Source organism: Pholcus phalangioides, unplaced genomic scaffold (assembly GCF_987345545.1).
Source record: "Pholcus phalangioides strain wild (caught in Gottingen) unplaced genomic scaffold, Ppha-v1.0 ptg000007l_1, whole genome shotgun sequence".
Classification (NCBI taxonomy): Eukaryota; Metazoa; Arthropoda; class Arachnida; order Araneae; family Pholcidae; genus Pholcus; species Pholcus phalangioides.
The window spans coordinates 7,729,439-7,873,617 of record NW_028301600.1 but is presented as its reverse complement, the minus strand read 5'-3'; the positions used below and the strand labels follow the sequence as shown (position 1 = coordinate 7,873,617).

At 36.0% G+C, this 144,179-nt stretch overlaps 1 protein-coding gene across 1 annotated transcript; it reads left to right on the top strand.

Moving 5' to 3' along the window:
• Window positions 1–68,987: 68,987 nt before the first annotated feature.
• LOC149084879 (sister chromatid cohesion protein DCC1) lies at window positions 68,988–141,337 on the top strand. The gene is made up of 12 exons (XM_089232615.1): window positions 68,988–69,034; window positions 78,088–78,249; window positions 81,503–81,677; window positions 89,975–90,100; window positions 99,929–100,019; window positions 109,434–109,572; window positions 114,937–114,998; window positions 116,867–116,943; window positions 120,302–120,379; window positions 122,421–122,506; window positions 129,847–129,909; window positions 141,105–141,337. Exons 1-12 carry the CDS (start codon window positions 69,024–69,026, stop codon window positions 141,202–141,204), a joined length of 1,170 nt encoding a protein of 389 aa, XP_089088741.1. The 5' UTR covers window positions 68,988–69,023; the 3' UTR covers window positions 141,205–141,337.
• Window positions 141,338–144,179: the final 2,842 nt, after the last annotated feature.

The following is a 144,179-nucleotide window of genomic DNA, read 5'->3' as shown; positions in this document are numbered from 1 at the left end:
TGATGAATATGAAAAAAATGCGTCGAGTATGTATGATGAATATAGTCGCATCCCGATATAATCATAACAAATTTTACGATCGTACCCCGATATCCCGATATAATGATGCAACACATGTATGAATTATCATGTATAGTATATCATATAGTACGGTTTACCATGTTTACCAACGACACGACGCTTGGGTATTATGAATAATCACCGGTGACAATTTTTTAGTACTTATTAAATTTACCAACGACACTTGTGTACTATGCATTATCGCCAGTAAAAGTGGTTATTTTAGGGATATTTATCAAACTTACCAAAATGCTTGGTAAGTATGCATAATAATCGGTTATTATGTATAATGACCGTATTTATCATATTTACGTAACAGTACCACTAATTAGTTTCAAACGTAGTGTGTGGAATCGCGCGCGCACACACATACATAAGCAATTCATGTCAAAAGATTCTAGTCTTGTGAAGGAGTGTAATAGTTTCTGGTAACTTTTGTACTGAAATCACACCACACTGTAGTTTTTCCTCCTCTCTTGGATACATAAGAACATAACCTTTTTTTTCTTAGAGACCCATCTGTCATTAATATCATGATGGCACCCCAGATGTTGTTGTAGTACTATGATGGTCTGCTAGAAGTAGGCTAAACTTGAAAAAGAAAACACTAGAGGAGCAAGCAAAAAGGGGCTTTTGTGAAGTACATAACATCCCTCCATCGTTATTCTTTAATCACATCGTTTTTCTTAAAAAAGGAAAGAAAATGTCCACCTAAAAACCCCAATTGCGAAGAGAAACTTACTTGTTATCAATCATTACATCGTTAATTTCGGTTCAACCGCAGTCAGATGAAAATACAAATTTCTTTGATACATATTACAGTTATACTTCTTTTGCTTCCGCTAATCAGGTTTGTGAAGATCTTATTAGTATTTCCTCACAGATGTGTGACAAGAGAGACATTTCAAAGGGTCCGAATTTTCAGCCCCATCTCACCTACATTTTCCCCATCGATATGATAAATAATGCAGAATAAAAACACTAATTAATATTACAAGATTTTTTTAATAAATATTTAAAATGTACTACGTTCACTGGGAGCTACTCCACTGGGCAAGAAGTAACCATGGACGAAATCATCATTACTAGAGCCCGGAAGTTCAGGTAAAATGGCATAAATGCCCCTTTTTTGCCCATTTTCAATATTCCTATTTTTTTGATAAAAATGATGTTTTTGAAATTTTCCTCCCATAAATGCCTATTTTAACATAGTTTTAAGTTTATTAGTGAATTTCAGAGGCCATAATCTGTAAAGCTTGGGCATTTTGAGCATTTATGTAGAGCAAAAGAATTGCTCTTTACAACATTTACCAACTCTCAGCATTAATTACCGTCAGGAAGCCCCCCCCTTCCAGCCTTGTTGCAATTAACTTTGCTTTGATCGGATGATGTTAGACGTGAATAATTTTGTTTCAGTTGAACGCAGCCCATGTTAGAAAAGCAGAGGAAAATTAGGAACTTGTTCCTCTACATGCTCACACAACATGTCTTGCTCAGGCATGCGCACCCTCAGGAATGTGCTACAGGTGCGGCCACACAGAGCCTCGAGCTTGAAGAAGTCCCGCATTTTTTAATATATAAAAAAAGTTATTTGTTTGCATCACAAATAACTTTTTAATAACTTTTAAATAACTTTTTTTGTAAATAGAACAAAGTTATGTTTCAACTATAGAGATGACAATGATTATTCCAAATAATAAAACAAACAAGAATTATTCTCAGCTTGAAGGAGCCTAACAGATCATTTTCTCTACGGGCTCCGCGTGTGGTAATGGTGACCCTGGAACTGACCTAATCCTGAGGGTCTACTAACATTTTATTTTTGGCTTGAAATCAGTTTAACTTGGATAATAATACGCTTATTATACATTATAATTGAAACGATAGACGGATTAAATGCAACCATTTTTTTAGCTAGTTTTTGGACCCTAATATCTTAGGTTTTAGTTATTTTTTCTTCCTTCCATAAATTATAAATATCTTTTTGGGGGCCTATTTTAGGCATTTTTAGTGCCTAAACTTTCGGGCTCTAATCATTACGAATGAAATGCTGTAGAAGAATTGGGATTGGTTGAAGTGCTTTTGGGAAAAACAGTGTGGCTCTAAAAAAAACGTCTTTCTGTCTGAAAAGAAAAGTATTCAACTACAGTGTGCTCAAGAGCAGTGTTTTCCAACCACTGGGCCCAGATTTTGCAAGGAGTTGAGAAGAGTTTTGTTGCAGAACTGGATACGGCTGCCACAAGGACAACTGCCCCGCTAAATCGTAGAACCACTCACTAGAAAACCTGCGTGTTTGTCACAGCTGACCATATATCTTTTTTGCCTCATCACGGTGCCAATCCACAACGTAAGTTTTGGATATACCTGTTCTCATGAGAGCATTACTCATGACCATGTGGAGGAACTTTCAATATTGTATTGTATGAATTGCTCGAATGTAATAATGTCATCGAGAGAATCAAAGAAGTGAGATAGAAATGAACAGGACGCGTGATTAGAAGATAGGACAACAGATGGTTAACAAGTATTCTGAATTGGTATCCCTAAAACTTTGAGGTCTTAGAAGGCAACCTTAAACAAGATGAGATCAGAAAGCTGGCTTGAGTTAACTGGATGACAAAAAATAATAGATAGAGGGAATTAAAAAAAATTCGAGGAGGGCTACATGTAGCAGTAGATTAAAAATGCTTTACTAATGATGATGATGATGAATTGAATATTTCACCTTTGAATATTTGAACCTTTTGACGTGAATACGTGTTTTAAATCATCTGACTATACTGGGAGCATTCGCAAAAAGTTGCGTGACGAAATTCTTTAAAGGCCCATATCTCAGGAAGTACGCAACGCAAGTCAAAAGCAATGGTATCGGCAGATGCACATTGCAAATACAATTTCAGTGATATCACTCCGGTTTCAATACCTCTTCCCGTCCAAGCACCAGGCTCGCTGCCTTGATTGTTAATTTATAGTACGTAAAAACAAAAAATTCAAGAATTGTCCTGGGTCCTCATTATGGAGTCTTGTCAGCCCCACCCTTGTGGGGAGCCATGAAGTCAGTACGTACCACGCGAAGCGAGGCACAAAAACGTATTCCCGTAAAATCTGGTGGCTGTGTCATAGTGTCTATGACACAGCCTACCTCAATTTCTTTTTTTTTGGAATAAACTAAGGTCTCTAAAAGAAAAAAAAGATTCTATTTGATCTTTATGGAAAACAAAACAACTCCCTTTTCTATCAATGCCTACATTTCCACGAAAGTTTCTCCCGTAATTCAAGAAATATTCTGGAAACGAGAATAAAATAGCACGAATTTTCTCAAGTAAACACCCTCCGTGGTTCAAGAAAATTAAAAATCGTTGCTTCGCTAGAAGTTAATAAAACTACAACACAAACAAGACGAATGCATTATTTATTTTATTGGAATCGAGTCGAGGCAAACAAAGGGGGCCTCTTCATCTCTTTCTAATTATTATCAATGGGTATATACACAGATTCCTTCACCCTTGGCAACCTCAAACGCCCCTCTCGTTTGCAGGTATTATATTATAACAGACAAGTGAAAGGGCGAAGTAACAGATACCTTCATTAACCGGCATTCCTTTGGTCAACAAGTTGTCGGTTCGCGTCTCGCCGTCAGTTTCATTGGTTATCCTCTTTGGTGAGAGTGAGTTTTACCCCCTTCTACTATATCCTTTCCAGGACGGGAGGAGAGGAGAAGAAACAACCACCACGACAGAGAAACCGGGAGAACATAAGGAGGAAAGGGGATATACACACACACACACAAGAGGAGAAAAAAAAAAATCGACTGGTATTTGCCAGAGTCGCAATACACAATAATGCACAAGAGAGTGAAAGGTTCTCATTATGCAAGCGTCAAGAGCGCAAATTGTTGCCATGACAAAACGAAAATGGTGTGGCATAGAGATAAAAGAGGGGGAAGATCGGAGAATGTTTCCGGGAACAATAGACAAATTGCTTAGTTGCACGTGCATGACCCGTGATCAAAACACAAGTGGAGGAAAACGAAAATCGCCAGGAATGTTGCTCTCGCTCTCACACTCTCATAGGCATCCCAGAAACAAACTTACGCTTTTACCGTGACAGGCGCTTGGCCTTTAGCTGTCACGAACGGAATTCCAAGCGAAACTTCCCAACACTACGAGTATCTTTGAGACACCAACCGTCTCTCTACAGGAGCAAAAGTTCTTTTTCTTCCAGATTTGTTTTTTGTTGTTTACTATTTGCTCCTGTTGGTATCTTTATTTCATTGTCAGATAGTACTGTGTTTGGATGTCTCTATCTCTCTCTGTCTTCCGAACGACAATTCTCTCTCTCTGGCGGTTGTTTTCTTTTTCACTTACCGTTTGGTTTCACGTCAAATGTAACAACTCTATGGTCTCTCTAATGCAATGATACATTCGAATGAAGCGTGTAAAATGTTGTTTGTTTTAGCATCCTTGACATTTGCCAAACTAAATCGTATAAATAATAGAAGAAAACCTTTTGTTTAAATAACACGCGTCTTTCAAAATCAAAAAATGCCGTAAAGTGTCTGAAACAATTAGACGGACCACATACTTACAACACGGTGTCGCGTGTTTTACGGGACTGTCGAAACGGCTAGATTTCTAGTCATTACGACTATTTTATGCAGTTTTGTCCCGTTTTTTTTTTTCAACGAAGCTGATTTTAATTTGCAATAATAGCTTATGAATTATAATAGTTTATGAATTATAATAGTTTATGAATTATATTATGATAATTATGCCTACATTTCAATTTACGCTGATTTCTAGTAGTCCTTCAGTTCCTAAGCATTTGTAATTTTTCAGCAATTTTAGCAGCAATTGTTGATTTTGCCGACTTGGATTTATGGCACCGTTTTTGGTGGCAATTACGATGTCCCGTATTTTGCTGTATTTAAGATCCCATCTTCCCGTATTTTACTGAATGATATATGGTGACCAATTCATGACAGTAGCCTTGATGGTGGTAGACAAGCATCTTATACCTCTGCGCCACTCGTGCCTCGGTGCCCCTAGGCGGAGATTGTGGCAGGTCCCGGGCTAGACTTTCATGGGCCTCTGCAGTAAATATACAGGGTGTCCTGTAAATCCTAATTCGGCCTTTATCCCATCAACCGTTCGTCCTAGAGGTATGGTTCTAGTTGAAAAAATGCTCAAAATGTATTCAGAAATCCCCGTGTGATATTTTTGAGAATGAAAACACAGTGTGCCACAAAATAGGAGATGTAAATTTTTATACGGTCCCTCTAACTTCCTATCTTATTAGAAAGATGTTGCCTGTCTCTCCTGAGATAAAAAAACCTCATGTTTCTAAGTGCAATATTCGCTGAGATATTTGGATTCGAAAATCTGAGAACATTTGGGGAGTAACAGCATAAATGAGGGAAAGGAGCATTGTCCGTTAGTTAATGCTATTCTTTCTAAACTTTTCTCCGATTTTTGAATTCAAATATCTAAGCGAATATTGTACTTGGGAACATGTAATTTTTTCTGTTGGCTTCAGGAGATACAGGGCAATAACTTTCGAACTGGAAGTTGCAAGACAAGGAGACCGTATAAAAGTTTAGATTTTTTATTTTGTGGCACACTGTGTATTTTCATTCTCAAAACTGGTACAGGGTGATTTCTGTGCATATTTTGGGCATTTTTCACATCAGAACCATACCTCTACGACGAACGGTTAATGAGATAAAGGTCGAATCAGGATTTACAGCACACCTTGTATAGCGCGAAAAAACAAAAAAATAATTAGAATCGTCCCGTGCCAAAAGACTGGAGCCCTATCAGCAGCACCGTTGCGGGGGCCTACCGTTGCGCCATCTATTAAATATTGATAAAATTATATACTATAATTAAACATCTGGCGCTCCATGTATTTGCATTTCGTTTCGAGTTATTGCAGTTCATTACTACTGAGATTTTTTACCTTGTCACTTTTTCGATATGAGCATAGAAATTTTGTTTCAGAATTGGCAGTTAGTGTGTATTGCCAGTTTTGAATAATAATTTGTTAATTGAAATTAATAATTTGTTTCAAAAATGATGAAGGAAGCCTATTGGTTGCATAGCCTGCTTTCATCAACTCATAATTCTTTTGATTTGTGATTTTCCGTTTTGATACAAATTTTGATGGCAGCTTTCTTTATCTCTGCATATGTCAAAAAGCGACAAGGTAAAAAAAAAATTCAAAAAAAAAAAAAACCTCGCACGGAATGCAAACAACATGAAGAAAATATTGAGAGTCTTAGATGACGCAGGATAGTATTTGGTGATATCGGTGTCTAATAGATGGCGCAAAAAACAAGACCACCAAAAATTAAGTCCAAGCAGCACGTCCAGGTCCATTTTTGCACAAACGGGGTATTTGCATATTTTGAGGTAAGGGATCATTCAAGTGCTACGAAACATCGAGGGGGGGGGGGGTTTGGGTTTACTGACTTTTGATGACAAGGGGGGGGTTTTCTTACGTCATCAACCACCCCTTTTTGAAGATATGAAATATTCTAAGCTGCTGACGGGGGGGGGGGAAAGGGGGTCAGTGTTTTGCTGACTTTTGCTGACAAGGGGGGGAGGGGGTAAAAAATGGCTGAAAATCTGCTTACGTAATACTTGAATGGCCCCTAAACACGCGATTCTTGACTATTTTCGTGCATCATTCAGTTGGCATGGTCAGAAGAAAAGAAAAGAACATAGCAAAAGCGGAGGTTTTTAGCAATGACGGGCCGTTCAAGTATTACGTCAGCAGATTTTTAGCCATTTTTGACTCTCCTCCCTCCTTGTCAGCAAAATTTCATCAGCCCTGCCGCCCATCTCCTAACTCATATTGGGATCAGGGACATACCCAGGGGAAGGGCACCACGGACCCACTATGCCCCCTCCTTTCGACGATCAATTCTTTTTTATGCAAAAAATGTTTTGCATAACTTAAAATTTCAGAAGAAAATACCTTTATATCTTATTATAATCAATTTCTGTTTATTTCAATGCTTTTGAAGGCTAAGAACTCAAAATTTCTCTTTAAGAAATTCATTGCGACCCAACCTCTGAGCCATATATACTGAACCAATGGCCCGCGAGCCAGATGTGGCCCTTCACCTCAAAAATAACTTTAAAAAAACCACCTGTAAAAATGAACTAAGCGGCACATTTACGGATGTCTTAAGTGACCCGTGACACAATTCCAAAGCATTCACTTTGCCCGTGGCAAATTTTCAGATCACTCAGGCAGGCCCATGCCACATTCACAAATCACTTGAGTGACCCGCGGCACAGTTCCAAAATACTTGAGCGGTCCGTGGTATATTTAAAAAGATCTCTTATGTGGGATGTGGCACAGAGTTTTAAAGCACTTAAGCATCCTGCACACACAGGTCTACATCCCTCAAGTTACCTGCAGCACATTCCCAGATTACTTAAGTGATCCAGTATAACTACGAATCACTTGAGTGACGTGCGGCACAGCTCCAGAGCACTTAAGTGGCCCGCTACGCATTTCTAGAATACTTGAGAGTCCCGGACACATTTCCAGATCACTTGAAGCATCCACAGAACATTTAGAGATCATTGAAATGTCTCCATAGAGGACTTGTCAATAGGGAGAATGTTAGTTCATGTGCCCACAAACTAGGAAAAGGTTTTTCTCGTTTTTGGCACACCGAGTAAGATGCCATTAAGAATATTTCATGTTTTTCATAAAGGGCAATTGATGACGTAAGCATCGTTCAAATCCTCCCCTCCCCCTGTAGTCAAAAGTCAGCAAACCCAACCCCCCCCCCCATCAATGCTGACATAATACTTGAATGACCCCCTTATCACTAAAGGAGGATGTGCGTGCCACGGCATCTTGCAGAGGGCCGTGAGATCGGCTAGGAAGCCTTCAGATATTCCAGAGATAGTTTTATTGAACACAGTAATATATGGCTGTGTTTGTCAACCATTCGGGGTGCCATTGAATGCCTCGCAGGAGCGCCGTTACCAGGCCCTGGGCATCTCATTTTTGGAGCACCAAAAATGTTTAGGACCCACTTCGTCCCGATATTATATATTTTGTGGGGAGAAGGGGAATCGGCATCCATTATTTCAGAATATACAGGAAAATGCTGAGAAATATTCATACAAAAATTTTTAAACACGTAATTTAATAATACTTTAATTTAAAAATAAATAATATTCAATTTAAAAATAAATAATATTCAATTTAAAAATAAATAATATTCAATTTAAAAATAAATAATATTCAATTTAAAAATAAATAATATTCAATTTAAAAATAAATAATATTCAATTTAAAAATAAATAATATTCAATTTAAAAATAAATAATATTCAATTTAAATATTAATAACAATTGGATATAATTATCACAATTTTAAACACGTAATGTAAATTAACTCAAAAATTTAGCACCGAAGTTAATTTTAGACTAATGAGAGACACAATTCACGAAAGTAATGAAAATTTTAGACTTGATAAATCAAAAACAATTAAAAGAAATAACTCCAGCACCACCGAAATATCAGAATTCATGAGAGAAATAACTCCAGAATTGATAAAAATTCATAATTGATGAAAGAAATAATTCCACAATTGATGAAAGCCTCCAATAATTTACCGTGAGTGCGGGGCCCGGTACGACCTCACCTGTCGCACACCCCTGAGGGCGGCTCTGATGCCCCGAGAACAGGCTGGGGTATCCCATAACATAAATTCTGGAGATTCCCGATCTTTGCATTTAAAACTTATTTTTTCAGTTGGATAATCAGTTTCCCCAGTAATGATCGGGGTTTGAATTAATGCCGTGTGATCAGCGAGACCATCTTACAATGTAGGCTATAAGACTCTTATCTTACTGACAGGCTGTCTAAAATCTTTATTTTAATGTACAGCACGCGATGACAATCTGCTGAATTAGTTGGTCGTAAAGCTAAAGAAGAAGAGCTAAGGGTTAATTATACTTTTTGCCAACGTGGAAATCTCAGGAAAGATTTCGGATAACGTCACCCTACATCATATATTTAGCACGGGGTAGGCGCAAACACCTCGTGCAATTAATCACTTTTAAAACCCAATCCTGACTACAGAAGGGAACTCTTTCCACGTCGACTTGTCAGCGTTCTTGACTTTGCCAGATAGACATGATTGCCAAAAGCCACAAAGTAACTCGAGGGCACCTGTCGAGAAATTAAGTAAGCGAAAAAGGTGTCACAAAAAGAAACCTTTCTTTTATATACGTGGTTATATACTTCTTTTAATCTCTAGATGATTCGTGACTTCTTCAAGATGGCGGAGCTTTTTAAACTGAGTTAAAACTGCTTTTCATGAGGCCAGAGGCGAATTTACACTTTGGTCGTCAGTGGGCTACACGAATTTTGCCGCCCTTCTCCCATTATATTTGCTTGGCTACTTTTTCCTCGAATTCAACACCCTGCACTTGGCTTCCCCCCCCCCCCTCCACTCTTTCAAGTAACATCAGAGCCGCCCTTGGCGATGTGCGACAGGTTGCGGTCGCACACCGCCAAGGGCAGCCTGACAGGTGGCGGTCGCACACTTACATCAATAATAAGTCCTTTTTCATAAATGCTGGAGAAAAAATTCTGTAATTTTCTGGCTTTTTGGAATTATTTCTTGCATTTATTCCGAATTTTCATGATTTTCACTTTCTAAATTTTTTATTTTCGTCTCAAACAGAATATATTCTCCTAATATAAAATTCAGGGCTGGGGGGCGAAACTGTCAAGACACCTCTGGTCTCGCTATTATTTTCGCACCGGGCCCCACGTCTAGTAAGGGCGGCCATGAGTCTCACTCTTTTGGTCATTTCATGTTCAGACACTCTCTAAGTCACTCTTAGTCATTCACATGCTTGCACACTCTTTCGGTCACTCACTGACATGGTTCCTTGCTTTATAGGTCACACTTTTGATCATTTACATGTTTACACTAAATCACTCTTTTGATCATCTTCACATGTTTTCACACTCTTTAGGTGAATCTTTTGGTCATCCACATGTGTGTGTGTGTGCTTGTTCAGGCTCTAAGTCACTCTTTTGCTCATTCACATGCTTGAAAACTCTCTAGGTCGCGCTCACTCGCCTAGTTCTTTACTGTCTCTGTAGAGGCGGATTTATTTAGGGTTATACAAATTTTGTCACCCTTCTGCCATTCTACTAATTTTCTTGGTCACTCATTATTCAAATTTGCCATCCCTCTGAACTTGCTGCCCTGGGCTATAGTCCGCTTAGACACCCAGTTAATACGCCACTGCATGAGGCTGTATCTATAGATCAAGGGTATACAACGTTTTGAGGCCACTTCGTTGGTTTGGAAACAAGTCGCGGGCAACTTTAGTTATCTGGAAATGCGTCACGAGTCACTCAGGTGATTCGAAAGTGTTCCGCGGGCAATTTAGGTGATCTGATAATGTGTTTCGATTCACTTAAATCAGTGTTTCTCGACCTTTCTGAATCTAAGGACCAGTAAAATGTCTCAAACAATTCGACGGAACACAAATTCACAACATGGTGTCGCGTGTTTTACGGGACTGTTGGGATGGCCAGATTTCTAGTTATTACGATTATTTTATGCAGTTTTGTCCCGTTTTTTTTTTCAACGAAGCTTATTTTAATTAGTAATGCTTGCTTAAGTCGAATGATGATAAATTTTATAGCTTATAAATCATATGATAATTATGCCTACATTTCAATTTACGCTGATTCTAGTAGTCCTTCAGTTCCTAAGCATTTGTAATTTTTCAGCAATTTTAGCAGCAATTGTTGATTTTGCCGACTTGGATTTATGGCAATGTTTTTAATGGCAATTACGATATCCCGTATTTTGCTGTGTTTAAGATCCTATCTTCCCGTATTTTACTGAATGATATATGCTGACCAATTTATGAGAAATATTTTTATCAAGAAATAAATTTCTTGCTGCTGCAATTTGCAGCAGCCCTTTATTTTAGTAATTTGACAAGAATTAGCAAATTTGTCTTAAATAACATTTTTTGGCTACAGTTAGTGATATCTCAAATTTAGGGTCGCAATTATTCTCGATGAGATGTGGTGACGCCAAGTATGAAGCTGTAATTTTCATTTGAACCCATGATATTACTAGTATCAATTACACCAAAACTGAACAACTCTACAGCTGATTTGGAAGTAAATTATCAAGTCTGCTTGCAGACCACCTTTGTCATCATCGAGGACCACCACTGGTCCGTGGACCATAGGTTAAGAAACGCCAACTATAAAGATCTGAAAATGTACCAGCAGCCATTAAAATGATTTATAAAAATGCCGCGGCCGTTTAAGTGAACTGTAAACATGTCGCGGGCCACTCGATTGAACTGGAAATGTGTCACCAGCCCCTCAATTGAACAGTAAGTGTTTTGCGGTGGTTCAAGTGATTTGGAAATGTACTTATGGTATCTTAAGTGATCAGGATAAGTGCCGTTGACAGCTTTAATTAGGGCTGGACAGATCCCATGCGCCAGGTTGCTATGGCGATGGAAAAAATGGTATAAAATTTTCTTGGCGCCTAAAATTTTCTTTGTGTGGTTACTAAATTCCAGGTTGAGAGCAGCATAAAATGTTTGGAAATTTATAGCAGCATATCTGCCAACATGAAACGGCATTCATTCCTTATGCCCTGAAAAAGTCACAGATGCATTATTTTGGACCTTTTTCTGGCACCTAGAAATTTTTTTGGCACCTAAAAATTTTTTCTGGCATCTAGATTTTTTTGTGATTTCACTAGCCCTTTGTTAAATGATCTGGAAATGTGCCACGATGTATCGAAAAGTGATTCGATAATCTTTCGTGGGACACTTGAGTGGTTTGGTTATCTGTCGCGGACCACATCAGCTGACCCCGAGGGCAACATTTGGCCCGTTGGCCATCAGTTGAGCATGGTTGCTATAGATTCATCGACATATAGCGTATCCTCGTGTGTAAACTTGAACAAAACTTTTACGAGACTGTACCAATTATGAAACTGACAGTTATAAAATTGTTTCTTAGCAGTATCTCTCGAGTAGGACTGTACAGTCGAATTCGACAACGTTACAACTCGCCTGATTATTATTATAATCAGGGCTACCCTTACCCGACGCAGGGCCAGGTGCGAAAATAATTGGGGGTACCTTAGTCTCGATTTTTTTCTTCTGTGAGAAAGGGAAAGTGAAAATTTAGAATAAATTATGAAAGAAACAAATTTCAGAATTAGTGAAAATTCAGAACAAAAGAAAGAAATAATTCCAGAATTGGTGAAACTTTTCAGAATAAATGAAAAAACACTTTTAGAATTGATGAAAATTCAGAATGAAGTAAAAGAAATAGTTTCAGAATAAATGAAAGAAATAATTCCAGAATTGATGAACAAATTTGGAATTTATTCAAAAAAACAATTCCAGATATGATAGAAATTTAAAATTTTTATGAAAGGAATAATGTTACAAAAATAATTTCTTTCTGGTTGAAAATGCAAAATTCTGGAATCATTTCTTTTCAGGTGGAAATGAAAAAATTCCGGAATTTCTATCTAGATAAAAATGCAGAGATCCAGAATCATTTAGATTTCAGAATCATTTAGTTCTAGATGAAAATGCAAATTTCCGGAATTTTTTCTGTCTAGATAAAAATGCAGAGATCCAGAATAATTTCTTTCTAGATGAAAATTCAGATTTCCAAAATTTATGAAAATTCAGAATTTATGAAAAAAATTATTGTTAGTACCGTAAATGCGTGGCTCCCCAAAAAACACGGGACCCAGTGCGACAGCACCTGTCACACACCCCTAAGAGCGGCTCCGATTATAATTTTTTGCCGTCGTGTCTTAGAACTAACTAGTCACTCTACTGAATTTACTGCTCTCACTAGGAGCGTGGAAATAAAAAAAAATATATGTAAACGTACTGTCCAAACACCAGGGCTACCGCTATTTTTAGTGAGTAGATGATGGCCTTTCTGAACTGACAGAATCAAGCCACACAAACTGGCGCTTCTCTCTTACATAATAATATTTACCCAGTTACTGAGTTGTCGTCATTTCACACGCGGCGCTGTGTAGTTAGGAGACATGTCGCCTAACAGTGACACTTTCAACGTTGATGTTTGTTTCTTCCTGCGAATTGGCAAAAAAGCTAAAAAAATTTCAAGGGCATATATTGCATATAAACAAGAACTTCAAAGGCGTCAAGTGCCCCAATTAAGGTCATCGAAACCTGACGATTATCTCTTTGATTCATCGGCTATTGGTTGAATTTAATCATTGGTTCACACTATACGGTGACATGTGACATCTTGGCTAACGAAAATAATTCGTTCAGGAATTACATTCGTAAGCCGAAATCCTCTCGTTAGCGATTTCCCCATAGTTTTCTATGGGAAAATCGTTTAATTCATTCCAGGTAATGCCGAAAATTTAAAGATAAGTTTTATAAAACACTCCAGAAGCAGCGAAAAAAAGACCGATAACTGAAACTAACCAACGGCATGCCTATATGAGAATTTATAAGAAGGTGAGAAATTGAAGATCTCGGTTTATATATACGTTACGGTGAAAGTGATAAATCGGTTGATTATACTAACCGGTTATTATGCATACTTACCAATCATCTTGGTAAGTCTGATAAATTTATCACTTTTACCGACGAATATGAATAATACCCAAGCGTCGTCGGTAAATTTAATAAATACTAAATAATCACTTTTACCGGAGATTATGCATTATTACTAGGGATTCGTAAATTTCATATTTACGAAATAACCGCGATAAATGCGAAACTTGCCAATTTCGACGAATAAATGCAAAAATTTGAATTTTTAATACTTTTTTGAGAGATCTCGGTAATTTAAATTTTATCGTTAATTCTTCCGTGTGTTTCCAAGCTATAATTGACACCTTGAAAGAATACGAAACTGAATACGAAAATAAAGGATCTAGTATCAGACTCAGCGCGTTACATGACTGCGTGCTTCAAATTATTAAAAACACTTCTTCTTGGTGACACCATTTTGCACTACCAATGCTGGGCGCATAAAGTGAATCTTTTGGGTGACGCATTCATTAAAGAATTCAAAGACAGAATTAACTGTTGTGGTCAAGACGAAGATAACTTTTCTGCACTGAAGAAAAATGAGCAGTGCGTATTTAAGCTACCAAAAATAAAAATAAAGTATCACTATATAAGTAGGCTATTACTGGCAGCAAAATTCTTCCTGACACCTGTAGTAACCAGGCAGAATTCGTGGTTCAAAGGTGTCGTTCATCTGAGCGAATATCATATATTGCTGTTTTTCTCAATAAATATGAATACGATTACTCCAGCATAAGTTTCTTAAAAATAAGTTTTGGCAATGAAATTCTAGCTCCTAAAATGCGGGTTCAGTTGACTTTCGTTTCCGAGTTCTGTAGGAAAATTATGCTAATCGACAATTTGAAAGGATCAAACTTTCCATTTGCACATGTTTTGTGGAGTAAGTTAGTAGATTTGAAATCTTTTGGGCTCAAATTTCAAGGGCATTTTTACGAAAAAGAAAAAATTGACAAATTTGACAAATGAGTACAGTAGAGTCTCGCTTATCCGACATAAACGGGCCGACAGAACGTCGGATAATACGGAGGTGTTAAGGAAAAGCCTATCAAACGTCAAACTATGTTGTAATTTAGCACATTACAGAAACTAACAATCATGTTTACAGCAAAACAACAGAAAAAATTAAGTCAGAAAATGAACTTACAGTTACAGAATATTTTGAAGTTAAATACAGTACTTAAAAAGTTCAGTCCTGTGATGATTTAAAAACGTTTTTAATCGTACTCTGCTTTCCTGACGAGTGCCGTTTCTTCGCTGCCAAATCTCGCCATGTTTGCAGCATCATTATGTCGATTCCTGTAGCTTCTTCTTGTTGCTCAATGTATTTAAATGCAGTTTCTAGAGCCTTAACTCCGTCGTTATGTGAAATTCTGAAAGCTCAACAGTTGGTGCTTGATCTTTTTTTTTTTGCGGTGGGACGTCGGATAATACGGAAGGTCGGATAAACTGGACTCTACTGTATGTCGGAATTGATGAACGGCATAGTAATCTGCTGAAGACGCAGCAACAGAAAAGAGTTAAAATAAATTGACTTTACACATGACATCCAACCAGTGTTGTCTTAATGCATGGGTCCGACCGAGCACGGCCCAGAAACCTCAAGTGCAGAGGGGCCTCATGAAAATGAGATCTGGTTCAAATTGTCGAGAGTAAGCATTTCTAGCAAGGTAGGGGGAGGGGGCCTCAGAAAAATTATTTTAGCCGAGGGCCTATGATATGCTATTTTTTTTAAATATATTTTATTTATTTTTTTAAATTTTTATTTTTTGTGAAAAAATAATTTTTTTTGTGAAGAAATATGAAATTTCTGACCTGATTTTTTTTTGCGAATAAATGCGAAATTTATGATTAAAAATTTTTTTTTTTGTAAAATTCACGTATCCTTAATTATTACCCAAGCGTCGTTGGTAAATTTGATAAATACTTGAAATTTATCGTCTTTATCTGTTATTATGCATAATACCCTAGTGTAATATGTAAATTTGATAAATATGAAAAAATTCCAAATGAGTCTAGTATGTGTGATTAATATAGTCAGACCCCGATATAATGATACAATACGTGTACGAATTACCATGTAAAGCATATCCCATAGTACGGTTAGCTCGTGCAACAAAATTGTATAGTACAATTTATAAGTTATGAAAGTTACCTTCGTTCGCCATTTTAAGTAAAGATTACACACACACATACACGTTCGAATAAGCTTCATTGAGAACAACTGAATTTTATGAAATCGGAACGGACAAAAATACAGGAATTTCCCATGAAATAAGGGACACATGGTCAAACAACTCATACTGTGAGTTACGGGCCCGTCGAATCACATAAGACAACGGTGTTTCCCAAACTTTTTGAAGCGTGACCCCCTTTTGACCAAAAAATTTATCGGCGACCCCCCCCCCCAACATAGGCTACCCTTATAACCGGGGCATTCCAATTTTTTGCCAGTAAATGTGCTGTCCCGATAACACTTTTTGGAATGCTCGTTTTGGTTTTAACTAGGCGATATATATTGACTCTTAACGATATTCAATTTCTTTTGTATTATAAATCTAAATATTTGTCTATTATAAATCTAAATATTTATCTATTATAAATCTAAATATTTATCTAAAAAAACTAAATATTTATTTTATTTTTTGGTGTACTTAGTGTTCTTTATGCAAGATGGAAGTGTAGCGAGGTGTATGCTCTCCTTTATTTTTGTATACAGGGTGACTAAGAAAGAGTCATCCGATTTCAAAATGATTCTACACTTGAAATCGATCATTAATAAAAAATTTTCATAAAACGTAGACATCCCCCCTTATATTCACATGCATTACTTACCATTCTGTGTTTTTAATTTTTAAGAAATATACAATTTTGAAATTAGACTATTCTCTCTGTATAAATATTAATTTTATATACTGATTATTGTGCAAGTAGAAAGTAATAAAATTATATTGCATGATACATGGTAATTAGCTCAGCTGAATAAAGACATTTTTTTAGTTTGGACATATTTTAAAACAAAAATGAATTTCTTATTTGGACGTTTTTATTTTGGAGAATCTCTCGCGACGACCCCTATTTCATTGACGCAGCCCACACTTTGGGAACCACAGACCTAAGAAATTTTACTGGTCTTTGAGTTCAGAAAGGTTGAGAAACGCTGCTGTATACTACAAAAATTGTTCTCGTCGCACACATAACATGAAGTCTCTTGCAATATTGATTCTCTATAGGTTGAAGTAAAAGTATATGAATATGTTTCGAAAAAACTAAATCTGCTTTTCAGTAACTGTTTGGATTTGGGCTACCACGAAGAATATCTTCAAAGTTATTTTTTCTCATAAGATCCATCATCCATCATTTCTTCTAAGGACTGATTCTTTCTTTGCTGACTCTCACTTTTTCCCAATAGGCATCAAGTGATGACCGAGTTTTACTTTCTTTTCTTCATCGTTATTTTTTTTATCATGGATTGTCTACTTGAATGTTTGTCAACGGCGGATAGGTGCTGAATACCGAACGTGACATTTCACCAGAAGAAGCCTCAGTGACCCTTCACCCGGGACGTTGAATCTCGGTGATGGATTGCAAAGTTGTCTGTCTGTCTTCGAGTGAATTGCAGCGCGATCTCATGATGGCAGTCATTTCCTATTTCAAAAAAATTGTGGATATATATGATCCTTCTTTTTTAAAACTTGATCTTCTCCAAACATAAACTATCATCTCACTTCCCAAGGTCTCTATGTCAACTTAAGATTGGTAAGATCACACGCAAGCTTCTCTTTTCATTGCATCGTTCAACCTAAGAATCGTAGTATATAGTTACAATTTTTTTTCCATACCTTGAATTTCAAGAGTTAGTAGGAAACTCGTTGTAAAATAACGCTTCATCTTATTGACAATATTTGGCCATGAAAATGACCGTGGTGCGACAAAAATGATCTAAGTAATAAAAAAAACACTATAAACTATCTTGAACAATTTAAGAAACATTTTGCAATAAAAACTTCATTAATTTCAAAAATTTCATCTACAGTCGAAGTAAAAATTGGGTACCTGTGGATAGTGCTCGTTAAAGGAAATTTAAAAATATCTCATTCACGTAAATTTAATGGTAACTATATCTTTTTGAAAATTATTTTCAAAAACGCCAAGTCATTCGAGTCAAACGCAGAGTGAATATGAAATAGACCTTATTCACATAAAAAATACTCGTAGGCTTGTCTCCAAACACGCCATCCAAGGATAATGTCACTCTCCCGCTGGCTGATGCGAAGATCAATTTAGGAAAGAAAGAAAATTCAACTGCCCTTGCGGGGAATCGAATCCACGTCCTCTCACTTGCAGTGTGAGCGCACTAGACTACAAAGGCAACAAATCCCATTCTTTCCTTCGTGTGCACTGAACGGGACCGTGCATGGACGGTCGGACTTAACTCAGGCCAAAGCTCACAATTGCTGACACTACCACCAGATGGAGATTTATCCAAGGATGTGTCACGGAGAACGGCCTGAGTTAGGTCTGACCGTCCATGTACGGTCCCGCTCAGTGCACACGAGCTCTAAAGAAAGGTTGAGATTCGTTTCTTTTTTGTAGTCTAAGTGGTCTAGGGTACTCACCCGGCAAGTGAGAGGACGTCGGTTCGATTCCAGTAAGGGAGATGAATTTTCTTTCTTTCCTAAATTCATCTTCACATCAACCAGCTGTTGAAAACCTTTAAACACGCCATGCCGGGATTTTTTTGTCGAACTTTTTAGCTGATTGCAGCGAACCGATCTGTAAAAGGATTGTGAAGTAATACTATTCCACGAAAAGAAAAAATGGCGTCAGTGATTATGACGTCAGTGATTCCGACTTTTCTGCGCATTCGATTCTTTAATATGCAAATTTTAAGTGCTGTTAGAAGTATTCAAGACGACTCTTAATGCTTTTTTGTTACTCACTTGATTTTTTTTATACCTAACGCAGATCGTCATGCTAGTCATTTTAACGTTTTAACATTTACAACTGTTGATTAATTTTGTTTTGCAATCATGTTTTTAGTTTGAATTAAAACCTTCTAATTATAATCGAGTCGTAGAGTGCTACTTTGCCTCAATGGTGAGCCGGACGCAAGGCCGTCTTAAGTGCATCATGGGCCCCCGGGTTAAGTGATTTTTTTGAGACCCCCCTACTGAGACTATAAACACTTTCCTACCATTTTACACGTTTACTTTAAAATATCAGTCTGATCTCATTTTCACGAGTCCCCTCTTTACTCGAGGCCGTCGGGCCATGCCCAGTTGTGGGCCCATGCGTTAAGACGGCACTATCCAGACGTGGGGTATCCCGACACCTGGATTTGAGTGTTAGGATTTATCACTTTGTTACGTAAAAAAAAAATTCTCGTGATTTGGCTCTTGTAGAATATTTTGACACCGCGTTGAACATCGCCATCAAGAAAGAAAACCGAGAGACATCCCAAATCAGCGGATCGGTTGCAGCTTGCTGTCAGGTTGGGATGCTTCTTGATATACCACACTCACACTGTTTTGAACAAGGGGAATGTATTTAAGTCTTGTTGTTTTTGTTTTTAACTTTCTTTTCGAAGCCAGAGAGAGAGTGTGTAAGTGTTTAAAAAAGAAAGAAAAAGAAACGCGCGACCTTGCGGAAGAGCGAGAAGACAAGCCTTTGATGATGATGAGAGAATGTCGCGGACTTGATAGAGACAGAGAGAGCTTGGCAAAATAGCGTGTCGAAACGCGCCGACTGTAGCAACTTCTTTATATATTAAGAGACCGCACTGCTGCCTCTTAAAATGTCAGCAACTGTTGCTAATAACTCAAATGGTGGCAAAGGAATCCGCTACTCACAAATTCCAAGCGTCTTGATCTCAGTTGGAAGTGTGTAACATCTAAAGAGGACAGTAAAAAAAGAAGACATGAGAGAGACAGAAGATCTATTGCCTAAGCTCTATTAAAGAGCAGGGATTAACGATAGTTATAATCCTATTCTCGAAAATAGAAACAGTTGAAAATGTTTGGTGCTGCTTTCCAGATTGTTTTTTAATCGCATTCTCTTTAGTCAGTGAAAACTCAACGAGCATGGCGTCAGTCTATAGCTTTATACAGGGTGTCCTGTAAGTACTAGCGCGGCCTTTGTCTCATCAACCGTTCGTCGTAGAGGTATGATTCCAATTTAAGAAATACTCAAGAGGCGTTCAAAAATTACTCTGTGCCAGTTTTGAGAGTTACGATATGTCAAAAAATCAAAAATCTAAATTTCTACACGGTCTTCCAACTTTCAATTCGAAAGTTATTGCACTGTATCTCCTGAGGTCAAGAGAAAATAATTCCATGTGTCTACTGCAATATTCGCTAAGATATTTGGATTCAAAAAGCAGAGAAAAGTTATGAAAAAACAACGAAAACTAACGGGCACACAATGCCCCTTTCTCTCATTTAGGCTGTCCTTTCCCAACTTTTCTCCGATGTTTGAATTCGAATATCTCAGCGAATATTGCATTTAGAAACTTGGAATATTTTATTGATCTGAAGAGAGACAGGGAAACAACTTTCTAATTGGAAATTAGAAGACAGGGGGACCGTACAAAAATTTAGATTTTTTTATATCTCATTACACTCTGTATTTTCATTCTCAAAACTGGTACAGAATGATTTTTGAACGAATTTTGAGCATTTTTTAAATTGAAACTACCTCTACGACGGACGGTTGATGAGATAAAACCTGCATCAGCACTTACAGGACACCCTGTATAGTAATAAAACTTATATTGTGTGCTATAGGATAGGCATCTTCAACCTGTTTCTCGCGAGCACCATGTTGCTCCCCAAAGCCCCAAGTGTGCTCAATGCCTGATTTCGTGCTCGAGAGCACTTTATCAACGCTTCAATTAAAAAATTCCCTGTAAAAATTTCATTCAAGATTACAATTATGCAGATTTCAGGTAAACTTATCTCAAAGTTGCTGCAAAGGTGCTTTTCGTTTGATTATGGAGATGGGTAGTGCTTGGGACTCGAGAATGGTTGGATACCCCTGCTCTAGAGCAATTAGTGACTTATTATGATGCGTTCAATATCGGATGGATCGTTAACCGATGGATCTAAAATCGATTGGTCTGAATTGATAAGCACTCTGTTTACCAACCATGAGATGGTTCTGCCTCCTCAAATAAAGTAATGGTAGTAAATTACTGTGGTCTGAGGCCGTCAGTGGTTGACACCAACTATTTTATATGTACTAAGGTGAAACATACATCGTTGTGCACTTCAAGAAGAACAAGTAATCGGGAATATTTTTTGGAGAGGTGTAAAATGTGATCAAAAATGAAACAGATGAATAATTAAAGTTTTTGAATCAGTGATTCTCAAATGGTTTGCATTAAAATCAGCAAGGCATGCCGAAAAATATTTTGGGCTAATATATGCGACTAATACATAAAATGTTTGGGCTAACATAAAAATATTCGGGCTTATATAAATATATATGCGGTTCTAAGGCTGTGCGGATAATGCTGCCGCATGGGGCACCGCTCTAGGAAGTGCGCCAAATCAGGGGTAAGAAAAAAATAATAATAGCGGAAAAATGTCTTTGCCTGTAAAATTCGGAAAAATGTTTTTACCTGTAAAATTCAAACTATGAATGTATCGGATGGAATGATGTACAAGGGAAACTGTAATTTTTGATGCATACGCATAACGTATATGAATATGGGAGTTTTCGAAGGCATTTTACCTGTGAGACTTATAGACTTATACGGAAAGGGCGTCGAAAAGATGCATCGCATGGGTGAGATTGTTGTCTCGAGCCCCCCGTAGTAATAGTAATAGGCTGTAATTTTCAAAAATGTGTGTCTTGGCACTTTAGGGAGCTGCTGTAGTTAATCAAATATCGAGCATGGGTGGCACTAGAAATTAAAAAATCCTATCTCATACCCAAGGAGTTCCGTGAACTTGAACGGTTTCATGGAAAGGGTTGAAAATTGGAAAATAAAATGAAAGTCTAATGAAGGCATCATATAATTAATAGTATTACTAATTTCTTCATTTTGACTCCGTAATTATCGGTAGGCTTACTCATCCACACAGCAAATTCATAGACACCCTAAGACAGGCATCTTCAACCTTAATACTCATGAACACCACGGCACTCAATGAAGCAACAATGATGCTCCATGCATTTAAGCCCGATTTCGTATTCATGAGTTACTCATCAACTCTCCAAGTAATAACATTATTCAAACTGCATCCATGAGTTGGCATTGTATTGTGAAAAGTGGAGTCTCTCAAAGAAGTGTCCTTGGGCCCATACTTTTTACGTTTTATCGGTAAACTGTATCAGGGTATCGAAAAGATTGTTACCAAATTCGCAGTTGACGTGAAGCTAATGGATATAGTCGGGAATTCAAGCGATATAAAGGTGCTCCAGATGAACTTGAATATGATTGCAGTGTGGGCTAATGAATGGAGCATGACTTTAAGCATTGACAAGTGTATAGATACTCATTTTGGTTCGAACAACCCACGTTTCACCTTCGAGTTGAATGGTAGAACTATTTCCGATGCAACTACGATCACCGATTTAAGAATTTTCAATGACGAGAGGATTAGATTTTCTGAACATTGTGACGCGGAGGTTAAAAAAGAAAATAAAATGCTCGGTTTCATTCTTAAAACGGTCTCTCCAGATGATATTTATCCTAGGGTCCTTGGGAAATGTGCGAAGGATAGTGTTGCTGAGGGTATCGTCCCAGGGGTAATGAAAATTTGCCAACGCGTGGTGTCTCCAATGCTTAAAGAGGGTAGTAGAGAAACCGTGTAGAAATATGATCCAGTGAGTTTGACGAGCTCCCTCTCGAAAATTTTGAAAATTATTATCAAAAGGCAATTGGTTAAATTGCTATTAAATTGATAGACAAGAACAACGTATTATCCGAATGCCAGCATCTGTTCAGGAAGCGGAAGTCATGTGTAACCAACCTCCTTTGCTTCTATGATCACGTGAGTAAGATGTTGGGAAAAAGGCGAAAACGTCGATGTTGTTTATCTTGATTTCCAGAAGGCATTCGATCGGGTAAACTATTGAAGCGTTTACCCGAGATTGGGATCGGGAGCAACTTGCTGAATTGGATAGAATCGTGGTAGATAGATCACTTTCTATCGATAAACTCTATTAGGTTATCGATGGGATTGTTAGCATATTCGCAGATAACGTGAAGCTAATGGGGTAGTCGGAAATCAAAGTGATAGAGAGATGCTCCAGACCAACTTAAACGGGGTTGCAGCATGGGCTAATGAATGGAACATGACGTTTAGAGTTGACAAGTCCATGGTCGCTCATTTATGTTCAAACAACCCACGTTTCACTTATGAGTTGAATGGTGCCACTATCCCGGATGCAACTAGGATCAGCAATTTGGGAATTCTCATTGACGAGCGGTTTAGGTTTCCTGAAAGGTTTTCTTAGATTTTCTTCTTCATTGTTCAGCGGTGGTCAAAAAAAGCGAATATAGAATGGCCGGTTTCACTTTTAAAAAGGTCTCTTCGCGTTCACCTAAAGTCATTCTTCCGCTTTTCAAGTCTTAGTTCATCACGCACTGGAGTGTGCCGTGAGATTTTGGAGACCATACTTACAGAGGGATGGAGACTTGGTTGAGGGGAGCAGAGAAGAACTTGTTGGCACACAAGGCTTGAGCTATGCAGAAACACCCAATTTCTCGAATATGTTTACATTGGGAGAACGCAGGTGTCGGGGTGGGGGGATATGATGGAAATGTTCAAAATTTTCAACGTGATGAATAGGATAGACCATGAGTTATTAATACACTATCAATCATTTGCTTCTACAAGGTGGCACCAGTATCCTTTAGTAAGGGACAATTCCAGGTTGTGGTGTTGCAGGGAGTTTTTCTCTAACAGGGGTTGTGTATGAATGGAATAGTTTACCTCCGGTGATCGTGAATTCTAACACAATTGGCACATTTAAAAAGAAGTACGTTAGACATAGTGGGATAAATCGAGAAGCTATCCATGCTTATATAAGACAACCTTTTTTATGGGCAGTGTATTACATACACTGGTGAAATAAATTAAGAGAATTTGCATATTTTATCGAATTTTATGAAAAGAACTGAACTGAATGTAAAACCACTGCTTCTAGACAAAAATGCGAATCTTGTACGTCAAATACGTAAGCGTACACGTGTGTGTAGGCGGAGCCAGTAGAGAAACAGGCTTTTTATAAGCGCACGTAAGTTAAGACGCATTTCGTTCGCTAGCACACCTCGGCGAATTTCTTGGTGTTATTTTGCAGCAATCGGTGAATTTCAAATTGCAACAGTAAAAATGAGTAACCACCAACGTTTAGATGATGGAATGAGGTGGCGAATTGTGGGGAGGCTAGAAGCAGGCCAATCTTAAGCCCAGATTTGTAGAGAGTTCAATTTAACGCCCAGCGTCGTGTGTGTGTAACTTATGGAAACAGTTCCAGGATACCGGATCCATCGAGAGAAAGCCTGTCCAAGAGCCACGACGGCCAAAGAAGATCGCCATTTGTCGATTATAGCGAGGCGTAACAGGAGTGCTACAGCTTCTCAGCTCTCTCGTGACTTGTATGCAGCCACAGGAACGCGTGTATCAAGGGTGACTGCTTCCAAAAGACTGCATGAGAGAGGGTTGTTTGGAAGAGGACCTGCTGTTTGCGCCCCGCTCACTTCTACGGACAGGAGAATCCGTTTATCATGGTGCAGAGAGCATAGAGATTGGAGTATGGATCAATGGGCGACCGTTCTCTTCACTGATGAGTCCCGGTTCAGCCTAAGCACCGATTCTCGCCGTACGTTCATATGGAGAGAACTAGGGACCCGCTACCTACCCTCCAATGTCCGCGAAATCGACCATTTTGGCGGAGGAGGTTTAATGGTCTTGGCAGTCATCATGTTGGATGGCCGCACACCTCTCCATGTCTTTGAAAGAGGCACTATGACTGGTGTGAGGTCTTGGAGCCCTATGTTCGCCTTTTCGGGGGTGCAGTTGGCCCTGAGTTCATTTTAATGGACGATAGCGCGAGGCCACATAGAGCTCTTCGATTTTCTAGAGAGTGAGGATATTCGCCGGATGGATTGGCCAGCCAGATCTCCAGACCTTAACCCTATAGAGCATGTCTGGGACGCTCTGGGGAGGGCAATTGCAACTCGCAACCCCCCTCCGAGAACCATCCAGGGAATGAAAACAGCGTTGCTGAAGGAGTGGGACCAATTGCCACAGGAAATGATAAACTGCCTTATTTCAAGTATGAAATCACGCTGCGAGACCTGTATATCTATAAGAGGGGACCATACCCCCTATTAACCCATCTATTAACAAATTTTTTTGTTTATTCTGCAACCGCTGTTTCATACCTTCCGACTCCAACGAGTGTTACGCACGATCATGCGTGTCTATTACAATTATTGAATGGTTATTTGTTTTGTATTGTATCAATGTATGTACATATCAAATTTCATTAAAATCGGTACAGTAGTTCTAGAGATAACCGACCAAGTCTGCAAATTCTCTTAATTTCTTACACCAGTGTAGTATTAACTTTTTTTTGGTAATTTATGTTTTTATACGGGGTATTTTGGTTATATTTGGCACCCATATCTTTTATGGGAAAATTTTTTCAGCCACCTCGTTGGGCAATTCGCTTGTTGTGGCCGTTGTATTTGTATAATTTTTTATGGGCAGTTTATTATATTTTCTCTTAATTATTAGTATTTCCTTTCAAATTTATCTTATTTTGGGTTGCTGTATTGCAAATATATTTGACATCCATGTCCTTTGTGGGCATCTTTTTTCAGCTACCTCGGTGGGCATTTTGCCTGTTGCGGCCTTTGCTTTTGTATTGATTTGAGTCTGAGAATATGTCGGTGCTCTTCTTCCAATGTTAAGCATAGACGGTGCTCTCGAGTAAATAAAACGATGTTGAACCCTGCATTATGAACACACAGTTGGTTCTATAATCAACTAAAGAAAAGAATAAAGAAGACCTCATTCGAAATAGTGCTCAAAAAGAGCAATTGCAACAGGTTGGAGGGTAAGTAAAAAGATTAATTCCCCTCAGGTTTGATTCCCGAAAATCGTTGATGGCGTATCGATCCTGGTTGTGGTGGTATTCTGTCTGTCTGGGCTCCCGTGAGAAAATACTGTTTTCTAAGTATATTAAGGGGAGGAATGAACAGGTAAGCAAGTGTTTTACGCTATCATTGTATCCCCCCCCCTACGCGTTACTATACGCACTCACTTGAAAACTCTTAAGATCAAAGGTCGAGTTGTTCCTTTGGGAGTGAGATGATGATCATTTTTGTATCATCCAATGGCTGTTGCTTCTTTTACGGTGGTTTGGTGGTTGGTGTGGTTGCTCTAATTGGTTATCAAGTGCGAACTGTTCGCGTTCTTTTCTTTTACGAAGGAAAAAATCTGTTCTTGCTCTATCATTTTTTCATTACGTAATTATTACATGAGAAAGTTTCCGGTGGGAAATTGGTCACCAGATACTTTGCTAAATATTCTGTGAAATATATTCTCACCCAACTACCTCAATGATGAAATAAATTAAATCACTTTTAAAAATTTATGCGTTAGTTTTAAGGTATCCGACTACTTTGAAACCGTCCTTTTGGAAGAAAATATCGAGTTTTATCTTTTTTATTTTTTATGAAAGCAGTATTTCTTGTGATTGCCAAACCAGGTTTGTTTTGTTTATATGCCGCTCAGAACCGAAGTTACGTCCACTTTAGTGTTACGTGTTTACATACAAATCATTCGTGAATAAAAACTTTAAACGTGTTTTCATGAGAAGAATGTAATATTTTTTTAACATTTCACTTGAGTTTGAAACATATTTCTAAAAATATATTAATTGTATCGTTCTAAAATTTTAATATAATATTTTGCTATGTATTCTTAAGGTTTTGTGCTAAAAAATCTAAGCTTTATCACATGTATTTGTCTAATTAGTGTTTTATACACGATATGTAGAATGAAATTTCAAAAAATTCACACGTACATTTGACAGATCTGAGTGTAACTTATGCACATACCATACAATCCTTTAAATTTTGGTTCATAATCAGCACCATTATTATTTGAATGTACTGTGAAAAGAACAAAACATCCCATTCATTGAATTTTTCGTAATCGTGTTTGGAATATTACATGAATTTTGTTTATATTTGACATAAAAATGACTTTTTCATAGAAAATGACAAATGTAGTCCAAAATTTATTATTGTTTTCACCATTTTGGGACACTTTCTGTCAAAAAATATAAGATATAAGAAAAGCTTTTGATTCAATAAATCACGATATTCTCCTTTCGAAAATGTATTCAATTGGCATCAGGGGTGGCACACACGATTTGATGAAATCATACTTGAAAAATAGAATCCAAAGAGTCAGATGTTCAAGTTTCTACAGTTCTCCTTTAATAATTAAAAGGGGAGTCCCTCAGGGCTCAGTTTTAGGTCCCTTATTGTTTCAAATATTCATAAATGACTTTTGCGACATTGATATTTTTGGTAAAATTATCTGCTTTGCTGATGATACGGTGGTCATGTATGCAAGTAATGATCCACTAGAGGTATTGAATGAAAAAATAAATGAAGATCTTTTAAAAATTCGGAATTGGTTTCTTATTAATGATCTGGAAATTAATATTGAAAAGAGCACACACATAGTTCCATAACTGCAAATCTTATTAATCCCTTTTAATGTCTAATTGAAGTAGCACTCCGAAAGCCAGCCACAATATGTACATGTATATACACACACACACATTTCTACCCCTCCCCCTTTTTTCTTTTTTACTTCAACATAATGAACACATTATAAATATTTACTAATTAATTTCAAAATACTTGTACTACTAATTAACTTGATTTTGTATTTATGATTATTTGTGTGTTTGAATTTATGTATATATATATTTTTTCCCATGAAACGTATGTATCAGTTTTTAATGTTTTTTTCATGATCATAACCCCAGTATTGGCAACCATTTGCCTCTTGGGTAGTGTTATTTTTGCGAATGTAACTGTTATTTAATAAAATAAATTGAAATTGAAATTGAAAATTGAAATTGAAAAAATATTATTAAAGTTCACTCCAGTGCTATTTTATAGAAAAGTGACAAGAAAGGTAGTCGGATACCTTAATGCACGGTTTCCCTAACTTTTTGTTCCATCGCCCCTTCTTTGTAAAAATTTTCTTTTCATCGCTCCCAACTCAAGGCAACAAATAGAATCCTATACTAAACCCCAAGCTTCTGCCACCGCCCCCCGACCTGCCCACTTTGAGAAACACTGCATTAATCTAACCAAGCCGAAGTACAATGTACGAATACACATTGCAAAATGATATGGAGATAAAACTTCCAGACAATATTCTGTTTCGAAACAAGGCCTCCCTTACAAGACGCGGGGCTCGGTGCGCACCTACAGTCCCGTATATTACTGTATATGAAAAATTTAGAGGAGACCTTTATATCCAGCAGTGGATTGAAAATGGTTATTGATGATGATGATGATGATGATGATTACTGTATATATTTTTGACGGGGAATGGAAATCATCTTCCAAAAATTCATACATTATTACAGAATATACAAGAATGCTGAAAAAAAAATTAACACAATTAAATTAACAAGAAAATTTATGAGAATTTCGAAATGATAAAAATTAAACTGAATAAAATTTCAATTATTCTTTTTTTGTTTTTAGTCAATAGAAGGAATAATTCCAAAACTTATGAAAACTGGAACCTAATGAAAGAAATAATTTCAGCATAATGTAAAGATACTGTTCAGTTCAGATACTGTTTCCCGGCTATTATGTTTCATTCATTCATTCAGCACTTATGTAAATTCTGAATTAATGAAAGAAATACTTTTATAATTGGTGAAAGTCTTTAATGATTGGGACCCCTCTCCCTCTATTTGATTCGTGGATTGGGGCCCTTTTACAAGGATGACGTAACTCTCCGCTACCATACGAAGGTTTTTAGCAACTGGCTGTTGCGAAGATATATTTTGGAAAGGACGTGGGTTCGATTCCCGCAGGGGCAGTTGAATTTTCTCTCTTTCCAAAATATATCTTCGCAACAGAGAGTTGTTAAAAACCTTCGTGGGGTCCTTTTGCCTCCCAACCAGAAACAAATGCATTTGGTTACCTGGAGCAAATATATTTTTGCGATTCCACTATCATTTTGGATGTAAAAAAGGGTTCATTCGGCGATTTTTAAATACAGTGAAACCTTATTTTCTAAATTTTATTTTTGTCCCGCTGATATGTATGAAAGAGGGGTTTTACTGTTTATATTTTTTCATTTCTGTTACGATGAGTGCGTCGCACACCCAAAAGGATGGCACTGTCTCGAAATTGTCATATTATAAAATTGACAAATTGTTTCTGCCAATTAGATATAGGTAGGAAAAGTGTCTTAAATACATGAAGTGTGATTTCCTAAAGCAGCAATACAAAATCTCTCGCGATGCTCCATGCTGTCCATTATGAGGAAGAGCTTGGTAAGATTTGTGTCCTAGCAAATTTGCTGTAAGTGAGGCAAGAGTGTCAAAAGCAGGTTCAAGCACTGCGTCTCCCTGGAGTAGAGGTCTTCAATCTATGGCCCGCCGACGATAGTTTAGTGGCCCATCAAGACACTCCGATTAGTTAATAATGAAATCAGCATCTCACTATCTGAAGCTATGGTTGGAATTCTCCTCCGTTTTTGATATTCCTTCCATTGATACGAACAATTAGTGTGTTTCGAAATATCTACAGAAAAATCAAATTTTGACCAGAATTCTCGCTTACCAGTTTCTGCTTTAAACCAACAAGAAAATAATTTAGTGAAAGATCACACACAGCTCTCTCGATATTAGTTGAGAGGTCAAACCTTGGAATAAATTTTTTGAGGAATTACCAAAGTGGTGTTTTTTTAACATCGAATGGCTTGTCCTCGTGGGCGGAGATACGGGCAGAGATACTTCCATTCACTCTATGGTGTCACCTTTGACGCTGGGGGAGCATTGCCCCCCCCCTCCTCCCGGCGTCAAAGGTGGAGGCGACTGCTCTAATGTATATGCGTATATATGAACTGACATCATCATCCTGCTCCCCCAGCAATTATCATCGTGCCCCCCCCAGACTCTCAAGTCTATCGCCGCCTATGCTTGTCCTGGGTGTTATTGATCAAAACTTTCAGAGTGAATGAACTCTAATTTTTTCAAATTAATAAATGACTTCCTGATAATCACTGATTGTTTATTAATTAATTTTTGATAATTTTATCACTCATTTTTATGTTTTGCAAAATATATTCACAAATATAACCGTAACTAACCTTAATTCTGTTCATTGGTTGGTCACTAGGGAAGGCGATGGCCGTTCGACCCTTGTGATTGCCATTTGAAGGACCTTTACCCTACTCATTTGACAGACGTGGCCCGTAGAACTTAATGAATTTATTGTGGCCGTCGGATGCAAAATGCTGAAGATCCCTACCCTAGAGCATCCAAACATGCTCGATGGAATTCAAGCAAGAAGATCGAGCTGGTCACTCAATGCACTGAATTACATTATTTGCTGCTGAAGATACTCCCACATGATGCGAGCTTTGTGTATTCCATCATCGTCGTGTTGTAGGATGAAATCTTCACCTACCACACTAGCAAATAATCTGTATCAACTGTATAGACTTGGGAAATTACAGTTTCACGTGCAAAGATATAGATAGATAGATAGAACCACTCTCACGCAAACCCGGACTGATGCAAACCACCTTACTTCCGTTACCTCAAAAGAGGCAGAATTGTGTCAGAAAAGTTATCAAAGATTTGTAGTGGTGGCTCCCCTTTCTCCGTGCTCGCAAGTATCGAATCACTCGCGTCGTTCTCCCCATGAAGACAGCCATCAACTCGATGCAACGTACTAGACATTTGACTAAAATGGATAGCTGAACCCAGTGACTAGGGAGAAAAATTCACGTGTGCCCAGTGGCACATAAGGGCCGGATACCGCAACCTGGGATTTTGAAAGAAGTGTGAAAAAGACTTGTGTACAAGTAAGAAGAAGTTGGCATGTTGAAGTGGGAGAAATTTGAGAATGGTTTAAATACACAATGTATACAAAATATATATACAGTGCCTACACTGTGACGGGAAAAGAAGAAACAAAGCCTCCATCCACGGTGCTGGGCAGTTTTGTTTCCGTTTCCTTTTACGCAATATGCAATATACACACACAGAAAACACACAGAGCCTCCGCTGAATGAATGAACGCCAGGGGGCTGCCACCGAACTTATCCCGTTGCCGAGATCTCTTCCAGCCCAGCTTCATGGCAGAGTCTGGAGCAAAGTAAGTGCACCTAACAGTATGAGTGTGTAGCTAGTGTTGTACTTTATATTTCAGTGCTGCCATCTGTACTTCAAATTGTGAGTGAAGGGTAATGATTGAATATTTGTTACGTTTGTAGGCCTGTTGCTCTCTGTGGCGAAACTTTTTAACGGGGAGATCGGCTCGCCTTGAAGTTGGAAACCACCGAAAATCAACTTCAGCCGACCACCACTGTGGCGCCGGTGGGGTCCGTCACTATGACCACTCGACCACCACAGCAGCACAGAGCCTCTACTGCAACAGGAATAATCAAACAGAGCCTCCGTTGACAGTGCTGGGCATTCACATATGAATTACTCACATATATATATTTATACACATGTGTATATACATTAATATATATTTATATAATATATACGCTATTTACATAATATATAAATTTCCCTTTTTATATAATTGGTGATGCACATAAACATTACTATATACAATACATATTGGGAACAAATATCATTATGAGCTCTACAAATATTCAAGGTTACTGCAAAAATATGGACGTCTTGTGTCCATCTAAAGAAAATAGATTCTCTTCAAACCAAAAATAACATTTTTTTCTACCTCTCTCTGCAAGATAAACCCGAACTCATCCGTGAACAGAACTGCTCATGATTGAACTGCACAAAGTAATATGCTTCTATGATGAGAGAAGTTGAGTAGTTCACACGCAAATGACTGTTCGCTTTGCATACAGACCATCTTTATAAAGCTTTCTGTGCATAAGTAGTAGCCGCTAATATCACTGTTCCGGTGTCTGTAGCAAAATGAGCCCTCGGTTGGGTAGATGTCAAGGACTATTCCTTCGTGCATATTAAGAGCAAATATCGGCCTTGCTCTTGATCGTTCTTGGATAGCCGCCTGGCAGTCGAGTGGTTAGGGAACTAACTTCTCACTGTGCAGATCTGGGTTCGAATCCCGGTTCGGGCATGGATGTCTACTAACGCTAACAAATTCCCTGGACGGATCATGCTGATCCCTTGGGAATACGTGAGGATCATATTATTATTATTATTATAATCATTCGGGATGCCGAATATTTTGTTAGAAATTCAATTCCAATTCAAGCCCAATTCAATATAAACCGCCTAAAGACATTCAGCTGTCTGTCTACCTGTTTGATTTTGACCCACCTCTAATTTGCCAATGGCTCTCCATCGCAGTTCGCCCTATGGTGCCACTATTTTGCTACGTTTGGTTCTACACTATTTCCTAAAAAACATGTTAAAATTTCAACTTCTTTGCTTTAAGTTTGAACAAGTCATCGCTATTATTCTGATTTATCCTAAATACATGAAAAATAACATATCTATAAAGATTTTGGGTAAATTCCTTGTATGTAGATACTTCATGTACAAAAAGGTGTGTAAAAAATTTGAATTATTTTTCTGATAAATAATGCAAAATATATTCCTCGCATGATGTTTTTTAGACACTTTGAGTAAGTTTATGTAACTTTTACCCCCCCCCCCCACTTTCTTTATTCTTTAACCCTTTTTGTAGAAATTCAAAAATGTCTGCAATGGAAACAACCAAGCGTGCATTATTTCTCAGTCATTTTTTTTTTTCCTTTTAAGGTAAAAAAAAAGAAAGTTTTCTTTTCATGGCCTATTCCTTTTTTGAGATGTTTCTAAAACCTTTTCTCAAGTTTGAAAAATTTACAAGACTAGAAAACTCCCAACCCACTGAAATTTACAAAAGCCTGAACATAAACTATGAGTTCATCCAATGGATCCAATGGAGTGAGTGTGATATGAATCGGTGAACTGTTGTATTATATACAGTAACTACGTATGTGTGTGGTGCTTTTGGATTGTGCGCCCGACTGACTTGGTGCGTGTGTTTGCGCGATGGGAGAGGGCAAAACCTGCACCCTACAATCTTATTTTGCTCAACCCTTTGAACACCCTCCACCAACATTTACGTAACAGGTACCTCTTATGGGGAGTTAACACACAGGGAAGGTAAAACCCCAAGTACAAGCAGGGAAAAAAATACGATGATGCCGCACCCCTGCCGCCCATTCTCACACAACATGGTGATGGATGGTGATCGGTTTTTAGTACAGAACAATGACCAGGTGTGCGCTCTGCTGAGGTGAATGAGGTACCGATACTTATGGGGTCAGGATGAAGAAATGCATGATATTCTTGGATACTTTTTTTTTTTACGACAGAGATTCTTTTCTTCTTCGTCTTTCACCCTCTACAAACTTAACTCTTATTCATTTTAGTTTTCCTTTTTTTCCACGATCCTAAGACTGTTATAACCAGTTAACGACACACGCTCCCAGCTTATAAATGCCTCTATGATATTCAACTTTGTTCAAACCAAACATTATGATGCGTTTCGATACTTTAATTTCACACGGTGGTCGTTACAAGAGCCACATTCTTGGGGCCGCGCTTAGCTTAAGGAGGGGTTTGGATTCCCACCTTCCATAAGTAGTTACTTTGCCTCGTATTTATTTGATTATTTGATGATGACTTGCGTAAATAATATGGAAACAACAGCATAAACTAACGGACACAATGCTTATTTCTCTCATTTTTGCTGATCTTTGCAAACTTTTCTCCGAATTTTGAACTCAAATATCTCAGCGAATATTGTAGTAAGAAACATGGGATTTCTTTTGTTGGGCTCAGAAGAGGGCAATATCTTTCTAATTGAAAGTTGAAGGGCAGAGGGCCGTATTAAAATTTAGATTTATTTATTTATACCATAATGTTGGCCGCGGCCTATACATGAGAATGTGGTTGATGGTGACAAAAAATATAAATGGAGTGGGTGAATCAACGACAGTGGAGGGGAGTAAGTTACAGTTAGCTATGGTATGTGGAAAGAAGCTAAATTTAAAGCAGCCGGTGGAAGCAGAGATAGGGTTTATCTTATGTGGATGGTCAAGTCTGCTAAAGATATATGTTAACTTGAAGATAATACCGGTGGTATCGAAATTTAAATGTCCATGGAAAATTTTAAAAAACATGGTTAATCGAGAAAATATACGGTGAGTACTTAGAGGGAGAAGAGGAGAAGATTAAGTTCACGTTTTAGTTCGGAGACGGACACAAAGGTAGACTTTTGGGTGGATTTATTTTGCATTAATTCCAGCTTCTCGATATTGCTAGCAGTGTAGGGGGAAATTCCGAATTCATACGAGAGAACTGGAAAAAATATAGGATTGATAACAGAGGAGTCGAACATCGCGAGTAGTTTAAGGTTGCAGCGAAGGAAAAAGAGGTTATTGAGAGACATTTTTGGTAGATATAAAGCATATGTTTATTCCAGCACTGGTCTGCTGAAATGATGACACTGAGGTATTTATATTGAGAAACCTGAGATATATATATATAGAGGAGTTATTAATAGAGTACGAAAATTCGAGAGGTGAAAGTTTACGTGAAACTCTCATGGAACCGTTTTAGAGATGTTGAGAGACATTTGCCATGTGGAGCACCATTGGGAAATGGAATTGAGATTGCATTGGAGTTCTTGGTCTGGCTCGTGATTTATGTTACGGTAGATTACGAAATTATCAGCAAAAAGTCTAGTGGTACAGTTGAGGGTTTCAGGGAGGTCGTTAATAAGAATTAAGAATAAAAATAGGGAAATTACTGATTCCTGCGGAGTCCCAGAATTTACGGTACCCCGCAGTATTTTATTTTGTGACACTGTATTTTCCCTCTCAAAACTGGCACGGTGATTTTTGAATATATTTTAAATATTTTTCAAACTAAAGCCATACCTCTACGACGAACGCCTGATTCGATAAATTCCGAATTAGAATTTACAGGACACCCTGTATAAGTATTTGTCTTGATCTTCAGAATTGCTTAAACTGTCACCGTTATTCAAATAATCACCGAGTTCTGATATAAAAGTGAACAGACCCGAGCATTTTAATGCTGCACGTGAATAGGGTTTATCGCGTGAAAATAAGAATCTAATACTTAAGTTTAAGTTATTGTTGGAGTTCAAATATCAATCAATGCTTATCAAATACAAACAGGGGTTTTCTTTTCACAAAGAAATTAGAGGTATAAACCAGTGAAAGATCAACAGGGTCAAAGAATCTTATTTATGTGTGAACCTAAGGCTACATGCAAATTTCACAGGCTACTTGGCAAGGATGGGGATGAAGGGAAGATACAGTGATGTTGAAAGATTTCTTGCCGTAAACTTTTTTGTAAAAGACCCGCCTCCTGCCAATTTTACGTCAAAGAGATTCTCGGGTTTCTGTAACAAGACTACCTTTCTCCTATTTTTTTTACATATTCCCCTAGCCGGAATTACTATCCTTGAGGATCCACAACATGCTTTATTCTGTATTCCATTAGCTTCCCATCCCACTATTCTTTCCCTTAGAGGTATCTCCAGGGTTCCTGTAAATTCTAAAGTTTAATATCCAGGTCTCATCCCCTGGCACCGATTCAACCGATGATCTGCATCACTACCACAAATCTTACCGATGTGGTACATGGTGGCTTTTTTTTTTCCTTTTATCATTCCTACTATAGACTAAGCTTTTCAACATTAAAGCGGAACCACCAGAAATGAGTATAAGATAGGCCACAATCTGATTTTCAAGCAAGAAAAAGTGAGGTTTATTGCTTCCTGTAGTGCTTCTTCCCATTATGTTAGCCTCCCGTTTCCCGGTATATCACTTTTTTTTCTTAAATTTTTTTTTAAAGTGTTATCCAGGGAGAGGAGGGTTGCATTCGAGACTTACTCCACGCGACATTGTCACGCTTTAGTGAAAAGACTTTCAAAAACTCTAAGATGTTGGGCGAGGACGGATGAGGCATTCCTAAGGTAAAGGAGATCCAGGGCCATCATCAGTGATAGCAGCTGATTTTTGGGTATAGGAATTATTCTCTTTTACTGGAGTTTACGATTGCCTTTACTCTTAAGAAACAGTTTTTTCAACTGATATTCCACGCTGTTGGTACAATAGCTAAAAAAGGGAATAGAAGTTAGGAGAAAAGTCGGTTTTTCTCGTCTTCTTAAGATACTGTACTTCTTATAGTGTATGAGATATATAAAAAATGTACGGGAGAGTTTTTTCAGGAAAAAAAAATCGCCGATGCGATCCATTATAACTGCAGAAAGTCAGTTGTTCGAAGTTATAATTCCTGAACGTATTCTTCACTATGATCATAAAGGTGCAAAGAATGACAAAAAAAAAAAAATCACGATGCGTTTCGGGTCGTTATTTTATCGAGTTTACCTTTTTATTTTGGCCTGTCTTTGGATCGAAAGAAGGCTTCTATTATTCGTGGTTAGCTTATAGTTTGCGATGAATGAGTAGAACGGGAGCTTGGTTGGCTGTGTAACATTTTTATGGCTTTACCTTCGTCAGCTTAGGTTTGTACGATTCGCTTCGGTATCGGAAAAACTCCTCGTTCAACAGGAGAGTCAAGAATCGAATAATAATATATAGAAAAAAATACACATAAGACCTTAAGTTATCTGATTCGTAATACTCAGTAAAGAAAGTATTTTCAAAGCCGCAACTCGCCATGATCAAAATGTGCTGTATATCACCCGGTACAAGACTTAAACTGAGTTCGAGAGCATAACGTACAAAGCCGCAGTTTATCACTAGCATTCTTAAAAAGTTCAGAATGTCCCATTTTGTATTGTAAGATTTAGAAGTATGGCTACAGCGGCTGTCAAAACTTACCCATATACAGTTGGGGTAAAATGAGAATAAATTTCACTTTCAGCACCTTGTGTATACTGTATATTTCTTCCCCTTCGTGATCAGTATGTCAAAATCGATATATATCAATGCTACGTTGAAAGCCAAAGATGAGTGTAATCAATACTACTTTCAACGCTACTTCTATTTTTCTCGAGTGTTCTTTCTCATATAAATCATCAAGATTTTCTCATGTTCATAAATTGAAAGGTTTTGTGGCGTTAGAAAAAAAAATCTGTGCAAAAAATGAGTATACATTTACGTTATGAACTTTTTGAGAAATTCATCTACATCTCTAGTATATTACATTAGAGGAGAGTTGCTTCATTATTATCGCACGTGATATTTGTTGTTAAATCACATTGAAGAACATAGTGAGCATAGATATGCTAATCAAGTTTTCGTGGCCGTCGTCAAGTGTAGGAGAGTTTGTATGGTTAAAACATCAGGGAAACGTTAAAGACAAAGTTACACCGACAACGGCCCTTTGATCAGAGAAACTGTTCCCCCCCCCGCTCTGCTTGTCCAATGGTATTTAACAACAGCAATTATTGAGTACAGTCGGCCCCCCGTATTCGCGGGGGTTACGTTCCGGGAGTGACCGCGAATACGGAAATCCGCGAATAACAGAAACCATAGGTTTTTTATTGTATATCTCGTTTATTGAATATCATAAGAAAGAGCAGGGTGACGAAGGGGTAGAAGGGAATGTAAAAGAGGATGCAGCGATTGTTGGCGATGTTTTCTGAAAGAATGTTGTTGTTGTTGTCATTTTTCTGTTTGCCGTGTCTTCTTCATATCATTAAGTATGTCGGAGTATGTTGGCAAGGCTTCCTCTACTAATTTTTCTACATGTGAAGAACATAAAATAGAGGGATTTATGTTATGAAAATAATCTATTGCTGATTTCAGCTTGCGAATCCCTTTCGCTATGTTACTTGTGGTGAACTTGTCTTCTACTTCTTTATCTCGATCTTCTTTATCTGGTACTGCTTCAGTTTCAGTAACAGTTAGCTGCATTAACTCCTCCTCGGTCAACCCAATATCAAAAGAACTTTGAATAGCATGTATTCACTAACAAGGTACCTCCTGACTTCCGAAACGAAAAACCGTTTAAACTAATCCAGGAAAAGTGTTTTCATAGTCCAAGCCTTTTTATTGTTCGTCCAAAATACTGGGAGCTTTGGCTTATCCTTCCCTCCAACGCTCGCGAATTCGCAGATTTGAAAATGATGGTGGGCTTTATCATGTACTCATACGCATTTGCGCAAAACAACATAGTAAGTCTATCTCTACTTGCCTTAAAACCAGGAGCTCGCTTTCTTCCTGTTGCTTAACTTCTTTGCGGCATTTTCTTCCAAAATAGTGTAGTTTCGTCAGCGTTAAACACCTGGTGAGGTGCATAACCCTTCTCTTTAATAGTTTTTTACAAATTTTTCGAAATTTTCTAGCTGCCTCCTGGTCGGCAGAGGCTTGATCGCCAGTGCTTTTTACATTGCGCAATCCGAATCGTTTCTTAAACCTATGAAACAACCTTTACTTGCATAAGATTCTGATGAAATAGACGTTTCACCAGCCCTTTCCTTATGGAATAGTAAAATTTTTCGCATTTTCTGTTATAATATTACAATCAATTGAAATACCTTTTTGTGTCAATATTGTACCCACAAAAAACAGCATTTTCTGTACGTGAAACACATGGATCCCATAGGTGCTGCAAAGTTTTGACTGCCACAGGTGCGGCTACAGCTACGACTGAACGAATTTCAGATTCCATTTTCTTGATATAACTCACCGAACATTCGTTGATTCCGTAATGGTGGACCGCAGAAGGTATTGACTTCGCCAAGCAGTCAATATATCAAATTTTTCTTGTCAAGTTTTCATTTTGATTTACCTTTTCAAAGCATTATCAGTAGCAGTAGAAAAATGAGCCATCCTAAACAAGCACAACTCAAATTTTGTAAATAAAACACGTGAACGACGATTGCTGAGTATTTTAGAGAAAAATTCCAATAAAGGAAAAAACCGCGAATACGGGGGGCCGACTGTATTTAATAATAAAACAACTGTTCTCGAATGACAACAAAGATAACAAACTTGCTATTTCTTATGTAGGAGAGTTTTCCGGTCTAAAAAGCCGCTATATTGGGAAATTAGAATAAACGTTAAAGACAAACTTATACCAAAAATTTGCCTCCAGAAACTGTTCCTTTTTTCTTTTGTTGAATGGTATTTAACAACAGTTAGTGAATATAATAATAAAATAACTGTTCACTAGTGACAACAAAGATAATACAACTTGCTTTTTCTTATATAGGAGAGTTATTTGGTCTGAGAAGCTGTCGTCGAAGAAACGTTGAAGAAAAAAGCGTGTGCCGAAGATGACCATTTGGCCTGAAAAACCTTTTTTTTCTTTCTGCTCTTCAGTTAGATTTAACAGCAACAGTTATTGAGTATGATAATAAAACAATTATTCTCGAATGACATCAAAGATCACAAGATTACATCCTTTCTTACATAGGAAAGTTATTCGGTCTAAAACACCGTCTTTGGGAAAGCGTTGAAGATGGACTCAAACTGACGACGGTTTTCTATAATGGTTTTGTTATAATGATTCATTATTAGTTCACACTCATACGAAAGCGCTTTCTGATTTTGAGATTATATGCTTGCATAGTCAAAAATGAAAAACTGATTTTCTTAACTTTCGTTAAAGTTGCACCTTATAATTTCATAAAACACCTCATGCACTAAACAAAACATCTTAAATAGTGTTGCAGAAAGCGTATCGTCCTGTTTGGTTTTGTTTTTTCACCTCCCTTCCCATTCGTAGCACAACAACTTTTACTGGCAAATGCTCTAGAAAAATTGGCCAACAAAAATAACGCAATTTTCGTTCAAGATTCTGGAATATTCTAATTTTAGATCTCCTGCGTCTTGAAAGAGAAAGAAAAAGAATCAATTTGATAGCTTTGAAGTTTAAAACACTGTTTTACATTCATAGTTACTTCGTGACGATGTTACAGAGTAGAAACCACGAGATTCTTGAGTACGTGTGACTAAAACAGGCAGATGGATTCGCACGAAATCACAAACGGAGGTTGAATTCACTAAAACCAGGATCTGAAATTTTTTTTATATTATTATTATTGTTATTCTCTCATTTTATGTTGGAAACACCTGCAGAAAGCTAAACAGCAGTAAAGATAGTATGATTAACAGCAACACAGGTCTCAGCAATTACTGCCATTCAGGAAACGGTAATATATTACGTTTCTTCTGAGAAAAAGACAAAAAGAAAGCTTCCGCATGGTAGAATAATCAGAATGGTGCTCGAAAATCGAGCTGGAAACGTCCCAGGAAACTGTTGCCTGTTCTGACAAGTAACATTAATTTATATCTAACAGCTTTCCGCGACGTTTCAACAACTAAGTCAATAGAAATAGCATTTCAATTCCGAGAAAATCCCTCCATAAAGACACGGCTACTTTTCCTTCACAATGGTTTTTCTCTGTATGTAAATGCAAATTGGACTACATTTTACTGTCTCAAAACCAATTTAGAATAAACTTTACTCGTGCATTATACTCATAAGCCTCAGACGGTGTTAAGCTCAATAATTTGAAGTCTAGTGGCGCTGAAAACACTTCGGTGGAATGAAATATACACGTGTAAGAACTGTGTTTCTCACGAGTTTCGACAATGATTATACAATTAATGGGTTCCTTTTCCAGACTCGAAATTAATGCTCGACCTTTAGAAAAGCGCGAGCGACTCAAGTGATTTGATAACCTGTCTAATTAAGTTGTTGAATAATTAGTAGCGGACCACAATGGAAAAATGTTTTATAATTCTCTATTTTGAATAGTTTGACAAATAGCTAAAACAATAAGCAGCATCATCATTTCCTATGGGACAAATCTTCCTTTTAATCTGATGCAGCTTCCATTCCAAAAGGGGAGAGGGACTTCTCAATAAAAATAATGAAAAAAAACAGTGGAAGGACATCAATGGATGACAATACTGAATTGATTTACAAGGGATTTGTGTACTCGAAAAAATCAGGTTTCATGCCAGTCATTTTTAGCTTTTGTTGATAATTAATCATATTAGGTTCGAGGTCGTGGACCACGGATTGAGCATGTTTTTCTTAAAAGTCTTTTTTTAACATCAAACCACCCGGGACTGCAGGATAATATTTGTGAAAAGAAGGATTACTGGCTTGTATCGCATTTTATTTCTTTAAGTTATGGATTTGTGAATCCATTTCAAGGTCGAAAAAAATCAATCACACTATGGTTATAGCAAGCATAATGAATAAAAATGTGCGTGAGAAATGTGTTTCACCAGGGAACTAAAAGTCCTCAGTGAAGAGGTATCTTTGTTGTTGAAAAAAAATCAATTTTTCTAGCATTATATTTTCAACAGCAAGAGTAATGACCCAAAGGGACTTGACTATTGTGAGTTATTATAAAGGCAAAATATGCTTCTATGTATAATATAAAAGGGATGTTTATATTGTTTGGAGGATTGTATTGCAAACGTCACTACAACAGGCCACATCCCTTTTTTTCCTTCATGTTCCGTTAGCAGTGAATAATTAGATGTCAATGATAACAAGGATGAAAAATATTTTTGAAGCTGAACCTAAGGAAAAGGCTTAAGAGATAATCTCTTTTGAACATCGCGATTCTTTTATCTCTTTGGGGTTACGCTTTAACCCAGCTGAGAGCACCATCATTTCTATGTCATCCTCTTCATCCTTGAATGGACTTCTTGGCAATCGAGGTAATACATATTGCCTCCTCTCAGACTGTTCCCCCCTTGCTGTTGAAGCCGCAAGACATTGATCAGGACTTAGCTTCTCCCCTGCAACAGTAATGTACAAGGGGTTGATATGTGGGGAATAAGGTTGGGCCAACATAGGAATGACCAGCTTAATCCCTAAGAAGAGTATAAAAAATGGAAAGAGTGGGGGGGGGGGGATGTATACCTCTTAAAAAACACAAATGTTCCTGTAGGGCTCTTCTATAAGGGAATGGAAATCCTTATTTCAGCCTCTCTGTCTGATACGAAAGCCCCTTTTGTTGTTCGACGCAACTCTAAAAACGGAGTTTGGACAACAGGGTGACAAATGCCGTGGAAAATAAACGGGACCTTGTCTTCCCTCGTTGAAAGAAATATATAACTTTCTTTTTTGCCCCACCCCATGATGGGATCGTAATATAGGACGAGGTAGGAACCCCTTTATGCCCAAAATTTTGATGACCGTCCGCTCAGTGGGAGCAGCATTTGCCATATACTTCTCCTTATTGGATCTGAATCAGAATCAGGTCACAAGGAAGGGTTTGTTGGGTTGATCAAGACCTACGCTACGTTTTGTTCAGTTTATATTGCATCATTAAAAGGAGGCAAGTCTCATGGTATGCGATAAAGAAAGTGCTGAATCGCCTATTTGGGAATAATAAGAAAAAAAAACGACAGGTCACGAGTATTGTTGTCCCCGGGAAAGTTTTTGACAGGATCTTTCTTCAAGACTTTTTCTTTTCTTATTTAATTTGTGGTCACTGCTAAGTATTTTTTTTTTTGCCCTTTTTTTCAGCTCGCTATTGAAAAAGGGTACTTGATAAGAAAGTAGATATACGAGAGCATTAGAGGCTGAATTTCTTTTGATACCGTTTGTGTGTGTTGAGTGTTAGGAATGGTGGTGAATAAAATTTTAAACCTTTCACTGTCAGTGCTATTGACCTCTTACCTTCCGATGGCCTAGTTTTACTCTCATTTTTTAAATATAAATGCATAAATCGTAATATTGATGCCAAGATTAGTCCCGACGGGTCCTGAATTGTATAGATAGAACTTGGACTTTGATAAGACGGTAAATGATTTACGGTAAAAGTCTGTAATAATGACAGTTCGTAATCACGAGGAAAATTGCCGTTATAACGGACTTCTAGTTATAAAAGAATTACCATTTTTTGTTTTGTCAGGTTATAAAATTGTATCGAATGTAACCAATGGGTTTATTGGTTGTTTTTTTTTTTCAAGTTTAGTAAAAGGTCTTTTATAAAACTTTTACAGTGCAATCCCAGCAATAGTCACTGGAAAAGACAAAAATGGAATATAATCAACACACATAATCCATGCGCATAGTGGGGCAGCCCAAAAATAGGAAGAAGAGTAAAAACAATATATGACGTTTCTGTGTCCATTCTTTGTTCGAAGTATGTACCTCCTCAGAGTAATTTTTACGAGGAGCATGTGCCATAATAAGAGTCATCATGCTCAATTCTTGAAGATAAAGAAGGAAAAACTGGCATTTTTTGAGAGTTCTTTTGACGTTATATCAAATACTTCGCAATTTTCAACTCGCTATAACAGAACAGTTTTTATTTTTAACATTAGCTATTTGACAATCACATGCAAATCACTCGTTGTAGGAAATTCTCGCTATAAGCCATACCTCGTTGTAACAGACTTTCACTGAATTTTTTTTCGTAAAGCTGATTCATTTTTCAGGGGATGGAGCGTTCTGTAGCTACCAAGCTACCAATTTGAATTACCGATCCTGTCAGAATACGCGTGAATATGTGCGATATACCTCCATTCAGAGGCACCTCAACACATCTACTAATGTTGCTCAAGCATCACCAATCATGTGAATAATATTGTTCAACAATATCATTGAAATTTGAAAGATATGTTAAATGTGCTTTTTTGGACTATGAGTGAAAAATATCGAATTTTAAATCGCTATTCGATTTGCGTGTTTGTTTCGCACTTGACCAACCGTATTTGTTCTTAAACTGTTCAGATATTAAAGGTTAACTCGCATAATATTCCTATTCTAAAACGGGTTCTTGTAAACCGAGCACAGCACCGGAATATCGACATTTGTGGGCAATTAACTACCGATTTTTTACTCCATGTTCAGGGATTAGTGAGCTGTGCGGCAAGTGTGTGTGTGATTCTAACAGTAAAGGCGGATACACACTACACTGACGTGGCGTGTTACCACACGTTAATGCGTGTGATATAAAGTTCCACCAATGAGTCTTCTGTAGGTACGTTCACACTGTGCTGACGCAACGTGGTAAAGTCTGTGATGATGTAATCTGACATAACACGCAAAAATCCGTGCACACTACTCTGACGTGACGTGGGACCACGTAGAAATGCGTACGATATAAATTCCACCTATGAGCCTTCTGTAGTTACGTTCACACTGTGCTGACGCGACGTGGAAATGTGTCGGATGATAAAATCCGACGTAACACGCCTTATTACGTGTCACAAAAAAATCAAATCGTTCAGATTTTCGTCAGTCGTGTAATGGGATGTGAAGACGCCATATTTGTTTTCCTCGTCCTTTTTTGCTTCGTTCGTATTTTGATCAATTTTGTTTTTTGTTCGCGTTTTAATTTATTTTAATTTTTTTCGTGTTTTCATTTAATTTGTTTTTTGCTCGTGCGTTGATGATGGAAGAGCAACTGATCGAACACGTTCGGTCAAATTCTTTGCTCTATGACCCTACCCACTGAAAATACAGAAATCAAAATGCGCGGAGGAAGGCCCTGGACGAGATCGGAGAATAATATGGTTTCCGGTCAGTAAACAAATTATTTATTTAGTATTTGAAATTTTAAAATTTAACAAGTGTATTTGAATATGAGATAAATAAACATATAGGCTACATTACGGTAAATTTCATATATGCGGTTATTATACATAACTGATTATTATGTACTTACTAATCCTCTTGGTGAGTTTGATAAATTGTCCTAAACTTATATCACCTTTACCGGTGATTATGCATAGTACCCAAGCATCATTGGTTAATTTAATAACTAATAAAAAATTGTAGCTTTTACTGGCGATTATGCATAATAACCATGCGATAAAACGTATTATGTATGATATACATAATAATTCATACATGTATTGTACCAATATATTGGAGTACGATAGTGGGCACGATCATCAAATTTGTTATTATATCGGGGTCCGACTATATTTATCAGACATAACTCATTTGGAATTTTTTTTCATATTTGTAAAATTCCCCAACTACACTAGGGAATTATTTTTTTTATATGCAAATTATCAAAAACAATACATTTTGCAGGGCCGTCATTTCAACTTTTTCCAGGGAGGGGCAAAATTTTTTCCGGGGGAAAAAAGGAACATGCACCAAGGAACATGCACTCAATGTATTTATAATTATATATATATTTGTATATATATACCATTTTTAGTGTATTTTCAAAAGCCGGGGGTGGGGACAACGGCCCCCCTGACCCCCCAAATAACGGGTCTGACATTTTGGACCGAGGCGCCGACATGTAGAAAACATTGAGGGGAGATAAAAATCATTTTTCTTCCTGTATGTATATACCCCATACGTGAAAGATGCGAAATGCTGCATTGTACATTAATTAATTATTTGGGGGGGGGGGGGAAGGGAGGCTCAGCCTCCTCATAAAATTTATTTGAGGAGGTCTCATATAGCTGCAGTCCCCACCTTCCAGCGTCTATGATTTTAAATTTTATTTGGGGTTTGCATCTCGAAATTGAACTTCAACACAAGAGGTCGGTGATATCAAAAAGGTTGAGAAACACTGCAATATAACGACCAATAAATATCATTAAATCGACCAAAACAGGGACAGAAATCAGCTTCCTGTCCCCCCCCCCCCCAAAGAAATGGACAAAATTCGTCTTTGAGTGTGTTTAAAATTTCTCTGTTTCCCCTTTTTTAGAGTACAAAATGGCGTCCAAAGTACGATTCTCGGCCGAAGAGCACAGATTGAAGAATGCAGCCAACAAAATAGCTGAGATGGGTCACGCTTGGAGAGCACAAACGCCTAGCGCAATAAAGTTGCACGTCATGTCAGAGACGTTGTGAATTCAGATTCGTGGAAATTCTGTGACGTGGGAATTCCACGTCACAGAATTTCCACGAATAAGATTTCACGAATTCGACATCGTAGTGTGTTTCGGTCTTAATGCATCACACCAGTGTGCACACCGCGTAATGTCTGATATGATCCCCCGCCATCTGACGTCACGTGGTTACACGTCACGTCATTGTAGTGTGTATCCGCCTTAAGCGTGTATATATATACATACCTAGTACTGTGTGTGAAAAAAGGGCTGTGCCAACCATATTTCAAATTATGTGTGAAGAGTAATGATTCAATATTTGTACCATATATATATATATATATTGTAGGGTCTAATGCTCTCTGTGCGAAACTTTATAACGGAGAGATCGGCCCACATTATGAAGAATCTGAGAAGCGGAATATCCAAGTCTTTCCGTCAGAGTGGTACATCAGACGATTTGGAAAATTCTTTTAGAGTCACCCTGTTGAAAGCAAATGGAATCTGAAGCCGGTTACACACCCGCAGTGCTACACCACGCCGAGTCTAGAAAAAACCCTGTTTTTGAGGTGTAGCTAAGGTGATTTTGACGTCAAAACCATTTTTTTGCGTGGCTCGGCATCGAGTAGCGCAGCGGATTTGGACCGGCCTGCAATTCTTGGATGAAGAAGTTCTGCAAAATTCACATTATAGTCGGTGTTCACAGTAACTGCGCGCGCATCAGGCCTCATCCTCAAAAACGTGTCACAAATACAAATTGCACACCATACAGTGATTCTCAAACTTTTCCCCGCGATTCCCTTACCCAATTCGTCGTTCATCCGTGGCTCCCCAGAGTAATTTGGTAGACATTTTTAATCATAAAAGAACCATTTCAAAGCACAAATAGGCACACAAATCAATATATCCAGCTCGCCGCGACGTACAGTCCGAGAAACACTGCCCATAGCACAATGATGTCCGAAACCTTTCATGTGAAATTAGATTTTGAAGCGATTCATATCTGTAGCCGCAAACGATCCGACATGGTATACTAATTACCTTACCCACAACTTCCAGCTCTAAATATATATATTTATTTATTATATAACCATTTATTTATTTCAAATCTTTTGCACATATTCTTGATTGTATGTGCTATTTTATGCACATACACTATAAAGTTTTACATATCTTGGATATTTAATTTTTTGTAAATTTTCAGAAAACACATTAAAAACAGTTTGTGCGCCTGATAAAATACCATGACATCAATGTAATTGAATAAAAACACTGATTCAAAATATATAAAGGAAACTGTTCAGTTCATGAAATGAAGCAAAAGATTGAGATATTATTGTATGTGTGTGTGTGTGATTTAATCTTATTTTTTTATATCTTTCCATTATCATTCCATATTTTTATGGGCATCTTTTTCTCAGCCACCTCGTTGGGCATTTTGCCTGTTGTGGCATTGTATTTTATTTGTATATAAATATTAAAATTTTAATTTTAATTTTAAATAATTAAAAATTAAAATTAAAATTAAATTTTAAAACTTAAATTTTTAAATTTAATTTTAGATAAGATTGAGTCAATGAAATCTCAACTTTTTGCTTCATTTCATGAACTGAACGGTTTCCTTTATTTTGAATCATTTTTTATTCAATACATTGATGTCATGGTATTTTATCATGCGCAAGCTGTTTTTATATTAATGTAGGTGTAACACGCATGCAGAGTCGTCAATGTAAATTTATGGATACAACACATACCACCCTGTATCAATCGAAATCATTCGGTGGATAGAATACAAACATGAAACAATCAACATGGAAAAAAAAATTAAGGTCTACCAATTTTTTATATTTTATGAAAATGAAGTTCTATGGTTTGATTGATTATTATGATTATTGTGGTTTTCTTTCACCTAAAATGAATTCACCAAATTGAATTAAGGTGATGACATCATTGTGAGGAATAAGGTTAGAGGAGGTATAAAGGGACGTATATAGGAGATATATAATATCTCCTCTGTGATAAGTCGAGAACATATTTCAGACATGACCAAAGATTTAAGAAAAAATCGTGTTTCTTCTCATCGCCTAAGAAATCTTATTCTTTACGTTGTAAAGGGCGAATGTCACGTGAGTGAAGAACAAGAGGATCGGGGGTTCGAACCCTATCTGGCCTCAGGCGAAAACCCTTCATGAAATTAGTCTTCAAGCAATTTCAACGTAAACTATGACCCGACAACCCCTCCTATAGACCCAGTTTTTCGCTTTTTTTTTATTTCTGTATATAATGTGTGTGGGAATATTTAAGATATAATCGCTTTTGTGGAAAATTTTTCTTTGTGAAAATTTTCGTGGAGGTAAAAGATTCACTTAAAAATGGCGGATGTTGTGCAAAATTATCAATGCAGTAAAAGTAGGAAGCGTGAAACTGAAAAACATGCGAAATTCTCTCGTATACACATTTGATGTTTTTTTTTTCATGTAAACATATAATTAGGAAACAATTATCTACACTCCAATAAATTAATCTAATCAATATGAGTAGACCATAATCGGATGCAAGGGGAGGGCAAAGGGGTCGATCGCCTTCCTCCCGTTCAGTAAATGAATTGTGTTATTAGCATAGCTGGAGGGCGGGGGTGGACATCCGCCCCCCTGTTCACTGTATACACCCTCATTCATTCACCCCCATTCGAGGAGCCTGTATCCACTTATGGAGTAATCTGACCACATTTCCTCAAGAAAAATTTAGGAATCGAGACCCTAAATACACGACGATACGGGACATCACTAATCGTCACCAAAAAGTTTAATTTATGCCTAAAATCGCTGAAAAATCGCCAATGATGGAAGATGAAGCATTTTCTTTCTTTCAAACCAAGCTCCGGTCTATCGCCGTGGGCAGTTTACTACCGACTGAGTTGAGCTGGAAGTGTGAGTGTGTGTACCTAATAGTCTCTGAGTACATATATAGTATTGTGTGGGAATTTTTAGTACTGCCATGTATGTTTTAAATTGCGAATGAAGTGTAATGATTGAATGTTTGTACTGTTGCTCTCTGTGACGAGACTTTTTAACGGAAAAATCGGCTCGCATTGCGTCTCGAAGCTGGGAGAAACAGAAAACAAACTTCAGCCCACCACGACTGTGAAGCCGTTTAACATCGTGTGGGGGCAAGGGGTAGTCCCCTGGGAAAACGATGCTCTAGGGCAGTGTTTCCCAACTTTCCTGAACAACAACTCCGAAATAAGGCGGAAAAAGCTCAACTGAAAGCATTCCACACAAAAATCCCTTTGGCCTCCACCTGGGCAGGTCGACAACGTCAAAACATGGCTGAAAAGCTCAACCGAGAGCTGGGGGCTCAACCAGAACCTCCTAGAGATAGAAGGCCTCCGCACTCAGCTTGTGACGTCAGTAAGCAGTCCATTTTCCCTCTCAGAATATTCTGGAGAAAAAAATTCCCTGCTCGTGCCAGTATCATCGTTGTGAGGAAAAAAAATGATCGGGTTCAGAAATGGCGATTTCTATGCCCCACATCCAATCACTACGCGGTATTTGTGAGCCAATCAGGAAGATTCTACGCCAAAATAAGAAGAAACGAAATAGGATGCTGTATTTCAGAATGTGGCAAACTTGCTATAGTCCGTTTCAAGTTAACTTTGCAGTGAAGAAGAAGCTACGAGGGAACCTCATCACTCGTTGCTATGGCAACAAAAGCCTCTTAACCAATGTATCGATGCGTGGCCTCGGTAAGGTATGGACGATAATTAGGGTATCGCACCAAAATGTCGTTGTGGTTGCTATAGATTTTTGGATAATGGTAAAAAATATTTTTTTCTAATTTAAAAATTTCAAACGAAGAAACATCGGTTCAAAACGATATTTTTCATTATTTTTTCAAAATAATTAAAAAAATTGAAATATTCTGTATAAATGATCATCATAAAACTACGATTTATGGGAACTTTATTTTGCGGCGAAGGATTACACTCTCTGCCTCTCTCTCTCCACTGCAAAGTTAACCTGAAACAGACTATAGGTAGTCTGAATGACGTTCATGGCAAACAGTGCAGAGGCCTTCTATCTCTAGTAGGTGATGGCTCAACTGGGAGCCTGCACTACGAAGTCCCTTTGAACAGTCGACAACGTCGAGACATGGTTGAAAAGCCGAATATAACAGCGCCGAATGAGACATCTGTGTGTTCGCGTGGCGGCGATATTTGAAAGCTTTTTTGTAAATTTATTGCTATTGTAATTTTTTTTTGCTATTTCTATCGCTATTTTTTTTTTTTTGCTTTTTTCTGCGTGTTTTATTGTCGTATGCGCATATATGTAATTTATACAAGCATAATAAAGCACCCGAAACCGTCCAGCCCTTCATCCGGGGCAATGGTTAAAATTGACAATGGTCGTCAGAGTCTGGGCGGTGTAAGCCTACGGTATAAAATGAAACCTTTTTGAACCCAGGGACCAGTAAAATGTCTGAAACAATTTTACGGACCACTTGCGTCCCGTATCACGGGACATTCCTGTAATTTTGATTGCTCCGATTTTTTTAATACATTTGTCCCGTTTTTTCAACGATGCTTATTTGAATCGGCAATTTTACTAAATTCCTGAATACACGGCGTTTTCATGTTACGGTATATAGATTATATTATGATAATTATGGCAAAATGGCAAAAAATATAGGTATTAATCACACATATTTGTCAGGTTCAATGTTTTTTCCATAATTTTTCAGCAATTTTAATAAAAATTGGAGATTGTACCTACTTCTGGCAACGTTTTTGTTGACAATTGGTTATGTCCCTTATTTTACCGTATTTAAGATCGCAGTGTACCGTATTTTTTTCAATGAAATATGGTCATCTGATGATTTAAATATTTTTTCTTCGTGAAATACATTTTTGTTTACTGCGATTTGATTTGTGAGCCCTTTATTCCTCCCAACTTCTTCAATAATTTCAGAACTAATTAGCAAATTGCATTTAAAGCAATAAAAAAACCGCGAATTTATGATCGCAACTTCCCGCATTCTCTTCGATGATGTATGGTGAACCTAAATGTGAAGGTAAAAGTTTTATTTGAACCCATATATGGATATCACTAATATCAATTACAACGATAGAATAATTTTTAATTCAGTGAGAATTAAATTATCGAGTCTGCCTGCTGACCACCCATGCCATCGTCGCGGACCATAAGTTGAGAAACGCTGTTCTAGGACTCCGTACTCAGATGGAAATAATAGCTTACATATTTACTGTACATACAGGATGTCTCACAAAATCATGAATAGTTTAAAAATTCGTAAAAATTGAAGGAATTGGCATATTTGAATGCAGTTTACGAAAAACTTATTCTCACAAAAGAGTATTATTTTTTGTAGAGGAAAAAGTTCATATTTTTGTCGATAGAGGGCACTGCACGCAAGTCTGCAAGAGTTATTGGACCTGAACCTTCATCTCTTCTGTATCCGAAACGTTCGTAAAGCTTCAGCTGGCGAATTGTGGATTTACCAATATACAACAATGTCAACGTCACAATGAAAACCTTGCGTAAGTGCCGGCAGCAGGAAAATGCAAAGCTGTTAATTGCACACCCTGCATTTTATACGGCTCTGATTTGAATTTCTCCAGAGATTTGCTTTTGTGCTGCGCCCTCTATCGACAAAAATTTGAACCTATTTTTTTCCATACAAAAAAATCCCCCTTTCTGAGAATAATTTTTCCGCAAACCGCGTACAAATATAATAATGATTCCATAAAGTTTTATGAATTTTTGAACTATTTACGAATTTATGGGATACCCTGTACTTACTCTCGAAAATCATGATACTAGATTTCATCATGTAGCCCCACATGGACATGAAAGATCCTTTGCCACGCCTGGATAAGAAAATATGGAAGAGAAATTGGATATATATATATATATATATGGATTATATGGATTATATATTTATATATATGGATTATATATTTATATATATGGATTATATATTTATATATATGGATTATATATTTATATATATGGATTATATGGCTTTGGTTCTGTGGGTAATTCTGCTGAATTCTGAAAGTAGTCACACTTAATAGCCTTTCCTTCACATCAATAACAACTCTCTTGATTTTTAGTCTAACCAGGGCTCTGGTCTAACGAGTGGTTCTCACGCTGGGACCATATTGCCTATTTGCGGTCCTGGGATATTCTAAGGGGGTCCTGCTATCCATCCCGTATGAGGAATGAGTCTTGAATATAGATTGGATGTCGCGGGCCACATCAAACTTCCCCCAAATATCACATTTGGCCCGTGGGACATGGTTGAGCATGTATGCCTTACCGCAGTGGTTCCCAAACTTTTTAAATCACGGAGAACTTTTTTTAGGGGAAAAGTTCAACGTGGAGCACTAACGTCCATAGGGACACCGGAAGTCACGCTCGACCTGCGTGCAACTAACATTAAAGTTTCAATGTATACCGTGACCACACATCCCGATTTAAACAATGTCCCGTTTTTGGAAAACGAAAGTAACTAAATAGTTTTAAATAATGAAATAATTAAATATTTTTTTTTTACTTAGTCACAAATTGCTTGTCTCCTGAACAACTGGTTTTTTTTTGCGCCAATTTTTATTTGATTGTAGGAATGATAGATGTATTATAGGCTTATGTATGAGTTATCACTACTTTATTTCCAGATCCCCTAGTGTGGTTAGTGCAGTGGTTCCCAAACTTTTTAAATCACGGAGCACTTTTCAGGTGAAAAGTTCATTGCGGATCACTAACGTTATGCCAGAAGTCACGCTCGACCTGTGTGCAACTAAAATTTAGTTTCAATATATGCCAGATTCATACGTTCCATTTTCAAAAAGTCCCGTTTTTGGAAAACGAAAGTAATTTTTTTTTAAATTTTTTTATTGGGCAAATTGGCAGTCTCGAACTGATAACTTTTTTTTTGCGCCAATTTTTATTTGATCGTAGTTACTCTACTAACAGGTAGTATGAAAGATAAATTCTATTTGTTTTCATCATTTTCCAAGAGTTACTTCATATCTGAGGGTTTCTGCAGCTTTTTATGGAAGGGCGTGGACAAGGTGGTAGAGGTTCTGGGATGATCCGGGGACCAAGGATATAGCCATTAACCAGTGCTGCCTAGGATTAATCTCAAACCAGTGGAATGGGCACAGAAAAAATTCTGTTTTCTCACACCATTGTCCATTATTGACCTACCTGGAGCCGTTTAAAAACACAAGCCACGACAAATGCCTGTGCGGGGCAGTAGACAGCTCACTTCATTACGCAACTGCCTGCCCGCACACAAGCCAATTCTTAGTGGTGAAACTGAGGGTAGAATTAATCGAGGAGTAGTACCACAGAATGGAGAGGGGCCAACGATCATCCAAAATTCTGGGGATCTAACGAGATTTCTTTAGGACAACCTGGAGCAAGTTCATGATAAACGACCTCCACTTGCCAAGAAGACAGATCTACCCTCCCCCATCAGATCGAATAACGCAGTAACGTTGCTAGAGCATGGAAATGCAGAAGATTTCACTGACAACGATGACGACTCGGACTTTCTCCCACAGTCACTGGTGGCTTCGAAGTGCCACACAAGGGTATGGGATCGAGAGTGACGGAGTTACTTACCATGTATGGCTCTTGAACTTACATTTTTACACTTTTACGTCCATAGCGTCTTCATAGTCGTACTTTTCTGTGGTCCCATGTCATTTGTAGTATGCCTTCCGCTGCATTACTTCCTTTTTCATATGTCTGAGTTTTGATGTATAACTTTGTGTGCCCCCCCCCCCCTCGCATCTGTACACCACCTCATTACTGAATATCATCTTTTTTTATTGCATTGTTTCTTCTTCAATTTCCTTGGCCCCATGCATTTGTTATATACACTGTCCCCTGTACTGCTTTGTTTTTCCGTATGTCTGCACTGTGTTTTGATATTTGATTTTCTGTGGCCCCATGCATGCGTTTTTTTTGCACCGTCAACTGTACAGCTTGTCTTTCACATATGTATTTGCGCCTCGAAGTTGGAGAACGCAGAAAACCCACTTCAGCCGACTACCATTGCGTCGCAAATGGGGTTCGAACCTGGATCCTCACGATGGGAGTTCAGCACGATACCTGCACGTTTCAATTATTAAATATTACAGTAACTGCGCTTCCGTTGATTCAAAAATTCCACCAAATTTTTTTATATTTTTGTGCATATTTAAATGGGTAGAAATCACAGTGGTAATTTTTCAAAACTTTTCGAAGACGTCACCTTTGGACACTTTCCTTGTTAGTGCTTCGCGGAGCACAGTTTGGGAACCTCGGCCTTACCGCATTAAAATTCCTCGCTAGACTCTCCGAAGGTTTTGCGTTGGGAACGTCTGGAATGCCAAGTGTTAGAAACTGAAAAAAAAAAATTAGATGGTATTTCGAGCACCAGGGGAAAGCTTAACAGACAAAAGTAGATCATAGCATGAAAAAGTTCCAAAAGTTCCAATTTCCATAGTATCTAGACCGGATACAAAAAAAGAAAATATGCACCCTTAAATTGAAAGAAGAACCTTGAAGATTCGGAACCGCATTGTACAGTAACTGTGGATGCTCGTTGCACTTCAATTGGTGGTCCTCTCCTCATATTCATCGTATGGATAGACGGTCGATTTAACAATATTAGTCTATGATAATGGCGCCATTTTTAGGTTCCGTTCCAGAATCCTCTTTTTTTATTTGATAGTACTCTTACGAAGGCGATTCAGTAGAATAAAACAGTTGATTTAACGCCTTCTTTCCTGGCAGGAGAATGAAAAGATGGAAAAGTTATATAATAATAAAAAAAAAGATACGACAAGGTGCCACAACGCAACAAAAGTAAGGAGAGAAATAAAAGATTTTTCTGCTTAAATAAAACGCCTCACCATCAGAAGACGACATCCATGGACAGCAGAAGCCACTTGAAGAACAACAACAACAAAAAAGACTTGGTTCCCTTTTTTTAGATTCTTATTTCTCTTGTGTCCCCCACACCTTTTACCACAAGAGAAATTTCCAGAATACTTTGCCTACTTCTTCTTCACACGCACGCGCAAACAAGCGAAGAATATAAGCAAAAAAAAAATGTCGACTGAAGAGTGTAAAGATTACGGGAGTGCTTCTTGCACTTGAAGTTTTCAAGAATATTTCATCCGTGAGACGAGAAGACCATGCAACAACAAGTAAACGTTGTACAGAGGGTCGTCTGTATACAAGAGCATTTGTACCTCCGTGGGACAGCGTAAAAAAAACTCGCTATTGGGGTAAGCACCCCTGGTGCTCCAATGAATTACCTCATCCATTGTCCTTCAATAGCCCCGGAGAATGAAATTCGTAAATTTATAGCATAAGCGTTTTGTCAAATTTTTTGCCATAAAGACCAGAAGATGCCTCTGTGTAAACAGAATAGGAAAAAAAAAAGACCTCTGTGTTATAGAATGAATATGGATGGTGGGGGGAGGTGCTTAGAAATCATTGCTGGTGTTACACTATTTCATGCCGTAACTGTTATTTATATCAGTCCCATTTTCCGCTCTGTATCTTTCGAAATTCATTGCGAACTATTACCACGAGTGCCCTTATTATGATGATATACCATGAATCAAATTCCTATAAAAAGGATCAGTGGTTTTGGTTGAAGTCATTGATTTTTTTTTTGGTGTCTGTGAACTAACCTAATTTTAATTTAGGAGAACAAGTCAAGGTTCCCACATACTTCAGCTTCTTAGGCCACCAGGACAGGAGTTCTCATGGGTCCTTTTCTAGCAAATTTATGGCGTAAAACCAGAAAATGATAAGACTCATCCTAGGCCTTCGGGTTAGAGCCTCTGTCCCTCTATGTTAATTCAAAGGGATGATTATCAGTAAATTCAATCCAATAAGCAGAGAGAGTCAAATTGTTTTACTTCAAGTGGAAGATTACTTGAAATCCTCTTGAAAGTGCAGCCGGTACAGAATTCCATCTAGCTCATGGTCCATTCTATCTATCCCGTTGAAAATTTTAAACACCTCAATCAATTCCCCCCCCCCCGCATGCTTATAATGTAAACATGTTAAAAAAATCAAGTCACTCTTTATAACTCATGCCCCGTGTAACAACAAGACCGAATAGATCTATACCCATAGCTTCTACCGCACCGTGGACCATTCCATCGCCCACCAGGGGACGATGTTGTCCACTTTGGGAATCACTGTTCTATAGGTATAGTAGGCTTCCAAAACTATATGGCATACTTTAGGCTAGGGCGAACTTTACCTCGAAAAGCGGAAAAATGGCTCCAGGGAACGCGAAGAGCCTTCTTTGAAAATGAAACTAAGCATTCTATTTGCTTTTTTGACCACCGCATAAAGGTGAAAATTAACGATCGCCACTCGCCACATAGCAACCAAGACATTTGAGAGTGGGGACAGATTTTTTGCTCTAGTCGCCACCAGTTTCCAGTGTCACAATGGAAGAGAGAAAAAAAAAAATCATCAAATGAGAAGGAATCATTTCATGGGTTATGCCGCTTGGCGGTGAAAAACATTGGGGAAAGATTTTCTTTAGAAGAGATGGGCCCTGGAAAATCAACATGTGTTGGTATTGCTCAAAAATTAGACACCATCATGCTCCCTCAGTCAGGTGAATTGTTGTTACAATATGGAGACAGTGAGCTGAAAGAAATGTGCCAATTAGTTTGGTCTCCTTAAAGAAAGAGCACATTTGAAGTGAGCAATGTTCAGAAACATAATGTACACAAATTTTAAACCCCCAATTATAATAGTGTGAATTCTATTGAAAATTCCACCAAGCAGTGCCGAGGTAGAAAGAGTACGAAGCAAAGTAAAAAACATCATCAACGATAGATCCAGCTCAAAATGAAAATAGATGCACTAGAAAAACAGGGTTTTCATCAAAAATTCTGAAATATAAGAGGATTTAAATCCCGAAGAAAGCTTTCAGTTGTGGAGAGAAGGATTCCACTCAAAGGAGGCGTCCGTACCTGATTAAGGACTTTGTAGTATATTTCAGTTAATGTGGAAAAAACAGTATTTACTAAAAATAAATCCCGAGTGATAAATAGATGATAAATAGGTAAAAAAAATATGAGTGAAGTTATTTTTTATTCAAGCTCTTTGTTTGCTGTATTTAATATGAAAGTTATGGAGCCAACGTCGAAATTATTGGGTTGTTTTTGCTCGCGTTCGTGAGTAGACACTGTATTTAGCAAGTCTAATCGCCACTGACCAGTAGAGGAATTTCTTAACTTTCACTTCTACCACCGCAGAATAATGATCAGAGAACTCAAGCCACTCATCAATGAGAAATTCCCAAATCAGTTACACTAGTCCCATCTGGAATAATTGCACCATTCAGCTCGTAAATGAAATGTGGATTATTCGACCCAAAGTAAGCAACAGTGCACTTGTCAATGCTATTTATATGCTACTCTATTTGCCCATGATGCAATAGCGTTTAAGTTGGTCTGGAGCAACTCCCTATCATTTGGATTTTCACCTTCACTCATTAGTTCGTAATCTGCGAATTTTCTACTAATCCCATCGAGGTTATCAATAAAAATAGAAAAAAAAAGTATCAGTCACAAGATACTCTGTTGAGGGGCATCGCTTATGACATCCGTCCAATCAGAAAATTTACAGTTCGCCTGTGACTCTCTATGAGCTATATCGCAATTACGAATCAATACGATTGAAAAAGTAGCCCTGTATCCCAATCTCATGTAAACGCTCCAAGGGTTCACCGTGTTGGATCCGATCGAATGACTTTAGAAAATCCAAGCAGACAACGTCCACATTTTTTCTCAGCCCTGAAGCTTTAGTCACGTGACACAACGCTAATTAAACTCTGGTTGCATTATTATCTTCCACGGAACATAAAAGATAGCGAAGCTGATGGAAACTTCAGTGTTAGATATTAATCCATTGGCTGGAATGGAGTCACTTTTCGAGTACCAGAACTGTTTTCCTTTGAAATAAACTCCAAAAAAACTCAAGTAATCACACAGACATCTCACTGGCTTCAGAGATATCAAATGACATTGATGGTTTTCATTCACTTTCGTCTTCAGAATTTTACCAAAGTTCAAGTACCAATTTCGATTCCAATTTGCACAATAAAATGCAAGTTTGACTGAGCTGCTTTGCTTATTCCTTTACCACTGATGTTCCTAAACGTCTGGCATGCATGGTTTCCTTGTTCCACCGATCGCATAACCACGGCTTTTTCATAGAAATAGCATTTGTATAAGTCGGGTAAACTCTGATTTATTTTAAGCTTTTCGTGCATGTAGCAACTCTCAGCTCCGTGTAACACATGCAAAATTTGATTACTTCCCTATAGCAGTACCGGAACTGGGAGGGAGGGCTGCCCCGGGTGGAAAAATTTAGGGGGTGGCAGTCTTAGGGGTGGAAAAAAAGAACACCGTCATAAAATTATCGAATTTTAAAGTTGTGGGGGGTGGCAGAATCATGTTTGCCCCGGGTGGCAAAAATTCTAGTTACGACCCTGCCCTAGTCTTAACGAATTCGGAGCTAAGGTACAAATATTTTTTGGTAACCAAATTTTATCGGATAAAATTTCGTATATATATATGTACGTGTTAATCAAAATCATCAATAATTGGGGACTCGAGCATTGTTGGCTCATCTCTTTAAGACATGACTGCTCCCCTATCGCACACTTTGAAAATCACTTATTTACACGCTTATGGTATTCAACTACTTCCATAAAAGGCACAAAACGGGAATTGCTCAGCTTATTGTACTTTAAGTCAATAAGTAAAGAAATAGTTTTGAGATCTTTATTGTAATATATTGTGATAAAGTCATCCAAAAAAATCCAATTTGAAATACCATATTAATAGATCAGGATGCATGGATGCAGTAAATTATTTTTGCAGTCTATAGCTTCATCTCAAAAATACCATCGAAGACTCACGAAGATATTAGTCACGAATTAAATGCTCAAAAGCTCAGAACTAACATATTATGTTAGAAGATACAATTTCCGTTTATGGAGTGCGTCATCATTAGCAGTAGTTGAACCTTTCCCAAATGGAGGCGATAATATTCAGTGGACGATCATCCATTCAAACAGAGATGATGGCTGAATAATAGGAGTGTCACGTTGTTTCCTCTAGTCTCCCCATCAGCAATAACCTAAGATAACCAACCGGCTCCAAGACGAGTCAACATTACTTGACACATTGTTGACACAACGTCTCAAGAAAGAGAGCGACCCCTATTTTTTTTTTACCTGTTACCAATGACGTAAACCCAATTGTTACGATTATTATTATTATAGATATTTTTTTATGTCAAACCCAAGGTTGAGGAGTCCATTCTTTGTCTTCTCCCACTTCTTTCTTCTCTGAAGGTGCGTCGCCCTGATATTATGTCCCTTTAATCTCCGAAGTTCATGCAACCAACCACGGACATTCCAATAGTTGGTCTCTAAAAGCTGAAGTGCAAACGTCTCGCTGCTACTGTCGTTGATTCCTTATGGAAATTTTTATTAGTTTTTCTTTTTTTTACTCAAAATTTTATGTCTTCATAAGAAGTTAAGGGAAAAGAGTAACACAATTTCTTTTACGATCAAAGCGAAAATTTTATTTCCCTGAGAAAATTTCGATCGTTAAAATAAAATTCTTGGATGAATAACGGACGAAAAACGTACCTTTCCATTTTTATGTGATACATAATCTCTCGGCAATAACCATCCTGCATCACGATCTATTTGAATAGTGATTGTAATCACGTGTGAGTAATCCAATCGTAGTCCTGTAAGAGAGATGTAGTAAATGACCAATGACCACTTGATACCGATATTATTTTGTGAATATATTATGTAGCCCGATTTCTTGAATCTAATCACAAGAATAGCGATTAATATCAAGTCTGGTGGGGTGGTAGGAGTCCCAACAGTGCCTTACTTAGTTTTGGAGGCCTCTTGATACTATCAAAATAGCCCTGGTCGTAATTGCCATGATAGAAATTTAGATTCAATTACGAAAATAGGTTTCTCTCCCGGGATCCCGAACCTAAAATGCAACCGAGAATTCCCAGGATCCCGGAGGAAAAGTAAGGCTGAACCAAATCACATTTATGTAAATAGAACTCCAGTCTTTTGGCAACTATAAATTTGTGACAAAAATTCGTATTTGAATTTTTTATTGAAGTCTATTCTATGAAACACAAACACTGAGTCTCATTACAAACTATTATGAACAAAAAATTGCATATCTAAAATTTTTTAAAATCAGAAAAAAAATACTTTATGTTTGGTCGAAAGTCTGAAACACCAAAAAAATTACTAAATAATAAAATCAGTCATGCAATGGGCACCATAACAAAGCAGAATAAGTCACTACTTTGTTGGAAGTAATATGCATCGAAAAACTACTTGCTACATCTTTGGCAAGGACTCAATAAGTTTGACCCACAATCATTGGGTACTTTCTCCCATACTTTTTCACACAATTGAAAAACTATCCAATTCAGATAACTTCTAGCTCTGCTTCGTGAATCGAACTCGACCCACAAATTCTTGATGGGATCGAAGTCAGGACTCAGTTGATCACCCGTAAAACTATCACTTTGTTGCTTTTCAAGTAATATCCAACAACTTTTGAGCTATATTTGTGGCCATTGTCATTCTGAAATATCGATAATAATGGCCTGTGTCCCGTAGTAAATGACCACATGTGTTTATTGAATGCAATTTTTGTAACAGAACTAGCCCCTAGGGTTTTTCAGTAGGTACAAAGGACCGACAACGTAAGCAAAAGAAGCATCCTCATGCCATAACGCTAACACCTTCGTGTTTAAGAGTAATAACTTATAATACTTTAATAATTGTACTAACGAAAGGGGTTTTTTGCTTGGCCGACGACCAAACAACTCCATAATGTTCAGGTGCCGTTTTACAAGTATTACACCCACAATCAGTCAGTGTTTCGAATGAGGCTTTTCGCATAAACGTCGTAATCATCATCGGCATCACTATGAGGGACAAACACAGGATGATCCCAGTTTTTCTTATCTTTTCTGAATCACCCTGTATATAAAATAATTAGCCTGACCTAAAAAGACCCTTTGAGTTGTATATCCATGCAACAACATTGATTTCAACTTTTTATATCTTCTCAAGTATGAAAATAAAAATTAACGTTTCGATTAAAGAAATTCCGAAGCTTTAATTGGAGCATTTTTGAAAAAAAACAACAGGCAGATAGATGATTTGAACTTAAAAAAAAAAATCGAAATATTTAGCACCCATCACAAAGAAAACAAACGTGTTTCATTTCTACATTTCTTTAATCTAGATTGGTCTCTTTCATGAGCCACCGAGGAAGTCGCCATGTTAGTTACTTTGGATACCGTTTGTATATCCCTCAAGCCCTTCATTGCAAGAGGGCAATATCACGAGATCCAAAAAGTCGCATTAAATTCCTCAATTTTCTTGCCTAGTAGATTTTAGAGGATTTATCTTTGCTTGCATTTTGACTGTTTTATCCATCATATCTGTTGTTTTCTTTGGTCCGTAATGAAAGAAAATTACTTTTTACATGTTATCGAGCGTATTGAACACTGTTCTACGCGCTCATTAACTGTCTTGGAGTACCAAAATACTTATCTCCTTGAACTTCACTTCACCCCTCTTTAAAGCCTTAATCACGCTTTCTTGAAAAATGCACCGAACATTCCTCACGTTTTACCGTGTTTAAAAAATATATATGTTCTTTATAACCCTACCATAAATTAGAATTTAAAGAATTAATTACTTCTATATTTGTCAAAACACATTCGATCAGTGAAAACAAATTAGGCAACAAGAGCTCACTAACCCCAAACGAACAAATTTCAGCTGCAGGTATCGATAAATATATTCTTGTTTTAGAGATAGATAGATAGATGGCTTTTTCTCAGCCCGAGATATCAGGGAAACATTTATTTTCCGGATATTATGCTGAGGTGAACTCGGAAAGAAAAGTCATCACACCTCCGCCGGTACTCGAACCCAGGCCCTCTTGCATACCGGGCAAAAGCATGCTACCATCTACACCACCGGAGACATGACCCTGCCTTCCTTATTTCACGCACTGTGGCGTGAGGCGCTGAAGTAGAGTAGGGAACACTCCTTGATAGTCTTGTTTCACTCCCCATATTTCAGTCAGGGCGGTGCATGCAGATGAGCTGGCACTACAAACACTGTTACATTTGTCAAAAGACTTTTGAGAGCAACTGTACTGTAATTACGCATGCCGAAGAATTTTTATCACTAGAATCATGCATTGTGAAAGCTGCAATCGATTAAAATTAATCATATTAACTAATTGCGCAATCACATTGTATATTTAATAATTGATCTTCAAGAAAAAATTAATTTTTGATTAATTTCAGTATTTTAACCGGGAGTAGTCATACCATCAATGTTTGTTTTAAGATTCAACTTGTTTTGTGGGATTCATCACTTTTGAGCAAAAGTAAAAGCCGCTGAAAATGACGGAGAAAAACGCACGGACCGCATATGAAGCATAGAATAAGCTTGTCCGTTAGTTTATGCAGTTCTTCCCATTATTTTCAGTGATTTTCAAATTCAAATATCTAAGCGAATATTGTTCTTGAAAAAAGTGAATTTTTTTTGTTGGGCTCAGGAAAGACAGAGTAACAACTTTTTAATCGGGTTTTTCAAGATATGTTAACCAAATAAAAAGGTTAATTTTTTCAATGACTATATACAACCTCTTGCAATATGAATGACGTATATCTGAGGTCTAAACATTATTTACATACTTTTCGACTTGGAAGTATGCCTTTAAGATGAACAGTTCGCGAGTTATTCTAGGATAAAGGGACTTTCCTATGTACCCTGTTAAGTGAATTTATAGCATGAAAAACAAAAAATGGTAGTAATTGTTCCGGGCCCTAGAACGGGATCCCTGTCAGCCTGGACTTGTGGGCCACCCTTGTGGGCGGGGGGGGGGGGGCATAAACTGTTGCGAAAACATTAATTGGAAATCCTTGTCTCGGCGCAATACAATTTACAATGTTTTTGAGATACTTTGGGAGCTGTGACGCTCTCTTTAAGAACCACTCTGTTGTAAGCTGTGGAAAAGTGAATGGAGATTCTTCTGATGCAAGAAGCTTTTGAACATAAATGCATGCCTGGACTGCCTAATATTCCGGACTGTGAATCTGGAATAAATAAATCATTTGATTGTTTTACATTCGTTCGAATTCACTTATTAACCAGTTCACCAATGAAAGATTGCTGTCAGTGCAGAACGTGAATTTTTGTTTTTGCAACGGCAAGTCCCCCTGTGCTTTTAAAAATTCAATAAAAATCTGTAATTCAATGATTTTTTTTCTTTTTTTTTTCAAATTGAAAAGTCAGTAAAATTTTTTGAAGGATTGTTCTACAAATACCAAGATTACTCCAAAAGAGACCTTTGTGTAGGTTAGTGAATTTTTTCTAAATTAAGTCAATATTTATAACATTATATTTGCAAAAAATATTGTAGAATAATTTACGCTGGGTGTATGATAAGGATATATTAGTATACTATTGAGGTGGAGTGATTAACACATTACTAAATAGTATTTTAGTATTTTAGGCTTAAAGCACCATTGGCAATCTAGCGAGATAAATTTCTCTGGGCAGAGAAACTTTGGTCTGCACCGAACCTTCGGTAACAGGAGAACAAATTATTTCTACAGATTTATGTATTAATTATGCTAATTTTTCATTAACTAATTAATTAAGTATTAATATTAATTAATGAACGCTTGATATCAAAGCTAATAAACTTTGAATATTAATAACCTTTTAATATTAATTATTTTTCTGTTATCAAATGATTTTTTATTTACTTAAATTGCTCATATGTTTACGATTATCGAATCCCGTTATTAGAGCACTCTAATTCCTGTTTTCGCGGGATTTAAGCAAAACCTAAAAAATGTTAATCCCCATTTCGGACACCAATTGGGAATCCGAAAGTGCTTATCTTGCTATATCCCAAAATATGATGTCATAACGCCATCTGCCGTGTTTAAGAAACACTAAAAAATCAAATAAGGAGACTAATATTAGTATAGTACTATAATATCGCGTAGTATTGTAACACCCCCCCCCCCCCCATAGATAATCTTAATTAGAGATCTCTTATCTATAGGGGCCGTTGACTATTGCCGACTACGAATTCGATTTGAGACGTTGATTTTTGACTCATTAATCAGTACAAAAAACCTCCCAAAAATCATTACAACAAAATATATAGTGCTCGACAGGGGCGGCTCAAGAGAGGGTGCAAGGGGTGCGGCGCACCCGGGCGCCAGCGTAGACTTTAGCTAAGACCCCAAAATTTAACACAGTAAAAATTCACGTTCCACGCTTTTGAGTCATATCTCGACAAAGGGAACGTTGAGAAAATAAACAGGGACTATGACCGTAATATCAGAAACAAGAATGTACGCTATCGGGGTGGCTCGAGACAAAATCTGTACCAGTGCCGGACTTATATTTTGTGCCTCCTGCCTCCCCCATAGCCATGGCCCCCACATCCTCTAGCGGGGCCCCTAGGCTGGGATCTTTTGCGGGCCCCTCGGTCAGACTTTTAACGGGCCCTTTCTGTAGTTAATTTATAGCGTAAAAAAGTAAAAAAAATGGTGATAACCATCCCGGGCCCCAGGGCTAGAGCCCTGTCAGCCCCCCCTGTGTGGGGGCCATGCCCATAGCCCATACATTGTATCAGGGCCCCTGGGCTGGATGGCCCCTAGGCTCTTTCACGGGCCCCTTCTACAGAAAAAGAAAAATTATAAGAATTTGGTCCTGGAACTCCAAGCTGGAACCCTGTCAGTCCTCCCCTTTGGGATCATGACTCTCCCTCACGACTTATCCAAGCAGTTCCTAAAAAAAAATTCGCCCTTTAATCTCAGATTTTGCGCCCCTCCAGATCAGACAGAAAACATTTTCTTTGATTTTTTTCGGCCAATGGAACTTTTTATTACCCATTCACCTTGGATTTAGCACCCCTCTTGAGCAGCGCCCTGTGCGGCCGCAATGGGTCACATGGCCAAGCGACACCCCTGTACTCCATCACAAGGGGGCAAGAGTGCATTTTGGTTCCCTCACCCAGAATTTGTTCTAGAATAGTCAAATAAAAGCAAAGGAAAAGTTCGGCTTCTCACTTGTCCGGTCCCTGGAGTACCAGAAACACGTATGGTCACCATAGTTATATATCATCTTTACAGGATAAATGATGATGACTTACAAAAATAAGGATTAAGTTATCTGGCATTATTAAGAATGGTAAGATAATTCTGGAACAAAAAAAAGCAGAAAAATTTACTTCAAAAGCGGGACCTATACTCACACACATTTTCCACGGTAAACAATGATGTGCGGCTTCCTTCTGATAAAAAAATAAGGTTTTATACATAAAATATAAAAAATAACATGTAATAACATCGAGGTCCCCTTCACGGAAGTCTTGTCAGGCTCCGACCATGGCAGTGTCGTCTTAACGCATGGGCCCACTCGGGCACGGCCCGGGGCTTCGAGAAAAGGGGGCTTCACAAAAATGAAAACCGGTTGAAATTTTCGAGAATTTGCCAGGTAAGGGCCTCAGAAACATCATTTTCCCGGGGGGGGGGGAAGCACAAAGGACATGATGCTTTTAAGACGGTCCCAGCCACCAGGGTGGCCATTAGGGGCGGCATATGAGGCTTCACACCCGGCCGGCAGGTAAGCTCGAGTCAGCCGCCCCTGGTGCTCGATATTTTTTTTATTTGTGAAATTTCAATGATTTGACCAAAACGGTAAATTGAAATAACAAACTTGACCCAAATTTAGGGTAAAGACTTTTAGTGAGAACCCTGGGCCAGCAGTTTAGCGAGGTCTGTGTTTATTATTCTATTTCGTTTTCTATCGGTACAGTATTCTCCTCCGTCCCATTAACAATATGAATTCTTAAATAGAGCATATAACTATAATATATTTTCATATAATTATAATTTACGTTTGAAGTCCCTTTAGGAACAACTTTTGGGTAATGAAAAAAAATAAATCGTATGTGTTGTGGGAGATGACGGAACTTATTTTCTTCAAGGTTAAAAATAGTATCAATACATACCACACGACAAAAAAAACCAAAAAAACTGTACATTATTAGAGCTTAGAGGGTATATTTCATATACTGTATTTACAATCACAGGCGCAAGCAGGATTTTTTCAGAAGGGGGGGTTAGTTATTTTTTCCCCCCTACAAAGTAACACTATAATTCTGGCTCAAGACTATCGGAGGTTATTACAATTCTCTCCCCCCCCCCCCCCCACTTAACCAGGATAGATCATTTAAGATTTATTGTGTGTCACTATCATAGATATCCCCATTTATTTACTCCCCTCCACCCTATTGTGTTTTTTCTCATTCAAGTTTTGTCTTTTCCCCGTTTTTCATGTTGGTGTCACTAACTTATTATTATTACTTGTCATGTTTAACTTTTTTCATGCAAATACATTTCAATTCCTTGCGTTTTGCAGTAATACATCATTTCCCATCATCAACGATTTTGAGCGATGTCAGCCAGTATTGTATACGCTGACCATATTTCCTGGAGGAAACTACGGAAAATTGGGATTCCAAGTACCGGAAAATATAGGACATTGTGCCAATATTTATTGCCAAAAATAATGCAAAAGTTAAGCAAGATACCAACTATTTCACTAATCAGTGAAAAATCGAAAATGGTGGGAAGCATTTCTGCAGTGCATTAAAATGGATTCACGAAATAAAACGTTTTACACGACAAATATGTGAGATTAACCCGCCTTCACATAACAGAATCCTATGGGTTCACTTGAGTTGGGGGTGATAAGAGAAAAAATTTTTGAAGAAGGGGGCGATGGAATAAAAAGTTTGGGAAAATATGGTCTAGGCCTAGGGTGATGGATTCTAGCTTCTATCAGTGATGTTACTCAAGGGCGTAGCTGGGATGGGCGGACTTGTGGGTCTGGTGCCCCCCCCCCCCCCCGAAATGTGAAAAAAAGGGAAAAAGGTGGCCAAATCCATTGTTCTGTCACTTTGGTCCCCCCCCCCCCGAAATGAAAGTGGTATCCCCCGAACGAAATTTCTGGCTACGCCCCTGATGTTGTTTATGTTTGAAAATGTTGTTAAATGTGAAGAAAGCTAACACATTACAGCGCTGATAATAATTTATACGCTTTTTATTCTCATAACACTTATTTTCATTTAATTTAGTTTTTGTCAATGCTTTTGGCAACAAATTTGGATAATCTGACTTCGAAGTATCGGCTATAAAACTGGTTTCGTCTTCGCATAATAGATATAAAAGGGGGGGGGGGAAATATTAGTTTCAGTGTAGATTTCACTTTCGCCTTCACTGCCCCCCTATTTGTGTACTCTTTCTTTCTCTCTTATAATACAAAGATTCGGATGGATGAAGAAAGATTTTATGGGGGGGGGGGGATCACTAAACCGAAGTAAGAAAACGGGGAAGGGAAACTTCTGTTCATAAGATTACAATAAAGCTTTGTGTTAATGGGAAAAAGTACAAAAAAAAAAAAAAAACCATTGAGAGCTAGAATGAAAGAGTTCACGGTGAGAAAAGAGAGCTTACGGTGCATAATTCTCTATTGATGTTGGTAAGTATGAAGTATGATAAATATGGAAGAAATCGTGGTGAAATATCACTTAAATTCAACCACTTATCAGTTTCTCCCGTACGTGATGGGTGCACTACACATATTTTGCCACAAAAACTAAATTAAATGAAAATAAGTGTTATGAGAATAAAAAGCGTATAAATTATTATCAGCGCTGTAATGTGTTAGCTTTCTTCACATTTAACAACATTTTCAAACATAAACAACATCAGGGGCGTAGCCAGAAATTTCGTTCGAGGGATACCACTTTCATTTCGGGGGGGGGGGGGGGACCAAAGTGACAGAACAATGGATTTGGCCACCTTTTTCCCTTTTTTTCACATTTCGGGGGGGGGGGGGGGCACCAGACCCACAAGACCGCCCATCCCAGCTACGCCCTTGAGTAACATCACTGATAGAAGCTAGAATCCATCACCCTAGGCCTAGACCATATTTTCCCAAACTTTTTGTTCCATCGCCCCCTTCTTCAAAAATTTTTTCTCTTATCACCCCCAACTCAAGTGAACCCATAGGATTCTGTTATGCCCGTAGCTTCTATCACCCCCCCCCCCCCGGATCCTTCCATCGCCCACCAGGGAGCGATATTGCTCATTTTGGGAAACACTACCCTAGACTGAAATTTGAGCAAAATTTCCGGTAAATTTAAATATTACGCGGGCCGTGTTTTGGTTAAAAGGAGGAGGTAAATTTAATAAATAGTTTATTAAAAAGGTTTATCATATTTATCATGAGCTGGGGATTACATATAATCACCAGTAAATGTGGATAAACAAAGTTTATTAAATTTAGAGAGATATAAGTCTGTAACTATGCATAATAGCTGCTGATCATGCATAATAACCGGATGTATGAAATTTCCGTAACATTTCAGTTCAGTTCGGTTCAGTTTTAGTTGAAAAAAATTATTGTGGTGGCGGGTTTTTCATGTATTGTAATAAAAGTGGCGCCATCTGTGTTGCGAAAATTGGGAAAATTACAGCATCAAGGGTGCGCGCAGTCGTCCCCCTTTCTCAGTTTTCGAATCTGGCAACCCTAGACGGAGGAGACATCCTTGAGGGATTCCACGATTAAATTTGGTCAGTTCAACGATGACTAGCCTGATCATACTTCGTCGAGAAAAATCGGAGAAATATTGGAATTTCATATACTGGAAAATGCGGGATATCACCAATTATCGCACTGGAAGCAAAGTTGCCAACTATTGCCGAAATCACTAAAAACCCTAATGACAAAAAAAGAAGCGTTACTGGGAATTGCAGTTGTATAAAATGAATTCTACAAAATAAACGTTTATCATGACATATATGTGAGGTGAATATATTCTTATTTATCATTGTAATTAATATAATTTATTAGTTTAAAAAAATTTCAATCCTTGATTTTAACAAAGAATAAAAATTCAAGTATGCTTTGTTGAAAGTTCGTGAGCAACTGGCACATTGTTGCAAAAGAGTCAGGATAGCCAAATTACGAGGATGCTTTGAGAAATTCAGGACGTATGGTTATCATAATGATGACAGATTCAAGAAAACGAAGTAAACAGTTACACTAAAACTTGTTTGTTGATATATTTTCGCGCCTTTCCGACAAATTAAATGTCAACATGGCAAGCAGGTATTTCATTATTTCATTTTAATTGATTAAAACAAATAAGTTTTTTGTGTTGTTTTTAGACTCTTTACTAATTCTCTTTTTTTTACTCTTTACTAAAAGTTAAACAAATGTTTAACCCAAGATTCATTGAAACACTGGTTATTTGTGGAGATGAAAATTACAAGGAAGAAAATTCATCTCTGCCCCCACGGGGACTCGAACCCCGCTCTCTCGCTTGCCGGCGAGTGCTGTAAAACCCCTTCTTTTGCGGTCACCGGCGGGACAAAAAAATTAATCCGTAAAAAAAGGGTGACCGCATGTGAGTGGGTGTCCGTTAAAAAGGGGTTTGGAACAGCTTCGATATACGGTTCTGAAAAAGCTGTGATTGTGTTCAAATGCTTTTCTAAGTTGTTCCGCAAATTCAGCAGGTTTAAAAAGAATTTAATATTTTTGGATTTATCCACTCACGTTTTGGAACAGCCTATTGGCTGCCATAACAAAAAAAAGTTTTTTTACACCATGTTGCACCAAACTGATAAAAAAAAAGAACTTTAATTTTAAAACTCTTATATTTCTTGGAAATAAAAGTATTTAAAAGTTTATATACAAATAAATAACTTTTTATTTAATATAAAACTAATAAAACATTTAAAAATGTTTATATATTAACATTATAGTTGATAAAATCCTCTAGTAACTGCAGTAAATTATGATTTGCATGACTAAAATGCTAATTTTTTTATAAATCAGGATTATACTGCATCTATTTCTTTTGCATTCAGTTTGGAAGAGACTTTCTTTCAGGTGGTTTTTTTCCCAACTCGGAAGAAACTTGCTAACCCTGGCAGCGCATACCTGATGAATTTTGTAGATGTGCCAAAATGCTTTTAAGCACTTCTTCAAGTTCTGCAGGACTCAAAAGAATTTTCTCATATTTTGCATTCATTCTTTATAAGCTGAGAAATCTATTACAGCATGCAACTGCTAAAAAAAAATTGTTTTTCAGTGTTGCACTGCAGTGAGGAAATAGAAGATTTTGATAATATTTTCTGATATTGTAAATTGTAATTATTGTTTGTAATAATCAGTGTTTTCTAATGATCTTTAAATTAAGACAAAATTTTCTTTTTTGCAATAATACTAAAGAGATCAGTGCTGTTTAAAAAATGAATAATGTTTTGTTGTTTTTTGACTTAAAGAAGTCAAAAATAATTTTGTCAGATTGAAAATACAGTAGATATGTGACCTTGATCAAAAGACTGACATAATTTTTACATTATAAATGTAAATGATGAATATGAAAGGAAGAGTAGTTTCTTCTGCTGGGAAGAAGCAAAGTAGGTTTGTTGCAGCACAGTTTCTTCCAAGTTGAAGAAACTGCTTAACTCTGCAAAAGACTGATACCATTATTAATTTGTCTGCATAATTAAGTTAGTGAAATTAAATTTACTTAATGTTATAGAAAATATATATATTTGCTATAAATCTAAAGCATAAATACAAATACAATGCCACAACAGGCAAAATGCCCAACGAGATGACTGAGAAAAAGATGCCCATAACAAATATGGATGTCATATATTTCAAAAATACAGCAACCCAATTAAAACCACAATCACAAAAATTATCAACAATATATACACATGATAAAATATTATACAATGCCCATAAAGAATATTATGGTTGTCTTATTCTAACTTATATAATAAATTATTGAAACAAAACTAGTTTCTTCCGGCTGGTTTTTTTCCGCTTTGGAAGAAACTGTCTAACTCTGGACAGAAGTCAGCATGATATCAGCAGAAGATACCATGGTTTCTTACCTGAAATCTGCTACTAAAATGGTTTTGAACAGTGATTGCCAAAAAAAAAAATTCTGTTGCAGTTGCGTTTGTCAGAACAAGTACGAGCAATCCGAATTTATTGGTTTGGTGAATCCCATGGAAAATACTTTTTTGATGATTCCAGAATTCGTCCTTGTGATGTTCTCACTTTCATGATGAAATTGCCTATAATCTTTAGTGGCCATGTTGAATTTTTACGATGCTGATGCTGAAGATGTTTGGTGAACAAAAAAAAAAAAAAAAATTCTGTGTCACCAAGGGGCCAAAACATTGGCAAAATAGGAAATCACAAATTTGGCGGTGCTTACAGGATCTTAGCCAGGTTTAGCTTATTATTTCCTACTAAAATCACAATTGATAGTTCTAACTCTGTAACTGTATTAATACAGTTGATGCTCTTTATAACGATCCCCATCGTCCCATCGAAAATGAACATTATATTGGAAGGTTGTTACATAAAAAGGAAAAACATATAGATAATTTATTATATGAAAGAAATTGAGTTTTATCATACCGGTCGCTGTAATGGAATGGTGGCTATAACATAGGGTGTCATTATAATGAGTGTCAACTGCATTTTGCTGATAGAGAATATTGAACAAACTTTTATTTGCTGCAAATAAAGCACCTTAATTTTCATCAATTATTCTTTTTTTAATTTTCGTATTATTTCAGGCATATTCAACAATAGCCAATTCAGAGTTGATACTCTTGAGCTTTATTCTATTTTATGTACCAATGAATTTTGCAGTAAAAAGGACCTTCTTCTAAACTGAACCCAACTCTATTCTATTGCCATTCTGCAATTTACTATTGTTAGCGATTTGTGCTGGAATTATGTATGTACCTAACAGTCTTTGTGAGTGTGTAGTGTTGTGTGTGAAGTAGGTGCTGCCATCTATATTCCAAATTATGAGCAAAGTGTAATGATTGCATATTTTTACCATTGTAGCGTCTGCTGCTCTCTGTAGCACGGCTTTTAACAACAAGATCGTCTCGCATTCACGCTTCAAGTTGGAAACTACAGAAATCCAACTTCAGCTGATCACCACTGTGCCACTGGTGGGGTTCGAATCTGTGTTCTTGAAATTCGAGTCCATCACTATGACTACACAGTAGTTCTGGAAAGGGCCTACAAAATGTCGAGTTATTAGGCCCAAGACCATCATTTCAACTTTTTTGGGAGGGACAAAGAACGTATACTCAATGTATGTATATATATATATTTGTGTATATATATACATACAAATGCTGCTGGTCCTGGGACCCAGGTTAATTGAAAAATCTGGGTCCTTTTTGAGTGAAGTGGGTCTCTCTCGAAAAAAATTATCTTGGAAAAAAAGTATGGTTCCCTCCCTCATAATTCACTTGTATCTCTGATTTTTTTCCAGCATGCCCTAGGTCAGTGTTTCCCAAAGTGGGCAATATCGCCCCCTGGTGGGTGATGGAATGTACCAAGGGGGCGATAGAACCTTCTGATTTAACATAAGATCCTATGGGTTTACTTGAGTTGGGGGGCGATGAGAAGAAAAAATTTCTGATGAAGGGGGCGATGGAACAAAAAGTTTGGGAGACTATGCCCTTGGTATTTGATTACCTGCTTATATCTCTTCATTGAGACAGAGAGCCGCGGGCCATGTTCTGGGTAGGAGAAGGAGGTATCTTTGTGAATCAAATAAATAATTCATTTCTATAAAAACCTGTACTATCCAAAGTTACAAATAGTTTATCCTCATTTACTTTCATTGTCTACTAGTAGAAAAAGCTTGCAAAGGAGCCCATTAACACTGAGAATTTAACATGGAATTTAACAAATGTAATTAATCTAAAACAGATATACAGTCGATCCTGCTTATAACATTCCCATTTAGAATGTTTTAGTACAACTTAATTTCACAGTCCCAACTCTAAGTAATTCTCAATAAGATTTCCCGTTTAATGTGTTTTCCTGCTTACAACGTTTTTTGAAAAACATTATACAAATACAAATACATTGTTGCACCAAACTGATAGAAAAAAGAACTTTAATTTTAAAACTCTTATATTTCTTGTCAATAAAAGTATTTAAAAGTTTATACACAAATAAATAACTTTTTATTTAATATACAACTAATAAAACATTTAGAAATGTTTATATATTAACATTATAGTTGATAAAATCCTCTAGTAACTGCAGTAAATTATGATTTGCATTACTAAAATGTAATTTTTTTTATAAATCGGGATTATACTGCATCTATTTCTTTTGCATTCAGTTTGGAAGAGACTTTCTTTCAGGTGTTTTTTTCGAGTTCATTTTTGTGAGTCGAAGGCCCGGTCAAACACACGACCAATGGAAAATAAATGAGGAAAAATTAAACGGCTAATCACTCGCGGCCTGGTATGAATGACATCAGGGCTGGGTGGTTGAGAAACACACACACTGATGTAAAAGAAGCAGTTATATAAAGGATGAATGTGGCGCCCCCTAGTCCAGAGCCCAGGGCGCTGAACCCCCTGCTCCCCCCCCCCCCAGTTGTGGCCTTGCATCTATTCTCCAAATTGGTAATGCGTGGATTTGAAATTTAATGTATACATATTTGTGTTGTAGGTCTGTGTGATTGTGTCGTGGCACAACCAGAGCTTTTTTTTCAAAGACATAGCCAACTCAAAATTGGAAAACCTTAGAAAATCATACTTTTAGCCAATTACCACTGCATAATCGCAGGTTCCAAACCTAGATTTTCACCAAAAGGAAAATCTGGGGTATGGGGGGCCCATGCTCCCCCAAGAAAATCAAAAGTTAAAAACATTTTTGTATAAAATTAAAACATTGTAAAAAAACTCCATTCTTATACTATTCTTAGATCCTTGTGCTCCTCTGAAAGCCGATTCTGCGTATACACCCGTCAATTGCACGATGCGAATACTACTACATAACCGAACATGCACCTCGTACACGTTCCTCTACAGAATTTCTAATGAATCGGCACATGCCGGAATGTGTGTTCTGAGTGTATGCTTGGCCCTAACGTATTTATGTTGTCCAGTTACACTTTTTTCGTGTTCATGTTGCCATCTGGCTTCCATTTTCTGAAGTAAAGATGGAAATTATTGAAATTTCATGTTTTGTCAGTATAAACAGTGACTACCACATTACAACTAGATGATAAAACTGTGGATATTCAAGGTAGAGTTTTGCAGATTTATTTTTTCTTCTCCGGAACGATCTTTCGGAAAATGTTTTACAATTTGAAAAGGTGTTCCAAATCCTTTATGATTTTTCAAAAAGTGTGCATTCACAATCTTGTAGGAACAAGGCAAATTTATGCTGTATAGATACTGTCTTTGAGTGCCAGCAGATAGTTGCGAAAATACCATAATTTCTGGTATGCAACCGCAGGGGAGAAAATCCTCAGGAGAATAAAAATTCAAAAATTTGATACTTCTCTGCAGGGCCCCTCATTCAGGGAAACAACTAGGTATCCATCTTATTCTTTAACAACCCGCGTGTATATCAATACAGCATAGTATACAAAGTAGTAGAACCACTTTTTCAAGGTCGCACAATCACGATAGATGGTAAAAAGAAAAAAAAAAAAGTTGGAGAGGTTTTCTCTCTCTACTTTTTTCTTTTTTGAACTAAGAAAGAACGTGTGCCGGAGGAGGCGTGAACCAAATTTTTATGTGTTCTTTTCTGAAATTCCGGGTATTTGACACGCTATAGCGTGTCATTGGCATATCTGTATAATTCATTTCTAGTGTTTTTTCTAAAAAAAGCCAGGGGACTACCTAATAACTGTTGACCAGTGTGAGCAATTATTCTACATTGCCCTAGCCCTTTGTTAAATGACTGTAATGTTTATGAAATCTAAAAAAGCTACTAACAATTATTTTTGCAAATCAAGTTTAATAAATCAAATCCGTAATGGATGGATGTATCCAGCGGGTTGGTTTAAACCAAGTGGTTTTTAAAAAAAAAAAATCAAATAAAAGTGGCCTAAATATAATTTTTTTCTTGAAAAATATCATATTGGTTCATTATTAGCCAAAAAATGTTTCATTCTTATCACATTTTATATTCTTGGGGGACATTCTGATGGTATATCTTTAAATGACATAAGATTGTATAAGTGTTTGTTTGTGATGATTTTCATTATTTTTTGTTTTTCACGCTATAAATCCATCATAAAAGGGCCCGTGAAAGTCTGGTTGGGGGGGGGGGCCCGCAAAAGATTCCAGCCTAGGGGCCCCACTCCAGGATGTGAGGGCCATGCCTGATGCTCTATCTTTAGCAAATTCATGAATAAGGATTGCATTACACATCTCAATGTAGTGGTGCCTTATCTTGCAGGGTTTTTTCCCCCTTTCACAAAGAAGCAGCAACAGTAGTGACACTATCATGCTAGGGGCAGATGGTCTTATAATCCAATAAAGATACCAGCTGTCCCTAAAGGACGAAGACTGGTATACTACCTAGTAGCTACATTAACTCACAGATATTTTCATTTTCATTCCCATAAAAAAGTAGCACATCTCATACTGTATATCACCCAGTCTTAATATTCATTTTTTATACAATACAATACAATGCCACAACAGGCAAAATGCCCAACGAGGTGGCTGAGAAAAGTACCATAAAAATATGGATGTCATATATTTAAAAAATACAGCAACCCAATTAAAAATGCAATTAACAAAAATTATAAGCAATATATACACATGATAAAATATTATACAATTTATACAAAATATTCGCCGCCTGGCAGTCGAGTGGTTAGGGAACTAGCTTCTCACTGTGCAGGTCTGAGTTCGAATCCCGGTTCGGGCATGGATGTTTACTAACACTAACAAATTCCCTGGACGGATCATGCTGATCCCTTGGGAATACGTGGGGATCACGTTATTATTATTATGTCCATAAAGAATACTTATGGTTGTCTTAATCTAAGTATGGATAGCTTCTCGATTTACCCCAACATGTTTATCGTATTTCTTTTTAAACGTGTCAATTGTGTTACAATTTACTACCTCTGGGGGTAAGCTATTCCATTTTTTAACAACCCTATTGGAGAAAAATTCCCTGCGACACCATGACCTTGCATTGTCTCTCACCAATCGATATTGGTGTCCCCTTGTAAAAGCAGTCGATTGGCAGTGTACTGAAAGTTCATGGTCCATCCTATCCATAAACCATTAAGTCCAGTTAATCAAGGTTCTACTGTATAGTAGTAACAGATTTATGAAAAATAATCAGCTATATACAGGGTGATTATAATTTAAAGTTTTGATTCCAAAACTATACAATAAGAACTACTGGTCAAAATGACTTGAAAATTTGCATGGATACTCCTGAAGCAATGAAAATTTCTTTGGCAAAAGAAAAGAAAAAAAAGTGTAAAATGTGCTAGTAGATGCTGTACTTGGCCAGCAGGGTAATACCATTTTATGTAACCACATCATTTTGGCACTTCAACAACATCAGTGTGTAGATAGTACAATTTTTATCAAGATGAATATTGCAATATCAGCAAAGTAGCTGTTGAAGAACCATTTTGACAATAACAGTATGACATGACACCTGGCCTTCAGCTCACGTGACCTTAACCCTTGCAGCTTCTGGCTGTGTGTGTGGGGGGGGGGGGGGGTACCTCAAAATGTTATGAACAGTGGTCGAATTCCAAACTCCGGTGAATTGCAAGTACATCCACGTCATGACCATGGCATACTCTGATCTGTTGTTGAACAAGCATTTTTCTGCTTTCACCTCATAGCCAAAACACAGTGGACAACATATTTAACATTTTTTTAAGTAAGTTGTAGTTTTATTTGTTCAATTACTTCATTTTTGTAATGTTTCCATGAATTATAAAATCGTGCAATGCTAATTAAGTTATTATTTTGCCCTGACTGGCTATCATTTTCATTCTGCGAGCAAATTTCCCACATGTTGGATGAGTACAGTGTTGTTAATTTTACATTTTTAAATATTTTTCCCCTTTGCCATTTAAAATTCCATTGCTTCAGGAATATTCATGTAAATTTTGAATTCATTCTGACGATGGTTCTTTTTTAAAGTGTTTTGAAATCAGAACTTTAGTTATGATCACCCCGTATATTGTAAATCATCGCTAATTAATCTGCATTATTTATGGTTCATTAAATACATTATATTCACCTACTTTTTATAGCAGTTTTTGCAAAATAGCTTCCTAATTAGCATACTGAATAGCTAAATAGCATACTGAAAGTAACTGGAGAAAAAACCTTTATATTATATGGTTAATAATAACATTAAGAGTTTTTAAACACGAAGTAATTCATTGAGTTAAGCAAAAAAAAAAAAAAAACTAAATTGCAAAAGTGGAATTTTGTTAAAATGTAAGAAATATTTAGATTAATTAATATGGGAATAGTGTTAATTACATTAATAAACATTTTATTTTAATTAATTATATTAGAAGTTTGAATGATTTTTCAGAAATTTTGTTTTTAATGTTAATGCTATTTAAACAAAAAAAACCCTGTTTTTTGTTGTTTTTTTTTTAAAAAAAGGTTTTTTACCAACCCTGGTATGCAGACCAAATATTGAGCAAATTAAAGTTGTAAAGGAAGGAGTAACATAAAAATTAAAAACCGAACGAAAATGAGTGATGAATATTATGCCACATTATCAGTATTACCAGTCAGGGGCTGAGATTGCTGGCCATCTCATATGTACAGGATTCAGGGGTGTTCTCATGGATTAAAAATACAAAGGTCATAGCAGGCAAAATGCATTGTATATTCATGAATTATTGGGGAATTACAGTATCCCAAGCCTCCAGATTCCAGTGCTTTTGCTGTTCATAGGTACTGGATGAACTTCTGTCAATGCACGTACATGATTTACCTTTTGAGATTCAAATTTGTAATTCAAAAATCAAAATTTTTCTTAAAAAAGTGAAAAATAAGCATTTTTATGAAAACAAGTAGACAGAAACATTGTGGGAAGGTGGCAGTGCTACGTTGTATAAAAGCGAAGTATATGGTTTGAGCATTGAATTTTCAAGAGGTGGCATGGGCATCAAAAATGTGCTTTATAGTGGCATGGCTTGGAAAAAGGTTTTCTTCCCTTGTGCTATAGGCTTCAAACATTAACAGCTCTTATGCTAGTGTGGACTCTCGTTTCACTACAACCAGCCAAGTTTAATAAATATTGTGTTTTAAGCTCATTTTTCAAATTTTATTATTTTTTATTTACTACTATAGAATGTGTGACGATGTAAAAGACACTATAAAGGCTGCTAGGTTGAATGAAGCGGAACTCAAGCCTATTGTTCAGCCAATATATGTGCCTCAAAAAGCAAAAAATGGCATAATTTTGATGCAGATGAAACCAGACATGATCAAAAAGATCAGTGCAGGCGAGACGTATGTAATTTGGATTTATTTGCATTTTGCATTGAATAATTATTAAAAAACTAGTGACTTGAAGTTTATTTCTTGTATAGGCGTACTTGTTATTTCTAACATCTCTCTAAATTTCTAAAATACCTTAGTATTTAGCCTATAGATTAGACAAATAGAGGAAAGAGAATAGAGGACAAGATTACACACCTAGTGGATTTCTATTTATAAAAACGAGACGAAAATGTGAAATCTCAAAAATTTGACAAAAGATAGTTTCAAGAATAAAGCTTTTTTTACTTGTGCAGTTCATTTTAAGAAAGAGAGCCTGCATCACAGTTGTGTGCATACTCTTAGCTGCCTGTTTATTGATTTTCTAAATCGATCATAGTTCGCAACACCTTACGATCAGAGGCTGTAGGCAGGGTATATATGAGGCTCATGTTTTTCCCAAGCTGACCAAAAGTTTAAATATTTTCATTAAAAAATGGAATATCAATTTAAACTCTCAACAAAGTCATCTACTCTTCCGTATCAATTTAAAGGTTGGTAACTCAAACTTTCCCTGGAAGAAATTCCTTGTGTCCCCTTCCCAAAGGTCAATACTGCATATGTCTCTGCCTACAACAGAGTTAAATTTTAACATCATATTGTTCTGCAGAAAATATTCTTCATAATAACTTAAATCTTGAAAGCTTTCATGAATCTTCTATCTTCAAAAATTAAGAAAAATTATGATTCCTTCATAAAAGAATTACATACTATCATAACAAAATCACATTTTACCTAATGAAGGATTTTAAGCAATAAGGATAATAATCATCAAGGATTATATCAATAATGGTGGTTTGAGACACTTCAAAACATATATGCTACCTTGATCATAGTTGCTTTCACTTGCCCTGTTGCTAAGAGTAAAATTAACTCCATGCATCTCTTACACTCTTTTCCCTACACTAATTTTCACCTCCCAGAGGAATGTTTACAAGGTACATGTATGGTTAAGTAGTAGCCGTTTTCACGAACCACAAGATTTTAGCAAACTAATTTTTACTGTTCTAATCAGGGCCATAAATAAGATTTTTGCCATTCAGGGCAAACATGATTTTGCTGCCCCCATAACTTTAAAATTCCATAATTTTATTACTGTGCTATTTTTTCCCACCTAAAACTGCTGCCCCTCCCCTCAATTTTGTCTCCCAGGACAGCTGTGTCCCCCTGCCCCATCCAGTTCTAGCCCTGGTTCTAATACACCTTGCATTTCTTAACGTTCACTAATTTTCTTGTGTCTGGTGACCACGTTGCAGGGTTCCACAGCCACTAGTTCCCAAACTTTTCTCCAACTCCCAACCTCATCTCATCTGTAATCACCACAAAATTTGTTAATCGCGACAGTACCCAATTGTCTGGGGAAAATATGTTGTAAAAATTTTGTATGTTTTTTTCCTTTTTTGACACATAATAAAGTGTTCCAGACTCTGCCACGAAGCTGGGCTGGAAGAGATCTCGGCAACGGGATGAGTCCAGTGGCAAAGTTCTGGCATTCATTCATTCAGCCACTAGTTCCCAAAGAAAGTAAGATAGAAAACTTGAGGACTAAATGAAATTGATTTATTCATCTATATACAGGGTGATTATAAAAAAACTATCCCGACATATGGGCCCCTAACTATCATACCATTCTCAGAAACTGAATGAAATTTTGGCATAAGGTATTTTGATGTATGCGCTCAAGAATGATATGAAAAACAAAACAGTGTCACTCTAACAGTTACGGTTACAGTTAGAAAATTTCGAAAATATCAAATGGCAACACCAAGTTTTTTGTATTGGAATGTGATCTCCATTGTGAAAAACCCTAAATAGCGTTCGAACGGCAACTGTAGCATGAAAATCACCGGCGGTAGATAGGCTAAAAGTGAGGATAACCAATAAGGACAGAGAAGCAGCATAAAATAAAGCATTTTATTGTGTTTCACAAATTTTCCACATGACCTTGTGGAGGACTAATCAGGCTGGGATCTCAGCCGAAGAAACGGTGTGACGAATGAAACGAACATTAATGCTCTGGTGCACAGCAAAGTCCTTTTTACTTTTTCCTTGCCTAGCTCCGGGGATTTTCGTGCTACAGGTGCCGTTCGAACGCCATTTAGGGTTTTTCACAATGGAGATCACATTCCAATACAAAAAACTTGGTGTTGCCATTTGATATTTTCGAAATTTTCTCACTGTAACTGTAACTGTTAGAATGACACTGTTGTTTTCCATATCATTCTTGAGCGCATACCTCAAAATACCTTATGCCAAAATTTCATTCAGTTTCTGTGAATGGTATGATAGTTAGGGGCCCCATATGTCGGGATAGTTTTTTTATAATCACCCTGTATATATATAGGTTACACTGCCAAAGCCCGAAGTTGGCTAGTTGATACGGCCAATGTCCAATTTTCTGACTTTCGCAGGTCCCTATATAGGGATCACTAAGATCAATATTCAGATTCCTTTGATCATTAGGGTTGTGATAGTTTATTATAAATGGCCATAATTATCACAAAAAAATATGCCAATGTGGCCATGACCTCAAATCATAGGGATCGATGTATAGGAATCATCAAAAGCCTGAATTTCAGACATTGGCCAGGTCAACTGGGTTGGTGAGTGTGCAAACTGGCTTAGGCAGTAATAATATATACCGGGGTAAATTTTGCTTAACTGATAGCTGTGCTGTATCACTTGTGTATCAATTAAATTACAACCCTTATGACATTTAATCACTTTTTGTATGGACTAATTATCAGAGAAATCATAGATCACACTGAATGTGATTTTTTTTATTAGCCTATTATTTTTAATTTATTCAATATTTAATTTTGCCAATTAAAATAAGAATTCTGTTATATGGTAGAAAGTCAGCAGTAAATAAGTAGAATATTGAATATTATGAATATCGCCGTCATTCATGCAAAATATATTTTAAAATTTTCAATTTTTTTTCATGCCGCCAAAAACGTTTTCACATGTGTTCTGTATAAATGTCATAAAAAAATTTCTGACCAATTAAATGGTCCACATTAATGGTATTAAATGGTCAAAATGTTTCTGACCAGCTATTAAAAATGTATTATGACATTTTTACAGAACACTGAAACTCAAGCTTTTAGATGCAAAGTACGTTAAATTAAATTTATAGCTGTATAGTTAAAAAAATAAAACTGGAGTTAGACTTATACTATGCTGCATTTATATATTTACGCTATCTCTACTTTTTATGTTATAGGTTGGTTATTCGAGGCGCACTTAAAGAACCTGCTGTGGTTTGTACCAAATCTTCAACATACGAAGTAAAAGAAGCAAAGACATCTAATTCTTTATTGCTTCTTCCTGATGTGCAATTTCCTGCAAACTGTAAGAAATCTGGTCACTTAGGTGAAGAAGACATTTTTTCACAGGAAGTAAGCTTGTAAAAGTGAAATGGGGTAGCTTAGTTATATATTGTGTTTAGGGTTGGCAGGTTTTTGATGCATGGCAGTTTTTGACACGTCAAAACCCTCCACGCAAAACCTCAGTCAAAAAACCTAAAATATTGCTTTTCAATATAAAAATTCCAGTTGAAAATACACACATCGATTGCATGTAATGTTTAGTCACTATATTATACAAAGAATAAATATTTAATATGGATTCTAAAATAATTTTGTTTTCTACAGAATTATTTTGGACAATATATGTGTATTTTTTCATGTAAGATATACAATTTCAATAGAGTATAACATAAAAGCTGAAGGAAAAACTGTGGAACTATTTGATATATGTTATACTATTATATATAGTACATCTACTATTATATATATACTATTATATATAGATATATACTATTTGATAAACTATGGAACTACTTCAATTCAAGATCATTCTTGACCTTCCAAAATTTCTTTAACTGCTTATACAGTATATGTGTATTGATATAAACCATAGTTTCCCTACCTTTTTTGTCCCATCGGCCCCTTCTTCAGAAATTTTTTTCTCCCATCGCCCCCAACACAATCTAACCCATAGAATCCTATGTTATACCCGTGCCTTCTACTGTCTCCATGGAACATACCATCGCCCCCAGGGGGCGTTAACACCCACGTTGGGAATCACTGATATAAACCATCTTCTGTACTCTTCATAACAGATAGGTGTTTAAAAATTTTTTTTACACCATATATGTAATGTTGATTTCTGTTATTTAATTTTCTAGATAATCACTGATACTTAAAATGATACCCTTATTGTGCATACCATTAGAATATAGCTAGCAATAAAAATACTAAATTGGACTAAAATGTCCTTTAATTTAGCAATGCTGATTGCATATGATGCTTAAGAAAAGCTATAACTTATTCTAAGTGTAAAAGTAAGAATGACAACACTGGCAATATGTTTTTGACTTTCTTAATACTGAGCAGGGTTGGTAAAAAAACCGGTTTTTTTGAAAAAAACCAAAAAACCGGGTTTTTTTGGTTTAAACCAGGTTTTTTTGGTTTAAACCGGTTTTTTTTGTTTTAAATAGTATTAACATTAAAAACAATGAAATTTCTGAAAAATCATTCAAACTTGTAATAATTAACTAAAATAAAATGTTTATTAATGCAATTAACACTATTCCCATGCTAATTAATCAATAAATATTTATTACATTTTAACAAAAACCATTTTGCCATTTAATTATTTTTTGCTTAACTCAATGGATTACTGTGTGTTTGAAAATTCTTTTAATGTTATTATTAATCATATAATATATAAAGGTTTTTCTCCAGCTACTTTCAGTATACTTAATTACAAAGCTATTTTGCAAAAAGTAATATAAATTAGGTGAATATAATGCATTTAATGAAGCATAAATAATGCAGATTAATTAACGATGATTTACGATATACAGGGTGATTATAACTAAGGTTCTGATTTCAAAATACTGTGAAAAAAGAGCGATTGTCAGAATGACTTGAAAATTGACATGAATATTCCTGAAAAAATTCAATTTTATTTGATAAAGGGGAAAAAATACTTAAAAATGTAAAATTAATGACATCATCCAATACGTGGGAAATTTGCTTGCAGAATGGAAACGATAGCCAGTCATGGGAAAATTATAACTTAATTATAGCATTGCACGAGTCCATAATTCACGGAAACATCACAAAAAAAATGAAGCAATTGAACAAATAACTACAACTTACTCAAAAAATTTTAAATATGTTGTCAACCGCGTTTTCTGGCTATGACGCTGAAAGCACAAATATTCTTGTTCAACAGCAGAATCGGAGTATGCCATGGTCATAATGTGGATGTGCTTGCAATTCAGCTTTATTAAACCAAACGCGTCCCCTTTCCCCCGTTCATATTCCTGAGGAATGAGGAACTTCTAACATATAGGGAATGTGCTGGAGATTACAATTCACCAAAGTTTACAATCTGACCACTGTTTATAACATTTTGAGGTACCCCCACAGCCAGAAGTTGCAAGGGTTAAGGTGCATCCTGTCAAAATGGGTCTTCAGCAGCTGCTTTGCTGGTATTGCAATGTGCATCTTGATAGAAGTTCTATCCACACACTGATGCTGTGGAAGTGCCGAAATGATGTGGTTGCACAAAATAGATTATACTGCTGGCCAAGTACAACATCGTCTACTTGCACATTTTGCACTTTTTTTCTTTTGCGAAAGAAACGTCCATTGCTTCAGGAGTATCCATGCAAATTTTCAGGTCATTCCGATCAGTACTTATTGTATAGTTTTGGAATCAAAACTTAAATTATAATCACCCTGTATATAGCTGATTATTTTTTATAAATCTGTTACTACTATACAGTAGAACCTTGATTAACTGGGCTTAACAGTGTGTGTGTGAAATTATAAAAAAAACAAATATTGAATATATTAAGACTGGGAGATATACAGTAGGAGATGTGCTACTTCTTATGTGAATGAAAATGTATGTGAGGTAATGTAACAACTAGTACACTAGTCTTTGTCCTTCAAGGACAGCTGGTGTCTTTATTGGATTATAGGACCACTTGCCCCTAGCATGATGGTGTCACTACTGTAGCTGCTTCTTTGTGAACGGAAAAAGAAACCCTGTGAGATAATACACCACTACATTTAGATGTGTGATGCAATCCTTATTCATGAATTTGCTAAAGATAGAGCATCAGAATGTAGCCAAAGGTTAGAAAATGTTGTAAGAATGAGAAATTTTGGCTTTTATATATAACTTTAAATGACTAAGGTACTTCATATGAAAAATATATACACATGATTTCCAACCAATGCAATTCGTAATCGAATTTGAATCCATTATTAGCAATATAAAATATCAAAATGTAATTTGTATGGGAGATTTCAATATTGATATCTTAAAAATAAACTATGAATCGGAGGAATTAACAGGCATGATGGCGAAAAATGGATTTTTGTCTTATACTAATACGCCTACCCGATCAACATCGTGCATCGATCATATATATATAAGAAATGCAAAATTAAACTGGCAGTATGAAACTGCAATAGCCAAAATTCATATAACTGATCACTGGCCATTACTTTTAAATGGTTATAATGCTGAAAAAACAAAAATTACAAAATCTGAAACTCATGAGCAGAACAACATTGATAGGGTTGATTATGTAAGCTTTGAGACCTGCATAAAAAATTATAAAGTGAATGAAAATGTTTTCTCGGAGAAAAATGTGAATATATTATACGAAATATTTATTGATATCTACAAACACCGTTGTTTCTGGATGAAAAGTATTAAAAATAATAAAAATGGAAAGGAAAATGAATGGATAACGGTTGAACTAAAAAAAATGATTGATATTAAAGAGAAATTATATAAAAAATTCAAGCGAAACGCACATAATCAAGAAGCCAGGTTAGAATACAAAAATTATGAAAAAATGCTGAAAAAAAAGATTAGATATACCAAAGAGGAATATTTTTACAATAAATTTAATGCTTGTGGAAACGATACAAAAAAGCAATGGAAAATCATTAACAACCTAATAAATAAAAATGAGAAAATAATAAAGATACCCACTGATGAAGATCTCGGTATTGTGGTAGAAAAAATGAATGACTATTTTATTAATGTAGTCAGCAATGAATCAAATGAGACAGATACTGATAACGATCATTGTCCAATTCAAATGTCTTATAACCAAATTAATTCTATGGTTTTTACTCCAGTGGAAGAAAAATATGTTAAATACATAGTTATGAAATAAAATAATAACAAAACAATTGGATACGATGGCATTAATGCTAGAATGCTAAAAATAGTCTGTAAACATCATCTGCGGTTCATAACATATATAATCAATACTTCAATTACTGAAGGTACTTTTATTGAAAAACTTAAATATGCCATTGTTAGACCTGTTCACAAAACTGGAAATATTAATAATTATAATAATTATCACCCAATATCGATACTTCCAATTATGTCTAAAGTCATAGAACGGGTTATGAAAATGAAAATTATGGATTTCCTCAACTCTAACTCTTACTTTGCAAAAAACCAATTTGGATTTCTTGAAAATAGAAACACAGAAATGGCAGTTCTAAAACTCACTGAATACATTTACAAGAATGTCAATAACAATAAAAAAACCCTTGCTGTTTTTTTTGGATTTACGTAAAGCATTTGACAGCGTTGACCATAAAATACTTCTGGACAAAATTAATAAGGCTGGTATAAGAGGAAAAATACACGACTGGTTTAAAAGCTACTTAACGAACAGAAAACAGGCAATTAAAATTAAAAATGAAATAGGATCTTTTAAGCAAATAGTAAGCGGTGTCCCACAAGGATCGGTACTCGGAGCGATACTCTTTTTGATTTATGTAAATGATATACAACACCTACAAATGAATGGAAATATTATTAGTTATGCAGCTGACACAGTGCTCTTCATTTCCGATAATGATAACCTAAACCTTAAATATAAAGCGGAAAATGATATGACAATAATTTCACAATGGCTAAAATATAATAAATTGACCCTTAATTTAAATAAAACTAAATTTATGCATTTTCAATTATATAATAACAGAAATATAGAACCAATAACAATACAATATCATGTAGGTCATTGCTCACGCAATGAGTGTCGCTGTACTGAAATTAAGGAGTCCGATGAAATAAACTATCTTGGAATCGTTTTTAATAAAAACCTTAAATGGAAAACTCAAGCGGTGACAGTAAGCAATAAACTAAAATACATCAATACCAGGATTTACTGCTTGAAAAATATTATATCCCCTAAATTTCTTCGTACTATTTACTTCGCATGGATTTTACCAGTCATACAATATGGTATATCGGTATGGGGCGGTGATTATGACTCAAATATAAATATAATAAGAAACACTCTGAGAAAAGTTGTGAATAATGTATCTGAAAAAATAAATATAATCCAAGACTGTCACAATGATTATAGATTTAACATCAATAAACTCTATCTTTACAAAATATTATTCTTTATTCAGAAAAATCCCGATTGGTTCAGAATTAAACACCAGCAGAGACAAACAAGACAACACGGAATTCAATACGCCATAATTAAACCAAACAAAACCATAATACAAAAACAATTCATATACATAGCACCTAAAGAATATAATAGATTGAATAACGAAATAAAGACGGAAAAATCACTGCACAAATTCAGAAAACTACTCATAAACAAAATCAACACAATTGAATATTAATCCCATATACATGCATCTTTTTTTCTCTCTTTACGAATGTAATGTGAAGACAATATTATATTTTAATTATATACACCATTGGTCTGTTGTCAACCCCAATATATACTACACTATCAATATGCCCTGGACGGATTATGTAATCCCTTGGGCTAATATATAAATGGTAATATATATGTTTTTTTTTGTTTGTTTTTTTTTGTATATTGCGTCTGTATTATATGTTGTAATATGTGTGTGTGTAATAAATTTCAATTTCAAATTTCAAAATTTCAATATTCTGGCCACTTTTATGAGACTTTTTGAAAAAAACCACTTATAAAATCTTATGTCATTTAAAGATATACCGTCAAAATGTACCCCAAGGATATAAAATAAGGTAAAAATGAAACATTTTGGCTAATAATGAACAAATATGATATTTTTCAGGGAAAAAAATGATATTTAGGCCACTTTTATCTGATTTTTTGAAAAAAACCAAAGTGGTTTTTTTAAAAAAACCAGTTGGTTAAAACCAAGGTTTAAACCAACGTGGTTTAAACCAAACAACCCTGATACTGAGTAAGTTCAAAAACCTAATCCTGCGATCTCCTACCACACATATTTTGAATAAACAGCTCTATTTCGCTTAGGAAATTGAACACACAGGTAATCAGAACCTGTGACATCAAAAATTCAACACTGATTGTGTTGATTTTTTTTTTAGTTTCTTGTTTTTTTTAGGGAATATTATGAAAATCTATATTTGTTGCACTAAATTTAAAGCTATTACAAAAAATTGCTAATTAGTGAGATAAAATTAAGAAACGTTAAAGTAATAAAATTAGAACATGATTTAGATGTCCAACATTTTATAGATATTATATGTTTGAATTAAAGTCCTTTTATTCAGCTGAATCCTAGCTTGCTGCATTACTCAGATATGTTTCATATTGTAATGCAAAATAAATTAAAAAATGGTGCGAAAAAAAATTACAGCTTTGATATTTTAATACATTTAAGCCTAGTCAGTTTAAAAAAAAATTTTAACTCAATCCAGAATTTAATTACATTAATTTCTTTTAATAAAGACACAGCTTTTTAAAGTTTTTGGCTCTTGTGGCTAATTCAAAAGCTGCAGCCTTATCAATAGCCTTTTATTGTCTGTTGTCTTTTCTTTTGCTGAGTATTGATGAATTTTTTTTATGTGACATGGGAATAGGAATGTTAATGCTAGAAAAATATTAGCTTATCAAATGCTTGAAACAATACTTTGCTGCCAATAGCACACACACACACAGGATTTTCTCAAGGAGTGTGGGGGGGGGGTACTTTTTTTTTTGCGGGGAGGCTACTGCCAGAACACTTTATCTCAGTTGGGGGATGGAATCCCAAATGCAGCAATTTACTGAATCATATCTCAAACGTTTTGCCAAAATCCATATTAAGACCTTAGCTTCATAAACAAGTGAGAATTTGTTTTAAGCTTGATGCAAGTTGGTAGCTACCTACTAATTTTTTTACTACTATTTTGCCTAAAGTAGGCATTTCTTCCAGCCTGAGCATCAGATACAACTATGGTCTGTGATGTAATTGAATAAATAATTTCTGAACTTGATATGTTTTTAATTTTGAAAATAAAATTATTTATATACAAGTTGGAGGTTGAATGAGATGATTACTACTGTTTATGCAATTTCTGACAACAATATGAGGGAGGAAAAAAATTGAGATAAATGAAGGAAAAGAAGTCTTTGCCAAGTTAGGAGCTTTAATAGCTGCAGTGTTTCCATTAAAAACTTTTTCTGCTGTTTTTTTCTATGTGCTACTTAATCATACCCATGTTACGAATGACATGGCAAGAAATGCTATATAGGTTTGACATCCTCAGCATCACTGAAGATATGCATGTAAAAATTTTGTAGTAAGGAAAAACTCTGAAACATTCTCTTTCAAGTGCTTCAAGCTGTTTGCCTCTATCTTTAACAGCTTTTTAAAAAGTATTTTTTCCAAAAGGGGCCAGGATTTCAGGACCATTCTGTATATGTTGAAGGTGACAGCCAATGCCAGTGCATAGATCAGCGAAATGTTTTATATATCTTTTAGCAATTAACCTTGTACAGCTGTTTATGCTACTGATATGTAATAAGTAAAAAATATATAATAATATTGTATGTTACATATATTTTATATTACAGTGAAACTTCCATTGGCGGCCACCTCTATTTTGTGGTCAACTTCCCTTCACAGCCAGTTTTTCTCAGAACCGACAATAGACATAATACAAAAATCACCTCTATTCTGCAGCCACTTTCTCATAAATAAGAATTGAAAAAAAAACAAGTTTTTGTGTTTTTTTTTTTTTTGTTCCCAATGCATTCATAGTTGGCAGTTCTTTTTGTATATCCTTTTAATCTTTATACATCAGAATTAATAACCTTTTCAGATAAATAAAAATAACATTGTAGTGATTTCAAAATCCTTCTAAAAATATTGCTTTAGAAGGTTTTATCATAGCAAAAGATATCGTTGTACGGAGAAGAGTTTAAAATTACAGACTATAGGTGATTCCAAACAAGATCTGAAAAAAAAAAGAGTTGTATAGGGGTTTATATTGTTTTAGTGAGGTTTCACTTTATATGTATCTATTTTTCTGGCATTGTAAATAAATTAAGCTTAAGATTTTTTTGTGACAATGAAAACCGTTATTTTGACACACCCCCTGAAATGTGTTTTTCTTGTCATACATCCTCTATTCGGCAGTCACCTCTGCAGATGGCAATTTTTTTTGCAGAACACCGAGTGGCCATCTTAGAGAAGTTTCACTTCATTTATAATACTTCATATTATATATATACCTTATATAATAATATGCATTTTACATATATTTTACTGATATGTAACAAGTAAGCCATTGATTTAAGTGAATAAAATGTTCCACATCAATGACTTACTTGCTGCCATGATGCTTGAGCTATCCTGCACTTTATCTAAAATGGGATTGGATTTGCCAATTTTAGATTCTGGGTATCTTTCATGAATATTATGAATTGAAACAATGTAGACCAGACTTATCTAAGTTGAAACAACTGCTGAAAGAATGCCAATATTGTGGTAAAGAGTGTGAAGAATCTGGTGGTGGCTTGGTAAGTATATATTTAATGACATGCTAATGCTGTAGTAATATCGACATATAAAGAGTAGTTTCTTGATCTAGATAGCCTTTAACTGCTCAATCATCTATGACTGATCAACGTGATATTGTATGAACTAAATTTTCAATAAAACAAATCATGTGCCTTATTAAAAAATTATATAATGCTACTTGCAAAGAGGAGCAGTAGTACCTCAATAAATATATTTTGAGGTAATTTTTTTAAACTAAAAAATAATAAGAATTAAAAACAAAGATGGACTTTTCTATACAGTTGAAGGATTAACCCCCCCCCCCCCCCATCTGAAAATTGTTTTACATTAAATAATAGCTATGAAAACCTGATTGAATAACGTTGATATATGGGGGCTGGAAATAAAGTAATGATAACACCGGTGCCATGGACGTATAAGAAAATGAAAGGGCATTGTGGTACCCAAAACATGTAGAGGAAACTCATAGCTGTCCAACACACTCATTTTTATGTTCTGTGCATTGTTTTATTGTTTGCACTGATTTGTTGCAGCATGTGGTTGGAGGAATACAAAGCTGTGATTTGATAGTGTGAAGTTTGACCACCCAAAGCAATATTTTTCGAAGAAGCAGTATGTTTGGATGAAGATTGGGTGGTGATGCATGGCAGGAATGCAAAGGGATGTCATGCTGGTTTTTAAAAGCTGTAATGATGAAGCCCTGCCATATCTAAAAGTGGCCCATTGGGTAGTAGCCTTCCAACAAGGATATGATTGTGTGACAGATGTGCCACATGCAGAACACCCTCTTGAGGCACATTACATTAATTTAGCCCAGTCCTTGCTGGACGAGGATTGCTGATGGACAGTGTTAGCTGCAGAGGTAGGAAAAACAGCCATAACACAGTATTGCATGTGTTGCATCAAGTGCTTGGGTACCACAAAATTGCATCTCAATTAGTGCCTTCTCACCTTACTGAGATTTAAGAAGGGACACTTCACGCCCTAGCAAATGACTGTTTGGCTGAAATAGGGTCATACATTTCTGGAGTGAATCATTGTCCAGAATGAAACATGGGCTTGATGGCTCGAAACTCCCATGCCCCTGGGCCAGGTTGTGTTCTGGGGCCCTTTACAAGACGAAGTATCTACAGGGGTTGGATAAAATAATATGACACCTGTGAAAAAAACACTTGAGGGAACCTGTCGTATATTCCTGCCCTCTAGTGTGGACAACTGCCACCTAGCAGGCGAGAATGTGCACCTATCAGTCTAGTAGTAGCAGTGATAGCATTATGATGTTAAATAGTATATTGGGGCATTAAAACTTTCGACCACTGTTATGCTTGGCAGATGATGTCTTTCCCTGCTTGCTATAGGCTATCATTACCGTCGACACAGTACTTCTCCCGACACCAACAATGGTGGCTGTTTTCTTTACTGTGGCCCCGGCAAGATGGGCTCCAACAATCATGCCTCTTTCGAAATCTGTGAGGTCAGCCATAACAAAGTTTTTTCCCGGATATATTTACCGGCCCTCTTGCCCGGTATGCAAGAGGGCCTGGGTTTGTGTCCCGGCGGAGATGTGGTGACTTTTCTTTCCGAGTTCACCTCAGCATAATATCCGGAAAATGACTGTTTCCTTGATATCTTGGGCTAAGAAAAAGCCATTTATCTCTCTCTAAACTGTCCCACCTGGGGGCCATTTCCTGAAGTTAAGAGAGGAGGCTACTAATGCCTCTACTTCAGCACCTCACGCCACAGTGCGTGAAATAAGGAAGGCAGGGTCATGTCTCCAGTGGTGTAGATGGTAGCATGCTTGTGCCTGGTATGCAAGAGGGCATGGGTTCATGTCCCGGCGGAGACGTGATGACTTTTCTTTCAGAGTTCACCTCAGCATATCCAGAAAATAACCGTTTCCTTGATAATTTTTTTTATTTAGCCAATTGGCCATCTCCTGAACTGATGAGTTTTTTGTGCCAATTTTTAATTGATCATAGTTTCTCTATCAACAGGTTGTATGATAGATAAATTCTACCTGTTTTTTTTTCAAAGAGTTGCTTCTTATATGAGGGTTGCAGCACAACTTTTGTGGAAGGACATGGACAATAGGGTGGAATGAAAAAGGGTGTTTTTTCACTTTTTTTGGAAATTGATGTTGCCTTAGTATTCAAAAGATGCCTTTCAAGGTTTCAAGAAGTTATACCAAAATCTAGGAAAATATTTTAATATCTTGAGGTTCCTCACAGACCCTAAAGGTAGAGCAAAAAGACTTTTCTAAGTATACATTATAAAAAATCTTTTTAAACATAAACGAAGTTGATGATTTTTAAAAAGCATTCTCTAAAAAAAGAAAAACACTTAATTTAAAAGTTATTCAGTACATGAGGCAAAACTGAATATATATATATGTGTATATGTATATATATAAACCCAGAGAAATACAAGTTAAGAGTTCCATATATAAGTAATAACTGACAAGCAAATATGCAGCATTGCAGCTGTCATAGCAGTGAAAGGAGAATTTTTCAAGCACTCTGAATATAGTGATTGATAGATGGAGATTAAAATAAACCCTTTTTTTTGGGGGGGGGGGGGGAGACAAAACTATACCATGTTCCAGATTAAAAAAAAAAAAAAAAACATAGTTTGACGATATAGGTGTCAGGAGAATGCCTCTATTACTTCCTCTGTTATCACACTGATATTACATTTCACTTTTTTGCAAAATAGTCTGCTTTTTTTTCAAACGATGGAAGAGTACTCCTTGATTTTATTCTGGCTTGAATGAAGCCTTTAAGACTCGGTTGTTGATACAGCAAGAGATGCTTCAGTTACGAGTCGTAAGCACTGTTCAACTGCTTGGGTGTGACACGGAAAATTCTGTATAGATGGAAAAGCAGGTTCAGATAATTTTTGTGGGTCCATTTCCTGATTTTTTATAATAGGTGGTTCAGTCACTCGCACTTGATCCCATGCAATTAGTTCCGAATAGTGCTTAGCAGAAAAGTTTATTTTTGGAACATGGAATTTACGGATTTCTGCTTCTGATAATCCTTCATTTCTAATTTTCAGAATCCTCTTTATTCCCAGTTCTTTGTAAATGAGATTCTCATCTGGGAGTAATAAATTCTCTGGGTGGGCGTAGAAAGCATTCCTTTGAATAACTGGATCAATGATGCATAATATTTTGTCTGGTAAAAGCCTGGATAACTCCATTTATATATAATTGACCAACTGTCTTGCTCAATCGGCACACGATGACTTTATCTTAATGTTGAACCACATTGGTGCATAAACTTTCGTTATGCACTCAGTCAAAATGCTGAGATTTTCATTGGGCTTTTCTATTGCAGAGTACAACCTTAAAATAGCGTTAGCTACCCAGCATGCGAAAGTTTACCTGGATTACGGTGTGATAACGAAGCAGGTAAATCACCCATTTCTATCGCCCATACTATTTCCACAAGATATCTCTGATCTGCACTTAAATCACTGTTGTCACTTTATATCCCTTGCTATATTGCTTCTTGGAGTTGTGTGACCGAGATAAATTGACGTGGGTTCCTGCAATATGGTTCTTCTATGGAAAGAATCACCTTCTTTGACATTAGCTAAGGTTTTGTCTGTTTGACCATCAAAATATATTCTTCGCACATTTGTTTTAGGAATTTTATCTTGCAAAAGAACTCTCCGTGATGCTTTTTCACGCCTTATTTTCATCTGGTCTATTGTCATATTTGGCTTCTCTTTCGTCAATAACCCAACATCTTCCAGCACAGTATTCGCAATAATTTCTCGTTCAACAGTTCCTCTTGCTTGTGATCGGTTCTATCGCAAGCAAGAGAAACATTTGGTAATTTAGTTTTCATCTGAGAGGATAATGGTAGATCTTCAAAAGCTTTGATTGATGGACCAGCTTCAGTACTGGTAGATGGAAATGCCAACTTTAACGGTAAACTGTGTTTTGGCTCATATAGATCACTTTCCTCAGAATCATTGGATATAGATGAGTTTTCAGAGGTTGATGAACTAGTTTCTGCCGTTTCTTCTTGAGATGATCAAATGGGATACCATTTTCATTTTTCTTTGTTCATTTTTTTTCGATTTCTTCATTGTTAGGACATCTACTTGACCAATGGCCATCTTGCGTGTACTTCTTTTATCTTGCAAGAAATCTTGCTCTAAATTTGTGACCTTTCTCAACTTGTCACACTTACAGTCTTCAAAATCACATTTGCATGCTGCAATATCGAACTATTTCGGTGCTTCGCACTGAAAAGATTTCAAGTTCAACTTAAAAGTTTGAGAATCTTTCCTAGCTTTCATATTTTTCTGAAGATTCTTGTATTTACAGTAAAAAGTCTTTGAAAATTTTGCATATCCATTGGTGAGAAACCGTAAGAATTGAAGCAGTTTTCCAAATATTTTCTGTCTTTGGCACAATAATTTCAAGAATGTATGCAATAGTTGGATCTTTTCTTGATTGTTGTACCTTCATATTGCGTTAACTCAGCAAATAACAAAGCACAGCATCGCCATAGGTGGGCGAGACCCGAGAATTCCACTCTTTAGGATTTCCTAAAATGTCACAATGATAAGAGCTTCTGGTCATAATTTTGACTGCTATACACTCTCTCAGTTAAAGGATAAGATTGTAAATGAATACTGAAAACAAGGGGAAAACATCGAGGTCACTGAATGAATCACGTGTTCAGGGGAATAGGAAAGCCTCCTCTGCGGTGTCATGTTACAGAATTCCATACGTGCGTGAAACTTCAGGGGCGATGAGGAACCTCAAGAAGTTTGAATTTTGGGGAAAAAAATTAGGAATGGTATTTCTTCACATAAAGGCATATTTTAAATTCTATTACAATGGCAATTTCGAAAAAAAAAATTTCGTTCCACCCTAATGGACAAGTTGGCAGAGTCTCTGGGATGATCCGTATAGACCAAGGGTAGGGCCATTCACCTAGTGCTGTGGTATACACCATCACCTGTACTATTCTGTTTTTCCATGTGTCTGCACTGTGTTTTGATATGTCATTTTCTGTGGTCTCATGCGTTTGTTTTGCAATGTTTACTGTACGGCTCTGCACTTCAGGTGACTACCATTATGTCGCAAACGGGCAGGGTCAGATTAAGACATTTAAAGGTCTAGGGTTAATCTGGAACCAGTACAATGGGCGAAAAAAAATTCTGTTTTTCTCACATCATTGTTTGTTTGCAACCTACCTGTCAGTCCAGACAAGGCCTAGGCTCTGTCCCTTCTAGGGTATTACTCCTTCATCTATGTGTCCCGACCTACCTGGAGCCATTTAAAAACACAAACTATGACAAATGTCTATACAGGGCAGCCCACTTCATTACGCAACTGTCTGCCTGCACACAAGCCAATTCACATGAAAACTGAGGGTACAATTAAGAGTGGTACCACAGCATGGCGCAGGGGCGTAGCCAGAAATTTCGTTCGGGGGGGGGGGACCAAAGTGACAGAACAATAGATTTGGCCATCTTTTTCCCTTTTTTCGGTCATTTTCTCACATTTCGGGGGGGGGGGACCAGACCCCCAAGTCCCCCCCTGGCTACGCCCTTGGCATGGCGGGTAACCAGAATCATCCCAGACTCTGAGGGATGTCATGAGATTTCTTGAGGAAAACCAGGAGTAAGTTCATGATAAATGACTTCCAGTTGCCAGGAGGACAGATTCCCCCCCCCCCATCAGATCAAATAAGGCAGCAACCTTTACAGCAACCCTCCAAGAAACATTGCCAAAGCATGGAGATGCAGATGATTTCACTGACAATGATGATGACTCGGATGTTCTCCCACAGTCACTGGTGGCCCTGAGGTGCCACATAAGGGCATGGGATGGGGAGTGATGGAGTTATTTAACACGTGTGTTCTTGAATTTACGTGGGCATTTTTAAACTTTTGTGTCCATGGCCGCTTCAGTCTTATTTTTCTGTGGCCCCATGCATTTGTTGTACACTGTTCCCTGTACTACTTTTTTTTTCTATGTGTCTGCACTGTGTTTTGATATTTCATTTTCTGTGTTCCCATGCATTTGTTTTGCACCATCTACTGTATGGCTTTGTACTTCAGGTGACTACCATTGTATTGAAAATGGGCAGGGCTGGATTGACGTTTAAAGGTCCTAAGCACTCAAATAGTTTTGGTGCTCCCCAGTCCCTATAAACATATTTTACTCGATATTGAATCTATAAATTAAAAAATGAAATTTTATATTTCAGAAATAACTAACCTGAGGCAGAATTATGATGTGAATATTTCTAAGCACAGACATTAAAAGTCTCTCCCCTTTTTTTTACTTGGAAAGTGATATTTTCTGGATTTTTTTTTGGAAACATATTTGGACGTTTTTGAAATTTTTCTTTCATGTTTTCCAAAAAGACATAACAACCATAGTCATTGGGTATCTTTTCTTTCTGATACATTTTCGAGTTGTAATCTACATCTTTTGAGCATTTATTTTACTTCTACGGTGGACAAACTAAGACGTCTTTATACCTATATTCTAGGGGCTCTAGATCAAACCACAATAGGGTGGCTCTAGGCTATGTAACCTATGAGATGCATAGAGCACCGAATCAGGGGTGAAAGGGATAAATAATTATAAAAACCGCAAAAAAAGTTTTTATGGAAAATTTCAAATTGAACATACTGGACTGAATGATTTGCCGAGGAAACCATGATTTTTGACACATTTCATCACGCTGGGAACATACCAGCGAGTTTTCAGGATTATTTTATTGGTGTGGCTTATGAGCCAGAGGGGTGCCAGAACTGTCTTACATCGGTAATAATAATTAACAATAAGATAATGCTCCTGAATTCATTATCACCCATTCACGCTCCATTCTTTGCACTGCCCCCAAAACCGAACAAATCATCCGCTAATAACTCATAAAGATTTGCACATTTTTAAGTTCACATCCTTATTTTCTAAAACTTATTTTACTCTTAATGTGGGGGTCTAACCCGAACACAGCCCAAGGACTTCATGACAATTAAATCTTTAAAATCTGTGTTAGTTAGTATGTAGATTGGTAGGCAGGTATTTTTAGCTAGGTATGGGGCCTTAGAAAAATCAGTTTGCTCAAGGGCTCTGTGATGCTGTTAAGAAGGCCCAAGTTTGAAAATGTTTACATTGGAAGAGGGGGATATGATTAAAGAGTGTTTAACATTTTCAACAGGGTAGATCCATCGTCAATCAACTGCTTCGACAAGGAGACACCAGTATTGTTTAGTAAGGGACAATTTCTGGTTGTGGTGTTGCAGGGAGTTTTTCTCTAATAGGGTTGTGAATAAATGGAATTGCTTACTTCTGGGGGTTGTGAATTCTAACACGATTGACATATAGAGAGAAACGATGTCACTCTCCTCTGTTCTCGAAGTACGAACGCCTGGATAACCAAGCAGAGATTGAGATATAGTTCGGAAAAAAAATTCACATTCCTCTGTTGGGAATCGAACCACCAATCTCTCACTGCCCGGGAGAGTGTTCTAACCATTGAACTACAGAGGACAGACACTGACACAGAAAATGACCTCGACAGCCAATCAGCGCCAGACACCACTTGCAGTCAATCTACAATCGGCGCACAACACATCCACACAAGCCAACCAATGCGGTTCTTCTGCGGCCAATCAAGTCTCAGAAGTGCATATAGAGAACAAGTTGACGACAGTAGATGTACGAAGCCTTTCTCGCTTGCCGCAGAGACTTACGTCCAAATAACCTCAGCTGATGCCTGCCACAGATGTGGGCGAAACGTCAGGAAGAAAATCTCCTAGACCATGGCCTAATAGCCCGGAAACCGTTTGCAAGTCAATTTTTCAAATGTTTATAGAGATGCGAGTAAAAAAAACTAATTTGTTTTTACAAAAATATGATGAACAACCACTTCCATTTTTCAAGATTGAGAAAATTTCCCATGCACATTATATACTATACTATGGACTATGCAATGATATTTTTTCTGAAAGTAGCCAAATTTGTGCATCTGCCGTATGCAGGAAATTTCTGGTATATTCATTATATTTTGTTAAATTGTACTTAATATATGATTTTCATCATGGTCTTTTGAATTTGACTTTAACACTATACAAGGTGTAATCAAAGAATTTCTGAACTGATTTTGTAAAATGCTATTGATCAAGTTCCTGCTTTGATTTTAGCTATTGCCGTCAAAGTAATCTACTTGAGATTGAATACACCCGATACTAGTGTTTTTGTCACTAATGAAGGCTTATACGTCTTTTGACAGGGTGTTCAATGCACCCCTTGTGCTGTCCTGAATCTCTTTTGAACTTTAATCTTACTGCCTTTGAGCTATGTGCATATTTTTTTTTGTTGAACAAATGGCCAAATTAGATGAATAGGAACATATTCAGAAACGTGATGGTTAAATTCCCCCCCCCCCCCCCTCAAGAAACTGCACCATTTTTAAGATACAGTTATGTGAGTTTGTGGTGGGTGTTTCATCTCACCTGATACTGGACATTAACGCCCCTGGAGGGTGATGGAATGTTCCAGGGGGGCAGTAGAAGCTACGGGTATAACATTGGATTCTGTGTGTTAGATTGCATTGGGGGATGATGGGAGAAAAAAATTTCTGAAGAAAAGGGCGATGTGTGTGTGGGACAAAAAAGGTTGGGAAACTATGATTTAAACAGAACCTTTCTTCCAGTTTTGTCTTCGAAGATAGCATGTTTTCACATACTTGGGCTTTTCCAAGCATTGTCAAAAAAGTTTTCATAACATTTCAAGTACTAAGCACATTTTTTAAATGCCAAACTTAACCATTAAACTGCTCCCATCACTTTTAAATGATGGCCTTAGTGATCTGCTCAATCATCAGTAGATGACTTGATTTGCTTTCTTGAGATGAAATTCTTGAAATGAGACATAAGGGTGGCGTACAAATGTATGTTCTAATGTTTTTTTTACATATTGATTTTCTATTCTCTCACAGGGTTGCTTTTACTCTGTTTTTCCTTTTTTGGTGATATAAAATCTATAGCCCTGTTTACATGAGCAACATTTGCGGTAGCATTGGGAGTTCTAGCACCTGCTTGATGACTTTTTTCCCTCGTGAGGAAGGAAATGGAGAGCAGGCATTGGCGAAAATTCTTGAGGCAGGTTTTAAACCCACTTTTTCAATTTCCCGTGTAAACAGGGCTTATATTACACAAAAAAAAAAACTAAATACAGAGAATTTTTTTTTTAGTTTGTGCAGAGAGAAACATATTTCCGACTATTTGCACAGCCTGAGGGTTAAAGGCAAGCTCTAATCCCTGTTGTTTCTAAATGAATAATAAAAAAAAAAGTATATAGGTGCTATAGATTTCTCCCTCAACAGATCTCAATAAATCTTAGCTGCATGACCCACTAGGTTATACTAAGTCAACTTTCCCGATAGGGTGTCTCCATAATCCCGATTATTTTATTACCTGTTGAGTTAATTCTGAAACTTTTTGAGTACACCTTTTGTAGTATACAGTAACACTTTGTATATCCTAAACTTTACTCTCACAAAAATTTCATTATTTATTAATAGTCTATCATTTTCATTAATTTGTTGTCTGAAAGATTGTCAAAGGTATATGCACGCTTGATGTTATCTATGTGTACAACAAGGTATCTTCATTTTATTCTTAAGATATGCAGCACTGCGACAGATTTATTCCAAAAAAATTTTGACACTTTAAATGTGATTCTGCTTTAACTATTCATTTTTTTGATACACTGTAGATGGTTTTATATGGTGTATGAAATAAACAGAAATATTTGTTTAGGGTCTATAGCTTATTTTCTTTTTCAGTGCACTATGCAAGATCTTTTAAATCATGTTCAGGCTAGTGAAGACGAGATCACATGCGAACTCCAAAAGATTCATGCATGTGATATCAATGGTGAAAATTCTACTTTCTTTAAGTATATGTCATTGCAGAAATTAGTGGTGGTATCAAAAATATTGCTCAAGAAAATAGAAGTTATATAGAGCAATAATCAAATAACAATAAAAAAGTGATTATAGAAAAGTTAATAATTATTAATAGTGAAAAAATATATTAATTTGTATGTAATACAGTGATCTCTTTTTTAAAAATTTTTCTCAGATAAAAGACAATTTTTTTGCACTCACAGCCAAAAGATATATAAGAAAGCAATGCTATTTCTTTTTCATTTAAATTACTAATTCTTCAACATACCTCTCAGTTATGAGTCACAGAAAAAAGTTGGATTTTTCTTCCAAAAAAGCATTTACAAAAATCCTAGAAAGAATATCAAAGTAGAAGCCAAGGCCGTAGCGGGGGGGGGGGGGGATAAAATGACTGAAAAAGGGGGAAAAGATAGCCAAATCTATTGTTCAACCACTTTGGTCCCCCCCCCTCCTCCGAAAACACAGTCTTTAGTTGTATAAGTAGAGATAAATCGTGCACAATAACACTTTGTCGACATTGTGGCGACTCACCACCATTTTATCACAGTAGGATCCAAAACGTATCAACTGTGTTTTGAAAGGGAGGCCTGGCATTGCACACAGATGCACTTGTTCATGTCTAGATATATTTACCTAGGACTTGCAAATCTTAGGAGCCAACATTGCAAAAAAAAAAACATTCATACTGACACCTAAAATTTTCTATGCAGATCACAAAATATTTGGAATTTATGTCTGCATCTTCCAACATGTAAAGATCATCACTAAGTGCTGAAAAAGTTGAATATAATTTTTTTTACTTTGGATTATTTCTCATAAAAATATGCTTGGCTGCCAAGAAATTTGGCCGGCACCTAAAATATTTTTCAATTTTTCAAGCCCTGTTTCTACCCTAAAATTTTGGTCACAGGCAGATGAAATGAAAAAAACCTATTGGCACGCAGCTTACTTTATATTTTTACTCTACTTTCAGCTTCACTCTAAAACACATCCTTAGCAACCTCTTGTGGATCGGGGAACCTCCATTTGAATTAACATAGAAATTTTGCAGTGTTGTATAGTGTCGCTAGTTAAAAAGTATATTATTTGTTGTGAAGTATATTAATTGTTTTAATATTTCCATTCACAAAATTTGCTCATCAGTAAATATGATAACAACGTTTTCAAAGAATTAATATTGGTTTTCAGTTAGCAAAGCTTCTAAAGGTTTTTTTTAATGTCCTCCCTCTCATTTATATAGTCAACCCCTGTTAAAGCACCCCACCCGTTAAAGTTCAAACCTGCTGCCACAAATTTTCTGTGAACAAATCTTCCATATAGGGACCCACCATATATGTAAAAAACCTGTTTTAGCAACAACGTGTTATAATGCCAACTATTGTTGGATGTATACAAAGTCAATGGGTCATTTTCTGAGAATTCCCATGTTTCTATCATTTTGTTTCTTTTTGTTTCGAAAGGATTCGAGTATTTAAACTTTTCATTCCATTGCTATTATCGGTCAACATAACAGCAGTTTGAACAAATGATTTAAAGAATAAGGACTGTTGTGGTCAAAATGTTTTGATAGTGCTTTAGGAAGAGCGTTTATAAAGAACCAACCTATTAAAAAAAAACAAATTTGTTGATAAGCTATAGTGTATCATGAGCATACTGCACCAGTTTGCTTAAGATTGCCATCACAAGTTTTTCAACAGTACATGTTTTTACTTGCACTGGTCAAATTTTGAGTGGTACATATAGCCATTAAGAAATCATCTATCTTAATTTCCTCAATTCAATTATGTCAAAAAGAGTTGTTCTTTCAATAGTATCTGAAAAAATTATGATTATAAAGAAAATTACTCATAGCAAGATATTTCTTGAGAAAAACCAATATGGTATGGACTAAAAACAACGCCACCTTTCCCCCCTTGCTTATTTTGTTTTTGCACATATAAAATGTGTCGCTGAAATTACAATAATTTGAGAGGGAAGTATGTTTCTGTTAAGTTTCATATTGAGAAATATTCAAGTGATTGTACAGTTTAAAATTTTTATGAATTTTCTCAACTTAAAATTGAATGTGTATAAAATAGGTTATTTTATTCATGGTGCAACATAAATAAGATATTGAAATACAACATTTCATAATACACATGTGAATTTATGTAATACAGCTTCTCCAAAACGCTATTACAACTATGGTCTGATATAATGCCAAAATTCTTTGGGTGGGATGGTGGTGTTAAATCGGGGTTTGACCGTATTTGTTCCACTAGGGTTGTTGATACAAATGAAATTGGTGAAAATGATGTGACATATTGTTAAAATTTATGTCATTAAATCACATGCATAGAAATATTTTATTTTACATGAAAATAATAATGGAAACTGTTGCTCTCACACACACGCACGCACGCACGCACGCACACGCGCACACACACACGAGTCAAATACAAAGAATTAAAATTACCTTTGTTTGCTCTGGAAGAATTGTTTGGTAACCTTCACATAATTTCGTAGTTACCTACAGCCAAGTTCTTAGGAAACAAAATTTTTCAAGAGTTAGAAAAAGTCTCACAGATGTATGTACAATATATATATATATATATCAGCTGTTTACTAACATCGTTAAATAATAAATGCTTGTTAAAAGTTTAAGTTCCATAACATCTTAAGTTCTTAAATATTTGACATGAAATTTTTTTTTCTGTGTTTACCCATACACATAAAATCAAAAACAATTTTCGGCAAAAAATTAAATTTGAACACACACAGCAAGGCCATAACCCAAATACTGAAGTAGTAATATGTTTTGAACACTAATCTGCTTCCTCTCATTATAATGTTGTATATACCTCAACACTAAAAACTGCGTCTGAAATTCCAAAATTTGTTTTTTAGTCCCATTGTACGAAATTAATTTTTTATATCGACAAAACAATATAATGATTCCTTATTAAATATTCTTCATCTCAGAGTGAGTTACAGAGTGCAATTTTTCAAGAAGTGGCACATGATTTTTTTCTGAAAATTTAACTTCTACTAAGTATTACAATATTGTTCATTTGAACAGTTCAAAGTACCAAATCTATATTTTAATCCTTTAGTGCATGTGCTTTACAAAAATTAATATTTAACATTACTGCCAATTTTTACCATGCTTTATTTCAATTTCACCATTACTCATCACAAAAAAATAATTAAAATTTTTGTCATTTAGGTACTATAATTTATTATCAATGAATTGTAGCTTCTTAGTTACTTTGTGCATTGAAGGGAGGTTGATCTAAAACACAAATTTTCAATTTCCTTATTTATAGGCGATTATTTATAGCATAGTCATCCAAGCCCAATTTTTATTGTGCCAACAATATTCAAATTATTTATTTACACACATGCTCAATTTTTTTAGACATAATTTTTCATTAAAAAAAATTAATATAGCAAAAAACGTAGAATGTAAAATTTCAATCTGATATTATCGTAATTGCAGATTCATGTTTCATTTGCCATGTAAATATTTTCAATACAATCCAATATATACATGGGCTATTTGATATTTTTCATCATTACCAAGTGGGATCCACTGCCTTATTGATTGTGTGACATTGTCCATTTATATTTTTAAATAACGCATTTACCGAGCAAAAAAATAAGAATATTTCTAAATACTCTCTTATATAGTTCAATAGCAATAAAATAATTCTTACCTCAGTAATGAACATGCTAGCACTTCGTCATGGCTTCGATCGGCGATGTCAGCATACACGTATACCACAGGTTTTGCAGGATATAACGAATCACTTCAACTTTGATGACACCGAAGATATAATCAAAGTTTTATCTGTCATTATCATCGTAAAAAATTGTTTAATTCGAAAAAAAACCAGCATATTTCACCGCTAAATATCACAGCAAGAGCTCGCGACCAGAGGTGAAATTTCCTCTTTTCCAAGATGGCCGCAGTGAACTACTTTTCTTGCTGCTTTAGTGGTCCTAAGTAACTACTAAAAAAGTTCTTAGCTTAGAGATAGTACCGAAAAGTCGAACTACTGGCCAGCTAAGGACAAATCGGCACTTAACTACTTTTTTCGGCTAAAGACCACAGAGATAGTTCACCCCCTGAATTGATTCGGAAATCAAATCGAATTGCCTGAGAATCAAGATGAGCACCCACAGGTTTGAAACACTTCTGATGCTTCTGTATACCATGCTTCTGTACCTCATTTATGCTGTTCTTTCCCACATTTTCAGCAATATTTTGAATTCAAATATCTCAGAGAATATTGCACCCAAACATAGAATTTTTTTGTTGACAAGCAAAAGCATGAATTTTTTTTGTTGGCCTCAGGAGAGACAGATGGTGTTCATATAAAAAGTTTTTTATTTCATTTTAATTCACTGTACAATCCCTTGTAATATGAATGATGTATATGAGGTCTACACGTTATTTGGATACTTTTTTAATTGGAAGTATGCCTCTAGGATCAATGGTTTACCTTGGCTCTGTACCCTGTATATTGGTGAGATAAATTGGCCTCTATTTCAAAAACGGTTTTCACCACTCATGACATGATCTTTTCAATATACCACTTTGTCAAAATCGACAACCAACATCTTGTGCAATTCCTTAGTCATAGTGGGCAATTTTAGTCAAAATGAACAAACAAATGAAAGTTTGGTGATAACAGAGTTAAAAGACATACAAAATATCATGACACATTGAAAGTTTCATAATTGAATGATTAAATTTAAACTATTATATGATGGCCTTTTCCCCTCACAAAATTTCTCAAGCATACAGAAACCTGAAAGAATTTTAATCTACTCTATATTAAATCTTTCGCGTTAGTTACTCTTATTCCTCAAAAAAACTGATTAAAGATATTATGTTGAAACAGGTAAGTAGTATTTTAGTTTTTTAGGTAAAATATTTTCACACAATTTTTCTACCTTTTACAATATTTTTTTTATATTTCCATAACTTCCTATGTAAAAAAGGAATATAAATAAGTGACAATGTAGCTGGGACAGATTAGCTGAAACTTTCTTTAGTTTGCTAAGCATGTAAAACAGATGAGATAACGTAACTATGAATTATAGTGTCAATATTTTCCTCGAGGGTTTTGTTTTAATGCCTAATGGGATGTGTCCTATTACTAATAGGTCTACAGACATGCCAACAGTCTGCCTTTCATCACTACTGAAGCCTTTCAATAGTGATGAATGTTGTCCTTTGCCAGGGAGAAGGACGTCCCCAATGACAACATAACCATATCCCAATAAAGAAAATTGATCAAAAATGAAAAAAAAAATTAAATGGAAGTTCTCACTTTATATATATCTATCACATTATGAAAAAATGAAAATTCGCTGGTAAATTTTTTGGTAGATAATTTTAGTTCTGATTAAAGCATGAAAACAAAAAAAAATTGTAAAAAAATATATATATTTAGTACGCAACGATTTAGTTAACCTGGCACTTTAAAGTTTCGTCAGCTCTATACACTTAGAATAAAAATAAAAAAAACAACCCCAATTCAAATATGTTAAGTAATACAGTTACATGAATGTCTATTTTACCCCAAAGAAAACCAGAATTAGTTTATACATTTGTTAGAAAACATTTTGTGGGAAGCAATGTTTTACTGCATTACGCAAAAGTGTAATGAAGTTAACACTTTTATGGGGCGAAACATCTGAAATTTATCTTAGCAAGACAGATTTTTTCCTCACCCAAATACTTCAATGAATTAGGCATTTTCTATGTAAGTGTATATTGCTGACAGAACCTTAAAGTGCCAGGTTAGTTATATCATTGTGTACTAAATATATATATTTTTTGTTTTAGGCTTTAATCAGAACTAAAATTACCTACCAAAAAATTTACAAGAGAATTATTTCATTCTTTCCATACATTACATGTGATAGATGTATGGTTAAGTGAACTTCCATTAAATTTTTTTTAAATATTTGATCAATTTTCTTTATTGGGATATGGTTATGTTGCCATTGGGGACGTCCTTCTCCCTGGCAAAGGACAACATTCATCACTACTGAAAGGCTTCAGTAGTGATGAAAGGCAGACTGTTGGCATGTCTGTAGACCTATTAGTAATAGGACACATCCCATTAGGCATTAAAACAAAACCCTCGAGGAAAATATTGACACGATAATTCATAGTTACGTTATCTCATCTGTTTTACATGCTTAGCAAACTAAAGAAAGTTTCAGCTAATCTGTCCCAGCTACATTGTCACTTATTTATATTCCTTTTTTGCATAGGAAGTTATGGAAATATAAAAAAAATATTGTAAAAGGTAGAGAAATTGTGTGAAAATATTTTACCTAAAAAACTAAAATACTACTTACCCGTTTCAACATAATATCTTTAATCAGTTTTTTTAGGAATAATAAGAGTAACTAACATGAAAGAATTAAAGAAGACTGCATAGGAATTCTTGCAGGTTTCTGCATATCTGAGACATTTTGTGAGCCAAAAAGGCCATCATAATATTCTAAATTTAATCATTCAATTATGAAACATACAATTCATGTCATGATATTTTGTATGTATTTTAACTCAGTTATCGCCAAACTTTCATTCATTTGTTCATTTGATGAGTGAAAGATCATGTCATGAGTGGTAAAAACTTTTTTGAGATAGAGGCCAATTTATCTCAGCAATATACAGGGTGCATAGCCAACTCCTCACACCACAAATTACTGGCAAACAATTGATCCTAGAAGCATACTTCCAATTAAAAAGTATCCAAATAACCTCCTTGTCAGAAACTTTCCTGACACGAGTACAACAGAAATGGTGACATGACCACAGAAGACAATTGCTATTGCAGGGAGTCCCACATTGTGGGGTTAGCACACCAACCTCTCAGTGAGTATAAAAAAAGCTGCCATTCAGAATTGGCAATAAGTTGTAGGTCCCGGGGTGTGCCCTCATGTGCAGAAAATGGCCAGTGCGACAAAAATGATCAATCATCATAGACATTTTCTGGATATTATGCCATGGTGAACTCAGAAAGAAAAGTCATGCTGTCTCTGCTGTGAATCGTACCCGGGTATATGGTAGCACACTTGCCCAGTTTACAATAGGACGTGGGTTCAATTTTCAGTGGAGAGTAGATGACACTTTTTTTTTGAGTTCACCTGAGCATGGTATTCAGAAAATGTATCTGATTCATTGATAAATTTTATTTTGTTTATTAATTAACATAAAAAACTAGTCCCTCACTTGTGCTGCCATCTAATAATCCTAAAGTAGTTATACAGCCTTTATACTTCAAAATACTAGTACCAAACAATGTATGTAAAGCGGGTTATAGGGGGTTAAAAAGGAAGTGGTAATTTAAAGTAACATCACAGTAGTGAAAAGGTCGCTTTTATATTGGCTATTTTAGTTATATTTGACATCCATATTTTTATGGGCAAATTTTTTCAGCCGTCTCATTGGGCAATTTGCTTGTTTTGGCCCTTGTATTTGTATAAATCGAGACCCTATAAGTAGTGGACCCTAGGAGCTCAGGCCACTTAACCTTTTTATTTGACCCAACTTTTCCCTCAAAAAACAATCCCAAGTCACAAATTCTTTTAATAATTCATGAATATTAAAAGCATCCTCACTGCATACACACTTGCTGTCAATCCTAGACCTTCAATATTTTTGTTTTATCAGAATTCTTGCAGCAACTACGATGAAAATTCACCTTTTTGCTGTGCGGGCACACCCATACACACAAAACTACTATTATTGTAGAAACTGCTATGTGTTGTGCAAAAAATTGCATTATTGTTGTATATTACAAATTACCGTAATGGCACAGACGAAACAGATTACAACAGGTAAAAAAAATTAAAACAAACATTGAAATAGAAGGCAGGCTTTCACGGCCAGTCACTTGTAAAGGGCTTACATCCTGTAAGGGACAGAGCCTGGGTCGTGTCTGGTCTGACAGGCTTTCACAGCCACAGTTCATAATAAAGTTCATTCCTTTTGGGCTGCTATGCCATGTTCCAGGCTTCCTTGAAGTAAACATTTTGTCTACTACTGCGGTGACATCTTCAGTGCGGTTTTCGACAAGCAAGGAGACAAAAAGACCTCCTTGGATAACAGTTATCAACTGACGCCTTGCTGAAGACGCAGACGGATGAACCTCATCGTTGTCATGCCACCAATTTACACATTGAAGTCGAGCAAGTAACGTGCCAATGTTGATGGAATGTGATGGCTTCTGATTGGGTGGGTGGGATCTTCAAATTTGAATGGGGGGGGGGGGTGGAATTCAGAAGAGTTGATTTTCTAACAATCCTGATCTTGGTATTTTGGATTGTCGGGTGCCATATCTTGCTAAAGTGCAGCCCTTCTTCCTTCCTGTTGAAATTAGCTTTGTGCTTAACAATCTCAATAGCTTCTAGGTTCAGTCAGGGGGTAGAAATGTGTTTTTGAACCATGAAGCTATTGAGATCGTTAAGCACAAAGATAATTTCAACAGGAAGGAAGAAGGGCTGCACTTGAGCAAGATATGGCACCAGACAATCCAAAATACCAAAATCAGGATGGTTAGGAAATCAAATCTTTCGAATTCCGACCACTCATTCAAATCTGAAGACTCCGATCCCCACCCACCCAATCAGAAGTTGCCACATCCTATCAACATTGGCATTGGCACTTCACTTGCTGGACATCATGATGATGAGGTTGATCCTTCTGCATCTCTAGCAAAAGCATCAGTGAATAATGGTCATCCAAAGAGGTTAAAATGTCCACCGCAATAGTGGACGCAATGTCTGCTTCAAAGCAGCCTGGAACATGGCATTGTTATACCATGATTTGACCCAAAAGGTATGAACTTTATTATAAAGCAAAAAATGCTTACAAGTGCTAAAACCACCTTAAGGTTGCCATTTTATGTTACTTTTCCATCATTTACCTTATATAGAGTAAAAGCGTTCTATGCTTTGGTGGCACTGCCACCAAACATAGAAGACCGAACTCTTCTGTTCTGTCGCACATGAATACAAATTTGTTGGTAAATATTGACATGAATAAATAGAACACCTCAAGAAACTCAGACCTGGATTTTTTCGAAGAGAAAAAAAAAATATCTGAATAAAAAATTATTTCGATAGTATTGAGAGTATCTCCCATAGATCCGTAGTTGAAGATCTCTATCCGTAGAAACTACAGACAATCTTTAGCAGTAGGCAAGTCTGCTAGTGAAAAGGATAAAGGAATCTCATCAGGAATCTGTCGCATATGAAGAGTTGTAGTCATTACTCCACCACCAAAAATATTGGATAATTGATATTTTTCTGGTTAATTCAGACATTTTGATAATACCATTACAAATTTTTTTTTAATGTTTTTTTATTCACTTAGGTTACATCAGGATGCTAGATTTTGACTATAAGTTCAGGGTGGTTCAAGATATATGTGATGCTATTGATTCAGAGTCAATCCCCTTTGGTGAGATTCCTAAAAGCCATATCATAAATCTTCTAAATGACTTGCATCCCAGGTTTGTATTTTAGTGAATGTTACTCTCTGACTTCTTTAGTTTGTATAGTTAATGTAGAAAATTTCAATAAAACCTCTTATGAGTTTACCATGAAATTGAAAAAAGAAAAAAAGTAATCAGATGAATATACTGTGAGAATCATAAATGTTTCACCAATTAATTTCAAAAACCCAAGTTCACACATAGATTGATTTAAAAGAATTCTTCAGCCTGATAAATGAAAAATAATATTTTAGAGAAATGTAGAAAAATTCAAGTATGAGCACAACTTTTTATACAGTAAAAATCCTATATAATGATACCCTCTATGACAATAATTGCCTATACTATGATATTAATTTTTAGTTCCAATTCACTTTTCAAAGTGTTAATATTGTCATGAAGCAAATGAGAAGTTGAATAGATTTATTACAGGTAAATGAGTGCTCTCTTATAATGCAAAATTAATTAACTCTCTTATAATGCTTAAATAATGCAAATGACAACTGGTAGAACAAATGAAAAATGTCCATCCATCTGAATAAGGCTATGCCCAAACCCATGGCTTTTTGACTACCAATTTGGTGTCTTAGCCCACTGTGCTGACTGATGCAAGTTTTCTAGTGGGCAATATTGTTCATTTATAATGATTAATTTGAAATAGCAATACATTTTGTATACAATACTCTTGAGTATTATTATATAGGAGTTTTACTATATAATTATTGTTTATTCAAAAATGTGTGGGGAAATGCTTAAATGCATCTTGGCATTTGAACTAACAATATCATGTTCATTGTGCTTTGCAAAATTATCAAAGAATGAAATAGAAATCGTTCACCTGATACTAACACAATTAAATAGAATAAATCTGTGTGATGATAATAATAATCACCATAAATAATGGTGAATAAAATCCTGGAATGTTTCAGACACTATGCATGCTGTTCTCAAGCTATATATATTAGATCTCTATTACACTAGCTGAGGGTCCCACTCAGGTTTGTTACAAATCTTAACATCTAATTTACTCAGCAGAAAAAGTTATGCTCGCTCAAGTCAAATGCTTTTATTGGAATGAAGAAAGAAACTTGTGTAGATGTAAGTCTGAAGAAATGTTATGGTTGGTTTAAAATTTGGGTTATTTTACTGGCCCATTTGACTTTGCTTGAGATTTCTGCTCAAAATGAACATGGGCCATCTCAGTGCTATTAGAGGAGTGAATATATCATTGAACAATACATTCTTAAAGGCTTTAATTTATCTTAGAGATATAAATTCTTGAGAATAATCTATTTGGGAGAATATTCTCAAGAATAATAATATTCTTGAGAATATTCTCTGAAAGGATTACTATTATAAACAACTTGAGAATATTCTTATTATTTTCAATAAGAATATTCTCCAGATATTTATAATAGTCCTTCTAGAGAAGATTCTCAAGAATATTTATAATAATGTACATTACAGTAAATATTCTCTAGAAGGCTACTATTATTTAAATAACTTAAGAATATTCTCCAGTTATTCTGATAGATGTACGGTGAACCGCGAGTTCTGGTGGATGTCTCGTTATTTTGGAGACATACTGAGTCATGACTCCTTATCATTTTTAAGTTATTTAATAGAAGAAATATATAGAAGAGAGATTTTCTTGTTACATGTTTGGTCGACAGTTGGAGCCAGACTGAACTCCAATACAAGAAGACACTAGATAATGCCTAGCTAGAGGGTGGCATAAAAAACATAATAAAAATATAAAAATTGCATAAGACAAGTAGCGCCATGGTACTCTTTCACAAGTCTGAAGGACGACATATGGCACAATGCAAAAAAAATATGACAATATAGTTGCTGCAACTAATATAGCATTGACATGTGCACAAATTTTTTTTTTTGAAAATTACAAAAAATATGCAGTACAAAAATTTTTTAAAAAGTAATGAAACATTCATATGCACAAATTAATAAACAAGCAAAAATAAATTGCAAATTGCCAAAAAGTAATAAATGTGCATATATCCAAAAACAATTACTCGAATAGATAATATACATATATATATATACCTATAAAAAATTGAAGAATGAAAATTGTGTGCAAACATAATAATAATATTAATTTTCAAAAAATGTGCAAATAAAAATAATATCAAGGACTTCTTATATGAACTGTATGCCCTGATCGAGTTACATGAGGCTGTTTCGGTTCAGTGAATGGCAATTGCTCATTAAAAGTGCAGTCAAGCAAAAATGCTGGTTTCATAACATAACATAACATAATTTATTTGTCCCCAGTCAATTACAATAATACTATACGAATTAGAATTTACAATTAAATTACATACATCACAATATTTGAAAAAAAAAGATTCAGAGGAAGAAAAAAGTTTGAATGAATACGGTCGAACAGTTAATTCATAATGTGATGAAGAAAGCTGTTACAGGGAAGAGAGCAGTAGCTAAAAGCTAGTAAAATGCTCTCGACCCTATGAAATCTCTGTTCTTGCGATACACGTAAATCTTCTTATTTCTTTAGACCTGGAAGAAACATAAAAAGAACGAAGTATATTGGCCCAATAGGTGTAAATATGTTTATTAATTAAATTAGAGAATGAATTATGGCAACCAAAAGCTGATATAAGAGAATTTCATGCTACGGTTTTTTTTTCACTTCAATTCAATGGCAAATTTTTAATAATATAGAAGGGAGAGGAAAAAGCTAGACAAAAATAAAAATGAAAATAAATAGAATATACACTTGATGTTAACTATCCACATAACCAAATCGAATTATTGTTAACACTTAAATTTACCTGTCGAATTATTTATTTGATATAGAAAATTTGATATCAGGTTAAATTAAATTTTTTACTGCATAATATTTGTTTACATTTCATTTATTGTCTTCCCATTCATTAATTTGTTAATGTGACATTGCTATTGCAGTACTTTACTAACCACAGTTATTGAAACAGAAGGAAAGTTTCAATCTGTCTATTGAAATCATTGTTAGTTTGCCTTTCACGTTCACTGTATACACTTTCAGAGAGCGTTTGATCACTTCATATGGCCCAGAATACGGTTGTTGAAGAGGCTTCTGTATGGTGTTTAGCAGCGCAGCACGAATACATGGGAGGAAACAGCAAGCTCTTTATGAACGAAAACATTGTGAGTCCCATGTGTTGAAGTTTGGATCGGAAGTAAATTGTTTATATGGTCTCAAAGTGTCTGTAGAAATTCTGGCTGTGTTGGCTGAGGATCAGAACTATGGAAGAATTCACCTTTCAGGCACAATGGATCACCATTGTACCTGACCCAATGGTGAACCATCTCAGCAGCAGAAGTGTTGATGTCCGGTTTGATGCTGGCTCGTATGGACAGAAGTATGGTGGTAGGTAACACTTCAGTTCAGTGTTCCATGGCATAGCAGCGTATGGCACCTTTCGGCTGCTGGTGGAACCTTTCAACAATGCCATTTGAGGCCAGATGAGGATCAGAGATTACTTTCTAGCTAGCAAGTGGCAATATTTAATTTGCCACAGTACAATAGTTCCCATACTGAGTGTGTTCACTCAATCTTATCTTTACATATCTTCAAATATCTGAAATGCCTCTATAAATCTTCCCAAAAGATCCAACATTACGATATGAATTTTGTTCTATTTTGCTAGTTAGTGCTACAGATGGCCCTTGGAATAATGTCTGATTAATTATGGCCACCATGTATTTCTATATGTAAAACAAAGTTGTGTTATACAAATATTTATGGTATTAACCTTAATCATAAGTAATTAAAAAAAAATTAAAATCAGGCCTAAGAAATAAAAATTGAAAAAAAAAACTTGTGTACGCATGATCTCTCTCTCTCATAACTCAACAAAGTTTGTTTCTTTTGTTATCATGAGGCAAAATATTTTTCATAATTATTTGCAGTGAATGATTTCATGTCTGCAATTCCAACCATAATCAACATAAGTGAAAATGTTGTAGCCTAAAAAAGAAAATTGGTCCTCCCTTCCAGATCATGATTCAGCTTAACATTTTTTTTTTCAGAGAAAGAACTTGACCATTTTACATCTTGATGTTTGTAGTGGATTATACAGTAAAGCCTCCTCTAATGGACACCTCCAAACAACAGTAATCTCCAAATAACAGCCACATTTTGTTGGAACTGCACGCATCCCATAGACTTAACATTACAAGTAATCTCCGAACAACGATTACTAAACAACGGTCACTTTGGACATGGAGTCGAAAAAAAACATATATCACTATGAGAAAAATAATTTTCAAGCTGATTTTCAAGGGAGTTTTCCCCTTTCCCTGAACTCTACTGAAAAAAGAAATTATGTATACTTTCTTTTCTGGGACACAAATGCTAGATGGGTATATTGGAGGCAGTGGAGAAGGGAAAGCGGCCGCCAAGTGCTCTATAGTTGCATTTAAAGATCACCTAAATAATCTGAAAATGTACTGCAGTCCACTTAATTGAAGTGGGAATGTGCCGCAGGTCACATAAGGGATTTGGAACAGTGCCCAGGTCACTTAAATGATCTGGAAGGGTTTAGGGAGATTTTAACGATATTTGGAATATTGGAACTGGTCTTATTCCCATAATTGTTAAGAAGTATCGTGATCAGGAACAGCGCCCAGGTCACTTAAATGTGCTGTGGGTGGCTGAAGTGATCTGAGAATGTGCTGCTTAGTTAATTCTTACAGAATCAGGTTTGAGATCGTGGACCACATTAGATGAACCCAAAGGCCACATTTGGCCTGCACATCATGAGTTTAGCATGTATGGTTCTTTCTTCCCACCCTAAGATCAACTAAGATCTTAGGGTGGGAACAAAGAACTATTTGAGTTGTTAGAACACGCCATCTTGGTCCATATCAGTTTTTCTCGCCAAGTCGTTTCTGTTGCGCTCTACCTTCACTGCAAGCATAAATTTTAGGATGACAAATTAACACTGTAGATAGATTAATCAATTATTATAATGTTATCAGTATAATTGTATTAGCATATATTAGACTAAAATCAATAAAATAATTATCGTAATCAATTACAGAATGGATATCATTCTACATGTTATATAGATATAAGCTTTTATTTTTTTTTTTCAGGAAAAAAATGGTCACTCCCCCAATAATGACCACATTTTCACAGTCCCATTAGTGTCCGTTGTTGGGAGGTTTTACTGTATTTCTCTTACATGTGCTAATTATGTCTCATGCCACATATTATAATTTCGACCAGGAATCTCTTTCATGTGCAATAAAAGTTTATTCCTGAATATATTGCACCTGAACATCTTATAAGTTAAAAATTATTTTCAAAACAAATTTCATATAACATTTTATATAGACTGTATTTTTATTTGTTTTCAGGGAAGTATTGGAGCATTGCTTTCAATGGTATGGATATGAGACACCTGCTGTAGATAAAAATGGTACTATATAACTCTGTGTCAGTTTCCTGATACAATTTGAAACTATTGTGTCATTATGACATAATACAGGGTGTTTCAAAAAGAATCACCCAATATGAAATGTGCATATTATGAAAAATATTGAACACATAGACACTTAAGATTAATTTTATATTACATGGCTAATCAAAGTTTTTTTACAAACCAAATTAAAGGTGCTCAATATTTCCACCTTGGGATGCACAGCATATGTCTATATGGTAGTCAAATTCGTCCCAAACTTTTGCGAGCATGGTTGCATCCACTGCTTCCACAGCTGCTGTTACGTGTATCTTCAGTTCAGCTAATGTAGCTGGAAGGGGAGGCACATAAATGTAGTCTTTTATATACTCCCACAAGAAGAAATTACACACTGTGAGGTCCGGCGATCTTGGAGACCAGTGATGTTTAACTGAATCGTCATGTCCCGTTCGGTCGATCCATCATTTAGGAATGCGATTGTTCAAAAATTCTTGAACATCTAAGCTGCAGTGCAAAATGAAGTCATCCAAATCGGTTTCTAACTGTGGGAAAATCGCCATATTGACAAACACTGAAGTGGTGGCTGAAGGAAGAGCGTTAGCGCTACCTGTTGGCAACTGTGTAAAACTCGAGATTTCCCTCTTTCTGCCTATACATTATTCTATCAAAATGGATTAAAAGCTGAATAGTTATCATTTTTTAAAATCGAATGATTCTTTTTGAAACACCCTGTACCTAGTATAGAAAACATGGTTTGTTCAAAAAGTATCCGACCATAATTTTTCATGTGTGAACCAATGAAGATCGGGAAGCATGGTTTGATTCACGTATGTAGGCAATTCTAGTGCTCATGATTGAATTTTTTCCTGCTTGCAGAAGCTGCCAGAAGACTGCAGATGAGTAAGGAAGTGTCAGTGTGTGCTGTCACATTTTTGTTTTTGATAAAATTGGCAGGAAAAACTTGAATAATGCTACTGTATTAATAATGATGGAGCTGGCAATTATAACACAGAACCTCTTGGTATACTCCTTGGTGATGGTTGAACCATGCGACAGGAGTCATAAAAGATGGTCAGCATGACTAACATTGCATCTCCTGAGGACCAAATTATCAGTCAAAAAGGAACGAACGGATCCAATGCTAATTCTTCTGCAAGTTCTCTGATCATGATTTGATGATCCTACATCACCAGAGTCCTCACTTAGTCAATAATGATCTCATTTCTTGATGTTGAGGGCCTACCAGAACATGCTTCACTCTCCATTGGATGTTTGGCCATCTTTGAAGTGGTTGTGTCACTCCTTTATCAGTGTGGTACATCTCCAAAGGTCTGTTGAATCTAGCAGATTGTTTCCACTTGGTCAAAAACAAAAATGCAATGCCGCTCACTTACATTTCGTCAATCATTGGCTGTCTGCAGGCAGGAAAAAAACTCAAGCATGCACACTAGGATAGCCTACATAGGTGCACCAAACCCTGCCTCCCTAGTTTCATTGGTTTACGCATGAAAAATTATGGTCAGATACTTTTTGAACAAAGCTCATATTAGCTACAGATTTTGTCATTTGGCTGTGAAAGTATAAATTTATGGTAGTAACAATGTTTATCATTATTTTAAAATGAGAAACACAAGAGATCTATGTGATTTGTGCCGGGGGTAGCTGGGGAAATTTATTAAAGCATTCATGTCTGAACTGTGATTTAAAGCTACATTTGCATAGTTGATGGCAATTGTATTATGCCAAAATATCTTGTTTAGTGACTACTATGATAAATAGTTTTTATTTCTCTGAGGATGCCTTTTTATTACAGTTTTTAAATAGTTTCTTCTATATAACCATGTTAAAATCATGAATTTGTTTTCCAGGTGATAATCTATATTCATTAGATGAGCATGGAGTATGCCGTATTTACGCTGAAACCATGATAAGATTAACAACCATGGTATTTCTTAGCTTTTTTCTCATTATTAGTTGATTGTACTTTTAATGTAGATGTCACGTAAAATTTTTGGCAAAAGTGAAGCTCAAAAGATTCAGATTAATTTTTTTTTTATTTGGTCATTGGTTTTACCTGCTTTTATGGCTGTTTGTGCTTTAAAATCATCCATAAAATATCATTGATGATTCATAAATGAAATCTTTAACACAGAGAAAAAATTCATTTGAATCACATAAAAACTAAAATTTTCATTATTTTTAAAACACAAAGTTAATTAACTTTAGTATGTAAAAAACATGAACACTAATTATTCCTCCCTAAACATTAGCCTAAATAAAAAGTCAAAACTTCATTTAAATTTTTTGTAATGGTTCTTGGTCTTCAATTTTGCATCATTGAAAAAGGTGAATACAGTAGCTATTTTTCTTAAATTTTTCTTCCAAAGGAGCCTTAACTTCAGTTAGTTGTCCAAGGAACACTGCTACTGAAGTTTTATTTGTGATTTTGACAAGAAACAAGTCACAAACATTTGCTTCTGAAATGGTTTTTTATGATCTATGAAACTTCCTCTCCCTACTTCCTATGTTCTTCCTCTATTTCTAGACACTCAACTTTTAGGTCTACAGAAGTAGCTAATGTGACTCAGAAGCTTTATAAATTTCTTCATTTTCGTATCTCAGTTGATAGAGCCAATATAAGTAGGTACAAGGTAAGTAATTCATTGGGTTCCATTTGCTCCAGCATAACAAAAAAACGGGGAAAGTAGAGCACCATAATTTTGACTTTCTCTTGAGAAATATATCTATATTATAATGACACAAAAAACTAAGAAAAGATAGACTGACGTCCAAAAAAAATCAACATTAGGACAATTCACATTTTCAGGAATAGATGAAATGCAAAGAGTGCAACAGGTAGCAACGTTGATCACAAACATAACCTCTCCAAATGAAATCGTCCAACCTTCTATGAGCAGCTAGTGGGCTAATACCCTCTTTTACTGAAATATAGAGTAAACATAAAGTGAAATTCCACTTGGGGCTGCTCATAGAAGCTAACTGAATTTTACAAATCATAGTGAGTTCCTTTCACCCGGGGGTACCTTACATGCAATTTATGCAGCTGATAGTTTGAGTAATTACAGCTAGGCATTTATAACAACTGAACAAAGTTTTTCATACAAAGGTTTTTAACAGCTGGCTAATGCGAAGATATATGTTGGAAAGAGAAACTTCAACTGCCCCTGCTGGAAATCGATCCCACATCCTTTCACTTTCTGGGTGAACGCCCTAGACCACTAAACTACAGAGGCGACAAATATCTCAATCTTTCCTTGGAGCTCATGTGCACTGAACGGGACCGTACATGGACGGTTAGACCTAACTTAGGCCAAAGCTCACAATTGCTGATGATGCCACCAGATGGTGACTTATCCGAAGATGATGTCAGTCTCCGCTATCCATACAAAATATATCTTTGCATCAGCCAGCTGTTAAAAACCTTTGTATGGATAGCCGAGAGTGACATCATCTTCGGAAAGTTTTTCATCCCAAACTTCTGTCTCAAAACTCTAGTCATTTTATATGATAGGTATCATGTATAAGTATTTTTTGCCATCACATTTTTTGCTTGTTTAAATAGATGCATCATAAAAAGTCTAATGATCTAATAGACTGATAACATCCATCAATCATTGCAAAGAATGATTTTTATTGTGGTTTCTGGGAGAAAATGACATGCAAATTCCAGAATGTAGCTAGAATGTAAATGAATTTACATAAATAAAAACATAGATAAATCTTTCAAGAGTTGTACACTGAAGTGCCATAAGTCATGGGATACCTCTTAGTATTGCTGCTCTTTGCCAGGTAAAAGGAGGTCTCACACGATATTAAGAGGTATCCCAGGACTTCAGTGCCAAAAGTCATGGGATACCTCTTAATATCGTGTGGGACCTCCTTTTACCCAGCAAAGTGCAGCAATATTAAAAAGTATCCCATGACTTTTGGCACTTCTGTGTATGCAAAGTATGAGTAAATGCGACCAGAGGATTGTAATTTTTGCACTGACAAGTGAAAGAGGTAAAATAAGAAAAAGGGATTGTAAAATTTTAAAAATGAAAATTCTACCATCAAAGTTGCTGCTCAAGTGATTTAGCACGTCTCTCTTATGTGGACACATTTTAATATCGGTAGTAAAAGTATTTTATATTCTTTCTTAGTACAACACTGGTGCGCATCATATTGTAACCCTGTTGTGAAGCTCAAATAATGAAAAATAACACAATCAATTTGATCAAAATTCTTTTTCTAGTCCATGAGAATTTTTATTTATTCAATAATATTTCTTTACAAGGTAATTTAAAATGAGTAGTAAAAAAAGAATACATACCTGGAATGCTGTAATTAATTTATTTCACACATAAAAACATAACGTGAAAATTTAATTACCTAAGTTCCATTTGGTAACATTAAAAAGTTGCCATCTCCTAAATGTTCATTATAAATGGTAATTTTTTGCCACATCTGTGTCAGCGTAGCCTGATCTAAAGCTCCAGAAAGTACCAAAGTACCAGATTGATTAGGCAATTGAGTATCATCTGTTGGCTTCTTTAACTGATGTATGTTCTGCAAAAGTGACTTTTTTTACATATGCTAAATTATTAAAAAAATAATCATAAGGCATTGAAGTTTTCTGTATGTTCCCATACACTGTAAGCTCTTTATTTGGCTTATTTTGAATAACAGTGCTTCCAGTGGACATTTAGGAACTGACAGCTTTTCAGCAATGCTAAATGAAACTTGTAGAGTTAACTTTTCGCATTATGTTGGTATGTGTGAAATGAATTAATTACAGTTGTCACAGTTATGTTTTCTTTTTGTACTATTCATTTGAATTACCATGTATTTATAATTTTTTTTTCTTTTTTTTTATTTCAGCCATCTTTTTGGGCGATTTGCTTGTAGTGGCTTTAGATTTTGTGTTTGTATAATACAGCATGTGAATAGACATTTATTAATGAAGACTTTTCAATCTTTTAAAAAAATTTTCTTTTCCTTTAACTTGTTTTTACATTTATGCTAAAAAAACCAATTCTTATTAAAGTCTTAACTTTTTAAACAAAATACCAATGGAAATAACATTCCACAAATGTTTTCTACAAAGTTTAGTCCAAGCAAAATATGACATAATTTAGAGTAGAATATAACTGCAAAATTTTGACTCTTCTACAAGTTAATCTTTAGTATATTTGACTAGATTGCTTACATGCTTTTCTTCCTATTTTATACTAATAAGATTTTGGTTTTTTTGAGGCACACTGAAATTTAAATATTCGATTTCTCTATTTTGTATATTACAGTGTAACTTTTTTGATTTCATGCATGCTTGGAGTGTTGGTGTTCCCAAAGGCATGAAAACCAGCATTTCTCAACTTGAAGTGAAGTATTTTTTATTTTTTTTTGTATATGTAGAAGTGTACTATTCATTTGAATTTGAAATGTAAATCATTAATTTAAATTGAAAGTTTAAATGAATTACTTTTTTTGCCAATCATAAAAAATGCTTTCCATCAAAGTATCAGGTGTCATGCTCTGCATGTGCATAAACAATGTTACTTTGTATCGAATATTTTGACTTCTTCAGACATGATTACTTTTCATAATAAAGCAAAAAAAACCAATGATACAGGAAAATAGTGGAAAGACATTGATTCCTTATGTATTTTGACACACTATTGGTGCTAAGGAAAAGAAATATAACCATTATCATGCTGACTGGGAATCCCACTTCAATTTGTTACCAAATCTCAATTTCCAGTTGCTCATTGTAAAAAAAATTATGCCACTGTGATCAGAATGAAACTGCATGCCTGCATTGTAAGTCAAAATCAACATTATTATGGTTGTTTTTTGAAATTGAATTATTTGGTTTCAAATAACTTAACTTTGACTCATGTATGTATGGAAATACATGGAATTCACACATGCGGATATTGTAATCGGGAAAAAACAATGACAGACACATTCAGCTTCTTTCTGACCAGAACATATGACTTATACAGACCTGACTTTTAATGAGTAACTGGGAGTTGTGAGATTTGGTAACCAACCCAAGTGAAATTCTGAATCAGTGTGATAGTGGTTATATTTTTCCTCAAAAGACAGCCCCCATAGTGTGTCAGTTTCTAGTATGAGCTTTATATTGCAACAACATACAAAATGAGATCGCTACCTGTCACTTTATTATATCAATATTGGGCGTGAATTAGGGGCTGAAATGGGAGGGCAGAAAAACATAGTTGAAAGAGGCTAGTTTCCCTGAGCACATTTTTGTACTACAAACCATTTGCTCTTTTTCATGACAATGCTAAACTTTTAAACAATTAAAGATATTAAAAAAAGGTTCTTTTCTTTAGGTAGTTCATAAAAATTAAAAGAGTTTCTTCGTTGGATTTTTGGTAAAAATTGTAATGTCATGAAGCATTATTTCAAGAGTGTGTATATTTAATGTATAGTTGTGTACATATATACTACACACACACACTGTAGCAATGTTATTGCATATAATGTGAAAGTATCACTTACATGCAAGAGCTAGCAACACTGACTTTCACTTATAATTAAGCTTGTACAATAATATGATTTTAATGGATTTAAATTTTTTTTTTTTTTGCAATTTTGTATAATGTAGAAATTTCGGATTAGGGTGGAATATATATTTGTATATATAAATAAATATATAGTGAAGTTGTTTTGAAATTTTTTAAGCTGCGTAAGCTTCATAAGCTCAAATTTTTATTTAAAAAGATCATTTCTCCTCCAGTACTTTCTTATTCAAAATCCTCCATGGCTATTTCATTTTGTCACTTCTCATATTTAAATTAAACTTTCACACTTTTCCAATAGAATTAACAATTTCCAAAAACTTAAACCTATCTTTGCTGGGTTTCAGTTTTAATGTGCAGGCAGTTTCAAATTTAGTTTCTTTCTTTGAACAGTAACCGATTGGAACAAGCTCACATTAAACACTGTTGATTGTACAACAGTTTCCGATTTTATTTGTAACGTACACTACTTTATCGCACACCAACTCCAGTCATACATCGCCATACAGCAATTTCCAACCAGAGGAGTTGGGTGGGAAATGAAGGTTCCATCCATCGGTGGTCGCCCCAGGCCAGTAGGTAAAGAACTTGCTTCTAACGTTCTATGCCCGGACTCGAACCCATGGACCTTGATGGTAACCTTCATAGTGGAAGACGAGCATCTTACCATGGCGCCACTCGGGCGTTTGTAACGTACACTGTCACTTCTGTCAAATTTTATCACAGCATTCTCTTGTATAGGCCTCGGCCAAGCAATATTGAATAAATAAATGATAAGTAAATAAATTTCTTCCGATACAATTGATTGAAATTTATATTATAAATGTTATGGGGATTTTAATTTACTCATGTGGGATGTGTTTTTTTTCTCTAGGGCCTTGGTATAATTGATTTGGAAATCACTCCAGCAGTGATATGTTACTTTAATGCAGCTGATTTACCTTTTGATGTGAAAGAACGGTAAGATAATGGGTTTTCCCTACATCTAAAAGTTTTATTTAAGTTAATGTTTATGTTCAAGAGTGAAAAATGTATAGTTATATGCATAAAAGCATGATACAAAAATTATTCAATCATTAGGAATGTGCAGATTTCTTTTGCCACTCATGCAGTTAAAATTCTTTAATTCTTTCTTCATTAATTATTTTTGTGATATAAATTGAATTATTTGTTAAGTTGAACCATTTTTTAAAATTATTCTAGGAAAAATTCTATTAATATATTTTATACATCTCTTAACATTTGTTTGGTAGATTGTTAAATTATGAATAAATATTGCAGTGATATTCAGCTAACAAATGTTTTAGTGAATGTGCAACATCAACTTGTAAAGGTAATGCAGCCGCCTTGTGTGAATTTTTGCACCAATCAACCAGAATTAGTATCACTTGAGCCTGATGTGAATTTTTGTCCGCCTCAGTCAACTCTACAGTAATACAGTCGGTACTGTATATAATGATCCCCTTTTTACTGGCCAAATTAAGATTTGAATTGATTTTCTAATTTTATTGTTATTTCCTGTCCTGATTTTTTAGTTTAGAGATATAAACCGTAAAATTCATGAATTTTTTTTTCATGTATGTTTTCTGGACTTACCCATGTCCATAGAAACAACATTAAAATTTAAAAAAAAAAGATTAAATTTTATTCTTTCTTAAAAATAATTGATTAAAAAAAATTAAATTTATGGCATAAGTGCTGAAGTAAATGAAATTTTTGTTTTGTAAATTAAGTTTGGAATCTCATGTATTCAGGAAAAAAAAGCAAGTGCTTTCATGTAAGAAAAATATTTTTTTGCAATAAATAAATAACTGATGTTCTCAATTGGGAATATTGGCCATTAAAAGGTTAACCCCCTTCATCCCATCAAAAATGGATGTTATATTGGGAGGGCCATTATATCAAAAGTAAAACATACATGATAATCTTTCTATGAAAACATTTGGGCCTTATCCTACTGGCCATTGTAATGGAATGGTTGCTATAACATAGGGTCATTATAATTAGCTTCAAATGTACCTCTATTTCTTTTTCTGATAACTTTGAAATTGGTCACATATATACCCTACAGTCCTGATATGGCAACACATGACTTCTTGCTTTCCACAATGATCAAGGAAAAGCTTTGTGGGATGCAGTTTCATACTTCTGAGAAGATATTTTAATTTATGACGAAGCTGCATGACAGAAGAGAAACTAAAGCTCAACTAGTAATCAATGTCAATCACAATGTGTCCACTTTTTGTACCAATTTAATAGGTTGAAGATGTATAACATTTATTCAAACAAGTTGATGCCCATTTGTATTAAAATATTCATAGAATAAATCATTTTTATTCAGATGTTCTAATTTTTTGAAACAATTAGAGGAAAGTAATCTTACACACCCCAGGAGGCATTAATCCCTTCACGTGCAGGCCTTTGACAACAAACTTAAATTATCTGTATTTGAAGTATCAGCGATAAAATTAGAAAAAAAACTGGTTTCTTTGTTTGCATGTGATAAATAGAAGGGAAAAAGATGTCGAGTATAGATTTCACTTTCACCCTAACTCTCACCCTTTCTTTCTCATCCTCCCCACGTGTTCTTTTTCTCTCTTGATATATATATATAGTAAAAAGTTACATTTTTTTGTGGAATGGAAAAATTCACTAAACAGGAGTATAGGAAGAAGGGGTGGGGGGGGGGGAGAAATCAACTTCTGTTCATAGGGTTACATTCGTTATGATATACATTACGTGTTATGATTTCCTTTGGAATATATATATGGTCACGTGGGATACTTGTATTCTCCCCTGTATACTTATGTTGTATTTTAATGTGTTATATTGTACTTGGGACATAGAATTGGTTGAAGGGGTGCAGAGAAGAGCTACGTGTGTGGTTATTGGCACACAGGGCTTGAGTTATGAAGAGAGACTTCATTTTTTGAATATGTTTACATTGGATGAATGCAGGTGTCGAGGAGATATGATCGAAGTGTTCAAAATTTTCAAAGGGATGAATAGGATGGACCATGAACTTTTAGTACACCGCCAATCGACTGCTTTTACAAGGGGACACCAGTATTGATTGGTGAGGGACAATGCAAGGTTATGGTGTCGCAGGGAATTTTTCTCTAATAGGGTTGTTAATAAATGGAATAGCTTACCCCCGGAGGTAGTAAATTGTAACACAATTGACACGTTTAAAAAGAAATACGATAAACATGTTGGGGTAAATCGAGAAGCTATCCATTCTTAGAATAAGACAACCATAAGTATTCTTTATGGGCATTGTATAATATTTTATCATGTGTATAATTTGTGTTAATTGCATTTTTAATTGGGTTGCTGTTTTTTTTTTTAAATATATGACATCCATATTTTTATGGGCATCTTTTTATCAGCCACCTCGTTGGGCATTTTGCCTGTTGTGGCATTGTATTTGTATTATGAGTGTATTAAATGTGCAATATATATACAAAGAAAACTAGCCAATTCAGCTTTTCTATGTTCAGATTTGTGTTCAGAACACCACATTAGATAGGAATCAACTATTTTCATTCAGGATGCATAAACTTTGTCAAAATTTGTTGTCTAGTAAGTTGCAGAAAGTTGCCCTTGCGGGTGATTCTGTTCTGTGGGTAGGAACGAATCAGGTAGGAGCGAATATTAGCGAGTCTCTGTCAGAGTACCGGGATTTACTATTATCCACTAGGGAGGGGGTTCCGATGCGGCAGTGATTCCAGTCCTGCCAAGGGGTAGGATCCACCAATTTAGTATAGGCCTGAAGGACATTTGCTCCTCACTTGGGGGTTATGTTCTCGGAGCTTCCCGCATTTACCAATAAGTGGCTTTGTTTGGATGGGATCCATCCAAATTGGAGGGGGGTCTGGGAGGTTTATGATAGTCTTAGGTTAGGTTTTTCACTCCCGGACCACGTAGTCGGGAATGTGGGTTACTTAATGATAATCACAACAGTACTGACAGCAAGGGCGGAGATACGGGGCGGGGGGGGGGCAATCCCCCCCAATGTCAAAAAGGGAGTGGGCAGATCTAATGTATATGCTGTGTATGAATTGACATCATCATCATCATGCCCCCCCCCCCCAGACTTCCGAGTCTATCTCAGCCTATGACTGACAGGGAATTACCCACCTCTGACTTGGATGGCTTCTCAATTGACACTAAATCACTGGACAAATTAAAATGTGTGCTAATTAATGCCAGGAGCTTGGGTAATAAGAAAGATTTTTTAGAAACTGATGGTTGTGGAGAGCCTGGATCTTATAGCCATTACTGAATCTTGGGGAAATGGGGGGATGAATCTTTCTTACACATCTCAGGATACGATACTTTTTTGAGAAATAGATCTGATAGGAAAGGGGATGGAGTGTTGATATACGTGAAATCATGTTTGAAGGTTAGAGAGTGTAATGTGAAGAGAAGTGATATTGAAACTATATGGTTTGAGCTTCAAAACAAAAGACATCATAAACTTATTGTTGGGGTTTGTTACAATCCGCTGAATAGGGATCCAAACTACATCACCAAATTTCATGATGAAATTTCCTATATGTGTAAGCATAAGAGGGTTCTCATACTAGTGGATTTCAATTACCCAGGTATTGATTGGGAGAACCTTTCATCTAGGGATCAGTATGAAAGAGACTTTCTTAAGTTGGTGCTTGAAAATATTTTGTATCTGAAGCCACTAGAGGTACTGCTATTTTGGATTTAGTTCTAGTTCTCAGGATCTTGTTGAACATGTTTTGGTGGGGGAAGAGTTTTCTTCCAATGATCATCGTATCGTCAGATTTCACATTAACTTTTCTTTGGGTAAGGTTGATAACAAAAGACTGGCTCCTTGTTTTCAGAGAACTAACTTTGATGTTTTGAGAGGAAGGTTAGTGGAAGTTTTCAAAGACCAGTTGGAATCAGTACGGGTGATAAGTCATTGGGAAGAATTTAGTACGAAGCTGTCCTCTGTTTTGCACGACATTATACCCTTTGTTTGAAATAAGCGGGTTTGTACATCGCACCCTCTATGGTTCACGGATAGCATGCGTAACCATCTTGAAAAGAAAAGAGCATTCAGAGAGTATAAAAGTGGGCGAGGTGACCTATCATTGTTTACTGATAAAAGAAGAGTGTTGAAGGAAGCGATAAGGAATAGTAAAAAGGAAGTTGAATCTAGGTTGGCAGATAACATTGGCTCTGACCCAAAATCATTTTTTCGATACGTCAATAATGGATATAAGGGGACAGTTGGCCCCCTCTCGATAGGAGGCTCTAGGGTAGAGAGCAATGTAGGCATGTGTAGTGCTTTCAATGACTTTTTCGCGTCGGTTTTTAATGGAGATAATGATATTTGATATACGGGTGTTGCATGGGGTAATAAAACCCTCAACGATATTCAAGTAGAAGACGTGGAGGTCCTGAATCTTCTAAAAAATTTATGTGCAAGCAAGGCACAAGGACCAAATGATATCTATCCCAGGGTCCTCAGGGAATCAGCTAATGAAGTGTTAGGGCCAGTCGCACAGATATACAGGAGTAGTGTTGCTGAGGGTATCGTCCCAAGGGATTGGAAACTTGCTAATGGTGTTCCGATATTTAAGAAGGGTAGTAGAGAAGCTGTGTCCAATTATCGTACAGTGAGTTTGACGAGCTCCCTCGCGAAAATTTTGTAAATTATCAAAAGGCAGTTTGTGAAGTGGATAGATGAGAATAATGTATTGTCGGATAATCAGCATGGGTTTAGGAAGGGGAAGTCATGTGTGAGTAACCTCCTTTGCTTCTATGATCACATGACTATGTAACGTATTGTGTAATCATTACCTCCGCGTTCTTTAATATTTTTTCCCCAGTAACCATTGAGTGGATGACAACAATGAAATAGACAAGGTTTTGATTGAACTATAAACATTTATTCAATTATATGTTAAACTATTAATGTTACGTTTTATCAACAATTATCACAGATTGGCTTTTCTCTCAATGTTACAATGAAACAATAAAAGGGATCGATCTCACCGCCATGTCCAGGTTTTCACATGTTAGTTCTCATCGTCCGATGGACACTCCCAGGTGTCTACCTCACAGCCAAAGACTCCCAGGTACCAGCTTCAGTCAGGTTTGGTGTCTTCAAACACTCGTTGAAACCAGAGCTCAGCTGCTGCACATGGAACTGGAGGCGAAAGTTCACAGGTAGCCGGTCTGGCCACTAACCAATCCATTGGATCACGACGACGTTGAAACCTCACGTGAAGTCAAGCGATGAGACGGGTTAAGTGCCAAGGCACACTTCTACAATTATAACTTCATTGTATTTATGAGACGATCTAGCTCACACCATAACAGGGCGTGACGCCTTAGTGATTAAGTAGCAGAATCGGTCGTAAGTAGGTAGTGAAGCACATCTCTAGTTGGTTTTTTATATAGTAGCATTCCCATAATGCCTCACGGAAGAACCAATCACAACATTGAAGGTACGGCATTAGCTTGTATCTAATTTACATAATTTCATGAGAGAAAAGGAAATATTGTAAACATTATAATATTGAATCGAGCAACCAAACATAACAAATTGGAGATCTGGCCAGGATCCACAACTTTTAGGCCTATTGCACATTGTATAAACTCATGACATTATAAACCGTGAGATGGTCCTAGGAACCACAGACGGCGTGGAGGTAAAATATATTGCACATTTATATAACACTTTGCTGAACATTTATATTATATTGCACTAATATATTGCACAATTAAAATAAAGTTTGACGATGACGACTCGACGTGGCCTCCACTGACAAACCACGGGAAACACCCCCCCCCCCAGAGGGAAAGAGAAGGTAACTAGACGAGCTATTGGGATCTCTGACATGGATGTAAAGCGGAATTTATATGGGACGTTGGCAGCCCGACCTCTGGCCCCGTTCTCGCCCGACGGCTAGGAGACCCCACCCCCCGACCGTCAGACTAAGCAAACTAACTGACCCGAACCGGAATGTCAGCGGAAGCCTCGGGTGGTTTCCAATAACCAACGAACTCTGGGGCCTAAACAAGATTAATTGAACAACAGGATTGTGAGAGATCCCAGGTCGTCATGTTACAACTAGGGCTTTGGGTGAGAGCAATAATGTGGATGTTGTTTACCTTGATTTCCTGAAGGCATTCGATCTGGTCCAACATGGTAAACTCTTGAAGCGTTTACACAAGATTGGGATTAGGGGCAACTTGCTGAATTGGATAGAATAGTTAAGAGATAGGTCACAACTAGTTATGGTGACTGGGGAATTCTCCGGTTGGACAGACGTCACAAGTGGAGTTCCTCAAGGAAATGTTCTTGGCCCCATACATTTCTCAATTTTTATCGATAAACTTGATCAGGATATTGATGGCATTGCTAGCAAATTCGCAGATGATGTGAAGCTAATGGGGGTAATCGGGAATCAAAGCGATAGGAAGTTGTTGTAGACCAACTTAAACAGGATTGCAGCAAGGGCAAATGAATGGAGCATGACGTTTATCGTTGTTAAGTGCATGGTCGCTCATTTTGGTTCGAACAACCCACGGTTCTCTTACAAGTTGAATGGTGTCTCTATCCTGGATGCAAGTAGGGTCACCGATTTGGGAATTCTCATTGACGGGTGGCTTAGGTTTTCTGAACATTGTTAATCGGTGGTCAAAAAAGCGAATAGAATGTTTGGTCTCATTTCCAAAAAGGTCTCTTCGCGTTCTCCTAAAGTCATTCTTTCGCTTTTTCGAGGCTTAGTTCGTTCGGAACTGGAGTATGCTGTAAGCTTTTGGAGACCATACCTACAGAGGATGGACTATGAACTTTTAGTACACGGCCAATCGACTGCTTTTACAAGGGGACACCAGTATCGATTGGTAAGGAACAATGCAAGGTTATGGTGTCACAAGGAATTTTTCTTTAATAGGGTTGTTAATAATTGGAATAGCTTACCCTCGGACATAGTAAATTGTAACACAATTGACACGTTTAAAAAGAAATACGATAAACATGTTGGGGTAAAATTCGAGAGCTATCCGTATTTAGACTAAGATAACCATAATATTCTCTACGGGCATTGTATAATATTTTATCGTGTGTATATACTGTTTATAATTTTTGTGATTGTGTTTTTAATTGGATTGCTGTATTTTTTAAATATATGACATTCATATTTATTATGGGCATCTTTTTCTCAGCCACCTCGTTGGGCATTTTGCCTGTTGTGGCATTGTATTTGTATTATTTTAATTTATATTATCACTCATCATGCTTTATATAATCTATATTTTTTTCAAAGGTTTACTTCTATTTTTGAAAAGAAAAGTAAGTGGACTTACGAAGAAATCGAACCCTATATTAGGTAATTAATCTGTATAATCTCATGCTAAGTTTTATGAGCATTAGTAGGCCTATTCTTTTCAGAAATTCTAAAACTGGCAATAAGCAAATCACTTGAGTGTTTTCTCAAATATGATCATTAGACAGCTCAATGTTTATTTTCATATGAGTCAGCAATCTCCCTAAAATTTATGGCTTTTGTCATGTCAAAATATGCATAAAGGAATACTTCAGCAATGTATTTGCTACATCTACAAATATTACATGGATTCAATAAATAAAAATATCATTTTCCCCAGATATGGAAATTTCAGCCAATATTGAGTAATTAAAGTTGTAGGTCAAATAAATGAAATATTTTAATACTAAGATGTGAAGGAATTAATTGAAACCAAAGCTAAACGTCATATAAATATGAAATTTGTAAAAATTTTGAGAGATGTATAACTGGGGTTCCACTGTACTTGTTTTTTTTATTAACTGTATCGTCTTCCGTAAACTGCAGAGGTTTTAACTTCCCTCTACTTTTAACTCTTCAGCCAGTTGTTTTGTTTTAACTGTCACCTTTAAGTAATTTTCAGAAGAAAAATAAATGGACTATAATGACAAAATCAAATCCTGTGCTAGGTATAATTAATATACATCATTTCATGCCAAGTTTTTTATGAGTATTAGTAATCTTTTTATATGCTATTTACCATCACTTGGCTTTGCAGTAATAACACAAAGAGAGTAAAAATTCCACTGTCATGCAATTTTCAATTTCACTACTATCTGTCTTTGAATTTTTTTCTACTCGTGCTCCTTATTAATCCCTTGAGATATTTTACTGTGTGCAATTTGCACATGTCTTAGACCAGCCGTATGTATAAGGATAGCACACAGTTGATAATAATACAAATATCATGATATCAGACCATTATAAGACGTTTATTTAACAAAAATGTTACCATTTTCAAATATGAATACCACAACAGACAAAATGGCCAATGAGGTGGCTGAAAAAAGGTACCTATAAAAGAAATATGGATATTGAATACATATACACTGCTGGCCACCCAAATTGCAACACCAAGAAAGACAAGAGATATCGCAACAATATTTATTTTGTAGATAACATGTTGACCAAGCATCAAATGATTAAATTTATAGACTTCTGTGAAGTGTGGTTCCTGCCAAAATCAGTAGCCAGAGTAGCCGCCATTGTTGGAGATCACCGCTGCCACACGCCTCGGCATTGATTCAAAGAGACTTTGGATGTGTTCTTGGGGTACAGCAGACCAAGCAGCTTCCACGCGTTGCCAAAGTTGATCTGGTGTGGCAGCTGGGGATGTAATCTGGGTCAATCGTTGAGCAACCATGGACCACATGTTTTCTATCGGCGAAAGATCCGGAGAGCGAGCTGGCCAGGGAAGCAATTCAATCTGGCGATTGACGAAGAACCTTTGGACAATGCGTGCCACGTGTGGTCGCGCATTATCCTGTTGAAATATGGCTGTGGGCAAGCCCTGAAGGTAAAGTAGGACAACTGGCTCCAACACCTCGGAGATGTAGCGCTGGCTTTTTAAAGTACCGGCAATGCGTACTAGAGGAGTGCGAGAGTGATATCCAATACCGCCCCATACCATAATACCCGGTGCAGGACCAGTGTGGCGGTGCATAACGCAGCTGTTCAGCATCCTCTCTCCACGGTGTCTCCAGACTCGAATCCGACCATCGTGGTGTTGCAGACAGAAGCGTGACTCGTCAGTAAAGACAATTTCATTCCATTGTGCCGTCCACATCCTTCTTTCATCGCACCATTGGCAGCGGAGACGTCTGTGGTTCTGCATCAAGGGTAGACGAAGCAATGGAAGTCTTGCGGACAGACCACTCTGCTGTAAACGGCGTCGAATGGTACGCGCAGACACTGGATGATGCGGTACAGACTGAATGTGCTGTGCTATGGTTCGTGATGTGGCTGAGCGATCCGTCACTGCCATACGCACAATACGCCTGTCATCACGTGAAGTGGTGCACTGAGGTGGATGCGATCGAACACGTCGGTCCATCGTACCCTCCTGCATCCAACGATCACATATCCGCATTACAGTTGTTTGGTTTCGTCCAACACGACTACCGATTTCCCTGAAAGATAATCCACAATCTCGGTAGGCCACTATCCTTCCTCTGTCGAACTCGGATACTTGATCAAAAGATGATAGCTGTTTTCTACGAGGCATAATTGATCGTTTTTTTGAAAAAACCACAAGAAAAACACAATTGTCGTACTTCAAAAAGGCCGAAATCTCCAAGCCTTAAATAGTGCTTTGAATGGCAACAATGATAAGCATCAATAACATCCAATAAGCAATGTTTGCTTATTGGATGGCAACACGCCGTCAATGTTTACAAACAGATAGTTACCGAGCTCCGAAAAATACATATAAATTAAGTGTTTTATCAGTAGATTAAGCGAAAACAACAGCACTGGAAGCTGCAGGACTGTGGGAACGGTAATTATGTTCAAATAATATAACAATATGATAATTAAAAAGTAATGAAAATAAATGAACAAAGTACAGCGACATAACTAGACAACAAAGAAATAAGGAATCGGAGTCGCCATCTATGAAAACAATTTTAAACTAAGAAGTTAGAATATACGATTTCTTCATTGGGGAAAACAATCAGAGATGGATGGATCACGATGTAAGAAGTGTAACGATAAAGTGATAGACGTGAACGAATTTTTCTTGTGTACAGTGTGTAAACAATATATACACCCCGTTTGTGCTGGATACAACGAATCTGCATTTAGAAGGATGGCAAAAGACAAAAGAAGCAATTTCACATGTAAAATCTGTGAAAATGAACAAGATGAAGGAGCCACAGCGGTGAATGATACACAGCAAGACAATTTTGACAGGATAGAAAAAATCATAGGTGATTTCAAACTGGAGGTAAAGGAAACCATCCAACAAGTCACAGAAAAAATCATACATAAACAAGAAGCAATGGAAAATGAAATGAAGGAGGTTATAAAGTCTATAGAATACAACTCAAAATGCATGGAAGATTTTTCAAAGCAGATAGAAAACTTGAAAGAAATGGTTCAACAAATAAGTAGAGAAAATCAAGAACTCAAGATGGAAAATAAAAACATGAAAGCAGAAATAGGAAATTTGAAATATCATATGAATGAGTTAGAAACCAAAATGAGACGAAATAACATTGAGATAAATGGAATACCAGAAAGCCCAAATGAGAATATACAAGAAATAATTCAAGCAGTAAAAACACAACTACAAATACCTGAAAAAACTAAAATTGAATGTGCTCACAGAGTCCCAACAAGAAATGAGAATATACCCAAACCAATCATAGTAAGATTCAATAGTGAAACATCAAAAAACATCTGGATTCAAAAGGCTAAGCGACAAAATACCCTTACAGCAGATAAAATAAACCCGATCTTTCAAGATGTCCGAATATATGTGAACGAACATCTAACAATTGAAAACAAGAAGTTATTTCACCTGGCTAGACAAACGAAAAACAAACTGGATTTCAAGTTCGCGTGGGCGAAAGAAGGGAAAATATTTCTCCGGAGGGATGAAACTTCAAGAGTAATCAGGATAACAAACCAAGAACATTTGCAAAAGTTAGAATCAAGCCACAGTACAAATGATCACAGAGAACTTTCTCGAAATGCAGGACCAACGACCTCTGGAGGACATTAGTGAAGCAAAAAAATTTATGAACTGCCCCAGTGAACCAAACTCAACATTGACGTTTCTTACATTGAATATCCAAAGTATAAGAGCAAATTTTGACAGTCTGGTGGTATTTCTTAGAACTTTAAATGAATTAATAGATATTATATGCCTAAGTGAAATATGGATTGAAAGTGAAGAATTATTTAATTACTATATTGACAATCTTGAGGGAATAATAGATTACTATTGCTATATAAACAGTAGAACATACAATAGAGCCGGGGGAGTAATAATGTATATAAATAAAAATATCAAATCAATACAAAAGAAAAATGTTAAATTTTTAACTGCTGAAGAATTATGTATATACCTCCCTGATTATGACATTGATTTATTACTCTTATACCGTTCGCATTCTTTCTCCATCTCACAATTTAATGATGAATTAGAACAAAATTTACAGAAATTGAAGCAAAATACTTTAATAGTGGGTGATATTAATATAAATTTACATGGAGATGATAACGAAACTTCTCAATATCTTAACATAATGGCAATAAATGGACTGGTCCCCCTTCACAAAAATATAACAAGAGAAACAAATAATAATAAAACATGTTTAGACCATGTATTCTATAGATCAAAAATAAATTCAATAGAAAAATTCACAGTGTATAAAACTCAGATAACAGATCACTATCCAGTATTAGGATACATAAACTTTTTACAAAAGAAAATAGAAGAAAATGAAAAAAACAAACATATAAAAATAATAAATTATGATAAATTTGAAAAATTCATTGAAAATATAAATTTCGTTAGTGTCATAGAAGAAAGATGCATACAAAATAAATACAAACGATTCGTGGATATCATACAATCAAACTCTAATTTATGGACGAAACAAGTCAAGATGAAACCCAAAAAAAGTAAAAAAAACTGGATCACAAAAGAAATAGTAAATAAAATAAATTATAAGGAAAAATTATACAAAAAATACAAAAAGTACCCAAATATTATGTTATACGAGCAAGACTACAAAGAATACAATAAGGAACTGAAAAAGTATATTAGAAAAATAAAACAGGAATATATCAGAGATACTTTTACGAAATGCGAGAATAACAAAAAAATGCAATGGAAATGTATAAATCAGAATATACTTAATAAAAGTGCAAAGCAAAATATACTCCCAATCTGTGATAACCATAACATTTTAGCGAAGAAATTTAACGAAGACTTTGTTACAAGAAACTTGGAAGAAATAGAAATAAACACAGTCTGTAATTGTGAAGATGACCAAACAATGACTAATTCTAACAATTCTATGTACTTCTTTGAAATTAACGATTATGATATTGATAAGGTTATGTCAGAATTGAAGACTAATAAAGCAAGTGGAATTGACCAAATTACCCCTAAGATGATGAAAATAATTGCCCATTATCACGTGGATGTAATAAAAAACCTAATTAACTCATCTATAACGGAAGGAGTCTTTTATAGTGATTTAAAGTATGGCATAGTACACCCCATTTATAAATCAGGAGAGACAAATAACTTACTGAACTATAGACCCATATCAATTCTTCCAATATTTTCAAAAGTAATAGAAAAGTGCATAAAAAAACAGCTCGTAGATTTTCTTAATTATCAGCATTATTTAGCTCCTAACCAATACGGGTTTCAGAAAAGTAAGAATACAGAAATGGCCATCTTAGAGCTGTGCAATTATTTAAATACCGGGTTCAACTGCAATAAATTTTCTATAACGATATTTCTGGATTTAAAAAGAGCCTTTGACTACGTAGATTTAGAGATACTCACAGGAAAATTGTCAACAGCTGGTATACGTGGAAACATATTGAGCTGGTTTAAATCATACTATTCTAATAGGAAACAATCAGTTAAAATAGGTGAAGAAATGAGTACATTCATAGAAGTAAAAAAAGGTGTCCCCCAGGGATCTGTGCTTGGCCCGATATTGTTTCTCATTTACATAAATGATATATTCAAACTCAACATAAATGGTAAATTAATCTCATTCGCGGACGATACAGTACTGTATGTTGAAGACACTGAAATTACAAATTTAATAAAAAAAGTTGAAGAGGACCTATTTAAAATCAGTAACTGGCTCAAGAAAAATAAACTAAAACTAAACATACAGAAAACTAAATACATATGCTTAAAAACAAGAAACATAAATAGTTTGGCAAATTTATGTATAAAAATTCATGATCATTGTCCGTGTCAACATATATTACAATGTAACTGTCAAGAAATTGAAAGAGTACATGAATACAACTACCTAGGGATAATAATACAAGATGATTTAAAATGGAAATCACAGTGTGAAAAAATAATAAAAAAATTAAGAATATATGCAGCAATTCTTTATAGACTAAGAGACACAATAGACAATAACTTTCTAAAAGATTTATTTTATGCTTGGATATATTCAACAGTAATATATGGAATCACTGCTTGGGGAGGTGCATATCAAACAGATATACAAAAACTAGATAATATATATAACAAGATAAGATCCCAAATAACAAGCACCACAATAAACAACAAAACAGAATGCCATAAGCTAACTATAAGACAAAACTATGTTTATAGACTAATAAAATTTTCATTCTTAAATAATAATTGGTTAGAAATGAAACAAAATAGAACGTCGTCTAGATTAAATAACATATATAAAGTGCCAAAAACAAATAAAACGTTATTTCAAAAGAGTTATAGATACACCGCTCCAAAAATAATGAATCTATACCATACAATCAATCATACAAATAATTACATAAGATCTAATAACAATATATTCACGTTTTCTATGAATACCAGTCTAGAATCTATATTACAACAATAATACAACCACATGATACAATCCATCTGTATGTAAAATTTCTTTGTAACATAAATACAAAAAAAAAAAAATTTAACAAAAAGTGAACAATTATAAACCGACCTAAACCATAATAGGCTGTTGCTAAGAAAAATAATCTACGGAGAAACCCTGTAGACCTACTGGAAGGACAGGCATGTCCCTTGAGGTCAAAAGTGTATGTTTAATGTGTTTTTGTATATGCTTGTATATATGTTTGTATGTTATTAAAAAAAAAAAAAAAAAAAAAAAAAAAAAAAGTGGCGCCACAGGCGCGCGTGATGTGCGTCTGCGCTGAAATTCTAATCATTTGCATATCTCACCTCCGCTAATGCATGTTGTAAATTTCATATTATTTGCATGCTTCCTTCAGGGTGTTGCATTTACGGTGGCCAGCAGTGTATATAGAAAAAAACAGCAACCCAATAAGAGCAATAAAAAACCAATAATTATGATAAAATATAAATATTTTAAAATTTATATATTATAAAATTTTTCCTTCCTTAAAAAATTAACATCTAAAATAATAAATATCTTCACAACATCCATCTTGTATTAACAAGTGGAGAGCGACATTCATATCATAAAATATAAATATACTGTCCATAAAAAATTATGGTTGTCTCATCTAAGTATGAATTAGAATTAATCGTGTTAGAATTCATGACCTTGCCATTCTATTTATTCACAACACCTATCAGAGAAAAACTCCCTGTGACACCACAACCTAGAATTCTCCCTTAGCAATCTATACTGGTGTCTCTGTCATCACAAGGTCCCAGTTTCGAACCCCACTGGTGCCACAGTGGTGGTCAGCTGAAGTTGGTTGTCTGTGGTTCCCAACTTCAAGGCGCGAATGCGAGTCTATCTTCCCATTAAAAAAGTGTTGCCACAGAGAGCAACAGGCCTACAAATGATACAAATATTCAATCATTACACTTCTCTCACATCACTGCTGAAATATAGATGGAAGCACTGAAAAATTAGACAACCCTAGATACACTCTCAGACTGTTACGTACACTTCCGGTACAACTCAATGGGTAGTAAATTGCCCACGCTGATAGACCTGAGTTGTGTTTGATTTGAAAGAAGAAAGTATCCTTGTGTCGAAGCAGTTGATTGATGGTGTATTAATAACTCAGTCCATTTTGTCCATCCTGTTGAAATTTTAAATACTTCAATCATATAACCCTGCAACCTGCGCTGTTCTCAATGTAAGCATATTCAAAAGATCAAGTCACTGTTCATAGCTTAAGCCCCATGTGACATCAAAAGCATGCATGGCTCTTCTCTGCACTCCTGTGACCAAGTCAATGTCCCTCTGTAAGTATGGTCTCCAAAATATAATGGCATACTCCAATCACCTAAGCCCTGGAAAAGTAGAAGAATCACTTTAGGAGAATGCGAAGAGACCTTTTTTTTTTAGAATGAAACTGAGTATTCTACTAGATTTTTGACCACAGTGTTCAGAATTCTTGATGCACTTGTTAATAAGAATACCCAGATGGGTAATCGTAGTTGCATCCAGAATAATAACACCAACTGAAACATGGGTTGTTCAAATCAAAATGAGCGCCCATGTGCTTGTCAACTCTAAACGTCATGCTCCAATCATTAGCCTATCCCATGATCATATTCAAGTTCGTCTGAAGCCTCTCCCTTTGACTTTGATTCCCTACTACCCCCATTAGATTCACTTCATCTGCAAATTTGCTAGAAATCCCGTCGATACCCTGATCAAGTTCATGCATAAAAAGTGAAAAAATTATGGGGTCAAGGACACTTCCTTGAGGGACTCTACTTTTGACAGACCGTGATCCAGGCTCTGTCCAAGAGGGACATGACCCATAACCGAACTTGTAACCATGATTCTATCCAATTCAACAAGTGTTCCTCAATCTCAATCTCATGTAAACGCTTCAAGAGTTTACCATGTTGCACCCAGTTAAATGTTTTCTGGAAATCAAGATAAACAACATCTACATTTTTGCCCTTACCCAAAGCCTTAGTCACGTGATCATAGAAGCAAAAGAGGTTGGTTACACATGACTTCCCTTTTCTGAACCCATGCTGATTATCCGACAATAAATTATTCTCGTTTATCAACTTCACCTATTTCCCTTTTATAATAATTTCCCAAATTTTTGAGAGGGAACTCATCAAACTGACTGGACAATAATTGGACACGGCTTCTCTACTACCATTTTTAAATAGTGGAATAACATTTGCAAACTTCCAATCACTTGGAACGATACCCTCAGCAACACTACTTCTGTAAATCTGTGCAACTTGCTTCAGCAGTTTATTAGCACAATCTTTAAGGACCCTAGGAAAAACATCATATGATTCTAGTGCTTTGCTTGTGCCTAAATTTTTTGGAAATTTTAGGGGACTTCCACATCTTCTACATGAATGTCATTGAGGACTTTGTCACCCCATGTCACACTAGTTCTCTCAATATCGCCTTCATTATTGAAGACATGCAAAAAAGTCATTGAAAGTGCTGCACATGCCTGCATTGCTCTCTATCTGAAATCCTCCTAGCGGGGGGGGGGGGGCGCAACTGTCCCCTTACATCTATTATTGATGTACATGAAAAATGATTTTGGGCCAGTTGTTATGTGCCAATGTTATGTGCCAACGTAGATTCAACTTCCTTTTTACTATCTCTTATTACTTTCTTCAACACTCTTCTTCTTTAATTAGATGATGACAGGTCACCTCTTCCACTTTTGTAGTCTCTGAATGTTCTCTTTTTGAGCTGAAGATTACAGATGTTATCAGTGAACCAGAGGGGGTACGATGAGCAAACCAGCATTTTACGAGCAAAGTGTATAACATCATGCAAAACAGAAGAGAGTTTTGTTCTGTATTCTTCCCACTGACTTACCACACCCACTGATACCAACAAGTCTTTGAAAACTACAGCTAATCTTTTTCTCAGAAGTTTGAAGTTGTTTCTTGGAAAATAAAGAACCATTCTTTTATTGTTCTTTTCATGTACGAAGAAGCTACAAAAAAGGTAACAACCTAATGATCACTAGAAGAAAAGTTGTCTCCAACCAAAACATGTTCTACAAGATCCTCGAAACTAGCGATAATCAAATCCAAAATATAAGTACCCCTAGTAGCTTCTGATACCTGCTGATACTAAAAAATATTGAGCAACAACTTGAGAAAATCTCTCTCATATTGATCTCTAGCCAATAGGTTCTCCCATTTGATACCCGTATAGTTAAAGTTCCCTAATATTACTACTCTCTTATGCTTACATATATACAAAATTTCTTTATAAAGCTTTGAGATGTAGTTTGGATCGCAATTCGGTGGGTTATAGCGAACTCCTACAACAAGCTAATGACACTTTTTGTTTTCAAGCGCAACCCATGTAGTTTCAATATCACTTCTCTGTATGTTACACTCTCTAGCCCTCAAACATGATTTCATGTAAATCAAGATTCCACCCCCTTTCCTATCAGATCTATTTGTTAAAAAAAGTATTGTATCCTGAGATGTGTAAGAAAGATTCATCCCATTGTTTGCCCAAGATTCTGTAATGACTATTAAATCTAGGCCCTCCACAGCTATCATAGTTTCTAAAAAATATTTCTTATTGCCCAAGCTCCTGGCATTAGTTAGCACACATTTTAATTTCTCCTGTGATTTAGTGTCAATTGAAAAGCCATCCGAACCGAACCTCTAATACAATTTTTGAAGTAAGTGATTTGATTTCATTTGCAATAAAATAAATCACAGAAACTGTTTAAGACAATCATGAAACACTTGCATGTACCTTACAGAACACAGTTCGAAGCTCACTGCACTTATGCAATGTAAAAATTAATTGGTAAGAAGCTGACCAATAGGAAGCTGCTGAATTTTTTGAGATTTTAAGAGAATGCACTGAAGGACTTACGCACCTTAGCAAGTGTTTAATACTGATGAAACTATTCTTTTTTTTATAGAAGAAAGTATCACTGAACATTCATGTATAAAAAAAGAAAAGTGAACCCCTGCCTGTGAGGCAAGGAGAGATAGATTCACTATGCTGTTTTATGATACATTGTATGAAATTTTACTGAATGATTGAGAAGTCATTTTCTATGAGTTTTGAACTGCAGGATAAGCTACTAAATCTTGTATTTCCTCCGCTATGGCACATCAGTGACTGTTGTTAAGGGGAAGCATGAGTTTAATGGAGTTCAAAAAACACAGATTATTGGAATTTTATATTCCATAAATTGAAGTAAGATCTTGAACAGAGCTGCAGAGTAACGAAGTTTAAAAAAGATAGAAAAAAGTGCTTTTAGAGTCGCATCACATCTTAACTTTGCAATAGAATATCTATTCCTATATCACAAAACAAGTCTATATATACATTCAAACTTGCTCTTTTACCACACACTTCCATAAAATGGAAATGAATTATAGAATAAGGATTCACAGAAAAATAAACATGCGTAAGCCACAAAAATATTAATTAGTTTGTTTCCTGTTCTCAAAAATTAAGCTTAAATTAATGTTCCCTCTTTCTGTATTGTTAATATTGTTTGTTTCAGATAAGCACAGAATGAAAAAAATGTCAGTAATATTTGACTACACAATATGTTTTGATTTCTACTAGGGATGTGGCATATGGAAATACTGATGTTAAGACACTTTTGGCAAAATACACAAGATCTTGTATGAGAAATGGAAAAAAGTTATACAGTTCCAAATGGTAGGTGACCATGCTATGCTGCCAAAGACTAATTTTTTTTTCAATTCAAAAGGTGTTGTCTGGGCAAATTTATATTTCCAATATCTTTGAAATACATTTTTGTGAATATTCTTCTAATAAATATTATTTTTACAACACTTCCATGTGTGGGTGTGAGCTATTTATATACTGTATATACTCGTATATAATTTGTGAAGAAAAATAGTTTATGCTGATTTTTTTCCTATTGCTGTCAAATGACTGCTACCGTCATTCTATGTAGTTCAAAATTCCTAGTCATTCTAGCATTAACTGAATTAAATTTGTTAGAAACATTTTTGTTTTTCTTGCAAAACACTTTTAATCCAAGGCTATGCTGTAATGATTACATATAAGTGTATGGAAATATATTTGCTGTCTTATACCCAATCCTATTGCTACAGGAAAGAAAAATAATATCAGCATAGTTAATAATATTTATGTATTTTGCTATATTCTCTATAACTGACTAAATTACAAAATATAGGGTGGATACTATTGACCACCCAATAATTACACATTTTTTCCTTGTGAAAAACTAAATAGGAAAGTGTTTTCAGTTTTGACCAATAGTTATGAAGTTATAACACTTTAAAAATTGATTATGCCACTTCATAATACTGCCAAATTCACCAAACGTATAACTTGGCATTTTTTAGCGTTGATAATAATTCTATTAGCCCTATGAGAAAGCAAGAAAATAAACCAGTTTTTTTTCCTGTGTGTGTGTACTTTTCAAATTTTGTGATTGTTTTTTCGAAAAAATATGTTTTTTTTTTGCTTTGATCAAAGTTGCCAAAATCTATGTTCATTTGATTTATCTCATTTAAATGAATAAAATATCATTAATAATTCTGAGATGAGTTTCCGAAGATTTCTATGTTGTATCACGATTTTTGATGGTAATTCAGCAACACAATTAACTTGATTAACACTAAGCTTGTTGAATGAAATTTGTCACAGTTATAAATTGTCATGATGAAGTTAACAAATATATTATCACAAAAATGAGAAAATTTTTCTGGTTTTAATTTATACAAAATTGCCACGTTTTCAAGACAAATAAATTCAATTGGTCGAATGGTCGACGCGTTTCGGCTGTGCAATGGAGAGCCGTCATCTGGACCTCATGGTCAGAATTCACGCGAATGAGTCGTGGAGGGGTGATGTTTACGTCTGGTCGTCTGAAGAGTTCGCCTTTGTATTTGCTGCGTCCGAGTGGTCTTTGGATGCGAATTGGGGAGCCATCTGTTGCAAAGTGTTGAAAGTTTTGCCACGACTGAGGTTAATAAAGCCTGTCCAAGCTGACGAAATAGGTGGCGTGTTTCTTCCATCATTAACGAGGAAATTCTGACATGTTCTGATGAAGTATCCCTCGAGAAAATTCAATTCAGAATTGTGTGTTGCTTTTTTTTTTTTTGCAGTGATTCAGCCTCCCTCCAGAATGAACTCAATATCCTTCGTGACATCGCTTCTAATCGGGGTTTTTCACCTTTTATCATCGACAAGATCCTCAAAAAAATGACCCAGACATGCACCACGAACCTGCTCCCAGCTGACTCAAAACAATTTTCTAATACCATTGTTCTTCCATTCGATTCTTCAAGTTTCATGATCTCTTCTATCTTCAAGAAATTTGACTTCCATACAATATTCCAGCCAACAAATATACTCACATTTTCCCATCTGAAAGATCCTATCTCACCCTCCAAAGAATCTGGTATCTACTTCATCCCATGCAAGAATTGCGAGAATGGATATATTGGCAAAACTAGAAGAAATCTAAATATTCGAGTTCTCGAACACCGAAAGCATGTTGAGAAGGGACGGACGGATAACTCGGCTATTGCTCAACACTGTTGGCAACGTTCACATTATTTTGATTTTGATAAAGCGTTTGTTTTTAAAAACGCAACACACAATTCTGAATTGAATTTTCTCGAGGGATACTTCATCAGAACATGCCAGAATTTCCTCGTTAATGATGGAAGAAACACGCCACCTATTTCATCAGCTTGGACAGGCTTTATTAACCTCAGTCGTGACAAAACTTTCAACACTTTGCAACAGATGGCTCCCCAATTCGCATCCAAAGACCACTCGGACGCAGCAAATACAAAGGCGAACTCTTCGGACAACCAGACGTAAACATCACCCCTCCACGACTCATTCGTGTGAATTCTGACCACAAGGTCCTGATGACGGCTCTCCATTGAAGAGCCGAAACGCGTCGACCATTCGACCAATTGAATTTATTTGTCTTGAAAACGTGGCAATTTTGTATAAATTAACAAATGTATTTCAAAATTTTTGTGGCATCTCATTTGTGTTATGAGTGTGTGTATGAAACAATATTCGAAACCATATTTAGAAGAAGAAACAGATAGCTTTCATTTTTTTTTTTGAAAATTGAGAGCTGGAAGAGGCGTATGATTTTTTGAGGAAAAAAATTAAAAATATAAGAACATCTCAAAAGGGCGTCAAGTCAAAATTAGTAGTGCCTAGGATGGCCAGAGCCCAAAGTCCATCTCTGCTAAGAGGGGCTGGGACAACCACACCCCCTTATGAATTACCCCCCCCCCCCCAAAAGTTTTCCCCATTAAACTGAAACTTTATCACTATTTTTTATGGTGGCTTTATAGTCGTTCTAACCCAAAAATGAATGCACGTGGGGATAGTATTCCTAGAAAGCTATGAGAAGACACTTTTATTTCATTTTCGAAACAATTGCTGTAAAGTCGTTTTTCCTCTGAACCCTTCAAATGCTTTATCCGAGGAAATAGGAAGAAATCACAAAAGAGCAAGATCAGGGAAATGGGATGTTTTGACAGGTAATATGACTAGGGCATCTTAAAAGCATCATGGACCTCGGGCCAAGTGGTTTTTCTGAGGCCCTACTTTGTAAATTCTAGGAAATTTCAACCGGATCTAATTTTTGTGTGGTGCCCGGGTGGTCCCATG

Excerpts from the sequence above, each read along its gene's own strand:
- LOC149084879 (XM_089232615.1), top strand. Across the intron at positions 100,020-109,433 it reads TCATGCATGTGATATCAATG|GTTACATCAGGATGCTAGAT; the intron begins GTGAAAATTCTA and ends TTATTCACTTAG. Across the intron at positions 109,573-114,936 it reads CTAAATGACTTGCATCCCAG|GGAAGTATTGGAGCATTGCT; the intron begins GTTTGTATTTTA and ends ATTTGTTTTCAG.